Source organism: Equus caballus, chromosome 1, assembly GCF_041296265.1.
Source record: "Equus caballus isolate H_3958 breed thoroughbred chromosome 1, TB-T2T, whole genome shotgun sequence".
In the NCBI taxonomy this organism is placed as follows: Eukaryota; Metazoa; Chordata; class Mammalia; order Perissodactyla; family Equidae; genus Equus; species Equus caballus.
Genome location: NC_091684.1, coordinates 197,569,280 through 197,713,127, shown reverse-complemented (window position 1 = coordinate 197,713,127; position 143,848 = coordinate 197,569,280). Strand labels below are relative to the sequence as shown.

Genomic DNA, 143,848 nt, shown 5'->3' with positions numbered 1-143,848 from the left:
GCATCCTAGGGCATCTGTTTTGAGGCCATCTTTTCTGCCCTGTGACCGGAAACCTCCCGGGGAGGCCGAGAGGCAGGGGGCGTGGAGGCGCCTGGGCTCATGCACAGTCCCGGAGAGGCCGCCTCTCCACAGCCCCACCCAGAACCGCGGGCCTGACCTCCTCTCCCTGACTTTCACTGACTCCCAGGAAGAAGAGGTGTTGTTATTCCCATTTGGTATCTGGGGAAACCAGGATCCAAACTCACATCCGACTCATTCTGGATCTCAGGTGTTAACCGCAGACCCAGCTTCCCTGGAACAGAGAAGAAGGCAGAAGGCTCACAGCAGAGAAGAGAGCCCTCTGTTCCTGGAGGGACAGAGGGAGAAAGGGCCAGGACTCTGCACCTTCGGCTGCAGTTCCTGTTGCTTCTTTCCCCTAGTGATACATTTCTTAGCAGGGAGCTGTTTCTGGAAGGCTGGACTGGAGCTCTGAGGGCTGGACGGCCCCTGCTGTCCCTGGGTTTAAAGGAGAAGCTGAGAGAGCCGCCTCCACGGGGCAGGAGGCTCTGCACCCGGGGGGACTCCAGCCGTCGCAGGTCTAGGACCTAAACGCTGTTCAGAGACTTGCCCAGCTCCTCGCAGCAGGCTTGGAACAAGCAGCAGGAGCAGTCCCCGCTGAGCCACAGACGCCGAGACGTTCAACGGACACGGGGACGCAATGTCTTTTCACGGCCCCAACCTCTCCCACCTCATCCTAAGCCAGGGGCTCTCTCACCACGGGGCCCAGGCACAGGAGAGGCTCTGCTGCAGGGCTGCTGGACGGGGTGGCGCCTTCCACATTCTTGGGGTGAAGCTGACACGCACACGCACACGCACACGCATACGACTTCATCAAGCAGCTGGGACTGCGGGTGCTTTTCTGAGCTACAGAACTGTGTTTCCAACAATCTGGAGAGTTCTCCTCCTAGACGCCCTCAAAGCTTCAGAGTTCATCAAGTTCAAAACAGAACACCCCAACCTTGTCTCCTTGGATCCCCTCTTTCTGTTAATGACCTCACCTTCCCCTAGTCACTCTAGTTAGAAAACATTGAATCATCCTTACTTCCTCCGCTGCCTCCTCCCCCTGTCACATCTAATTGATTCTCCCTCCTGGCATCTTCGCCTTTGAGCAGTCCCCAGCCTCCCCTCCTGCCTGGAGCACAGAGGCTGGACCAGCCTGGCCATGTGGCTGCCTCCCCTTGCTGTTTCCTGACCCATGGGGGGACAGAGCCCTTCCCCAGGATTTTTCAAGCTGAAGCAGGAGCTAGACACTTCTTTCCTCCCTGGTTACTAGCTGGGAGGCTGGGAACCCAGAGTGGCCTGTGGCCAGTGCCCCAGGGCCCGGAGAAAGGCCCTCTGCAGCTGGAGCGGAGGAGACAGTGCTGTAGGGAGAGGCTGGGATGAGTGAGGGGAGAGAATTCCTGAGGGGGTGGAGGTGCTGACTCGGCCATCACTGAGCCCAGCTCCAGCCCCCTACCCCCACCCCCGGGTCCTCTGCGGGGTCACCAGGATTCTTTACCATTGCTTCCAACTTTTCATTTTAAAAAGTCAAACTACAGAGAAGTCTATAGAATAATACAATGGACACCCACAGACCCTTCACCTAGATCCACCAATTGTTAGCAATTTAACCACATTGTTCTCTCTTTTCCTCTCTACACACGTACACATTTTTGTCCTGAAGCACCCAAGATAAGTTGCTGGTATCATGACACTTCTCTCCTAAATGTTTCAATATGTATCTCCTAAGAACTTGAACGTTTTCCTATGTAATTAAACACCTGACCACATTCAAGAAATTCAACAATGGCAACAATATTACCTAATTATATCCGTAGTCAAGGATATGCATATATGTTAGATAACATTATTACAGATGCTTTCTCCTTTACAATTTAGGATCCAATCAAGGGTGACAGTGCACGTAGTTGTCCTGTCTGGTCAGTCCCCTGTAGTCTGGAAGGGTCCCCCATCCTTTTTTGTATTTCATGAAGTTAATATTTTTGTAGCATATTCCTCAACTGGGATTTATTTTTGCCTCATGATTAGAATCGTTCTATCCATTTTTAATAGGACTACAACAGAGACGATGTTGGGTTCTTCTCAGCACGTTAAATGAAGAGGCGCGTGACGGCAATTTGTCCCACGGTTGGTGCTGGCGTTTGATCACTTTGTACAGGTGGGATCTGCCAGATTTCTCTGTAATAAAGGTACTGTTTTCCTTTGATACTTGGGAAATACTAAATAAATATATTCTTATGCTGCTTCCGTGAGCCCCAGTTCCCACAGGTGAATGCAAAGACGGCTGGGTGACACCTGCACATGTGCTGGGTTACGTTCGGAGGAGGAGCCCTGAGCGGGGGGGCAGGGACCCAAGTGTTGTACAATGGGCCGTAAGTCTCCTCTTATGCAGAGCAAACATCAGTATCTTCATTATACTGGATGCTCAGCCTGCCTGCACTTTGCTCCTTGGTGAGACACTATGGCCATCTTCCGAGACTATTTGCTACACAAACACCCTTGGAAAGATAGTCCAGAACAAAGGCAGTCACGTCTCTGCTCCTAGAACATCCACCAATGGGCGAGACCCACAGAGAGCTGTCTCCCCACAGATCCACGAAAATTTCCTTTCTACAACACTGTCCAGTGGTGCTACCCCACTGTCGTGGCTGGTTGCTCCCCAGTGCTCATCCTCTGCATCTTCAGGAGTGGAACCCCTCTTCCCCACTGTGCACACGGCTTCTCGTAAGTCAGTCTGCATTTCCCATCTTCTCTTGCAGCAAGGTGTGGCTATGTGCCTACGTTTTGAGCAATCAGCTTTAAGTGTAGTGTGCAACTTCTGGAAAGTGCCGTTAAAGGATGGGGAACACGCCCTTTTGATTCTCTTTCCTCCTTCCTGCAACATGAAATAGCAGCCTCGTTACTCCACGGTGCTTTGCAATCTTCTTCTCTGCTGTGTTTTATCCATAGCATGTAGCACCATTGACTATTTATCTTGTTTATTTTGTGTATTGTCTGCCTCCTCTCACTACAATGTAAACTCCATGCGCAGCGCTGGCCCACCACAGGGTATTTGTGTCAACCATTACAATACTGAACTTCTTTACCACTTGGTTACAGGCCACTGCCCAAAGTTTCCACATGCCCCCATGGGACTTCCCAGGCCCCGCAGTCTCAGTCATTGCACTGCCATAACAAAATACCCCAGACTGGATGGCTTTAACAACAGAAACCTATTTTCTCACAGTTCTGGAGGCTGGGAGACTCACATCAAGGTGCTGGGGAAATCTGTTCCCGAGGGGGCTCCTGATGAAAGCTATCTCCCTGGCTTGCAGACGGCTGCCTTCTTGTTGTGTACACACACACATACACACTCACACACTCGCACACTCACACTCACACCCTCTCTCACACACACTCACAACTCACACACTCTCTCACACATACACACACACTCACATACCCACACTCTCACACACACACTCACACCCGCACACGCAGAACTCTCTGGTGTCTCTTCCTATAAGGGCACTAATCCCACCCAGCTGAGGCCCCACCCTCATGACGTCGTCTAACCCTAATCACCTCCCCGAGGCCCCGCCTCCAAACACCCCCAGATTTGGGGGGGGCTTCAACATGGGAGGTTAGGAAGACACACACCTTCAGTCCATAACACAACTAAACAGGCATTGGCTCACAGCGGAGGGGGCTTCCAGGATGCTGTTTCTGTGTTAGCACCGGTGACGTGGTGGTTAATTGGAGCCCAGGCCACGCCCCTGAGATGCTCCGTGAAGACCTGTGCTGTGAAGCAGTGCATGCTGGATCCCAGGGAGGCCCCCAGCCTCTGCATCGTCCATCTCAAACTCAGTAGGACCCAGAGTCAGGTTTTTTGATAAATAAGAATCAGGAAAAATGCCCAGCGGCAATTCTCTGCTACTTTTAAACAAAGGACACACGTTTCTCCAGTCCTTCCTGTTCCCATCCCACCCACGGGGAAGAGGAAGTGACTCTGAGCAGAAGCCTAGAAGGGGAATCAGTTTTTTCCTTGAGATAAGTACCTGCCAGGGCCTTCCCTACATGGACGATGAGGGATCAGAGAGGGCAAGAGAGGCAGGGCAGAGGGGGAAGGCTGGGGGAGGCCGGAGCCCAGCAGGCAGCTCAGAGCCGCACGCATCTTCTCCTTTGCCTTGCCTCCCAGGAGGTCCCTTTTGTGCCACAGAGGTGAGTGGTTTGAAGTTGTTCCACTGGAAAAGGTAGGAGCCCTCGAACCAGGCAGCTCCTCGTCCTGCCGTCCACATTAGAGAAACGCTCACACGCACCCACAGGGAGGCACTGCTCACGCAGCAAAAACGCATTGACCTAACCAAGTGGTCAGCTCAGTAAGTGTGTCACTGCTGCAGCACACCGTGGCAAACCATCCCACAATCTAAGGCTGGTGAATCGATCCACGGGGCCTGGCCTGGAAAGACCCGCGCAGATTTACTGTTGAGAGGAAAATAGCAAGTTAAAAATAGTACCTACGGGATTCATATATACAAATCCCGCGAACACTTTGTTTTCTTTCTAAAACTGCCTTAAAATGTCATCCTTTTAAGCACACGGGAGAGTTTGGAGAATAAAATTGCAAACGCTCGTGAAGCCCCGTGCAGTCTGGTGGCCCTGTTTGCCTTCAGTAGGAGCAGCCTTCACCATGCGCACCTGAAACGCACTTGTTCATTTGCTGTTTATTCAGGAAGCGTTTGTTGAGCATAGACTCTGGGCCAGACATCGTACTATAAAGGTTGTGCCAGTGATGCGGCTGTATCTGTGAACAGGACAGACAGGCAGCCTGCCCTCGTGGACATCACATTTCCTGGGCAGACAGGAAACAAGCCATAAAGCAAACGCATTATTGTACATGATGCTAAATGATGTGAGGATAACAGGTTTGACCTCCTTGGGTTCGGAGGAGCAGAGCAAGTGATCTGAGAGGGAGTCTGTGAGCTTGACCAGAAGGACGAGAAAGAGTCAACCCTGGAAAGAGCAGAGGCCCAGAGATCCTCAGAGCCAGCACTGGCTGTGCAACTAGCAAAGCCTCCTGCAAATGAATGTACAGGCCCCCGGCCGGGGTGGGAAGTCAATCTCCCTACCAGGGGCTCACCGCCCCAACCGCAGCAGACGGGAGACCCCCAAAGGCTTGCAATCTGTGTCCCAGGATGTGCTTGATACTTGGATCCAGACTGGTGAGAGACCCCTGTTGTCACCTGCTAACCGCACTGTGGGGCTGCTGGCCTGGGTGGAGATGGCTGCCGCTGTGTCCAGCCCTGAGACGTCACATCGGGTACCTGACTCCCACCCTCCCTAACCCTGCCCAGCCCCCTGCCCGGGGCAAACGGGGACAGCAGAACCCTGGCCTCCCCCTGCCAGTGTACCTGGTCACTGCTCCAGGCAGAGGGTGGCAGTGGTCATGAGGAAGAACTGGAGAGGGGGAGGAAAGGGGAGGCCAAGTGGGACCTGGGGCCCCAGGAGGCAGGGAGGCAGCAGGAAGCTGGATCAGCACTTAGCCGAGCCTCCAAGCACATGCTCCATTGTCCCATCAGACTTCACTGGCAAAACACAAATTCAAAGGTAATTATAAGGAAATTCAAGATGGCGACCACAGAGCATTAAACCCCAAGCACAGGGACGCCCTTCTGAGTGCAAGGCCCTGTGCAGCTGCACTGGTTGCAGGCCCGGGGCGCTGACCTGCTCAGAACTGGGAGGAAGCCAGTATGAAGACCACAGCGAGCAGTGGGAAGCAGATGACGGACAGGGGCCACATAATGCAGGGATCTGTGGGTCACTGTAAAGGTTCTGGATTTTGTTCCTTGTCCAGTGGGAACCACCAAAGAGTTTCAAGCAGAGGAGTGACGTCTTAAAGTCACACTGGTTGTGGCGTGGAGAGTGGATTGGGCCCTGAAAGGGCAGAAATGTCGCTGACCGGTCCAGGCAATAGAGGATGATGTCTTAAACTCTGGCGGAGGCCGTGGAAACGGAAGGAAGCAGGTGGATGGGAGACGTTTTTTGGACATGGGGCAAAAGAAAGGGGAGATAAAGAGATCAAGGAAGTGAGAGTCCAGGGAAAGGGAGGTTTCAACCAGGCAGATGCTGAAGTCGTGGAGAAGGAAGACACATCCTGTGGAGTGGAGGGGAAGACCACAAGATGGAGAGCTAAGCCCCTGCGGGGTCCATCACAGACCTGCTATAACCCGGGCCCCGGAACCTCAGTTTTGCAAATGGTACTTCTTGGTCGCATTGTTCCCATGTCTGGACGGAGCAGGCAGAGTGAGCTGAGCCCTCCTCTGTCATCCTAGCAGGTTGTACCTCCTCCACCCAATCTTTTCCACGAGACACTAGCCCAGAGGACCCAGCTTATCAGCTTGTAGGACAACTCGTCTGAGGACACCAGCAAAGGCTGAGGGACACCCAGCAGGATGGCCTCACCTCTGAAAACCCACACATGAGAATGGGAACAAAGCCGAGTCCACAGTGGGGCCCAGGATGAACAGGAGAGAGAACAGTGGTTATATCTGTGAAATCAACCTGAATACAAAATGGGGCCTTCCTACTGCCCAAACCCCTTCCTCTTCCACTCGGTTCTGGGGATGAAGGGTGCCTGGCTGTCCTAGTGGAGGGTTACAGCTGGGATTCTATTTTCATTCAAACATCAATGTCGAAGAAACCTCAAGTCTCCTTTTTGTAAACCAGTAAGAAATTTCCAACAAGGGAATAGGCACAGAGAAGTGGGGGTGGGAAGACAGGGGATTAGGGAGGAGGAGAGAACGGGAGAGGTCGGCGGGGCTGAGAGCTTGGTGAGAGCTGCTGGCAGTGGCCAGGCTTGGGGAGGTGGCCGCGGGGAAGCAGTGAGTCCAGGAGAGTGTGCACGTGCAGACGGGAGCAAATGCAGGCCCTGTTTAATCATTGTGAAAAGCCATCATTTTCTCTCCCTGGTGGCAAGGTTAATGGAAAGAAGTTCACCTAAAAGTAATGTCTTAAAGCTATTCATCTAGAATGGCCAAAAAGAAAAGGAGCCTGCAGAGAAAAATCTCCTGCCTTTATTTCCTGTTAATTGGACCAAAGAAAACTCTGTCCTTCGAATTCCGGAGCTACTGTCGTGGTTCCCGGGCTGCGCACAGAGCACTGTCTGGCTCCACGGCTGTGCTCCGGAGCTCTCAAGACAGTCATTTAACTGAGCACAGATGCATGGTGGGCTCCAGCTTTTCTTAACCTGCCTGCAGGAAGTTAATAAGAATTCCAAGAAAAAGTAAGTTTGGGAAGCATTGGGTGCAAACAAGTAAAATGGGCTGCTTTCTTTGCCATACAGAGGAGGGCAACACCCTGCCGATCCACCCCACACCGTCCCGGCCCGCTTCTACGCCCAATAACCTGGATCTTGTTTGGTTATGACACCTGTGTGGTCCCTGGGCTTCTCCCCAGGACGGGGGAGGAGAGTGGTTGCTTCATTAAGTACCGGCATGTGACACAGCCCCGCCCATGGGATGTGAGGCAGGTCAGGCCAGGGGACTTCCAGGAAGGTTTTCCTCACTCTTAAAACAAAACACAAGATGAGGACTTGCTTCTTCCTGTCTTTGGACATTATCACGTGAAGATACAAGCTTGGAGCTGCTGCAGTCACATTAAAATCATGAGGGAAAAGCCAAGAACAGCCAGCTCATCTCCATGCCCGATGTCATTCAGCCGTTGCATTAACGCTTTCAGTTTGTTTCTTCACTGTCCAGGCCATGGGTGTTCTGTGTTTTTCGGCTAAGAGCATCCTAAAACCAAAAAGGATGCAATATGCAGACATTCCCGGGTTGATCTGACCAACGAAAGTCCCTCCAGACCGTGCTCCACTGAGAGCGCTCTGAGAAAGGTCAACGGAGTGAGGGACACGGAGCTGGGGTCAGAAGCTGCAGGTTCTACTTTAGGTTCTAAAAGTCACGTGAGCTCCTGGGCCTCATTTTCAGCTCCATGAAAAGAGCATGTTAACGAAGACAACATAAGTCAGGTACTAACACAATGCCTGGCACGTAGTTGGTATGTCATAAACCGTCGTTAACAAAATGGGGTAGGGGGACGAGGAGAGGAATAGTCCAATTTCAAATCTCATTTCTGCCTAAGAGTTCTAACCATTCCAAGAATAAAACCTGTGTTGTCTGGCCCCATACCTGTTTATCGCCCCCTCAAGCCCTCCACACAGCAGGCAAAACCAAAGATGCCATAGATGTCCTGGGCAGGCACCCTGGCCCAAGGGTCTCCTGGGCCCCTCACTCTTCTGCTAAAGCGAGCTCAGGGTCCTGCTGGCTCAAGCTCCCTGCACGGCTAGTGTCCCTCTGTGCATGCTAGTGGCTTCGAGACACTACTCAGTGAGAACTTCCACAGGTACCAGAGGCCCATCCTGCCCCAGAAGGACAATGTCCAGTCTAGATGCTCATGTAGGTGCCAAGGGGTTGAGTTCCTCGTCGTCCAGAGCTCTGGCTGAGACTCCAAGCAGGAGCTGGCACACAGCTGCCCTGGGGCTTTCCGCTCCCTCTCTCTCATCCACTGGGACATTGCATTGGTATGTGTGTATTACATCCCTGGAAAAGGAATTCCAGGATCTTCCCTCCTGTGTGTTTCATCCGTGACGTCAGATGAGGTCCTCAGCACAAGGAAACCAAACTGAAGGGACGGGAGCAGGTTGTTCTGCCATTTTTCTAGATCTTTCAGTTGCACGTCAAATCTGGGGCTGCACACTTGTCTAACCTGCTCACGAGCTTCACAAGATCCTCCCAGCTCTGTGGTCAACGATGACGTTACGTTGGCCAGTGTAGCCACGCTTCATGATCACAGCCGGCGTCCGCGCAGTGGCTGTGGCGCACGGCGAGGAGGAGGCTGGCCTTTGCCTCTTCGGCCTTGTTGATGCTTCTTGAGAGCATCCGCCAGGACGCTCCCACGCACCATCATGGCCCACGGAGGGATGACGGAAGGACTGGGTTTGCCTGTTTTGTTTGGGCTGATGAATGGCACAGAGAATGAGTGGCTGTGAGTGTGAGCATAAGTGTGTATGTGTGTGTGAGTGTGTGTGTGAGTGTACCCGCGGACCACACCCAGGCATAGGCGTGGCTCAGTAGAAACACCTTATGGAAGGAGTGAGGCCGCCCAGGCAAGTGTTATTATTTGTCTCTCACAGACCCACAACTGGCGGGTCTCAGAGCGCCCGGGGCCTGTGCAGGGTCACGTTAACAGCCGGTAGCAGAGCCGCTGGTGAGAACAGGCCCCTGGCTCCCAGGCCATGGCTCTTCCCACCCTGTGAGGTGCATGCTGGATGTTCAGCGATCAGCAGGACGCACGCTGTTTGAGGAGGGGGAGGCGGATACAGAAGCAGCATTTCTCCTGCAGCCTGGGACTCCGAACCAGGGGAGGGCACTCCGCCTGCCCCACTCCCCGAGGCCAGAGGAGAGCACACCAGGCCGGGTCCCCAGGAGACGAGCTGACAGGACCCAGCGGGACGCCCTGCCCAGAGGCCAGGCAAGCAGCGCTCAGCCTGTGGGGACACATCAGGGGCTGCTGCAGTGCACGGGGAAGAAAAGGGGTAGAGTTACCGAGCCAGCGAGGGGTCCATGGGAAAGAGAGGCTGTTCCCTGACTTTGGGGATACTGGGGATTAAAATTCCGCTGCGGGCCAAGCTCTAAATCTGACAGTTCTCTGTGACTGGACTATGGTCCTCCCTTGGGAAACATCACAGGAGCCATGGTGGTGATGCCCAGTGTTCCTTTGGAGGAATACTTGACAGGCGTGTCAGTCTGGGAGGGCTTCCTGGAAGACGCGCTTCTTCAGCCAAGTTGTAAAGTTGTGCTTCATACTCTCTGATGTTCTAGGGTCCGAATCAGTAGGGCCGGGGTGGGGCCTGTGATTCTGCATTTCTAACAAGCTCCCAGGAGATGCTGAGGCTTCGAGTAGCAAAGTTATAAAGGATGAGCAAGAGCCACCCCATTGAAAAGAGGAGTCACTCAGACAGGTTGTGCCTGGCAGCAGGCAGGGTAAGGCGAAGGTCAAAGGTGAGTGCTTCCATGGAGTGCAGGGAGGGTAGGGATGGGGGTGAGGCAGCAGAAGCCGTGGGACCTCGCCTAGGAGGACAAGAGACACAGGAAAGAGCCTGGTCCTTGCACTGAACTTCAGACTCTCAAATCCAAGTGCCCGACGGACTTCTTTATCTGGTTGTCCTCCAAACTTGGCTGGACATCTATGGTGCCATGAGTTGAGTGCTCAGAAATCTAAAGAAAACTGGGGTTGTCTTGGGTGGATGATGAATGGAAGTGGGGGAGAAGAAGCATTCTAGAAAGAAGAAACAGCACGTGCCAGGCACAGGATCATGAGCGGGGACGTGGTCAGAGACCACCGAATAATTAGACACGGCTGGAGCAAAGCGCACGGGTGGGACAGGGCCTGGAAATGAGCCCACGTGGGGAGGCGGCAGAGCCTAACCGGAAGGGCTGCACTGTATGCAAAGACGCAGAATTTATAATCCTAAAGACTCTACAGTGCTATTTCAGGAGGGGCACTAACTGTGACAGCTGGGTGTGCGTGCACTGGTGAGGAACGTGTGCAACGATCACCCAGGCGCAAAGGGGACTTGAACTCGGACAGGATGGGCTCCATCCTCAGCGCTTCCTGACGGCCCAACCCCCAAGCACATCTCCATTCTTCTCCTCCCCACACCAGCAGCCAAACGGGCCACCACGTCCTGGGGCCTGGGCGCCCGCAGACCCTGTCCGGTCTTGCTGTTTCGTGCTTGCGCCTCACAGCCTGTTCCCCACAAGGCAGCCCGGGTGGCCTTCTAACATGCCAGTCGCATATGTCCCTTCTCTGCTTAAATCCCACCAATGGGTTTCCACTGACTGCTCTCTGAACAAAATCCAACCGCCTCACCCACGCCCGTGACTAGGCCCTTCCTGTTGGTCTGGCATACTCTCTGTCGTTGTCTACATGCCTAACACTCGGTCCTTCTTTCTCTTCCTTGAACCTGCCCGGCTCGTTCCCTTTCAGAGCTCCGATGCTATCTCTCCTCCTGCCTGGGTCCTCACATGGAGGGCAGTTCTTGCCTTTCATTGTGATTTCAATATCACTTCCTCACAGAGTTTCCCTAACAAGTCCCTCAGGCTACAGAAGCTACTCAGTGGTTCTCTCTTAAATCACCCTGTTTCAGTTCTGAGCAGCTTTCCTTACCGTCCGGTATTTTTCTGTTTATTTATCTATGTATTTATCGTCTCCCTCCTCTGTAGTCGATGGTCCCCCCAAATGCTTGCTATCGACTCCTTCTCTCACTGTCGCACATGCCGCTCCACTCATCAAGGGGAGAAGTCTGGTTCTCCCTCCATCGACGCTGGACTGGCACGTGACTCCTTTTTCTTGCTTTGACTACAGAATGCAGGAGAAAGAATGTTGTACCGTTTCTGGGCCTAACTTTAAGAGGCTTGTCAGCTTCCACTTCTGCTCTTGGCAGCTGCTGCCATGTAACAGGTCTGACTGGCCTGAGACCATGTTGTGTAGAAGCCCAAACTTCCACGTGGGGGACACTGAAGTGACAGACAGGTAGTGGTGCCTGAGTGTGGATGAGTGAGGGGTCCCAGCCAACGCCCAGAGTAGCAGAAGAGCTGCCTAACTTGGTCCTGGCCCAGTTCCTGACCAGAGAATTGTGAGACATAATAAATCCTTCTGTTTAAAGTCACTAGGTTTTGGAGTTTTGTTATGCAGCAGTGGGTAACTGAAACATCCTCCACTGGAATGGAGCTTCATGGGCTGTGCCTGGCAGGACCTGGCACATACGTAGACTCAGTAGATATTTGTTGAATATGTGAATTTGGGGAAAACGGAATTGACCATTAAGACCAGAAATCTCAATAAAGCAAGACGGCGGATGTTTGACAGCATGAATGCTGGTAACCAAGGACTCGAAATTAGAAAGCAGGATACTGGAGGTGTGTGTATGCTTGTTTTTAAACAGGTTTAGGGGTGTTAGAGTCTAACATTTCTGCTGTGAGTGTGGAGAACATCCAGGGCATGGACGTGGCTGAAGCGGAGAGGGGACAAAGGCCAGCGAAGTGGAGGAAGTGAAGGATCTTGAGCCAGGCTGTTGGCTGAGGCGCCCACAAGAAGATTAAACTTTCCAGGATAACGGCAGGACCAGCAGTGGGGAGAGGCTGCAGAAGTTTCCACTTGAGAATTGTGAGGCTCATGGGGGAAGGTGGGAAACTTGGAGAGACCTAGCTTCAACAAAGGATTCAGGGTAGAGTCCAAGGGAGCAGGACAGAGAGATGGTTCACAGGGGAGCCGAGGAGGGCACCCCAAAGGAAGGGGGTGTTGGAGGGAAACAGGGTGGGGGCCTCAGAGAGCAAGGCCGGGCTGAGTCGAGCGGAGCCCGGATGAGCCTTTCACCCGGGCAGAAGTGAAGGACGACTCAGATGAGGTCATGCGGGAAGTTAACTGGCCTCCAGATTTTGCCTGGCCTGGAGGTATAGAAATTTGATTTTCCTGCCAACACATCCAGAGGATAAATGTTTGCTGTTGGCAGCAGAGGCAGCGATCTGAGCCCTTGCTCAGGATTCCAGGGGAAACTGGTGGAAGGACGCAGGTGGGGGCGTGGACAGGCCCAAGTCAGTAAACACTCAGTGGTCTGCTGGCCTTGGCCTACTGCTCTGGGCAGAGCGAGGAGGAGCAAGCAGGCTGAGCCCAGGGCTGGGGAGAGCAAGCTGGCCCAGACTTGTGTACTCGGTGAAGCGCAGCTTTAGACAAAGGGGTGGCAGTGCTGGTCAGAGTTAACTGTATGGGACTGGTACCCTAGCGGTCTGTGGACAGACAAACTGGCCTGCGTCACACGTTTTCAAATCCCTTAAAACAATAAACTTTATTATTATGCTTTCATATTATCCAAGTAAAACATGTTTAACATAAAAACTCTGTTTTCAAATCTGCAGAGCAAAAAGGCCGTCCATCCCACACCCCTCGTCCCGTCTCCCTCTACACACACAACAAGGAACGCGAGTACGAGAAATCCTCCACGTACGACCACACTCTCGTCTTAGTAACCCGGGCACAGTCTCTCTGGCTATTCTATTTCTTGCCCTGATTGTCAAGTCAAAGGGAACCAAGCAAAGGACCGTGATAGAACGAAACAATGGACTCCTTCAAGCCCTGCTGGTCTGTTATTCAAACAGAAAGGCATTTATTAAGCTCCAACCCATTAGTCAGGTCTGTTTGGATTATAAGTGACTGAAACTCAAGGTAAGCTGGCTGAGGCCACGAAGGAAATTCATTGGTTTATACAAATGAAAAAAGATGTCAAGAGGGTCAGCTTTGCCAGCTGCTTCAGTGATGCTGGCAAGAGTTCCCCCCCCCCCCCCACCACCACCATGGCCGCCTCTTCTCAGCTCTAGTTTTTTAGTACCAGCTTTATCTCAGGCAGGATCTCCCCGATGGTGACCCCTAGGAGCTCTAGGCTTATTTCCCGCTGACTTGGTAGCACCAGCAAAGATTCCACTCTGAGGTCTGGCTTTCATTGTGTGTGCCCAGGTCACTTGCCCAGCCCTGAGTCAGTCATAACTTGGAGAATGCGAGGCTCTCATTGGCCAGAGCAGGATGCCATGCCCACCCTGGGGAGGGCAGTCCCATCAGCTAAGGAAATGGGGAAGGGTGGTCCCCAAATGGAAACTGGGTCAGGGTTGATGCCGACAACAGGCAGCTGCTACACAGGGCCTGCTGCTCAGGACCCCAGGCTTGCTGCAAGGCTCTGCTGTCACCGTTTTTAAGTTCTTAATAATTTTTTAACTAGGGGCCCTGAATTTCCATTTTTCACTGGATCCTGCAAATTATGCAGCCGATCCTGCTGCCTAGCTGCTGTGTGCACTGGGAAGGCTTCCAGAAACACTTGAAACCCATCCCCTTGGAGACAGGATACCCAGGGCACGTTGAGAAAGAGCAAGTAGTCTATGCTGGTTGAACCTGTAAGGAGATGGTGGAAGTTTCACTCACTCACTCACTTATTCATTTAAAACTTTGTTAAGGGGGATCCTGCCACTACCGGGGAGTAGGAAGAGAAAGACAAATAAGGGTCAAGGCCTCCAGAGGCTCCTGGTCTGTTAGATGTGTACACAGATCTCACAAGGTAGGGGAAGGGTTGGCACAAAAAGAAGCAGCCAACACTGCGGGAGCACAGCGAAGACACGGCAACCCAGCCAGGAGGGGGTCAGGGGAGGTGCTCCCAATGGGGGACGGGGAGGTGCTCTCAATGGGGGGGGACAGGGGAGGTGCTCCCAATGGGGGAGACATGCTCCCCCAACAGAAGTCAACAGTCACAGAGCATGTTAAGCTTCTTGGTTGGCAGTCAACAGGGAAACTTGTGGAGATGCTTCTGCAGGCAGACAGGAGAAATCACAGAATCTGCTTCCAGAAAGAGGCCTGTGGATGAGCCATCCTGTGGCATGCGTGACACTCCCTGGAGTACCATTGTCCCCCAGTCCCCAACCCAGCCCCCCAATATCCTCCAAATCTGACTATTCCTGCTTCCAGGGTGGGACCTAAGTGTCAAAATTTTTGCAACAATCAACTCAGCAGGTGAAATATTTCTTCCATCGTGGGCAGACTACAGTATTGATTTGAAGTATGCAGTAAGGAGACAGCATTGAAACTATCAAAGGAATTTCACCCTCCAGCCTCTGGAGTTTCCATTTATATGAACCATCTTCATCCTGTTTCAACAATAGACTGATTTATCACCATACTCTTTTTTCCCTTCTTGTTGAGAGTTTGGGTAGTGCAATTTTTCACTGGCACACTTCAACTATTTGTTTAGGATTTTCACAGACTGAACTGGCTCCAATGAGCTAAGATCACTGTTTTCTCAAAAAACTAAAATTTGCTCAAAAATAAAACCGTTCAAAAAATAAAATTAAAACAGGATGCCTGCCCTCAAGAAACTTACATTCTTTTTGGAAAAACAAGATCTAACCTAGATGGAAAATGTAGTGAACAGAATGCAGCCTACCACCGTGAGAGGTGGTTCCGACAGGACCACTTCTCTCCCCAACAGTCCTTGGAAGGCATCGACTTACACGGGAGCTCAGGGTTTTCTGCTGGGGAGAAAACTGGAGTCAGGTCCCCAGTGGGATTCAGATACCGGCCAGCATGTGTGAGGTGGAGGTGGGGAGGGGGGAAGGGCGGGCCTGGCTGTGCAAAGCTGCGGGGGAGGCAGCATGGCTGCTAGGGGAGGGAGGGAGGGTGGCAGGCGGGGGCCTGAGGTCACTCGCTGCCGGGGGAGGTCTCCTTACAGCAGTAAGTGTGGGCTTCAGATATCACTGCTGAGGAACTTAGCGACTTTAGCAACAACAACCATGTTATTCTCGTCGCTCGTGGTTCCGGAGGTTGGCTGGCTGGGACCAGCTGGGCAGTTCTCGTTCGAGGTTTATGATCCCTGATTTCCGGAGTTGCAATCAGATGGTGGCTGCAGCTGGAGTCACCTCAAAAGCTGCTTTGCTTTTATTCTGCCTGCTGGCTTACACCTCGGCTGGGGCTCCTGGCCGGAGGACAAGCCTCTCGTGTGGCCAGGCTCCCTCATGATGTGGCGTCGGGGTTCCAGGAGTGAGGCGGGATGCGGAGGCTGCCAGCTGCCCGAGGCTCGGACAGGACACTGGTGTGGCGTCTCTTTCCTCTATCCGCTTAGGCAGGCAGTTTCAGAGACCAGATTGAAGGAGAGGCAACACGGGAGCCTCCCCAGATGGGAGGGGGTCAAAGTGTTTGGGGGCCACTTTTAAAAATGGAAACACTAAGATTTTTTAGTGTGCAGTGCATGATATGACTTTTCTCATTTAATTCTCACAACAGCCACTAAGACCGTTTTACAAATGAGGAACCAGGTGCAGAAGAGACTGAGACTCAGAGAAAGCAAGTGACTTCCTCTAGATCACACAGCACTCTAGCTTCGATGCCTATGTGCTTAGCTGCTGCTCTCTGTTGGGTTCCCAACCCCCAGAGGAAGAGGAATCTGCGAGGGGCTGAGACCCCGAGTGGGCGGGGACCCTGAGCAACGCTAAGCTGGGCTCTGAAGGGCACCTGACTGCGTTGGCCCCAAAGGTGTTCACTCAGGGCCACATCCCTCAGGCTGTGCAGCGTACCATACGGCCCTCCCACTGGAGAGGCATCTGGAGACAGAGACTTCAGTGGGGCTGATTTGCCCGTGGGGTCCTTTGTGGTACTTTCCTCGCTGGGCCTTGAAGGGCAGGGAGCGTCTGATTGGTGGAGAGGAATGGACAGAATTTCCCTGTGGGCTTGGGTTTCCTCGTGGGCTCCCTTGGGGCCCCGGCTTCGGTCTTCATGAGCCCCGGGGAAGCCCCTTCCCAAGGCAGCACATCGGGGTCACACAAAAGTAAGTCGTTCCTTCCTTATGTGTTTTCACCTGGGGGACATGTCATCTGCCAGAAAGAAGCTGAGTTCAACTGAAACAGCTTTGTCCTACTACACGCAAACATATACGTGGACTGCGTTCACGAGGTCCCCTCGGAACACAAAGAACCCTCCTCCACAGGAAGCCTCAGTGGCTTGTTCCCTCCCTTGAGGGTCTGTTGAAAAGGGCAGAGAGTAGATTTGGCAGGAAAAAAGTTAGGGTTACAACTTAATTCTGGCCTGAACCTGTGGTTGGAAGGACAACACCCAAGCCAGCAGCACGACTCTGTTCAAAGTCCGTGCGGAGAGGCCGCCGGGGCCTCTGATCTCGCAGGTCAGGCCGCCAGTCTGCAGAGCTCTCAAGTTCGTTTTGTGGGGAGGCTGCTGGTTTCGGAAAAAGACCTTTAGTCGGAGCGTCATTTCCTGCCCTGCTCTCTGCCGCGTGGGCAGGGTCTGCATCACCTGCTCGTCTGGGGGCAGGGAGATCTGCAGCCACAGTTCTCCAAAAGCATCCCAACGGGGACCCCAAAAGAAGAGAGTTCTGAGGCCCGGCGACTCTCGGAGGAGATGCTGGAAAACATCGTTGTGAAAAGGCCCTTCCTTCCTTAAAGCCGGGCAGCTTGGCAGGGGCGCTGAGCCCCGAGGCCACGTGGAGGGCCCGGGAGCTGCTCCCAGAGTGGAGATCAGAGTTTTCCCCAGAGGAATGGTGCAGTTCAGCCCCTGACCAGCAGAGTGCCAAAGGGACCTGGGATTCACTTATACCCAGAGGGAACAAGGCCAGTCTTCACATCAAAGGACACCCATCCATTTCCAGCAGGCTGCTTTAAGTAAAAAAATTTTTTTTGGGGGGGTAAGGAAGATTGGCCCTGCACTAACATCTGAGCCAATCTTCCTCTTTTTGCTTGAGATCTGAACCCTGGGCCATTGAAGTGGAGCACGCAAACTTAACCACTATGCCACCAGGCCGGCCACTAAGCAAATTTTTTTTAATTCAAGAAATGTATGCTCCTTGTAGAAAAAGTGTGAAACGGCAGAAAAGAGATAATTTTTTTAAAAGCCACCCATAATCCTATTACCAGAAATCGCTGTTCGTTTGGTGATTTCCAGCCTTTTTTCTATGTGTATCTGTATGTAGATAAATGGTTATCACCCAAAGCTTCCATGTCATCTTGTTACTCCCTCTTTTTCACCTGCCGCTATATCTTGAAGGTTTTCTGTGTCAATAAATACATTAGAGTGATATAAAGTGTCAAATATTTCTTTACAGAGCTGCATTATTATGTAATGAATCTTCTGTTACTGGAGATTAATGTTGTTTATCTTTTTTTTTGCTCTTATAATCAATACTGTCACGACTATTCTTAATTACCTCCTTAGGATATATCCCAAAGAATGTAATTGCTAGGTCAAAGGTCACGGACGTTTTTAAGGACTTTGCTGCTATTTCAGTCAGGAGAGGCTAATGTTGTAACAAATCCCGGCAGTTCACACAGTCCAGATTTACTTCTCTCTTGTGCTGCAGTTCAACGTAGGGCATCTGGTGGAGGTGAAGGAGTTCCGCACAGGCGTCTGGAACCAGGGTTTGTTCATATGATGGCTCCTCATTGGCCCTTGTATGGGAGAACCTTGGAGTTCTCCACCAGATCCTCTGATGCCAGCTGGTAGCATAGGGAGGGGACAGAGCTGGACAAGCGCACCGGTGGTTGTAGGGCCAGGCTTGGGCGTGACTCCCGTCGCTTCCTCTGCCCCCCTCCCAGCTGTCCAGAACTCAGTCAGACAACCACTCCTAACAGCCAGGGAGGCTCGAAAACGGAGGCTTCCTGCGTGTCCAGGAGGGAAACACGGAGTCTGGTGAACACAGAGCCCTGTCTCTGCCCCAAACTTACATTACCAAGTGGCCAGCAACCTAGTTTTTGCAGTTTATATTCCCACCAGCAGGATACGAGAATTCCTACTTCCTTACTCCTCAATGGTTAAGAGGATGACATCTTTCGTGTTCTGTTTTCGGGGGATGTGCATGTGGAGTTGTTGTTTCTCTGCACTAGGCTCAGAGTGCCTGCTCCCCTCTTTGGAGACGATCTTGCCTCCATGAGGACCATCCCCTCTGAGGGCCGGGACTCTGCATTCCTGACTGCTTTCAGGACAGCAGCCCTCATCCCTACCTCCAAGGCTGACCCGAGTGTCTGTGCCTTTCTCTGCCTGTTCTTTCCTCTCCCCTTCCTTTCCCGGATGTAGAAGAAGGTGTGGTGTGCAGGCGTCTGCACACGGGGAACCCTTGCAGGGACCGGCCCCGAGCCCCCGGCCCCAGCACATCCCTGATTTGGGATCCCAGCCCAGCTCACTCGGAGTCACGGGGGAGAGATTGAAGCTCTGCGTTTTCTGTGCCATCTCAGGTGTGTTTCAGCCTACAACACAGTCTCACAGGAAAAAAAGCTCAGAGAATGGAATTGGGAGCCAAAATAGCAGCTTGGTGCTGACTTGGCACATTGACCTTGACCATCCAGTGCCTTGTCCTCAGGGCTCAGTGTTCCCCCAGAATAACCCACCACAACCAGCGGTGGAAGTCAGGACGAACAATTCGCTTAGGAATCGTAACAGAAAGGCGATGGAATCATGCAGTCCGTTCTTGTCTGTCCCCAAGGGAGCCCAGGTTGCCAACCACCAGCTCACAGCTGAGCAGCAGTTTCCTCCTTGTTTTGGAATGTAGCTTCTGGAAGATAACACTTTCAAATGGCTTCTGGTCCACGTGGCCTCAGTAACAGCTGTTGCCCGATGATTGTCTGGCAGCCTGGCTGCTCGCAAAGCAAGGTTTCCACGGAGGTCTTTGCAAAAAGTGTACTTGTCCAGTGGGTCCAGGGAACTGGGGTCCTGGGCATCGGCGCAGCAGAGAAGCGCCCTTGTGCATCACAGACTGCCCGGGTGCCGGGCTTCTGGGCCTGGGTGCGGGCCTTCCTAACGGCCTGGGAGCGCATGTGTTTTCCTGAGAACAACCTGACACCTCGTCCGTCCGAGGGCACCCCCTGAGCCCTCCCTGAGAGGCAGCCGTGTCTCCGAGGGGAGATCAGCAGGTCCCTGGGGGAGTGGATCTCACCAGCTAGAGGCCTGGCTTGTGACCTAGAAATGAAAATGGAAAGTGGCTGAGAGATGCAGAGCGCATGGCCAGGAGGGCGCACAATGGGCAGGGGCCGCTTGGCATCTCTTCTTGCTCCCCGTGACCACACTGCCCTCTGGCTGGGCCGGCCGTCTTCCTGGGGGTGGCATACAGGGTGGAGGAGGGGGGACCCCTGTGGCTCAGGAGCCTCTCCAGAGTGAGCCCATCTGGGGTGTCCCAGCCCTTCCTGCTTGTCCTTGCAAGTGGATTTGAGGTGAGTTCTGCCAGGCCTGTCCATCTAAACCCTCAGGAGGTGCTGCCGACAGGAACAGTGGAGGCTGGCAGCTGCCACTAGTTCTGGAGGGTCCTCTGAGCCCACAGGGACGAGCTTCCTTTCACATGTGCTAAGAAACACATCGAGGAGCCAGGACGGGGAGGCGCGGCTGCCCTGGGTGCGGCCCCAGGGGCTCTGGCTGATCCAGGGGTGGAGGAGCTGGCAGGACTGGCCTCCCTACAGATGGAGGCCACCGCCCAGGCCTGCCCCACACTCCCCTTTCCGGCTCTCCCAGGCTGGAGGGCAGCTGGCGGCAGAGATGGTGGCGACTCCGGCTGCTCCTCCTTCTTAGAGGTGGCGGGTCCTGCAAGGACTTCCCAGCTGTTCCTCTCAGACCCTCAGGACTCCCTTCCCAGGCGCCAGCCCGTTGACAATGGTGAGAAGTAGGATGCGCTCCTATGTTTTTATGCTGCTCCCAGAGCGCCCAGCACAAGGCTGGGCCCACATGTCCCAGTGGATGAATCCTGGAGACCCATAGCTGGGGCAGGGCCTGGGTGCTGGGTGGGGGGGCCCCTAGGGTCAGTCCACCAGCGACAAACGCCTCCTGAGAGCACTCTTCAGACCAGTTTCTCAACGTGCCGTCCTCAGGCCTCGGGCAACAGAATGATAGGGTGGGAGTGGGGCTGCTCAAAAGGCTGGTTCTTGGCCCCATCTGCAGACCTCCAGGATCTAAATTTCCCAGAGAACGTCCTGGAAATCCATGCTTCTGGAAGCACCCCCCTTGCCCAGGTTCCCAGCAGAGCAACATTTCAGAAGCTTTCTCTGTACCAGTCCTGGTCTCATCGATTATCCTTCTCATGAAAACAGTGTTTCCTTTTACCTTCTATGACCTCTGAAGATGAAACCTGAAGCGGGGGATCCACCTATGTGAGACATGTCCCCTGCGCCTTGGTTGGAGCCTGACTTGCAGATTCTATCAGGATTTGAGGGAAGCCAACCTTTGATTGTGGGGCTGCCCGCACCTGCTTTTCCGTTGACTTGTCACCATGAAAGGCACCTCCCGAGCTTTTCTTCTCTCCTCTTCTCTGCAAGAAGACCGGCCTGCCGCTCTTGGAAGTTGCGCTCCTGGAGTCCTTTAGCACAGGGCCGCATGAACGTCAACTTCTTCACGTCCCTGAGGGAGCAGGACTGGAATCCATAGGGGTTTCCAGCAAGAAATCGCTGTCCTCAAGGAAATGGACCAAGAGCAGAGAAGGACGCCATGGTAGAGGGGTCGGGCAGCAGCAGACACCCGAGCCGGCTCGCCCTGTGGTCCTCTCCCCGACCTCAGAGCTCCCCCCACCTGAGTCAGGCAGTGTGTGCTGGTAAAGCAGCCCTCTGAAGAAAGCAAAAATCCCGTAATTTGTAGCTCCTGCCAATTCCCATCGTGTAAATCCTCCCACCATGGCCGATTTCAAGTCACCAATGGTTTAACAACCGGCTCACAAAATTCTTGAATATTTAATCACCAGCTCTTGCACATCAGGAGGAGATGACTCCAGCACCTATTCCTCTCAGCCCCGCCCCAGAAAATCCCCAAACCAGACCCAGGGGGAGCACCGCTGCTTCTCAGTCAGAGCAGAAGTGGCTGAAGACGCCTGGTTGTCGTGACTAATCATTGTGGCAGATGTGGAGGGAGAGAATGCGGGCGCCATTTTTTCTGTCTGCTGAGCGGGAGCTGAGTCTTCGTTTCTTGATCTTGTTCTCACTTCTCCGGGTGGGAAAGTTGGAGGAGACCCTGTTCACAGAGCTGCTCCGAGCCTCAGGGGGCGTTCGCCCAGGGCCCGCACGCTCTGCCTCTTCCTCACTCGCTCCTTGGAACCCTGCGATTTCACGCCACAGAGAAGAATGCTCCTTCCTTAGCGGCCAAGTTTACACTGGAGGCCTGGGAGCCGTGCGGGATGCTGGGGCCTGCCTTTTGGCTTGGGTGGTGCTAAAATGGACTCTGTTTGAAAAGCTGGTCTCAGGAAGATTCTGTATCCAAGACCTAAAGGCCGAACAGCCCGAACTGATCTTTTCCAGATTTTTAGGGAGTCTTGAGAAGGAGGGCAGGGCAGGTAGTCCTCGTAAAGCTGAGCGTGACCAGATTTGCCCAGAGCCTGTGACGTCAGTGACCACACAACTCCTCCTTCCCCTTTCGAGCCTGGGGCTGACGTCGGACTGACTGGGGACAAGGACTTACTTTTCCTCCCAAAGCAGTAGTGGGCTGGTGGCATCGTCAGATCTAAACTCCTCACACTGTGGCAGTTTCTGCCCCCGCCCCTCCCCGTCTAACTTCCCCAGCCCACATCCCCACCAGATGTCAGCCCGGGCGCCAGGCTGCCCAGACCCTGGCACGTGTACAGCACAGCAGAATCGGGCTGCCCTGCTCGCAGCCCAGGAGTGAATTAAAGAAAATTCTCACTGGACACAACCTGGCATCTTGGGCCTCTCTGGTACATATGATAATCACTCAGAGTCAGTCAGTTAACAAATAGTTATTGAGGGTCCATGAATGAACACACCACCCCAAAACATGCTGCGTTGGCATATTACTTATTTTCAACAGAAGGCAGCTGAGACACAGTGGATGCAGGCCTGGCTCTCTGACCTCCCCTTTCTACCTAAAAACAGGTCATCAAATTTCCCCTGAGAAACGCACCTCCTGCCCCAGGAAGAGCAGAACACCCTTACCGCCAGGGACCAGGAGAAGGGCCGAGACGACCTAGACAGACCACACTGCTCCTATAATGCTCATCTTCCATTGTTCCCGTCTGTGTCCTGGCCGCTGGCCCACAGTCTGGTCCTGGCCCACAGTCTGCTGCCCCCAGCTCAAGGTCCTTTGTGTCGTCACGTCCCCACGCTGGATTGTTCTTTGTTACACAAGCTTTCAGGCCAAATGGCTTCTTCGGCTCTTCCTTCTCCTTTTGAAGACTACTGTGTGTGTGAAAATATTAAATAAAATTTGTGTGCTTTTCTCCCGTTAATCTGTCTCATGTCAGTTTAGTGCTTAGGTCCGGCTACAGCACCTAGAAGGGGAGAGGGAAGTTTTTCCTCCCCTCCGTCAGCTACGGAGACAGCGGTGAGCAAGGCAGAGTCCCTGCCCTCTCGGAGCTTGTAGTCTTGGTTACAAGGACTCGGTCCTTACACGGGTGATTTCAGATATTCAGTCACGACAGGCTGCAGAGGGCTTCGAAGGAGAAGCACAATGTACAGCGGAGGTTAAAGCAGACAGGGACCCAGGAGGGCTCCTTGAGGACGTGCTCTCTGCTTGGGGGACTGGAAAGCAGAAGGGATGGGGAGACGGACAAAAGACATCCAAAAGCTCTCCAGTGGGCCAAAGCCACCGGCCGCTCCTCCTGACTGCCCACTGTACCCATCCAGTGTCACGCTGGTCTAGGCTGCGGTGCGTTGAGCACACAGCGGCTGGCTCAGCAGTGAGGACCCGCTGCTTCTCCGGGTATGTGCTGCTCCTTATTCTGCCAATGGCTCTCATTTCTACTATCTACCCCTCACCAAGTCCAGATGTTAACCCCGTTTTTAAGAGGCTGAATCTGCTACCCAGCAATGTACCCAGAGGACCTGAAGGAGAGGCTTGGAGACCGGGCCACAGTTCTGAAAAGTCCGCTCAGCGCCCGTGGTCCACAGCACATCAGTTATGACGGTCCTGGAAGTTTTCGCCAAGTAAGCATAGAGACTGTTTCCTGGGTAAGGAAATTTGTATTTCCTTTCTCATTTGTTCAACAATAATGCTTTGGGTTGGTTTTCTAGATTTGGCTACAAAGGAGATGATGATGATAATAATGCACAGGTATGTGGAAGTCAGTGGAAAGCCATTGGCAGAGTACGTATGGAGGCCCCCCCATGCCAGACGTGGACAACACCCCATGCACCTCACATTTTGGGAGGATCAAACTAAACTCAGGTGAGACAAGTTGACAACTGATGTTTCCCTAAACCCAAAGCGGCTTTATTCAGGATTTGCTGATAATGAAGGCAGAGACCCCTCAAACTGTCTCAAGAAAACAGGGATTTGTCATAAGAGTCCATGTGGCTGGTGCTGGAGTTGGGACAGCTCAGGGGACTGGCGAGCCCTCTCCACTTTTCTCCTGAAGGCCCAGCCCCTCTCTCACAGTGTCTCTGCTCTCTCTGTGCATGGGGACTATGGATTATAAAGTCAGCTAAAGGTCGTAGCAAGGGGAAGTCACTCTGAGCTAGCGGGAGCAGGCTTTACAGGGCCGTGAGGTGGCTGGGGTTTCAGCACGTGACGTGGGTGTCCTGGGAGAGAAGGGGAAAGCTGAGGTGCCGGGGGCAGGGGGTGGATACCAGGGCAGATTGTAGCACTGTTCACACACACCTGCTCCCCTCCCTCTGGTAGGATTGTATGTCCCCACCCAGTGACATGAGCCTTGGACACGTGACACTTCTGCCACTGAAAGTTGAGTAAAAGGGATACATGTCATTTTTAGGCAAAAGCTTTGACAACTGCAGCGTGGCTCGCCGTGCTGTCTTCTCCCTTTGCTTGGAGAATAACACTGTCCGGCAGGGACTGCCCCATCAGCGAGGGTCCCAGAGTGAAGACAGCCTGGAGAGCACAGCCAGAGCAAGTCCGTGGTGGGTGTGTAACGTAGACAAGAAATAAGCCTTTCTTGTGTGAAGCCACTGAGATTTTGGAGTCTCCTGCTATTGTAGCATAGCCCGGCCTATCGTGACTGACAGGAACATCAAGTTGTATTCAGATAAGGGCAGAGAGAGGCGGAGGTGAAGAGGAGGTGAGAAGTAGGGACGGGATCCAGATGCGGGAGAAGGAAGATGACCCAGGATAGCAAGAGAAGACCTGGAAAGAGCCAGGAGATGTCAAGAGCCATTTCGAAGGAAGATGTACCAGGTTTTGGTAGCAGGTTGGAATCGGGAATGAAGGAGAATAAAGGGTTAAATAATACATAAATAAATAACCAACCCCTTATATACTAGCTTATCATAGTTGGGAGTTTGAACCATTTTGAGAGAAAGATGTCCTTTTTAAAAAATTGAATTTAAGGTGGGGTGGCCATCTAGCCCGCGTGGGATTGGGGTCCGGGCTGGAGGCAGAGATTCGAGAGTCGTCAGCAGAGCGCTGGGAGCTGGGTCAGTGAGTTTTTGGAAACTGGTCTGTTGATCTGTAAACGTAACAGGCAGTGAGAAATGGGAGAGAGAAAGCAAGACTGACGGACAGAAGGAAGAGGAGGGACTGAAAGGAAGACCCCCCAGAAGCATCAGGCCCCTGCCTTGGGGAGCTCTCAGGACAAGTAAACCTGCCTCCCAGAGATTTCTCATCACCGGGTAGAGCAGAGCTCTCGGGCTGGCCCAGGACGAGGTCTCACCTGGTGTGTGGCACCTGGCAAGGCCTTCTCTCCTGACCCGGGGTCATTGGACTATTCATGTGGTAGATGGGGCACAATCCAATGGGATCCAGAGATTATTTTTCAGTTTTCAAACCTCATTCCCATACATCATCTCATCAATGTCTCATAAAAAAACCCATGAAGTAGGGGGCTGGCCCCGTGGCCGAGTGGTTAAGTTCACGCGCTCTGCTGCAGGCGGCCCAGTGTTTCGTTGGTTCGAATCCTGGGCGCAGACATGGCACTGCTCATCGAACCACGCTGAGGCAGCACCCCACATGCCACAACTAGAAGGACCCACAACGAAGAATATACAACAATGTACCGGGGGGCTTTGGGGAGAAAAAGGAAAAAAATAAAATCTTTAAAAAAACACACAAAAAACCAATGAAGTAAGTATTAGCTCCACCATTGTAAGGCCGATGAAACAGGCTGGGAGGAGTGAAGGAACTTTCTCGAGGTCAGCAGCTAGCAAGTGCCCGAGGCACACGTCATATGCTCCTGTCAGCACAGCATGTGCCTCTGTCTTCCCTCCAAGAAGTACCAACATCTCAACCCACACAGGACCCCGTCTAGAGACGTGGCAGATGTTGGCCTGAGCACAGTTCAAGGCGAGGGGCAAGAAGCCACGTAAAGTGATGCTCTCCCAGCTCTGAGGGTCTCTCTCTTTCTTATGAGTTTGGTCACAGTTTGGCCCTGCAAGCTTCTTAGGAGCAAGACCAGGACTATCTTTAATATTAAGGGGAAAGCATGGCTTTTGCATGAAGACAGATTTGCATTGGTTTTGAGGAAGCTCCTAACGCACATATTTGCATTTTCTCGCACTGGGAAAGGTCGGTCACCCGAGAACTGGCCACTCCATGACTTTTCTATGGAAGGCCCCTTTTACTGGAATGGTCTTCCCAGATCCCTCGGATTCCAGAAGACCACATCCGGAAGTTCCCCTGGTGAGGTTCTCATGATGGCAGGGCGTGCGCATAGTTTTATTAATGCTCCTTGAGAGCCGTTGCTGCTGTGTGAGGAGCACAATTGCACCCATTGTTCCTGTGGTGGAAACTGACTTCTGGCTCCAACTTCTTCATTTTTTTCTACTTCCTGGTCTCCTTTAGGAGACGAAGGAACAGCTGGAGACATGAGGTTGTTGGCTCACATACAATAGGTCCTGAAAGGGCCTCCAGTGCTCCCTCAGCTGTCCCAGTGACCCCGGCATCATTCTGTACGGGGGAACCCCATGGCACTGCAAAGCGAGCACCAGCCGGCCCTCGCTGTCTCTCACGGCCCAGGAGAGCCCGGGCCCACCTCTCCAGCTTGTCTGCTGCCAGTGTGTCCAACTGAAATCCCTCCTGAGGGGAAGGGAACAGCTGTATTTTTGTTGGCTCTTTAAAACAAGAAGCTAGGAAGTTTCCCAGAGTCTCTGAATCTACACTTCAAGGGCAAAAAAAAAAAAAAGTATTAACCTACTTTAGCTGTATTTTAGGAAACAAATACTGGGCCCCGGAAAGCCCGTTATGATTCCAGCTATAGGTTTTCCAGAGAGAAAACAAGACAGGGCTCACCTTTGAGCACATAGGGCAGAGTGCACAGGACACAGCCTGCTGCTGAAGGGCCCTACGGTTGGACCCACTAATGAGTAAGTCTCTAGAAAGAGCGCTTGTGACCACACTCTGCTGAACGGATGCATTTGTGGGGTGCTTCGTGCTCAGGCACTTTTCAAAGAGCCTCTTCTCTGGAGGTTGTGCGTGTGTCAGACAGGGGTGGGCTGGTCCACCCTGGGAGTGAGTGGCGTGGGGAGGACGCAGTGAGTGCAGGCTCTGCCTCTGCTGCAGCCTCTGAAAACATCACACGGAAACTCCATCCCAGCTGGGAAGCCAGAATCACGGGCAATCACCTTTAACTTATGGGAACACCCTTAAGTTACAGAGCAGCCACCAAGGAACTCCCTTTCTAAAGCTCTGTGCGGTTTGCACATTGTGCATCTTCTGTGGTCAGCATTTGCACCGGCCGTGTGCTCACAATTTATCTGTGAAGGGAGCCAGTGCATTCTAGCAGCCACCAGCTGGCATTCCTTCCCTAGGCCCTTGAAAGACACTCATTCCTGTGCCAGTGAGGCTCTTGCCCCAGGCTTCCAGAGAAGCTTCCTTTTGTCCTGATTTGCCACAGTTTCATTTCTTAAAGCGGTATATGACAAGGCCGGGTTGACTGCTAAGCTAGGATTTGCCTTGGTTCCTCTCTCTCTCTCTCTCTTTTTTCCCCCAAGTAAAAAAAAGCCAAGAAAACCCCCATTGTATTTATCTACTCCTACGTAACAAATTACTCTTAAACGTAACAGCTTAAAACAACAAACATTTATCATCTCAGAGTTTCTGTGCGTTAGGAATCGGGGAGTGGCTGGGATGGTGGCTGTGATTCATGCTCTCTCATCAGGTTGCAGTGAAGCTGTTGGCCGGGGCTGTGGTCCTCTGAAGGCTCATCTGGGGAACGAACTGCTTGCGAGCTCAGTCATGAGGTTGTCAGCAGGCCTTAGCTCCTCACCGGTTGTTGGCCAGAGACTCCAGTTGCACACAACGTGAGCCTCCCGTAGCTGCCTGAGTGTCCTCATGTTGGGGCAGCTGGCTTCCCTCAGAGGGTGTGATCCACGAGAAAGAGAGAAAGGAGGAGGGAGAGCCCAAGGCAGAAGCCAGGGTCTTTTATCCCCTTGGTCATACAGACCAACCTTGATACAACTGGAGCGGGGACTATGCAGGGGGGTGATACGAGGAGGCAGGGGTCTTAGGAGACATCTTGGAAACTGGCTGCCACATCCTGTGTGGGAAGAAGAATTAGGGGAAGAGGGTCATGCCCTGAAAAGGTTAATGGTGTGAACTGGCTCGTGAAGGACTCGTTAACAAGTTGAGTGTCCTTCAAAAGTCAGCATCTCTGGGCCTTTCCTGTGAAGTCAGAGGTTCAAGCCAGCATGATCTTTAAGTTCCCTAAGGTCTGTGATTCTAGCACTTTGAGGTTAGTGAGGGGAGAGGGAAGGGAAGGAGTAGGGAGAGAAAGGAAATTGGATCTCACGAAGGAGCCCCGGTGCCTGAGCCTGGAGCCCCAAGCCCTGACGTCTGAGCCCTGAGCCCTAATCCCTGAGCGAGCTCCAGGCCCCAGGCTCCAGGCCCCAGGCCCAGCTTCCAGGACCAGGCAGATGTCCAAGTCCTAACATTCGCTGAGTGAGGAAATGAGAACGAGAACTCTAATTTAATAGCTGACACCCCATTTCCCTGAGGTTTTCAGACCTATTTCTGTGCAAGAGAAAACAGAGAGAACCGAGGGCACTCTGAGCCTGGGGAGAGGCTCCCTGTTTCCAGAGCTGGTGCCGCTTGTGTGTAAAGTGATGAGGGTTCCGGAGTGTCTGAGCGTTTTTCAGAGTGCAGTACAGACACCCCAGCCTCTGTCTCCAGGGGACTACCTCTTGGAATCATCATCGTTTCGTATTTCAAATCCTGCCCAGCCAATCCAGACACTTCCACCCTTGGGTGACAAATCCACTGGACTTCAGGGGACACGTCACTAGCCGGCTCCTGGAACCTTGATGTGAACGTGTCCTTGGAAAGAGTCCTTTGATGGGGCTGGTCCCGCTTGGGGGAGCTGTCTGCTGAAAGAGCAGGGCCAGACCTTGCTCAGTGAGCTTGTGTTCCTTTCTTTGGGTTCAGCACAGAGAAATTGCAACTCCTCAGACCCAGAGATGCACAGACTTCTGCAATTTTCGAGCTGAAAGGCTTGTTCTCAGGGATGAGCTGTCTACTTCGGTAACCGTCCTGGGCATTCTCCGGAGGCTCCCAGGCCTCGTGATTACCCGTGTAATTTCTTGGCGTGGTCGGTGACGCCTGAGTCATCCCAGGAAACATCCCGGGTGTTTGTTCCCAAATGCTGAGAATTAGTCCTCAAGTTTTGAGCTGTTCCTTCGGGAAAGCTTCCAGTTTTGTGGTTCTCATTATAAAGCTAGAGCCTTAACTGCCCCCAGGGCTGAGGGGGAAGTGCCCAGGACTGCCAGACCCTCGAGCAGATCATGTAAACTCCCTCAGAGCTGGGGCAGGCAGCCAAGGGGAGGAGCGGTTGGGTTCTGGTTGAGCCAAAGAGATTAAATGCTAAATCCTCGGCAACGCTTCCTTCTGAGAAAAATTAAAGAAGCCCACTTGGAAAGAAAGACCATTATCTAAACAGTCGGGCAATACCAGTGGTTGCCTTCTACACACTGAGAACATCCTGACGTTTCGGGCACAAGGTCTGGGGCTGTCTGCCGTCATTTGAACTGACTTGGGATTCAACACAAGTTGTGCTGCCGGATCTTGAGCTGCATGGCTCTGGCACGTGGACCAGGGCTACCCCAGTGAAGACCTCCTCCCACCTGGCTCTCCAGGACCGGGACCTCTCCTCTGGCCAGTTCCTTCCAAGATTTAAGGCTCACCTTCTCACTTCCCTTCCCTTGCCTCCTTTGGTCTCGAAAGGACATTAAGTGATTCCAGATTTTGGACTTCAGAATGTTTTCACAACCAGAATCTAAGAGACAAATAGGCTCTTAGGGATGAGCTAGTTCAACCTCTCCCTAATTCAGAGGTCTTCAAAGGTCTGGCCTCTGACAGCACTTTACAAGAGCGACAATGCTATGGCACAGAGCCGTTCACTGTCTTGGGATGGCTCTGTTACTGCAGGATCCATTTTCATATTGACTTCTTGTACGGAATCCGCGTCTCTGGAACCTACTCACATGGACTCTTACTTTGCCTTCTGGGGTAACCTAGACTCCAGTCACTCCTCCTCCATCGCAGCCCTTCAGATATTTGAAGAATAGTGCTATGAGGCAGGGTGATGTTGTAACCAATGTTTGGATCTGGTTTGAGTCCCACATCTGCTACTATTGGGTGTGTGTGTCTTTGAGAAATCTCCATAAGCTCATCTGCCGGTAGAGACAACGCCCACTCTGTACAGAGGCGTGCTGAGGCCAGCTGTTGAGTGCACCTGCTCTCACCTGTGTGTTCAGTGATCGCCACTGGTCACTTAAAATGAGCCACAGTGGGAGGATTTTCACCATGGAAATTGGCAAATGCTCTAAATCAGGGCTTTTTGTTGGTTTATTTTTTGTTTTAAGAGCACACCACTGACCACATCTCCACTTAGTTGTAAGGATCAAATAAGACAGTACAAGTAAGTGTTCTCTGTGAACTATAAAGACTGGAGAAATAATAGACATTAATTATTTTGAAAGACTGCCACAAATAGTCCCCATGAATCACACACCTGAATTCACACTTTCGTGTCTTCCCTTTCCACATCCTATCTGGGCTGCTCTTATGACTTGCTTGGTCCAGTAGAATGTGACAAAATTCTAGTCCCAGGCATTTGGAGCCTTGCAGTGTCTGCTTTCACTGTCTTGCTGTCCTAAGAAGCCGGGAGGCCTGGGCTAGCCTCCTTGAGGAGGACAGGCCGTATGGAGAGGGGGACGCTGTGAGGAGAGAGGAGCCGCCAGCCCAGTGCCTTTCCAACCATCCCAGCTGAGGCGACAGACGAGAGTGAAGCAACCACGGCTCCCCACCCCAGTTGAGCTGCCAGCTGGCCGCAGATGTACCAGTGAGCCCAGCCCAGCCCAGCCTACTGCACCACATGGGGCGGAGAAGCTCTCCAGCTCACATTGCAGAACCGTGAGCAAATGCGTGGTTATTGTTGGTTTACGACACGACGTTTCAGTTGTGGTTTAAACACAGTGACAGATGACTTACTACACTTATTATCATATAAGGCTCCGTGTCTCCTTTTGACCAAGTTAAACTTTCTCAGATCTCTGGAAGGCATCTTGTCCTCTGCTAGCTGGGCTCCATTCGCCAGTCCTGCGGTGGCACAGTGTTCGCTCCCAGTGCTCTGACTGGGTGGAGGCTGAGGGAGTTCCGCTGTCTGTGCTCTGCCTCCCGAATCATCATCACCGCCGTCAGGGGCCGCGCCAGAGCTTCTGGGACTCCCGGCTCACTCTGAGCTCATTCTAAGCCTTTGCAGTCAACTCCAACCCCAGGCCGCGAAACTCAGCTCTCCCACCCTGACATCCTGAAAAACCCTGAGTACAGGGTTATAGTCATCACCATTAAACTTCTCTTTTCACTTTCAACTTAATTATTTCAGCCTTTCAAAATCTGGACTCCAATTTGATTTTAAATTTTTCAGTGACTATAGCATTTCCTTACTCACATTCACCCCCACACCCAAAACACACATAGATCCAGACTCACATCCAAATTCACAGACACACATGTGTGTAACAAAAGGCAGAAACTCATTTCAGTTTTCATAGCAAGTGGGGTGTCTCCTGCAGTCACAGCCCCTCAGGCCAGCCTCACCCCTCCTAGGTTCGTCTCCTTACTCCCTGTTTCAGTAGCAGAAACCACAGCTCTAACAGTGACTTAACCAAGTGGGGTTTATTTTTTTCAGGCAACAAGAAGCCCAGAGGTCGGGAGTCCAGGACTAGAATAGAGGTCCATGGAGCCATCAGAGAGCAGACTTCTGCGCTTCTGTTCTGCCATATTCACAACATCCTCATGGTTTCAAGATGGCTGCTCCCCCACAAGTGTTGCATTTGGGATCCAGGCAGGAATGAGACAGGAAGGGCGAAAGGACGATGGCAGAGGCAAGTGTCACAGAGCCTGTTCCCTTTTGTCAAGAAAACAGCGGCTTTCCTGGAGGCCCTGCCCAGGAGACTTCTGGTGACACTCATTGGCCAAAACTGGGTCACATGGTCACCCCCGCTGTGAGGGTATCTGGGAAGGTGAATATTTGTAACGGGGCACGTTGCCACCCTGAAAAGAGAACTGAGGTTCTATAAATAAGAAAGAAACGGAGACTGAATAGTGAAGAGGGCGCCAGCAGGTTTGCCACATGCTCACACACATACTATCAGGTGTCATCTTTGTGCACCCAGACACATGCCAAGTTTACTGAAAAAAGGTTACAGACAATGAGGAGATGTGGCAGATTGCAAAAAATAGCCCCAAATTCTTCCCATTCATGTACTAACAACTCTTCTCAATGTGATTTTAACGTTCCTCCCACTGAGAGACTATTTTTCTACCCCTTGAACTGGAACCTGAGCTGCTTTGACCAGTAGAATGTGGCAAAGGTGACGTGAAGTGGCTTCCTGGCTCACAGCTCAAGAGGCCTTTCAGCTTTTATTCCGGCCCTCATGGAACTCAGCGCTATGTGTGAAGAGCCTCAGAGTAGCTCTTGGAGGATGAGGGGCCACAGAGAGAGAGGGGAGCCCAGCCAGCCTCCTGCACTGACGACCAGCCGTGTGAGTGAGCCCATCGTAGCTTCTCGGCCCTGTTCAAGCCTGGCTGACGGCAGCTGCACAAGTAACCCCAGCAGAACCCCCTTGCTGAGCTCAGCCCAGATGACTGACCCATAGAGTCATGAGCAAATAAAACGGTGGTTGTCTTAAGACACTAAGTTCTGGGATGGATAATGAAATAGCGGATTCATCTGTGGAATGCAGCAGAATGGATATTTGTGGTGGTGTTGAACTCCTTCCTGGATTGACTCTGATCTGGGTTTCAAACTCTGTTCCTAGGAGCCGTGCGTGGAGGACAGAGGGGGCAGACAAACTGCTTCCCGAGCCCCTGCCCTCCCTTTATCCAGGGCCGCTTGCCTTTGCCTGTCTGGCAGTAAGATTCTGCACGCGATTTGACTTGTTTAGAAGGACTGCATAACCACTCAGCTGGACCCTCTCTGAGTTCCCTTCACTCTCCAACGCGATGGTTGGGACCCATCATGAGTCTCACCTATCTTGAAGCTGTGCCCCACCCCTTTCTGTTCCGTCTCCTCACATCGCCTCATTTACTGCCATCGCATTTCATCCTGAGGACACTCAGTGTCCTTCAGTCACTTACCCCGAGTCGGACGCCCCAGCCTCCCTGCAGCCCCCGCACCCCCTACTTCCCTCTGTGCTTCGCAGCCACCTTCACTGGGAAGGGCCTTGTGATTTACGCCGAGAAACCGAGGCCACATGAGCAGAGGTGGCGGGGTCTGTGTGACTTTCAGAGGGACACACTCGAGATGGTTGAAAGCGAAAGCAGAGGGTCCTGAGAGGGCCGGGGTGAAAACCGGGTCTTTAATGGCTAACACATTCTAGAGGCTCAATGTGCCAGGAGCCATGCTGGACGGTGCTGATCTCACCAAACCCCATAGCCCCGCTTCACAGGCCTCATCCCCCCCTACAGATGCAGACCCCGAGATTCAGAAGGTGAGGGTCTCTCAACTAGACGGTGGAGTTACACGAGGCTCAGCACAGGTACAGAGAGAGTGACTGGGATTTTCTTTTAAGCTTTTTTTGTGTTATTGACATTGAGCTATTTCTCTCTCATCTTTTATTGTTTGGTTGATTAAACCTATAGTTTTTTAAGAGCCCCTGAGCCAGAATAGCCTTCCCAGAAGCCACTGCAGAGCTCAGACGTCCTTAGGGAGCAGGAGGACAGGCAGGTGCCGCAGCCCACGGCTGACCCGAGACGGTCATACGTCATCCCATCCGCCTGGGTTCTTTCTCTGGGACACCACTCCCCTCCCGGTAGGTGTGGTACAGGTGGAACTGTTGGTCCCAGTACCCCCTCCCCCACCAGATATGAGCCCCTGTGAGTCTCCCTTCACCCTGACAACAGTGACCGACCCAAGGGCTGGTCAAGTGCCACCTCTCCATGCAGCCTGTGCAGGTCACAATCTGTGCACGTCCAGGGTTTACTCCCCTAGAGCCGTGCAGTGCAAACCTGCACACCACAGCTGGGCTCTGGAGCTGGACTGCTGGGTTCAGATTCCAGTTCCACCAACTAATAGCTGTGTGGTCTTAGGAAAGCCACTTAACTTATCTGGGCTTCAGTTTCTTCATTTGCAGTGGAGGTGGTAACAGGACCTAACTCAAAGCTTTCTTTATAGGGATTAAATAAATTAATATTCGTGACCTGCTCAGAACAGTGACCAGCTACTTAAGTGTTGAATTTGAAAGAAAACAGCCTGCAGCTCCGAGGCGTGGCCCAGTGAGGCCCATATCCTTTCCGGGGACTGATTTTCGGAAGCAGAGATAGGAAGCTCTTCTTCCTACCGGGATTTCTAAATTGAGCTTCTAGTGGCTGGGACGCTCACCACACGGTGAAGGCGCCTCTGCTGCAGGGGGATGAGAGCAACCTGCAGACAGACGCAGGGACAAGCAGAGGGGAGAGCCGGGAGGGGCCTGGCAGGGTCGAATGGCCATCGTCTGTGATTCCTGCTGTCCCTTCCCTGTCTTAGCTGCCCAGCGGCAGGGGCCAGCCAGCCTCTCTTTATTTTTATTTAAATTAGCTGGGATTATCTTCTGTCCCTTGCAATTGAAACAATCTTGGCTAACCCAGTGCCTTAGACCGGGGGTTGCAGATTCAAACGCCAAAAGGAGCTGGGAGCTCCAGGGCAGAAAAGTCATTTTTGATGGCAAAGAGCACGTAGAGAAATCTCTCTCTACCATAAGAAAACAGCAGGGCAAGGTCAGTAGCACCTGGCGGCCGTGTGAGGGCCTCTCAGGGGGCAGTGGGGAGCGTGGACTGCCAGGCATGCGCTCTGTCTGACCACACGGTCCAGCTTGCCAGGAGAGCCCAGGTTAGCAATACCTCCTGAGTTTTTTCTCCGAAAGAAGCCATAAATCTGTGGCTCTCTCAATCTATAAATGGTGGATCGCAGCTTTTACAATATTGTGCAACATGTCTGCAGACAAATGTGTCTCCAGGGTTACCGATTACAACTGGCTGGTGCAGTCCCAGGGTTTCCCTGCGGAGGGACCAGCCTAGGAGTCTAAAGGGAACAGGGGCTTGGGGCTCCAGGCCTGGGTTCCACCTCTGCCAGGGTTTCTGGATCCCCTGCTCCACCCTCACATCAGAGCTGGCCTCTGTGTAAAGGGATCCCCCATTGTCTGGGGGATCAGTCCCCTCCTCACCAGGGTCCTGAGCTCCTTCCTCTGGCTTCTTTCCCCTGGGCTGTGTTTTCTCTATGTTGGAGGTGGGGCTGGGTGCTGACAAAGGAGGCCTGCCAGCCGAGAGTGAACCACAGCAGTTAGGCGTTCCAGTCTTGCTTGGGTTTCTATAGCTTGTGTAACTTGAACCTGGGTCCCTGGGGCTGCAGTAGGAACAGACCAGTAAAAGAGAGGGAAGCTCTTCTAGAAGTCTCTGAGGGCGGGCCCACAGTGGTCGCCACCTGAGACCTCTGCTTCTGTCTGGCTGAGTCTACAGCCCGCCCTGGGGGAGCATCACCACGTACACAGGAGAGCAGGGTGATGGCCACTTTCACGTGGGCGTAGCAAGCAGGGGTTTGGGGCTCTCCTGGTAAGGCTCTCTTCCTGCACTCTTCTTCTGGAAATCAGGAGGAGAAGCCTCTTGTGATGCTCCAGGTCTTGTTGGTGCAAATGGAAATGGCCCAGAGGTAATTCTCTGAGAAATACTTGGAGGGTTTGGAGGCAGGGCTGTTTCTAAGTGAAAATGAAAAGGGATACTCAGACTCCTTTCAGAATAAAATGAAATGAGAGACGAGGAAAAGGGCATCGGTAGGAAATGCTCCCCATCCCCCAGTTGGGAGAACATGAGGAGGGGTCCAGGGGGCTCTCCCACATGCAGCCTCCAGGGTTTTCCCTTGAGAACGAGCAGCGGCTCTGTCCAAGGCAGACGCATTTGACTTCCTTTGCCTGGTGACTCTGGGGGAAGTGGCCCAGCACCTGAGACAGCCAGATGTTCTTGAATGGTCCCTCCAAGATGTCTTCCCGTCATTGATCAAGCTAAAGAGTTTCTGGGGTTCTGAAGGAGATTTGCAAGTGCCGAGCCCAGAGGAGAGAGCTCAAGACTGCGTCCAGAGCCCTCTAAGGTTCCATCCTAATTTAGGATCAGCACAGCTATGAGCCCGTGGCAGCAGGTGCTACTCAGATCTCTTCCATCGTCTGGATGTGTCTCAGTCCCTCACATAGAGCCTGGCATCAGTATGTGCTCAGAGGATGCTGCTGAACAGAACTAGAGTAAGACACACAGGAAATGAATTTGTTCGTTCACCTGCTCATTCAATAAGTGCTCGTCTCCACTAGGCACTGTGCTGTTAGTGTAGATTCGGAGCCCCAGTGGACATTCCATGTGAAGGCACTCCTGGAGTTGGCCCCCTCAGTATACACTGGATTTGGGCCCCTGCTTGACTGGAGCAAGGATCCTGGGCTCTGGGCAAACTAGAAAATTGAAGATGGGCCCACAGGATACAAAATCTTGTGCTGCGGAGGACACAGCTCCGCATGGGATGCAGGCACGAGTCAGGGGCGTTAAAGCCACCTCCTGCCATGACTTTAGGGGACTTCAGAGTTTAGGTGAATGAGACAGCCAGCAGTCTAGACTCTTAATTCCTTGATGTGAGTGCTTCTAGCAGCGTTCACCTGCTCCTCGTCGTGGTCAGCCTTTCCCAGGTCGTAGCCTGCTTTCTCCTTGAAGTTCACCGTCCCGTCCATCTCACTCCCTAAGCACTGTCAGCTTTCTCTGCTTCTTGGGACTATACCAATCCGCTTTCCTGGTGCTTTTGTGTCTGCCCTATAGCTCTTCCCCACTCCTGTAACTCTACCCGAGATGGGTGTGAGGACACTCGGATCACTGGAACCGTGCTCTCTACGTGCTCATCTATTTGCAGTCCCTATCTGACCCCTCCACAAACCAGTAGACTCTCACACACAGATTCCTGGTTTCCGACCTCAGCTGAGTCCTCAGATCCTTTAAAATGACTAGTGATACTTGGAAGGTGGGACCTAAGATGAGGATAGAAGGGTGATCATGAAAAGGTGGGAGTGGGTGAGCTCTGACAGATGCACGAGGGAGGGAGAGAGGGAGGAAGGGGTGTGAGGTCAGCAATGTCAGATGCTACAGAAGGGCCAGTGGAATGAGAACTGAGGAAGGCTGTTGGGATGAACCACTGGTCACTGATGACCCTTGCGGGAGCTGTTTCCACAGAGGGTGAGTGCAGAAAGCAGCCTACAGCAGGCTAAGGAGTGAATGAGAGGTGAGGAAGCAGATGCGTGAAGAGAGACCTCCCTAAAGGAACTGGGCTAGGAGGGGGAGCAGAGTGTTTAACAGCTGAACGCAAGAGGTTCAGTGTTAGAGGCAGATGGACCCCAAGTGGGCCCTGGTTTCACCACCTGGCAACTGTGTGAGCTTGGCAATGACTGTCACTAAGTCTTCAAAGCCTCAATTTTCTCATCTGTAAGTGGAGAGGGTACTCCTGCTTCATCGGGGGTGTAAGCATTAACCAAGATAAGGCAGCTACATCACTAGGCACCTGGCACATAGTAACAAGTACCCAAATCATGATCTTCCTCATACTTGCAGGCTCATGAGAAGAAACCGATGGAGAAGGCAAAGTGAAGGATTGTGGAGCAGGTGGTAAATGGAGGGGTACATCCTAAAGGAGATGGGAGAGGGTGAGGCTAACCTCCCAAAGAAGGAGGAATGGTCTTGTTCTGAGACAGGAAGAAACGAAAGGATAGAGGAAGGTGCAGATCAAATTTAGAGGTGAAGGGGCTGGAAGTTGTGGAAGTCCATAGTCTGAGAATAAGGTAGCCCTTTCAACCTTCACTCTCCAGGCTCCCATTTCCACCTGACGTGTCAAATATCTGCAGAAATATAAATTGCTTTTATAGACTAAACATCAGTGGTTTCTCGTGTGGCATAATTTCTACACCCATACCATCCTCCTAAGATTCCTTCAAGAACGTTAAAGTGTCTCTTAAAATGTGGACCCAAAACTAAGCCTAAACATTTCAGGTATGGCCCGGCCTGTGACAAGCCCAGGGGGCTCCCAGCTCCCTCTCCAGGCACTTGCAACTCTGCTAACACTGTCAAAGGATGTTTGGGTTTCCAGCTGCCAGATCAGCTCCTGGTTCACACGGAGCTTACCGTCAACCAAAATCTCTAAATCCATTTCACACACACCACCATCAGGATGGGATTCCTTCCTCTTTCATCTTTTTTTTATCTCTTTTAATCACTAAGTATGAAACTCTACCTTTATTCCTTTAAATTTTATCTTCATTTTGACCCATCCTTCTAGTCTTTCAGATTCAGTTCTCCTGGCCCCACAAGAGGAAGTTACATTTCAGACCTGTCAGGTGACTCAGCCCCATTGACACAAAGAGTCTTTGTTAGTTCAGCCAGGCGCCTCTGACTTCCTTGGGGACAACCCGGGACTGTGCAGAGATGCTGCTGGTTTTGAACGCCGGTGAGGATGCAGAGGGAGATGGGCGCTCACCCGGGCCGAGGATGTGTAAGGCTTTGGAGGAGTGGGCCCCTCCCTGAAAACTCGAGACACAGCTCTCAGAAAAGGTTCTGAGTAACATCTACTTTCAAGTTCAAAACCACTCCTGGGAAGTGAAACTGAGTGTACAGAAAGGTCGATGCAAACACCCTTCCTGGTGGCAACATTTCCAGATGGTACCTACCGGTACTCAATAAAGGTTGGATGAATACAGAATGAATAAATGAGTCACTGAATGAATGAAACATAAATGTGGACGGTTTGAAGCCCCCACTGACCCAGGCCAAAGTCTTCTGGGCACGGATGCCCTGACGTCAGAGAGCTGCCCTCAGGTGTCTGGTGCAGAGGTTCAGGCTCTGGAAATCTTTAATCATCCCCCAAGTCTTCCTTGGGCATTTTATCCTCACTCTGTCTGCTCCTCCATCATTTCTCCTGGGAAGAGCTCGTGTGAAGATTAATTCAAAACAAAACAGCCGTTTTGAAAAGCCAGCTGTTTCACTCCTACCTTCCCGAGAAAGATCTGATGTAAAACCAGTTCTCAGGAGGCTCCACGTGATTCACAGATATCACGGCTTCCATCAACACAACACAGAGCACGAGCAAGGAGGGAGCTGGGAAGAAACAAATGGAGTTGCTCTCACCTTGGGGATGAGGAAACTGAAGCAGAGGCTCAGCTAGGGAGTGGGAGGTGACAGGAGCAAACAGAAAGCACACCACTGCTGTTCCAAGGACGGTGCTCTGCCTGCACCTCTCTGAGCCTGGCAGGGTGGACGACGTGGAACCCTCATCAGCTCTTCTGGAGACAGACATGCGGCCGCAGAAACCAGTCTCTGCAAAGACACTTACAATTACCACTGTGAGAGCAGGACCCCCAGCTTCTCCTCTTGATTACTTTCTGTTTGGTTTTGGTAATTGATGTGAAATAAGCAGTCTTTTGAAACTATTCTTATTTTCCCTATTTGATAGTAACCTACTTAGGGGAAGAATGGTGTCTTTTTCATCTCTGCGACCCTCTGGGGTAGGTAGAGGAGTCCTCTATACATATACATATAGTAGATGTGGAATAAATCTTTCGTAAAATAAGAAGTGCTCTTCTCATTCAGAATACTGAGGCCCATATTCCACTAATATTTACTGAGCTCTCACCAAGGGCCAACCAGCATTTTCAGCACTTTACAAATGCTAAGCAATGAGTGGGGAGGGTGGGTTCCTTCCCTGAAGATGGTTTGTCGCCCGGTTGAGTGACCTGCCAATGAGCCGCAGAAGCAGCTCTGGGATCAACGGACCTCATACGAATTCCACAGTTCACTCATTCAAGAATGGCCTCTCAATATCAAACGGTAGTGAAGTATATCAAGAGACACAGCCCACGTTATTCTTTAACGAAGAAAGCTGCTATTGTCTGATGTCGGCTGAGATGGGGTCAGGTAGGGACGCGGCTCCCTTGCCTGCTATCTGGTGCCCCGGAAGTTTCCTAGGACGTTTCTGCGTCTCTGATGCTGTTGTCAGTCCAGCTGTCCTTAAGGAACTAAGGTGGGATTTGAGCCCTCGTCCTTGAGGGCAGTGACCTCTGAATGGTCAGGACAGAGGACGGGAGGGTTCCCCTGGTAGTCCCAGTCCATCCTCTTAGGACTTGTAACAGGACAGTGTCTGTCCTGATGCGCCTGGAGTTAATTCCTCTCTTCCCCAGCGGCCCTTGTTGCACTGTCAGCAGCGGAGCTGGTCCTGCAGGGAGTTCTGTGGTGGCACGTCATGGGGCTCCCTACACTCCTAGTGTCCCAAGTACCTATTTTGCCTTTCTTCCTTGGTCATGGCCTCCCAATATTGAGCTGGCACACAGGGCTAGATGCCTTCCCAGCCTCCCTTGCTGGTAGTGTCTCCATTTCTATCCGATGATGTAAGTGACAGTGGTGTGTGTGGTGTTGGGGAGGGAGGGGGAGAGGGCAGTGGAAGGCACACACCAGATGCTGAGGACGGTGAGAAGGCAAGATAGAGAGACGCTGCGTTCTTGATAACTTCATGAAGCCTCAGTCTAGACTTCATTTTCATGAGCAGGAAATCAATTTCTCTCTCACTTGAACCACTTGGGAGTGGAGGGTGGGGCCGTTAACAGCGGAATCTAATTCTCCCAGGCACCTGGAGAGGGCATGAGGCTGCTCCTCCCGCTGAGGGTTTGAAGACTTCTGGAGGTGGAACACTTCCTGCAAGAACTAGTTTCCAGTCCTGGGCGGGGGATCCAGCTCACTGCTCCTCGTCAGCTCGGGGCAGGGCTGCGGGTTCAAGACCGGCTCTGGAGGGGTTCTCGAGGAGAACATCCTCCAGGAGGAAACCTCGCTGCGGTCTGAAAACCCTGGGCATCCACAGCAAGTCTCTCCACGGCCCCTTTTCAGGGTGTGTGCTGCTAAGAGCACAGCAGAGACATGACTGGTTTGGAGGGAGGGGGAGGGTTTAAGGAGCCGTGAGAGAACGTCAGGCAGCATTCCAGACTCCAGCCCTCCACCCAGGCTTCCGTGCTAGTCTTTCCCCTGCCTCTTTTTTCTCTCCTTTCCTGAAGAAACACATCATCTTTGATTGCTGGATATCCATTCACACTTCAGCCAGCTAGCTGTCAGGCCTCTTTAAATTGAAGTGAAATAATTCCAGTGCAAATGGACTTAAGCACAACAATGCTGCATCAGCTCCTGTGGTGGGAAGTTGGGGCCCCCAGAGCTGGGTGCAGGTGCTCGAGGCGTGCTCAGGACTCGCTCTCAGCTTTGCCTTCCTCCCTCTGGCTCTCCCGCCACCAGGAGCCTTAGACTCATGTTGCTCCCACTCAGCAAGTCCTGTGGAAACCCAGAGCCTCTTTTCCAACAGCTTCAGCACAAACCCTGGGGCTGACTCTTCTCTGAGACGTGGGCCTGGGCCTATCTCTGAACGCCTTGCCGATGGGCCAGGTGGATTGTCTGTGACTGGCCGGGCCTGGGTCTGTGTCAGTCCTGAGCCTGGGTGGGGTCAGCCTCCCCAGAGAGTAAGGGAGGGGCAGTGCTCCAGGAAAAGTCAGGACAAAGTTTTAAAATCTGTTACATGCAGGGCAACAGGTCTTCATGAATCCTGCCCAGCAGGCAAGGCTGTCTTCCTCATTTCTGTGCTCTTCCTTAGAGAGACTCAGAGAGGGAAACTGGAAGCGGGAGGGGAGGATGCAGCCTCCAAAGGGAGGGTCAGTTTCTTCCAGGCTGACAGCTGGGAGGGGCCAGGTTAGGCAAGGCAGGAGCTAAGGGTGTGGCACTTGCCGGTCAGTGGGACAGGGGCCTTGGGACGATGCATAAGCATGTCCTCTCAATACTGATCGCTTATTTGAAATCATGGCCAAAGCTCCCCAGACACGAGAGCCGGGTGTAAAGAGCGGGCGGGCGGGGATGAGGGGCCTGTGCTGGGCGTGCCCCAGGGGAACCCCGGCTCTCTGCAGATCCGGCCCAGCAAGATGTGCAGGTAGATCTCAGCATACTCTGGCTGGGCGAGGAGCACAGCTGTCAGCACCCACCCAACCCCAGCCCCACCCCCTACCCACCCAGGGACTGGAGGCCTCGAGGAAACGCCCAGATGCCCCACCTCAAGGAAACCCCCGACTTCACAGCCAGAAGTGCCCCAGCCCAAATTTACAGATGTGCCGATCGGACAGGTGATTTCTGCTCCCCTCACAGTTACCACTAGTGAGCACACCCTCCACCCCACCAGCCCAGCCCCCCACACACCATACTGTAGAGAAGGAAGCCCAGACCGGGACCTGCTTCAGGGCATTTGCACAAGGTATGGGGACCCTTTGTCACTGTGACAACCGCCCCAGTATAAAGGAGCAAACCTGCCATATGTCACCAGCACTGGCGCTGGTGCTTGTGGGCTGTGGCACCACGGCCCCTGCAAAGCTCTGTGGTCCACGGCTGGGTTTACTACTGCATGTGCTGGTGCACGGAGGCTGCCTGCTCACCCGCCTGCTCAGGGCCCGGCCTGAGTCGTCCATCCCTGGAAAGGGGGCCTCCTCTTCCCTCCCCCTTGCCCCACCATCTTGGGTGCGTGGACACCTGCGGTTAGAAACTGGATTGGGAATTCAATTTTTTCCGCAGTTTCGTGCTAAGAACGGAGCATCAGGACTTTGTGTTTGCAGCACAGCCTTTTCTTACACCATTTCCTAAAATCAGCTAAAATTACAGTCCTCTCCCGGGTAGATCCAGGCTGTGGACCCTCTCAGGTCCAACCTGGAGAAGAGAAGATATTTTCTCATGGAATCCTTCTCTTTTAAAATCAAGACCAGAAGTCTCTCACCATTTAAACTTTACAGACTAATAGACTCTGAGCCGCAGGGTTCCACGTAACAAACAACACAGTGACAAATATTAAAGTTATTATAACACAAAAGCATTAGAAGCAACACAGAAATTTGCTGAGGTCTCCATTAAATTAATCCAAGCTGAGCACATGGCTTTGGTTACATGCCGTTCCAGGCCAGAGGCACGAGAGCCAGCGTTCGCTGGAGAGCCTGGAGGAAAGCCTGCCAACGCTGGCCACAGGGCGTGAGGTTGCCCTTCCCACCCCACCTTGGGGTGCTCTCCCTTCACTCCTGCACTGACCCCACTCTCTTAACCCCGTACTGGCGAGATTGTGAGCTCCTTCAAAGCACGAATGTCGCCTTGTTGATTTTAGGGTCCATGGTGTGCTTGTGGAGAGAATGAATGAATGATCACACACGAATGAATGGAGGCCAGCGGAGGGCAGCTCTAACCAAGGAAACTCGCTCTTTCCTGGGAAAGCCTTGACTTTTGAAAAGAGATGGCTGAACAAAAGGTGATACAGACTCTGGTATTGTTACTTAACTCGTTAAGTTGTTAGAGGAGGTGAGAGGCGAGCCAAGTCTCTGGATTGGAGGGAGCAGAGATCCACGAGGTTCCCTCCAGCATTGGGGGTCTATTTTAAGGCCACACACAGTACCATCGACAAATGACGGCTCTGATGGCAACCAGGACAAGCCACACATCTTGGCCTGTTGGGAGGAGCAGCAGCAGCTGTGTGGAGCCTGACGGAGCCCCAGGCGTAGTTCAGGGACCAAGAGGGCTTTCGGGGTCAGACACAGGCGCCCCGTCTCCCACCCGCTCAGCAACAGCTTATCCGTCCTCACCTTCCTGCTCTGCCACAGGGCAGCTTGGGTGTTGGTGTCTGCCCCTGCTCTTCCTCCGCTCCAGAACCCTGAACGCCTGCCTGCCTGTCCCTATCACCTTTATTACAAGATTCCCTCTGAGCCGCCTTGTCAAGTTTGCTGAGACAGAGCCTCTCACGAGTGCAACTGGGCTGAGCCCTTGTGGCCATCCAACCAGTAAGTGGGCAGCTGAGGGACAGGTGCGTGGCCCAGGGGTGGGCTCACGGGTGTGACTCTGTGCATGGTACATGTTCTCCATGGGGACGAGGGCAGAGCAGGTGTCCTGAGGGCCGGTGCCCCAGCCCCTGATCACGGACACGGCCTGATTAACATGTGTGAGGCAAGGAGAACGGACTGCTTGGAGTAATGTGTCGAGTTTGTACACTTTAGACGGTTCTAGTGTGCTTCTGACAGGGATAGTGATTTCTTTTACTCTGCAAAGTTGGGGGGACCATAACCTTAGGCCCCCCTGATGTCATGCGTATGCTCCGCTTGGGTCAGAGAATCAACACTCCGTGTTTACCGTCCCTCTCAGCTGACTGTGAATTGGCGGGGACTACAGAGGAAGAGGAACATGAAGCCTTGACAAGAGATGGTGCGTGCGGACCAGTGAGCTGATTAATTCATTAATGAGAGAATCTGCAGGGTGACAAAGCCGGTTTAAAAGAGGATATGGGAACGAAGACTTCACGCACTCAGACAACAAAAAAGGAATGCTGAAGGAAGATCACAGAGACAGAACAGGTGAACGTCCCACAGGCAACAAAGCCATAACCTTTGGGGTATTTTTTCTACCAGACAGAAATCATTTGCTTCTCCACTGAGCAGAAGTCATTTACATTTGAGCCGCTTCTGCACGCCATCATCTAATTTTACCGAGTTGTGCACGTCTGGACGCTAATTAATAGTAAATACTGAGTCAAAATTACCTTCCCCTAGAGAGCCAGATGGCCCAGATCCGCATGCAGACAGGCTCGAATCTAATACGGACAGGCCCTCAGCTCCCCTCCGCCCATCAGGTTTTGGTAATTCCTCTTAACAGAGAGAAAAGCCAACAGCATTTGCTTCGGTGGGTGTTAACAAAGGGGAACAATGGGGCCTGTGCTGACTTAATGGCCAAGGGGTCTGGCACCAGGCTCTCTGCCTGGCTGGGCAGCCCAGCAGCAGCGTGACCTGAAATCTGGTCTCCCTAGACCTCAGTGTCCTCGTCCACACAACGGGCCTACTGGACTGCACACTTGGCAAGACCTCGCCCTCAAGGTCATTTTCAAAATGAAAGGTGCACCCCTCCTTTTTACCCACACTAATCCTGAGAGAGGAAGAGGAAGGGGAGAGGCGCAGAAGCGGTTTATGTCAAACGTTCGGGCTGGGGTGGGGAGGGATGGTTTGCCTGCTCCGGAAACCATCCCCCATCCTGCAGGTCTAGGGGCGGGCGAGGAGAACGGCGGGATCTGGCCCGCGGGGGCTCGTTTCCAGATCGCGCGCAGGGCGGGGGTCCGGGGGGCTCATCCCCGCAGGGTGGGGGCCAGGAACCGGCAGCCCGCAGAGGTCGTCCGCCGCCCCGGGAGGGTCTGCGGCCTGGGGGCCCCGCGCCAGAGGCCCCGGGGGGACCGGAGCCGCAGCCTCTGCAGTTTCGGGCCGCCCCACCGGTTGCCGTGGGCGGGTCCCGTTCGACAGGGCGGGACGGAGCGTCAGCGCGCCCCCGGGCTGCGACGCGCCCTTCGCGAGTCACCCGACCTCGGCTCCGCGCCAGGGGTTCGCCCGGAGCCGGGGCACCCTTCCCGCGCCAAGTGAGGCGAGGAGAGCGAGCTCAGGAGGGCGAGCGGCCTCCTCTGCGCCCCCGCGGGCCTCGAGCACGTCCTTCTTCCCCTCCGGAGGAGCGCGCAGCCCCCGCTGGAGCGGACCCGCCCCGGCCATCCAGGGGACCCCAGCGGCGCCGCGCAGGCGTCCCAACGCGAGGAGGCGGGGCCCGGCCCGAGAGGGGGCGGGGGCCCAGGGGCCACGAGGGCGGGGAGGGGGCGCCTGGGGCCCAGAGGGGAGCGGTGAGAGGTGTGAACCTGCAGAGGGGTTTCAAGCCGTTCTGAGCGCTGATCTAACCACGCGTCTCAGGGGCGGAGTGCCGGGGGCCTCGGCGGGGGCGCAGCTCCTCCCGGCTTGGCGAGGACGAGGCTGCCCTGCGGGAGGGTGAGCATCGCCAGCCCCGGGCAGTAAGTGACAGGAGCACCCCCGTCTTTGTGACAGCCAAACTTGCCACCACCTGCGTCCAAATGCTCTAGAGATTGAGGTGCCTCCGTAAGTTGAAAACCACTGTTACATCATCTCCTAAACTATATTCCAGGACATTAATAGTTCTTTGAGATGCAAGTAGGTATGATATGAAAAGAGCCCATCCATGGTCCCTATCACGCTGGGTTTGAGAAATAGCAGGTTAACAGTAGGGAACAGAATTTCTTTGCTATAGGACTTCTCAGAACCTTTACTACACAAACACGTGTTGTGACCCTTCAAGATTCCCCAGTGTAACCGATGATGGGGTTCTTTCTCTCGGGAAGGGACTCCCTCTGGGGGGACCACCTTGGACAGCTCTCAACAACACTGCCCCTCGACCCCCATCCACCCCCTGGCTTTTGTGTCCTGCACAGGTGAAGCCCAGCGGTGAGCGCTCAGAAGGCCTCAGGTTGTCCCTAAGCTGAGCCACCCTCAGAACTCTGGAAACCAGAATGTGCGAGGCTAGCAGGAAGGAGGCCAGAGCGGCCGGAAACCACTGCAAAGATGACCTCACAAAGAAACCAGTGTGGCGGGCTCCTGAGTGCTCCAGGAGAGCGTCCTGCTCCTGAGAGCGAGCGGACGACGGGCGCCTTTGGCTCCTGTGGCTCAGGAAAACGAAAATAGCCCGGGTGGTTGGAAGAGAAGTATGTGTGGATGAAATCACTCAGAGGCTGACAGAGGGATGGGAGGTCTCCTCTCCTGCTGGCTCGGCAGAGCTGTGAGTGGATGGCCTTGCTGGGAGCTGGGTCCTGGCAGCTGGGGTGAGATGCTGGCAATATATAAGCCCAGGCAGGTATGACGGCAGGGAGTCACAGTAACCGACAGCCATCAGGTGCTCAGGAGAGAAGCTGCAGCCAGGAGATGCCAAGCTGAGCGAGGAGCAGGTCCATCCGGTTGTGCAAAACACAAAGAGCCGAGTGTTCACGTCTAGGGATCAGGTGTCTCAGAATGGAAGCCCGAGCTGTGCATGCCGAGCTTCAAGCTCTGTTCCAAGGCCAGGGACAAAAACCTGCCTGTTCCCCATCAGGAGGATGCCACCCAGACACACCCATTCCCCCTAAGGTGAGGGACAGGGGCCAGAGCCGATAAGCATCTGCAGCTTCCTGTGAAAAACCGGGTGACAGCCTGGTGACTGTCAGGGTCCCCACACCCGCCCACACCTCCTAGGCTTCTGGAGCTGGGCGCTGCTGTCCAAGGCTGCTCTGTGCCAGTGAAACCTCTCTGAGCAGTTACAGGCTGTCGGCTCCCAAATGTTTCCATTGTAACTGGACCCGCCTGTGCCCGAGGCCCTGTGTTCAAGACACAGCTCCCAGGAAAGACAAGGAAAGGAAAGGTATGCAGTGCCCACTGCTCCAGGGCTGCTGGCTCCAGGGTCCTGCCGCAGCCCGTCAGGCAGCCCAGAATGGCTTTTTTTCCCCTTTGTTTTTTAGCCTGGACAACTTTTTTGCTCACAGGTCACAGTCAAGCTTATTAAACTTGGATGACAGTAAACGTATGACTAACTGGATAATTAAAGCCACAAGTCAGGAGGCCTGGGCGGGTCCTCCTCCGGAACCCCCAGTGGCCTGTTCCCTGGGCGGGTGGCCCTCGTCCTCCCCACAGCAGAAATGCTTTTGTGAATTGAAAACCCGCTGTGGTGACCTCCACCTCCTGTCACCGTCACTTCTCCACTGTCCGTTGCTTCATCACCCCGCCCCATGGTCCCTGTCCACTGCAGGAAGGAGGAAGCCTAACCACAGTCCCCCCGCCGCCCTGACAGGGACATGACGGAAAGTTTCCAACTAAAACCAGAGCTGCTCAGCAGAGCTTCCTCCCAGCAGACTGCGGAGGGCATGTCGGCCTCCTTGCTCCTGTTCCACACGACGCCGTCTCTGCTACAGCCCTGGAGGCTGCCCACTTCCTGCGGAGAGCGGATGAGGCATCAGAGTAGATGGGGCCACAGCTCAGAAGACCCCGGCTTGCTTCAAAGACAGTCTCCCCCACGCTGAAGCTCTTAGGGAATGTCTCTCCCCCATCTCTGGAACAAAAGGAGGAGTCACTGAAGTTGACAATGTCCCCAAAGGCATTTCTGTGGGTCTCCCTCTCAACCAGGCCTGGGGGCTTCCACGGGAACGCCCCACGCCCTGGGAAGGATGCTCCCTGCCATTTACACCCTTCAGTGCCTCTGCCCTCTCTCCAGACTCCCCACTCCTCTGCTCCGCCGAGCCTCTGTCCCTCTTGCATCCCTCCTTTCCCACAGAGGGGACACGGCTGGGGGAGGGGCTACAGTTGGGCATGGGGTGGGCTATTCCTTGTTCCAGAATAGGTTTGTGGTTATTTCAATTAAAAAAATAAATAACGTTCCCTCCAAACCTTTGAGGACCTTTGATTCCAGGAAGACGTGGACCACGTTTAGCCATGGCTCTGTGCTGTCCCCCTTGGCAGGCCGCTGCTCACCCCTGGATGTAAGGACCCTAACATGAGAAGCAAGAGTAATCTGGATCTGTACTTTTCAGTGAGCATCTCTTTGCAGTAAACTGTAAGACTCTCGAGGAAAGGGGCTCTGACATTGAATCTTGTGGTCTCGTGATCATGCCTGGAAAATAGTGAGAATTCTCAGGCGATCTGTGTGTGTTAGACTACTATCATTGCTCAAAAAAATTTAAAGACGTCACTCTCTATTCTCAAGATGCTGCAGGCGCAAGTGTGTAGGTCACAGACACACTGAGGAAGTGCGCAGGTATTGTCTACAGCTCATATCACCAGGAACTAGGTACCAGGCCTCTTGTCTCATCCGCCGTCTTATCATGTGTCCAGCAGACTAAGACACAGCAAACCAGTGCACCTTCAGGAGACCCGCAGACCGATGAGGACATTTGAGACAAAGAAATCCAATGGAGCCCTAAACCAGAATGGAAAATAGAAAGATGCTCGTGCTGTGAAGTCCAAGCCTCTGACCTGCCCTCGATGTCACCATCCCCCTGGGCTTTGGGACCATTGAAGATGCTCTGCTCGGAGCCCGTCTGCTGTGGCTGACTTCCCAGGCAGCCAGGCCTGCGGGGAAGCTGGAAGAAGCGCTGTGGGTGAGCTCGGAGAGGCAGGTGGAGCTCGGCACACCCAGAGTTGACTGTGGTGGGGAGGTGCCGGTCAGAGGAAGCTACCCTCTCAGCAGAAGCGGCTTTCTTGTCCCTTGTCTCCCAGACACACCCTCCAACTGAAAACTAATAATTGTGTATAACTCTGACGGCAGGTCCACACCTGTGTGTACGTCCATACCTGTGTGTATGTCCTGCCAGATTTCTTTGCTCCTGGAGAGAAACATCACATTCCTTTTCAGAAGGGTCAGTCGTTTGTCTGTTCATTTATTTTTAAATATTAAAACCCTCTGAGTTATACACAGATCACTTACTTGAAATGATACCAAATAGTAGCATTTTGGTGACAGAAAGAATTCAACCACTTCCTGGCAAGTAAGAAATCTATCACTCTATTCTACTTTTCTAAAGTTTAGAAGTCGCTTCGAGGGAAACTCTTCCCTGGTGTCCCTGGAGTTGCTGATCCCAAGAAGGGGCCGGTGGGCAGGACCCCTGGGAGACACTCCGGGCAGCAGGGCAGGCTCCTGTCCCCCAGGCCATCTGTGGCCAACAAGCCAGAGCACCGGGCCTGGAGGGCTGCGTGTTGGCCATAATGAGCCATCCGGCCGCCTGGTGGAAGGAGCCCACTGGAGCAGAGGTCTGGGACTTTCCTGACTTTACCCCTGCCCTTGGTCAAGGAGGGTTTGGTTTTCTCTAGAATGACTCAGCCCAGTAGGAAGAACAGATCCTCTTGGTCCAGAACACTTTCGGGGATGGGGCAAAAACCCCTCAACCTCCAAATTGAATATTTCCTAACAGTGGGGCCTACCATTGGCCTGGCTGTTCTGAGATCTGGTCCCTCCCATCCCTCTCCCCACTGAGAATGCGGGGTCTCTATCTTGTGTCCTGACCAATCACAGTGGTGGGGCCAAGGCTTGGCTTCGGCAGGTTTTCTTTGTTTTTTAAATAAATGTGCGATGTAAGTATAAAGAGAGTTTACTATACAGCGTAGCTTTAGGAGAAGTCCTTTAGCTATTCCTCGCTTCCAAACAAAATGTCACCCCCAAGATTTTCCTGCATAGAAATTCTGGAGCCATCATTCACCCACTGTGACATGTGTCCTGAATAAGATAGAGTACCAAAGTACATAAGTGATTTACCTTTAAAAAATAAATGATGGCTCAAGGCCATCTGTGTCATTGGTTCTCTCGTGTTCCTTGGGTCTGAATGTTTTTGCAGTGTGGGAAAGGACAGGGTGTAACAGTCTGTATATGGGGTGTCACCCTGGAGGGGGTCCAGGGCGTGGGCTCTCTGTATTGGGGGTTACTGGGAGCAAGGGGCGGACACAGGGAAGGGGAGAGGAGGACTGTGGGTCTGGGGTGTCAACAGCAGGAGAGAATGGGGGCCTCAGAAAGCCGGAGCCTTCCTCCCCTCCAACACAGGAAATGGCCAAGGGGGTTAGGGGGTGGGTTTAACTCTTCAGACTGAAGAACGGCCTTTGGGGGTTCTGCTTATTTGGGAACAGAAGATGGGAGCACTCCCAGACCAGTCCTCAAGGCCAGGCCCCCCACTCTGAGTCTCAGACTGCGGCCCGAAGGTGTGATTTGCTTGGTCTGAGGAATTTTCCAAATTAAATGTGTCATCATTTTAAAATTGGGAGAATTCAGGCAAAATTGAGATTTCTGACTTCTTTCAAGAATGAGGTGTTGGTGACACCAGTGTCATTGGTGCGCAGCAATGGGCAGGAGCCGGGCCCACCCGCGCTGGCCCAGGCAGCGCCACACGCCGTCACAGCTCCCCTTGCAGGCCCGCGGCCACCGCGACGGGCCACCGCGAAGCTGCCCCGGCCTCTGCGCCACTCAGCGGGGTCCCCACGCCCCCCGCCCCGGTCAGCGGCCCTGGGAGCCGACCCCCAGCCTCCTGGTTCACTGAGGCCCCACGAGGTCAGGACCAACGCGGCGCCGAGACAAAGACGACGTCCGGCCTCGGCGGCCGCGGCCCTGGGGACAGCGGGCTTCTCGGGACCCCGGGCCGGGCCTGGGGGCTGCAGACCCAGCACGGAGGGCGCGGGGTCTGGGCCGGGAGCAGGGCCGCTGGGGCCACAGCCGGCCCGGCCCCGGCACCAGGGCACCCAGGTCACAGGCTCCATGGACAGGTGGGCCCGGGCCTCGCGGCCGCCCCCTCTCGGCCACTGGCTGCCCGGGTGGCGCGCCGGCTGTCCCCTGGGCTTGCCCGCGAGGGCCCCTGAGGACGAGAGTGCGGGCCATGCAGGCAGGAGGCCCCGGCGCCGCGGCGGCCCGGACAGTCGGCCCCAGGGCTCCCGGAACACGCGGGACCCGGTCCCGCCCCGGCTGGCCCCCGGCGGCCACAGCCCCAGCCCTGCCGAGGGGCTCCCGAACCCCCAGGGCCTCTCCTGCCCCACACCGCCGCCGGGTACCGCAGAGGGGCCGCCGGCCGCCCAGAGATTTGGCGGTGGGAGAGGTGAGAAGCAGAGTCCCTGTGCGCGGAAAGGGGCCCCGGACAGTGTCCTCATCACCTGCTTCCACGCGGCTTACCCCCAGATGCCTCGTTTCCACTCGTCTGGGCAGCAGAGTCTGCCCCCAGCTCTGCGATTGCCTCAGTCTCACTGTCCTTTGAGAGGAGGAGGAAGCAACCGGTGCGTGTAGACGTCTCTGTGCCTCAGTTTACCTCTAAAATGGAGAGAACGGCCAGTACCTGTATGTCTGCTTCTCCGGAGCTCCGCAGGTGGATCGAATGGCCCCGCGAAGGCATCTGTGACCCTTGGGTGCAGGAAGAAGCTTTCTGTACCCTCACAGAGACGTTCTTACAGGCAAGGCCCTCTGGCCGCGTCTTTAACAGTCCTGATGTCCAGATACCGCTGCAGCTCCTCAGGCTGCCCTGCGTGCCCTCCAGGAGGGGCCGCCTGCCTTCTCTGGGTTTCTGGGGAGCTGGTGAAGTGTTTCCTGGGGGTGCTCTTGGGAGCACCCCAAATTTTAAAGGACTGAACAGGACAAAAAGTCAAACACCACCACTACTGGTAACTAGCTGGGGCGTTAAGAAGTGCCAGGCATGCTCCCCAGCATTGTGCACGAGTGGTCACACGCAGTCCTCGCTGCAGCCTGTAAATGGAGGGGTACAAGTACTCCCATTTCACAGACGTGGAAGGGGAGGCTCGGAAAAGGGAAAGAGCTGGCCCAAACTCACACTGCTGACACAGCCGGAGTGACAGAGCCGTGAATCAAACCCACATGCTCCCGTCTCCAGGGACAAGGCTCTGATAAAGGGCGCTGATGACAGGCCGCTGTCGTCATGAGATTGACTGTTCGTGTAGGGCTGCCTGCTACTTCCTCCCGACGTTACACCCTGAGGCAGCTCGGGCTGAGGACGGTGCGGCTGTGGCTATGCTGCCTGCTGGGAGGTTAACAGTTCCGTCAGTTCAGGGACTGCCTGACCCAGTGTGACCAAAGTGGAGCAAGGAATGGATGTGACATAATTCGACATGTACATTGTTAACGGAACCCCACGGGAGACTATTTTAAATAGAGACAAATACCATGCTGTGAACTATTTGGGTCACGAAGCCCTTATTCTCTGACTCTTGCAGGAAAAAAGAATTGTGTCATGATAACCTGAAAACCCCAAGAAGCTGCTCGGGGTCAGGAGAGCAGTGGGCTACCTGGGTTGGGGGAGGCTCTCCCCAGAAGTCAGGGACTTCACTCTCCTTTCCTGGCATTTTACCCCCAAAACACTCCCACTGCCCAAATTAAGAACCATGGACCTCACCCATTCTCCCCCAAGAGACCTCCTAAACTGGGGGGTCCGGAACCCTAGGCACAAAGCCAGCCCTGGTAAGCCGCCACACAGCTTGAAGTCTCCACATGTGCCCCCATCTCGCTGAGGGGCCCACACAGTTCCACTGTCTCTGAGCACCACCCAAGCCCCCCCTCCCAGTCCCACTCCCTTGTCACCAGCGAGACCTGCCTGTCCTGTTTCCCCCATCCTCATCCTTGCCTCCTGACCTTCATAAGGAGTGTGTGCCCCCGTGTGCCAGTGCCACCAATCCCGATGGCTCAACACCTATCAGGTGAGACCTGCCACCTGTGTGACACAGAACCAGCACCTGAGAAAGGTTTACTGTTGAGTTAATGAGTGAAAGTAAGAGTGGCAAAGGCCCTCTGGAAATCCCACGCCTCACCCCAAACCGATAAGCCTAATATTGGCTTTCAGGCTAGTAGAAATGAATGCGGGAACAAAAGACCTTTGCCTTTTTTTAAAAAACAGAAGCCCCTTAAGTAATACTACCTGCTAAGGACAAACATGGTGGCCTCCTCATGTGCATTCCCTTTCTTCCCTTCCTAGCAGAGTCCCCCACGTCCCAGCCACACAGCAGGGAGGGATTAACCTGGTCACCATTCTCTGGGTGGACCTGGGTAGGCTTAAGCCATCCAGAGGGCTCCATTTTCTGGCCACCCTAGCCACAGTGATTGATTTGGGGATGGCCACCCTGCCCAGATGCAAGGAGACTCTGCCAAGGGCTTCTGGGATCTCGGGATCATCAAGTGAGACAGTCTGAGAACAAAGCCAGTACCATGGGAGACAGAGAAGAGATGGAAAGACATGAGGTCTTGCTTGACTTGTCCTGCTGCTATATAGGACCTGACCTGAAGCCCAGCTGACCTTTGGACTTCTTGATTCCATAAGCAAATAGAGCTTCTTTTTAAGCTGAATAAATATACAACACAAACATACTTAACCTGTTGATCCCTTTTTATGACTGAGCTCAGAGACTCTATTTTGTCATTTTGAATCACCTTTATCTTACAGTTTATTTAACTTAAACAAATAAACATACCAAAAAACAAACAAATAAAAACCCTGGTTTTTCACTCTTCAGTCAAAGCCTTCCCAAGGTCCCTAGGCTTGTGATGTCCCAGGTGAATGTGGAAATAACAGTGGTTTCAATAAAACGGAAGCTGATTTCTCTCTCATGTAAAAGAAGGCTGAAGTCTGCCTGGTAAGGGAGCTACAGAGTCATCAAGTCCACGGCTTACTCTACTTTTTTGTTCTGTCATCTTTTAACATATGGCTTCCATCTTCAAATTCACTTCATGGTCCAATGTGGTGGCTAGCACTCCAGCCATCACACCGATCTTCTTGTTCCAGGAAGGCATGGGGGAAGGAGAAGGGGAAAAAAACAAGTGTGTCAGTAGTCTAGCCCCTTTTAAGGAGTCTTCACAGAAGATCCATCCAGCAACTTCTGCTTATATCTGTATGGCCATCCCAGCTGTGAATGTGGCTGACAAATGTAGTCTTTCATCTGGGCGCCTTGGTTAAAATCTGGGTTGTGTTACCAAGGGAAAAGGGGAGAGGAGCTACCAAGTTTACCACACCCTACTTAACAACAAGCCCACTTCTGTGTCCAGTTCTGCCACTTGGTGCCTGTTCCTCCCTGGAGACCCCTGGTTCAAGCTGCAGTTTTGCTCTCCACAGACCCGTAACGTCCCAAGCTGGTTCCCTACCCACCCCACCCAGGATCCTCTGAGCAGCATCTTCTGATTCATCCGGTTAAGGAGCAGTCATTGAGTGCCCACTGTCCTTCATTAGACTGCATGAGTCTTTCACTAGAGTCTTGGCTTCAACTGAACTCACAGCACGTTTGAACTTCTGTGTCGCGCTCCCGTTGGGCCCCGTTCACACGCGCCCTTCTTCTGTTTCAGTCCTTCCCTAGAACTCTGTTCTTTCCAGCACAGATCCGCCCTTCACTCAGTTTCTAACCTCCTGGCATTAGCGGATCGGGGGCTCTGCCTGGGCAAGAAGGGCTGTGGTCAGCCCAGCAGCAGAGTGGGGGCTGGTCTCCAAATCTTCGTGGGTGACAGGGCGTGGTTTTGACTGGGGACGGGTGACTGGGCGAGGCCAGGGCGATGGTTTCTTTCTCAGTTCTCCCAAGGCCTCTGACCCCTCACTGTCCGTTCCCGGCGCGGAGGACCGCACTGCCGGCCTCCGTCAGCAGCGAGCCACGCACGAAGGAAGGCGGAGGCAGACACGAGAGTGAAGTGAGGTATTGTCTCGTGGAGGTGAAACCTCTGCTCCTCCCACCTCACCTGCACAAAAGCACAAAGAGTAAGAATGAAATCCTTGTCTGATAATGCTGACAAACGTGACCCCGAGTCCTCAGACGAGAAGACCTTCCAGAAGTATCTAGTACTTTCACTTGCATTTTCTCACTTTGATTTTAATAACAAACTGAAAGCTATTGTCGCTCAAAATTTACATTCTATTATGTCTTTTCAAATAGGAACATCATTAGGCAGATGTGAACAATTATCTCCAACTGGATGCTGTTTTTTTAAGTTCAAGTCTTCAGAGAATCAGCTAAATTATGCCTTAAATCCCTGGTTTGAAACTAACGCTCTGAGACCTGACACTACAGGTGTAACCTGGAGGGCTCGACTTTGGACTTAGAAAGTTTGTTAATTGATCTGGTCATCCCTTTTATAGAGCTAGCCATATATTTTTAAACCAAATGGTTGTAACAATGCATATTTTAGGGCCAGTGGCATTTGTCATCTTGATGACCAAATGGTAAATGGAGAAAAGGTTTGAGATCTAAGAGGCTCTGTCACTCTGTCAAGAGGGCAGGTAAAGAAATTCCCAAGGAGGGTGGGGGCCTGTGTCCTCCCTGCTTCTTTCGTTTCCAACTCCAAACGGCAACATCACAGTTCCAACCATTTCTCATGCATGATTTGGATTCAGTGGAGTTTATTCTCAGGGAAAACAGGCAGCATAAACTAAAAAGAGGTGCGTTTGGCTGGTAAGCCAACGCACACTCAGGCGTCACCGCGGTCAGTGTGGCAGGATCCCCGTGGGAAGCAGCAATAGGGACGGCTCTGAGGCCTCAGAGCATGGCTACCAGTGCCCAAGGGCAGGGGGGACTGGCTGGCTGTCAGAGGACGTGTATTTCGGTGCTGGAGAGGATGAACTGAGGAGGGCAGACGCTGGAACAGGCAGGACTCATCTCCGAAAGGTCATCTGAAGGAGAATTTGCCCAGGAATGACGTTCCCCCCTGTCTCTGGGTAGAAGACCAGCCAGGTCCTGGCGGCTCTGCCGCCCGGCTTCCTTCCAGGGCCACAGCACCCCACAGAGAGCTGAGCAACATGACCCTGGCAGCAAAGAAACCCTGGACAGGCCTCTGAGGCCGGGGAGATTGACCAGTAGCTGGCTGATGAGAGACGGCCCTGGCCTTGGCGACCCTGTCCTCACCGTGACTTTAAGAGCCTCTCTTTGGTTTTCCCTGCAGTTACCACAGCCTAATTTCCTCTCCCCTTCCTGCTGGGGCATTTTGCTCGGAAGACCGTGAGCCACAAAGCTAGCGGGACCACGTACATCATCTTACACCAGAGGCTCAGGTCCTGTACAGCTAGCTGTGAGATGTGGGGGAAGTCGCTTCACTTCTCTGCACCTCAGTGGCCACAGCTGTGAAATGGGGATTATGATCGGCTCCACCTTGGAGGACTATGAAGGAGCCTCTGACGCAATCCCTCCTTAAGCACTGAAGCCCAGCGCCTGGCTCGGGGTCCGAGCTCCCCAAGGGCCGCGGTCTCTGCAACGGCGGTAACAGGGGGCACTTCCTCCCACTGCACTTCCTCCCTGGGCCCCCACGTCACTGAGACACACGCTTGCCTCTTCAGACACAGGACGGAGTGACACGTTTCACTCGGTCCTGGAATCCTTCAATTCTCGGGATATCCAAAGACATCTGTGTGTGCGTGTCTGTGTGTCTGTGGCTTCTTTGAATCATACAGAGTCTACGCTGATTTGGTTAAGTTTTAATTTGTCATGTTTGTTCAACTGTTGGCACACAGGCTTTGGGGACATGTGGATAAAATGTAACCAGCGTTATCTTGGTTCAAATTCCTTTTTTGTGACCGACTGCTGTCTCAATGAACCTTCACAGGGTTTTTGTTGTTTTTCTTAGTTACAGCAGAGAGTAAAATGAGCGCATCCAGGCCTCTCACACCGAGGTAGGCTGATGCCAAATTAGGTCCGCGGAGGCCTCCTTCTGGCTTCGCTGCCCACCGTGCAGAACAGATCTTCATGCACGTTGAAGACAGTCCATTAGCTCTTGGCAAGGAGAATAAAGTTTCCAAGCTGTTCTCTCTAACAAGCCCCCCCTTTCTCATGCGCAAGACCTGGCTGGAGGGGAGAGGCTCCCCTGTTTGTGGAGAAGTGGGGCCAGCTCCTTCGGCGACCGCCCTGCTGCAGCCTCGCCAATCGTTGCCCCCAGGATGCCCCTGGACTCTGATTTGGATCAGTCATTACGTTCCCAGTGCACAGCCCAGATTAAAATCTCTCCCTCCCTCTCAGGAGAGAAGGATTTTTATTTCAAAATCATGTAGTAAGGGCTTTGAAAAGTAGTTTGCAAACTTCTTTGCCTCTGGGGGAGACAAGTCCGTGCACATCTGGAATTTTCCCTCAGTGCCGTACGTGTTGCACTGACTGAGCTTCTGGGCTCCCACAATGCAGCTGAAAAGGAAACAAAGAAACTTGCCCCGTCTGTTACAGTGGAAACGTAAGCCAGGGTGACGCGGTGGAGCCAGGATTCTTGGTTCCTCGGAGGAAAATCCAGGAGATTTCTCTGATAGCCCCTAACAGAGCTGGATGTGGACTCCTTGACCTAAATGTGCTCCCAGCAAAGCCCCCTCAGGTCCGGGGGGAGCACTCTTGTGAAAGGTACTGAGGGGCCGAGGATCAATGATCACTGGCAACCAGCATTTTGGAGCCTGGTTACCACGGTAACGTTATCAGCCCCAAATGACTGTCAGGAGGTGACAAAAATCTCCTAAAATAAATGAAGCCAGAAAAGGCATATTTATAAACCTCTTACCAAACACCTATCTGTTCGCAAAGGAGAACACGTACTTTAGGCTATAGATGATACTCAAAGATCGGGAGAAATTTCATGACACAAACATTTTCTTAAATTAAAAGAATTGTTCTTCTCACCTCCTCAAAAATGACCTGTAAAAATAACTACTACAGATTTTTTAAAATAGAGAGAATTCTAAGGAATTATGGGCTTGTACACTTAGATATTCTGTAGTTGTGACATTAAAACTCTGTACTGCTCTACTGATAGCTTATTTGGAATTTGTAAAATGGCGATTGACTGGGAGTTTTCTCCTGTCTAAGTTGTACGAATTATTTCTGGCAAGCTGAGTAAATAGAGTGTGATAAAATGTGTTATGCAGTGGGAAAGGACAGTGGTCACATACGGAAGCAGGAGGACACGGTTTTCGCTTTGCTCCTGTGGAGCATCATCTCTCGCTTGCCTTTCCTCACCAACAGAACCCCAGTTTTATTTGGAGCAGCAATGTGCCCAGCAGGAAATACTCCATTTCACAGCCTCCCTTGCGGTTAGAGGTGGCCGTGCGATGGGGTTCCGGCCAATAACACACGGGCAGACGTCCCTGGAGAGGGTATTGCCGGGAGACAATTCTCCTCGGTCTCTCACATTTATGTATACCTTGCAAGCAGAAACACTGGCTGTCTTGTATTTCAGACTGTCTTCCCAAGAATGTTTGAATGGCATGCAACACCTTGGAAAACAGAGGTACTATCTCTAGAGCGAAGGGGAGGCTTGCTTAGAACCTTGGGAGACAGAAATAACGTTTACTCCAGACCAAAGGGTAGGCCTGCCTCTGCCCATTGCATAAGATTTGGGGTCCCTAAGCTCAGGCTTCCTTCCCTGTAAGGCAAGCCCCTGTGTATACAAGCATTCCTATTGGCCTCTGAATTTCGCCTGTGGGGCCTGAGGACAAGGAGAATGCCACAGATATGCTGATGCTCATGCCACTTGCCGTGTTATAATAAAGCCCATTGTCTCTGACCCAGGAGTCGCATGTCTTCTGCCAGCTTCCACGGAGCCACGACAGGCTAACTTGGCTAACTTTTCAGCTTGCAAGTAGGATGAAATCTCAGATGCTTCACAGTTCTTGACAGGATATTCTTTTCAGAATAAAAAAGGAAAGTAGGAAAAAGCTCTTTCCCCTTTGCCCGTCTCCTTTCTTCCTGCCTTGAGGGGCAGCAACCATTTGGAGACTACAAGGTGACGGCATGAGGATGAAGGTCTGTATGCTGTCGATGCAAATAATCCACAGTCAATCCATAAATCAAAATTGGGGCGAGTTTATTATAAGCCTAGTCTGAGGACTGTAGCCCGGGAGGGAGGAGGGGCAACAAAGAATGGGGTGTGCAGCATGGCTATGTACCATCTGGGAACAAAGAGCATACATGACGTATGACAGGAACATCTCTTTTGCTACTGTCACAAGATGTCGCAGGAGGTCAGTGGTCAGCAGGTCAGCGGTCACAAGATGAGCACAGCAGTAATTAATCCTTAGTTTCCAAGAAGAGATGCTTATCCTAAAGGAAATGCCGATACGGGGGGAAGCTACATCTCTATCTTTAAGGGCACCATTCCTGTCTTTAGGGCATGGTAAATGTTTAAAACAGATGTGCAATGCATGCTCAACAGGCCACGTCAGGCTCTTTTGGAAAAACAAGATCAGGCCGAATTAGTTTTATACCAAATGACTTCCCCATATACTCCAATATATCCTACTGCTTTTCATTTATTTATCAATGCTAAGGATGGCACAGCAGAAAGACGAAGAACCTGGGTCCCTGATAGAGAATTGTGTATTAGCCCTGGATTGCAAAATATGGGGCTTCCTGTCATATGAGATAAATGAGCCTCTATTTGTTTAAGTCAATATGAATTGTTTCCAAGCAAATACATTCCTGGAGTTTGTGTCAAACATAGTAGCATAGTAATTACATAACAGTAATCGTGTTAAACATGTGCAACTTAGGGCTCTAGCACGTTGCCACTTTCCTTATTTCCTTACTGATCCTATCTTTCTGTATAGGAGCATTATTGTATGTACTGTATCTCTTATAAGCTAACTCAAATCCTTTTGGGAAAGACATGTCTAAAAATCAATTCAGTGAGTACAATTTGGTCCTGGGCCAAGTGTCTCCCTGAATTTTTACAAGTTATCCTTTACGTTATCAGTCAAGAGGCAACAGAAAGAATAGGACTATCCCGTTCTACAAACTTCTACCACATGCCATGAGGTTTGTTTTGTCACCGGTGTGTATCCAGCACCCAGCACAATGGGTCAAAATATTCAGTGACCAAGTATTCATGAAAAGTCCCTATCAGTTGTGTTGGTTATGCTCAAAGAAAATTAAGATTTAACAGAGCATTTCAATACATTAGATCTGCCATTTGACTACAGTAAGTGTTTTAAGAAAAGACTACACTCAACTTCAAAGAAACAGCATCTCATCTTTGTTCCAAATGACCACAATATGCTGCTTAAGCTAACAATGGGATCAAAAGAATCTGCTGAGCCTCAAGGGCTGGTTCAATAGGACGCCAGTAGTAATAACAATTGTCATCAGAGATTAAAAGATCTTCGAGTGTCATGTACAAAAGTTATTTTTAGAACACTGGCTAAAATTTGGAACTTGGGGGCCAGACCCATGGCGCAGAGGTTAAATGCACACATTCCGCTTTGATGGCCCAGGGTTCGCCAGTTCAGATCCTGGGTGCAGACATGGCACTGCTTGCCAAGCCATGCTGTGGTAGGCGTCCCACATATAAAGTAGAGGAAGATGGGCACGGCTGTTAGCTCAGGGCCAGTCTTCCTCAAAAAAAAAAAAAATTGGAACTTGTATCAAGAAGAAAAATTAACTAATACACAAGATAAGAACATAGGAGGACATTTTAGAAATTTACACCAAAAATAAGATAAACAAAAAGAGACTGTGCACAATACGATGAGTTACAAATATCCTTAGTATTAGTTTCAGTATGTTATGATTCTTAGTTTCTGTTCAAAACCTAAACTACGTGAAATTACCTATAATATGTGTCCTCAGTATGATTTCCGTTTAAAAATCTGTCAAAACCACAGTGAGATACCATTTCACACCCATTAGGATGGCTATTATTTTTAAAAAACAAAAAAATGGAAAATAGTAAGTGTTGATGACGATATAGAGAAATTAGAAACTCTGTGAGCTGCTATTGAGACTGTAAGATGGTACAGCCACTCAAAACAGTCTGTGGTTCCTCAGAAGTTAAACATAGAATTACCCTACGACACCAGTTCTACTCCTCAGTATGTACTCAAAAAACTGAAAATAGGGACTGAACCAGAAACTGGCACAGCAATGTTCATAGCAGCATTATTGACAATAGCCAAAGGTGGTAACACCCAACTGTCCATCAGCATATGAATGGATAAACAAAATGTGGTATATCCACACAGTGGGATATTATTCAGCCACGAAGAGGAATGAAGTTCTGATACATCCAACAACATGGATGAAACTTGAAAACATTATTCTAAGTGAAATAGGACAAATATTGTATTATTCCATTTATGTGAATAGGCAAATTCATAGAGACAGAAAGTAAAACAATGGTTACCAGGGGCTAGGGGCTGGGGGATGGGAAGTTACTCCTTATTGGACACAGAGTTTCTACTAGGGATGATGCAAAAGTTCTGGAAATAGATAGTGGTGACAGTTGCACAACACTGTGAATTTTACTTAATGCCACTGAATTGTACACTTAAACATGATTAAAATAGTAATTTTTAAGTTGTGCATATTTTACCACAATGAAAAAAACTCTATGAAATAAATTGAACCAAAAAGATGGGTTTTATTTGTTTGAGGAATAGCCAATAGAACAGATTTCTACATTTTGTTTGTGGCTTTGTCTGTCTTTGCTCTCTTTAGCCCTGTCTGCCTGTGCTGTGAAGCAGTGACGAGGTGCCCCCACGACACGGCCAAAGTCCTGCAGGCTGTGGGTTTGTGGGGTGTGGGCCACGTGCCTCAGGGGTCCTACGTCGTTCAGAAAGAATTCCAGCTTGGCAATTTCATTCCAGTTCTTCAACTCTCATTGTGTGTCACTGGAGCTCCCCCACTCCCACCGCTCAGGCGTATGTTGGGCCAGAATTTGTTTGTGAAAACATTATTTTAGGATTCCTTCCACTCTTATCATCTGCTTATTTTCCTTCCTGCATATTTCATAATGTAGCTTAGAAATTTCTGATTCAGCAGTTAAAATAGCCTGTGCATTAGTTATCACTTCCTTGTGACCCACTTTATATGCAATTACTCGTTCTGGCATTGAAAGTTCAGGTTTCAAAAATAATTTCTGGGACTAAAGTATGTGTCTGCGGAAAAAGCGGAGGGGAAAAGACATTCACTGACTATCTATTGGCAGCATTCAGAGGACCCCCAGAGCGGGCATCCCAAATCAGCCTAAGACTTCCCACCTCTCTCGCTCTCCTGCAAGGGCTCCCACTCACGCCCTCCCCAGTTATCCCACGTCGTCCGCCGCCCCCACTCCACTTTCCTTCCTGAGAAATGTGTCTCTGCACTGAATTCACACACACTTATGTCGGCTGCACATCCCTGTGCTCAATGCCAGGGGACACAAAGGACACCGCCAGAGTTCCTGCTCTGAGGAGGCAGGTAAGCCACGCAGTTTCTCTCCCACTCGAGTGTGCTCCAAGCCCACGAAAGGCTCGTGAGGTGCAGGTCCTGAGCCTCGGCACCAGGGAATCAGATTCCGTTGATTGGCACTTTTCACAGCTCCCCAGAGAATTCTGACTGGGATCCCAGGAACATGTGCGAAACACTGTGACGAGGCCGCAGAGCATCTTCTGAGCTGTTGTGCGGTGGCTCCACCACAGCGGGAGAACAAAGGAGAGACAGAACTGTCTGAGATGGAGCGAAGGCTTCCTGGACAAGGAGCTGTCAAAGAAGAGCTGAAACTAGACAGGTGGGAGGCACCGCGGCACTGTCACCCGCTGCCCCCCACCCCTGAGGGTGAGGGCAAGACTTTTGGTCACATTCCTCCCACTCAGGGCCTTTGCACATTTGGCGGGGGGGAGGGGTAGAGGGGGGATGCGGAGGTAGGTTGGAGGGGTTGGGGGATTGGGGAGTTGGGGAGGGAGGTGAGGGGACAGGAGACTCTGGAACAATGGCTGCACTCATCTCTGAGGGGATCCAGGTGGAGGATGCCTTTTCCTGGGGTCCCTTCGTCCACGCTGGGCCCCAGCTCCTGACCCACCTCCTACAGAGGGCCCTGGACAAGGTCCTTTCCTTCTCTAGCCTCAGGTGAGGGGTGACATTATTGCTTTGCAGGCTTGGTGCAAGAATCAAATGAACCAATGTGTGTAAAACCCTTGGTGCACAATTAAAATTCAGAACATGGTAGCTAATGGTATTATTATTCTAGATTTTTCTTTAGAATAAATTCCTAGAGGTGGGATTTCTGGAACAAGGAGTGTAAGTGTTACCAAATGGCACACATAGAAACTGTGTTGCAGCTTGTGAGTTTTATAGAATTGAGTGTCTCAATTTGACTGCCAGAGATGAGGATGCTCATTCATCTCTACCACACCAGGTACTGGGAGGATATACACCACGATATTAACAGTGTCATCGCTGGATGAGAGGGACAAAGGGTTTCCTCTATGTCCTTTTTGCTGCGTTGATAAACGGCAGCCATGATCTTCCTCCTCCTCTTCTCTCTCCTCACATAACACACACACACACCAGCTTGTTCCAGTGCCTGAAAAATCCCTTTAAATTAACACTCTCCCTCCCCCCAGGGGACTCCTATTAAAATGCAAATACATTACCTGGGAAAAGTACCACATTTGACTCAGGGACCTAGCTACGCGCCCTGTCCCAGGTTATTGATCCAATAGCCAGCTGTTATCCCCTGGCCCAGAGGAAGGACAGATGGAAGGTCTGGGGCAGGGCTGCACCCCTAGAAGGGCAAGCCCAGAATAGGAGTAGTAGCAATGGGTGGCCTGAGAGCTAGGAGGCACATCAAAAACCGTCAGATGCTCAAGATGCCACAATCCAAAGCAGTGGGCAGGTTTCCAGAGGAGCCTTGAGAGGGAAGGGCTGCCCTGCTGCCGGAAGTGGCCGTGTTCAAAGTCTGGAGGCAGAGGAAGGAACCGAGGGACCTCCTGATTCCCCTGCACAGTCCTGTGCCAGCGCGATGACAGGTGCAAGGGAAGCTCGTGACCATGGAGATGCTTGTTTGCACCTGCCTCGCCTTCTCAGCCTGTATTTAAGACCAAAAGGTTATGGTTTGTGCGAGCGAGCCCCCGGGTGCCGGTGAGTCCATCACTCTGAGAGCCAGTCCGAGGGCTCAGAGGTGGTGCCACAACCGTTGGAATAATCTGTTGGCGTGTTTTCTACATCAGAACCTTCCTTTCTTGCTTATCTTATTACGGAGCTGCATGACCTTTGACTATAGGGTCCGTCTTAGGAAACCAAAACCCTCTAACATTCTCGCCAATACCTTTTCATTGCGTGATTGGAACCTACTCTTTCGGAGAAATGCTTTGAGAGGCTGATACCTCTGAAATGCAACTTCATTGTCTGCCTTTTCCCAATTTCTCTCAATTCCAATTTGGGGCAGACATACTTTCTCCCTAGAGCTCAGAGCAGTTCCCTGCCCAACACAGAATCGAAACTTCACCTCAGAATCCAAATTTTAAGTAACGAAGAGATTTCCAGAGTCTGGGTAGAAGAGAGACATTTAGGTTGTCAAAGGGACAGAGGAAGGCTGACGCCATCTTGTATTTCTTACAACAAAAAATAAAGGGAGGTGGGAGGCCAAAGGGTGGGTCCGGCCAGGCTGTACCCCTCTCATGCACACTCCCTCTAACCTGACCAGCCTGTGCGTGTTCCTGTTATTGCCAACGAACCCATCTAGAAGGAAGTAATGTTGTATTCTTTCTTCAGGAGAGGGAGGGGTCGAATCAATCAAGTGTCAATCAAGTGGCAGCTAGTCAGGCCTATAGGGTTTCCTCAGAGCCCATAGTTTAGAAATTCAAATCAAGGGCGCTGATGGAGCTACGAGACTACCTGAAGCTTATCTGGAGCTGAGGGCGGGAGGCAGTCCGCTAGGAGAGGCCTGGCGCACACAGGAGGGCGGGCCGCCAGCAGCCAAGGGAGTAGACGGGGACTGGGGCACACGGGGTCTCCAAGCTGCCCCTCCACGGCTCTCCTCCTGTCACCTTCTTCGTTGCTCTCTACAGAACAAAGACTCTCCCAGAGAAAGACCGCAGCCTTCAGAGGAGGCTCCAGGTCCGGGCTCTCGCCAGGCTCTGTCCTAGAAGGGGACAGGCCCAGGCGGGCTGCTGGGCCTTCTACTTCCCGGGCGAGGACTTCAATTCATATCTGGTTATGGACGGAAGCCTTTCTCTGCCCCTTTCAATAATCCTGGAGAGAAAGGAAAGCAGTGCCCCAGGAAAGCAGGCAGGCAAACCTGGACAGGAAGTGGAGAGTGGAACGGACAGCGGCAGGGAGGGACGGGGCCACCACCGGGTGGGGCAACTCGCTGCAGGGGTGCTGGTGAGGGTGCTGGTGGGGGTAGTGGTCTTTCTGCTCACAGAGGAGATGGCACAGGGTGTCTGCAGAGCTGGGAGCATCGCTTTCTCTGGCTGAGCAGACGTTGGGCCTGGTCTACCCTGGTCCTCTTTTCTGCTCTCCCACTTGCTCCCCTCTGGGCATGTCACTACCTCTACGGATCCAACTTGTGTCAGTGCTGGGGGCTCCCTACCTTCTTCTCTGGGGTCCAGACTCATGCACCCCCGCTCCAGCCAGTCATCTCCACCAGGACGACCCACAGGCACCCCGAACCCACCCTGTCCTAAGTGAACTCTTTGTTTTTCCATCTACACACACCGTCCACCGGGATTCGCTTATCTCAGTCAATGGGGGCTCCCCAGCCCCACTCACTCAAACCGGAAGCCTCGCCCACCCCGCACCCCGTCTTGTCAATTCCCTGGGCATCACTTGGGAGGTCAGGCCACCATTACCTCTCGTGGGATCGGTGTGGCCGCCTCCTCCCCTTCCACTCTTGTCTTCCTCAAGTCCAGCCAGGGCCATCTGTCTAGCAAGTAGCTCTGCCTCCTGTTTCGAGCCCCTTTCTATGTCCTCATTCCCATGTAACACATTCAAGACCTAACCCAGGCACTGGGGGCTCACAGTTCTATTCAGAAGTGTACTTTTTAAAAAAATTACATTATGAACTATTTAAAACCCTCAAAAAGGCAGAAAGAATATAACAACACACAGGTACCCACTCCCGAAATTTAAGCCTAAAACCTTACCAGAATAGCCGAAGCTTCCTGTGGCCTCGCACATCCCATCTTCTCCCACAGAGGTAACTGCTATCCTGCATTTGTCATCATTCCTGCGATTTCTCTGTAATTTTATGTAACACGGCTCCTTTATTTCATGGTAACTTAGTGTTCTTCCTTTGAGCCTCTCTTGCGGGGTAACTTTGGATGCAGTCCAGGAAATGCCATGAGGAGGTCATCTGGACACGGTCGTCCCTCAGGCACATTCTTGGGCTCTGCAGTGTCTCCTCTCCCCACGCTGCTCTCCCACATGCGACATGGCATCTGGGGGATTCACTGGAGGGAGGGGTGCTGTCTTTTGTGACCTTACGGGTGGGTGTTGTGAGGGTAGAAGACGAGGTGCTTAAAACCATAGCATGTCCTCCAGATCCTGGGTGATTTCTGCCACAGGGTGGCTGGGAACTCCTCTGGGGTCTTGGCTGGGCCAGGGCTCAGTCATTCTCCCAGTTGGACTCAGCCTGCTCAGCATCCCCTGCCCTCTGACTCTGGGTCCTCCGCCAGTCTCCCCTCCAGCCTCTGCCGTGGGCTTTCACCATGCACACCCAGGATAGACCCTCTGACTCTCAAGTCAGCCATCTCCTATGACATATGGGACTTCTGAGTCCAGTCCACGCCCCACAGAAACTGAAGGGGGTTCAGAGAAGCCAAATTCTAGCCCTCGCTGTGCCTCATCACATGACTGTTTTACTCTGATGGGTCGGGGCAGTCTGAGAGGCATTCTCCTCTCAGATCCCAAATAGGAAGCAGGGCAAACCCCCTGGGTCTGGGTCAACCTACCTGACAAGCAGACAAGATTGTCCTTCTGCATGCTTCTTTCCTCTGGGCAGGTAGTCTCCAAAGATGACCACTGTGAACGCATCTCTCCCTGCACATGCGCACTGCTCCTCCCATCAAGAAGCTGAAGCTGCTTCCTCCCGCTAAATCAGGGCTGGCCTTGTGACTTGCTTTGATCAACAGAGTGCCGTGCAAGTGAGGTTCGGGTACTTCTGAGCCCAGACCTCACATGCACTGGCAGCTTCTCTCAACTGGAAGCCAACCACCATGTAAGAACCCAACTGCCCTGAGATCACCGTGCTCCGAGGAAGCCAGAGATAGCCACATGGAGAGGAGGGAGACAGAGAGAGAGAAACGGCAGCCAGCCCCGGCTCTTCCATTTACCCAGCCAAGGCATCAAACACGGGAGTTAAAAAGTGTTTTTGGGTGTTCCAAGCCCAGCAGATAGTCCATGAACAGAAGGACTACCCAGCTGAACTCAGCTCAGATGGCAGAATTATGAGAATGATCAAATGTTGTCGTTTTAAGCCACTAAGTTTTGGGGGTGGCTCATGATGCAGCAAGAGTTAAATGAGGCTGCATTTCTCACCACTGCCCTCCTTCAACTTCACGCCCCAACAACTCACGCCAGCTTGTGGCTCTGCACACGCCGTGCTGGGCGCACCTAAACACCTTTTTCAAACTGTAATCTCTTTGCCCACCTCTCTCCTCTGCCTGGCTAACTTCCTTTCCCCTTTTGTCTCATTTCTGTTTTTTTCCTACACACCCATGACACCTGAGGCAGGTCACTATCATTGCACCAATGACATTATATTGCAATTGTTTCCTTATGTATCTGACGCCCAAACTCGGCTTGAACTCTTCAAGGGTACGTGCTGTGTCTTCTTCAGCTTTGTGGCATCATTTTGTAAGGAACTGCAGGCAAGTCCCTTAAACCCCTTCAGCTCCATTTCCCTGGTCAGTTAGGGATTGCATTCAGCTGTCTGTAACACAAATCTGATCCCACTGGGTTAACCAAATAATGGTTTATTTTTTTCACTTAACAAGCTGAAAGTAGGCCTTCCAGGGCAGAAGCAGTGGCTTTGCAATGTCAGAATATCCCACTTTCCTTCTATCTTGCCGTTCTACCACTCTCCAGATATGGCTGTCCTCCTTGTGGTTGCCTCGAGGTCACAACATGGCTGCTCCGCCACAAGCCTCGTCCTCACATTCCAGGTAGGGAGAAGGAAGGAACAAGGAGGACCGGGCAGTGCTCCTATCAGGAAAGCAACACTTTCCCAGAAGACTTCTATTCAAGTCTCAGTGGCCAGAACCATATCATGGCCATCCATAGCTGCAGGAGAGAAATGACAAAATGTTTGCAAAATGATCAGTGTCTGCAGTAATTGCCCAGAGAGCCTAAACTTTAAACTAGAAGCGGTATCTGCTTGGGGCTGTCTCCGTGCAGGAAACAAGGAGAAAATGGGTGTTGGGTAGCAACTGGCGGTGTCTGCATCACTCCCCAACCGTAAAACAGGATGAGGACATACCTCTAGTTGGCAAAATCAAGACAGAATGTAGGCAAACTATTGTTCTTGGTACAAAGGACACAGTAAGCACTGAAGAAAAGAGATTATCTTCCTGCGTTTCCAGCTGTGGCGCATAACTGAAACAGCCCGGCGTTTTTCCTGAAGGGCAGAGAGTTAGTGGACTCGAGGCAGTGGTCCCACCTTCTTTCTGCAATTCTTCTGCAGGGAGTCTGCTTCTGATGATTAAAAGGCTTTTCTCAATAATCCATTCAACTGTCAATAAAGCCAAACAGGATTAGCATCATGGCTCTTCACTTACAACGTGCGACCCAGAAAAAGCAAGGCGCGGGGAACGAAGAGACAGATGAATAAGCCGTTTGCGTTACTTTGTGGCTACAGCGCTGCATATTTCATTTCTGATTCATGGAAAAACATCCAGCACACGGGAGTCAGCTAGATGGTGAGCGGCCTCAGACCAAGGGGTTTAGGAAGAAAGGTTCCAACATCTTAGTCACTGGGGCCCAGGAGGCTGGCCTGGAAAATGTTAGCGACAGGAAGACTCCTTTTTGCTAGGAACCTGCTCTGTGAATCTGCAACCTCTGACCCCCACAGGTTTTTGTTTGTTTGTTTGTTTGTTAAAGCAGATCATATTACATTTCTGTGTTGGTTAGAACTTTTTTTGTTTGCAAGGGAAAAGCACAAAATGGCTTATTAAAAAGTGGACATATTGGCTTGAGTGACTGAAAAATCCAACAGTAGAGTTTCAGGCACGACCGGATCCAGGTGCTCAGGAATCTCGCCGTCGCCCGGGTTCTCCCTCCGTGGTAACAAGACAGCCCCTTGCAGCCTCCTTAATTACAACCCACCAGCTCAGCAACCCCAGCAGAAAGAGGATGCCTTTTTCCCAAGGTTCCAGAAAAAGCTACAGGACTGGTCCAGCTTGGGTTACCTGCCCACCCTTGAACCAAACCCTGTGCCTAGGGGAACATGGTTCTCTCATTGGCCAGTCTGGGTCACATGCCTAAGCCTGGGGCCAGAGGGCAGGGTCAGCCCCATTCAAACCACTTAGGCTGAGAGTGGGAGCCAGGTGGTCCCCCAAAGGATCGTTGGGGGGCTCCTGCCAGCAAAACAGTGAGCCAAGGCCAGGACCACAAAAGCTCCTGGTGTCCTGTACAGATTCAGATTCCTTTAGACATCATTAAACGTCAATACCGTAATAATGCCACTGACACTTTTTTCCATCTGTCACAATCCTACTCATTTTTCAGGCTCATTTCAAACGTCAGCACAAACATATCTCCCTAATGAAATGAATTTTCCATCAGCACTTTGTTTATTTTTCTCTTGCGGCATGTGCCATTTCTTGCCATAGGTTGTGGTGACTTACACACCCGTTTGTCTCCACTCTGGTTTGGAAGAAGCTCAAGGCAGAGTCAGAGCAGCCACACCCCCCATTTCCCACCAGAGCCTGAGGATGAGGTTGAGGGATGTGAACGGGCAGGAATGAGAGGAAGGCGGGATGGTGTGACGGGAGAAGTCACATGGCTCCCTCCAGGAAGAAACGCACCCATGGCGCAAACTTGGATTTTAGAAGACAGGCTGGCTTTCCTTCTTAAGTTGTGCTGGAACCGCCTGTCTCTAACATGTGTGGTGAGACCTGGGCTGAAGCTGAAAACAGACTGAAACCCTAAGATGGCTGTAGTCTTGCAAATATCACGTCCTGAATGAATAGAGAGAGAGTTGTGAGGAGCGTTCCTCCCTTCAATAAGCAAAATGCCGACACCCCAGCCGCCTCTCACACTCTCCCAGGGCCAGTGGCTTATTGACGAGCTCAGAACTTTCCCACTGCCCCTGTCTTCACGGGGACGCCACGCACCGTGCCTTCCTGCAGCACCCTCGCTGCAGGCCTGCAGGCTCCCTTGAGTGTTTCCTGTTCAGCTCAACAGGTTTCATTATGAGAACTAATATTTGCTCACTATTAAACCGTGTTTACCCTCGTAAAAGGCAGCTCCCGAGGACTGGGATTAGGTGAGCCCAGAACAATCTCAGTGTTTATGCAAATGTGCTCGTGATTCCCACCGCCCAGCTCTCCTACGGCTCCATCGTTCTGGGCCCTCTGCCTTTGGACGTCTAACGCCTTGGTCTTCTGATTTAAAGCAAACAACCGCAAGTCCTCCGTTTGCAGTCTCCACCTGCCCGTGGTGGATGCAGGACTGAGTTCTCCTCCTACGGACGCCTCATCTTTCTGTGCAGAAATAGCCTCTGTTGACTCCTTCGTAAAGACTGACTGTTAATGATCCTAGTGAAGCTGCAGGAGTGCCTCCCTTTCTGCGGCTTCTGGGTCACATTCCTGAACCAAAAATTGAAGACTGTCAGAAAATCTGAGACGTATTGTTTCTCGAGTCTCGTCAAGCATATCATGTGGTTTGTTCCACTGCCAAGTTTCTCCCTCATAATTCTGACATGTTTGTCCCCAAACACACTCATTTCCCGTAACCAAAAGAGCGTGAGGGGGAGGAGACCTTTAGAACTCAAGAGACATAAAGATGGAAGCTCGTCACGAGAGACTTCATCTACGGTAAGAGTGAACACGAGAGTCCCTGATGTGTTCTTGGGGTGGTCGTTAGGGTCCGATGTCCTTATTTTGACCTTAGAGAAAATGCACTGTTCTTCCCCTCCCCCCCAAACACACACCAAGCTGCTCACACGGGGGAGGGCATCTTGGGAACAAAAGCAAGAATCAAGTCACATCTATCAACCAATCGGAAGCGAGCCGTTTCATCCACAAGGCAGGCTGGAGGCAGAGCTGGTGAGCACCCTTTGCCAACAGTGGAGCCCGGCGTGGATTCCCAGCGATCCGAGCCGCAGCAGACGCTCCTGGGGCAGGAGGTGCTTACCCAGGCTCAGTGCACGCCCTTCCTCTCTCTACAGGCTCCCGGACGGCGGTGGCCGAAAGGCTTCAGCTTTCAGTACACACCATTCTGATATAAATAACTGCCGCTGAGGGCCTCAGATTTGACTTCTGCAAAACTCAGGTCTTCACTTCCCCAGTGTGTGGTCAAACACACCTGTTCCTCCAAAAGCCAGCAGGCTGAATTCTCCTCAGTAAATCAGCCTCATGCATTTCTGAGGCAAGAGTCTGTACCTAGTGCATCAGCTGCACTTCTGTGCAAGATTCTCCATCACATTTCTCCAAAGACACTAACCCACAAATTCAGATATGCGATTCCTGAAATCAGAAAAAATCTTCCACACACTGTGTTCTTTAATCACTGCCTACCAGTAGGTATAAACAGTTCATTTGTAAAACATGCCTGTGCAGACAAGCCCATGTGCACTGCATGTGCACACACACACACACACACACACACTGTGTCATGTGCTACACGCAGTAGAAAATTTCATTCTTTCAGGACAGGCACCAGCCAAACCCTTAAATTGTGAAACGAAGAATGCAGGCAGCAAAACTTGTGACTTCAGGCCACTTTTGATTACATTTCTGGAGCTCGGCCAGCAGAGCCATTTCCCAGCAAACCAACTCAGACAGTTCACAGTCGCACATTCAGCTCACCAACCTACAACCCAGCTCTTTGCCAAGCTGAGGGGGGTGTTTCTCCTTGCCCTGAGCCAAGCTCCAGTCCTATAAAATCTTAGCTAAATCACAAGAGATCGGCCTTCCCAAAACTGTGTAAGGACAAAGGAAAGAGGAGGGGCGAGCAGAACAAAACAGCTTCACATTGGGAGCAACTGGAGAGTCTGCGAATGCTCAACTGATTGCACGCGAACACAGCCAGTGTGCAGGCGCGGCAAGCCAGTGCTCCATTTCAGACCCAGGAGGAGCACAATTGAGGTCAAACACACTTCTCCCATGTGTGACCCTACAACCAGTACCCCCTCAGCTGGAAAGATAGTTTCCCTCAGGTGGGTAGCTTTGCCTGAGGGAGTCATGTCTAAACCAAAAGCTGACCCTGGGGCTTTGCAACTGGGCCCCAGTCCATGCCGGGGACGAGCTCAGTGCTCGTAGTCCATTTGGGGCATCTTCTCAGATTGGGAGGAGCGGGATCCTCAGGAGGGAGGAAGCAGCTGTGGTTTTCCTGCCCCAAGAACCTGGAGCCAGAATGCAGTCAGGCTGCCCTGAGATCCAGAAGGCGGTCCTCCTCCTCTTAGACACAGAAGTCCACGAGAACCGCACCTTCCAGTTCCACAGTACGTAGTCGACGAATAAATAGTCAATGCCATTTACACACATGGCATTTTGGGTGGTAACCACTGATTTAGAACATTTGCCCCATTCAGAATCTAACTCAGACTTTACTTAGGGAAGACTCTTCTGAAGTCAAAAAAATTTTTTAATTCTTGGCAGTTTCTTAGCTCTTCGATTTTATCACCTGTCTTGAGATTTTAAAAAATAAATATTAAAAAAATCTAGGCAGCAAATGGTATAATTTTACTCATCCCCTACTTGTTAGCCTCTGTCTCTCACGCTCACAAAATAAATTCCAGACTGATTAAAAAGCCTAATGTGAAAATCAAAATAAAATGAGTATTAGAAGGAAACATAAGGGAATATTTGACAATCCTGAGATAGGGAAGGACTTGCTAAGCACGATGTAAAACCCAGAAACCATAAAGAAAAATACCCGCAGATTTGACTGCATAAAAATTTTAAACTTTGTGAAATAAAAGGCAATATAAATAAAGACTAGGAGAAAATATTTACAACAGACATAACACATAATTAACATCCAGAATAAATAGAACACATACAAATCAATAATAAAATGCAAACCACCCAATAATTAATGCACAAGGAATATTCATAGGAAATTCACAAATATAATTGGCCAGGTTGACAGAACATTGCTCATGACTCCAAAATTTCGTTTCTAGATATATACCCAACAGAAGTGTGTGCGCATGTGTTCTAAAAGACATGCAAAAGAACATTCATAGCATCATTATTTGCTAATAGCTAAAAGTTGGAAACAACCCAAATGTCAATCAATAAGTAAACTGTGGTGTATTCACTTAATGGAATATAATGAGCAATGTAAATGAATATATTACAGCTATAGGCAGGAACACGAATGACTCATAAACATAATGTTGAACGAAGGAAACCAGACACAAAAGAGTGCATGTGGTATGATTCCATTTATATGAAGTTCAAAACCAGGCAGGACTGATCTCTGGGGTTAGATGTCAGGATGGGGATTACTCTGGGGGAGGTGGGAAAAGGTCTGATAAAACTCTATTTCTTGACCTGGGTGGCGCTTATGAGAGGAGTTCACCTTGTGTTAATTCAGTCAGCAGCACACTTAAGACTTGTGTATCTTTGCTGTATTTATACACCTCAAGAAAAAAGTTCAAAAAAATCCAAATGGTCAATAGGCATAGGAAAAGATGCACAACCTAATGGGTAAATCAGAGAAATGCAATTTTAAATGGCATAGTTTTTTCTGTGTATGATGCTGGCAATTTTTTAAAAAAAATCAATAATGTCCGGTGTTGATGAGTATGATGGTGGCTATGTAAACTGGAGCAGAATTTTTGGAGAGAATCTTGGTATTATTTAACAAAAATTCAAATGTGCATGCCCTTTGGTCCAGAAATTCCACTTCTGGGAATGCATCCTTCAGAAATATTTATACGTATACACAAAAAACTTGCCTATGAGAATGTTTGCTGTAGGACTGTTTGTAATGGTGAAAAATGGAAAACCAGCCATGTGTCCCTCAATAGACTAGGAGGTGAAGAAACTGATCCGGCTGTGCAGTCTGGAAACGGGCGAGCCTCTATGTACTGACACGGAAAGAGCTCCAGGAGCCTGTTAAGCGAAAAACAGTAAGTCCCAAACAGAACATGTCGTATGATGCTGTCTATGTATAAATGACCCGAATGTAAACTGTAAAAACCACAAAAATTTTGGAAACAAGAAAACAAAACGAAAATCTCGTGCAGCTCATTTATCTAAATATTTTACAAATCCTGTCACAGAATAAAGTTAACTTCTCTCTTGAGATAGAATGCACAGTGTAAGCATTCTCCGGGACGGTCTCTGCCCCAGACCCAGAAAGGCTGCCCCTCACTGGAAGGAGCCGCGGTTGTTCCGCAGCCTCCCGGAAGAGCCTCAGCATCTCAGAAATGCCAGCTCCCACACAGGCCCAAGCAAGGGCACACGGAGTCTCCCAGACCTTGTGCTTCTGAAGCACTTTTCAATAATTAACAAATCCGCCTAAAGGGTGGGGCGGGCCTGGCTCCCACAGACTGGGCACTCCCTCTGCCAGCTGCCCTCCTCTGGAATGCAAAAACATCCCTAGGAATGGCTGTTGCTGGCCGCTGCCCTCCCTCAGCCCCCAGACTCGGGGAAGGTGAGGCCGGCCACACCCAGGACAAGGCAACGACTTCCTCTCTCAGGATGTTCTCCAGGAAGAGTTTACGATTCTCTACTCTTCTGGTCCCACCTCTGCCTGTCCCCTCCCACCATCTTCCTCCGGAGTCTGAGGAAGAATATTGCAACAGGCAGCGGGAGAGATAACATCTTAATACTGTCAGTTTCAACTCTGCCTTTTCTTGCTCAACTGATCCTATGAGCAACAGAAAAATGTATACAACTTTCAATTTCTTACTGGACAAATAAAATTAATTGCAGGAGCAGTCTCTGTTACAATATTTCAAATGATTGGCATCTGGAGCAAAGGTTTGTAGATCTACAAAAAATACACACTTAGCTCTACGAAATATACACACGTATTTCACACAGAGGGTGACCATTTCCTCACAGGCTGGGAGCAGTCCCCTTGGAAAGGCCGCCAGAGATTAAATCACAAGTTTTCAAACCTGAATATGCCAGAAAAAGACAAGAAGGCATTAAAAAAATATGGCTTCCAGGTTCCCATCCCACGTGTACTGCATCAGCCTCTTCAAGAGTGGGGCTGTGGCATGTGTATTTAAAATTTTTTTTCACTGTGGTAAAATATACACAATATAAAATTTACCTTTTTAGCCATTTCTGAGTGTACAATTCAGTGGCATTAAGTACATTCACAATGTTGTGCCATCATCACCACTACCCATTTCCTAAAACTTTTTCATCATCCCAAACAGAAACTCTGTAACCATCAACATGACTCCCCATTCCCACCCCACCCAGCCCTTGGTAACCTCTGGCCTGCTTTCTAGGTACTTCATATAAATGGAATCACACAATATTTGTCCTTTTGTGTTTGTCTTATTTCTCTTAGCATAATGTTTTCCAGGTTCATTTATGTTATAACGTGTATTCGAATTTCATTCCTTTTTATGGCTAAATAATACTCCGTTATGTGTACATACCACATTTTGTTTATCCATTCGTCTGATGGTGAACATTTGGGTTCTTTCTACCTTTTGGCTTTTGCAAATAATATTGCTGTGAACATTGTTGTACAAGTTTCTATTTCAGTCTCTGCTTTCAGTTCTTTTGGGTATATATCAAGGAGTGGAATTGCTGGATCATATGGTACTTCTATGTTTAATTTTTTGAGGAACCATCAAACTGCACCATTTTACGTTCCCTCCAGCAATGCACAAGAGTTCCAATTTCTCTACAACTTTGCCAACACTTGTTATTTTCTGGGGTTTTTTTGGTAATAGCTATCCTAAAGGGTGTGAAGTGGTATCTCTTTATGGTTTTGACTTGCTTTTTCTTAGTGACTAATGATGTTGAGTGTCTTTTCATGCTTACTGGATTATTGGCCATATGTATATCTTTGGAGAAATGCCCATTCAAGTCCCTTGCCCATTTTTGAATTAGGTTGTTTTGGGTTTGTTGTTGTTGAATTATAGGAGTTTTTAATATATTCTGAATATTAGTCCCTTATCAGATATTTGAGTTGCAAATATTTTCTCCCATTCTGTGAGTTGTCTTTTCACTCTCTTGATAGTGTCCTTTGATGTCCTAGAGTTTCTATTTTTGTTGAAGCCCAATTTGCCTATTGCTTTTCTTTTCTTGCCTGTGCTTTTGGTATCATATCCGAGAAATTATTACAAAATCCAATGTCATGAAGACTTTCTCCTGTGTTTTCTTCTAAGATTTTTATAGTTTAGCTATTAAGTTTAGGTCTTTGGTCCATTTTGAGTTGAGTCTTGTATATGGTATAAGGTAAAGGTCCAAATTTATTCTTTTGCATGTGGATATCCAGTTTTCCCAGCACCATTTGTTGAAAAAAATTGAATGGTCTTGGTGCCTTTGTCAAAAATCATTTGATCATATAAGTAAAGGCTTGTTTCTGGGCTCTCTATTCCATTCCATTGGTCTGCACCTCTGTCTTTATGCCAGACCCATGCTGCTTTGATTACTGTAGCTTTGTAGTAAGTTTTGAAATCAGGAAGTGTGAAACCTCCAACTTTGTTCTTCTTTTCAAAGATTGTTTTGACTATTCCAGGTTTTTTGAGATTCTATTTGAATTTTATGAGTTTTCCTATTCTGCAAAACAGAATGTTCTTGAGATTTCGATAGAGATTGCATTTAATATGTAGAGCAATTTGGTAGTATTTTCATCCTAAAAATGGTAAATCTTCCAATACATGAACCCAGGATGTCTTTCCATTTATTTATGTCTTCTTTAATTTCTTTCAGCAATGTTTTGGAATTTTCAGTGTACAACTTTTAGCCTCCTTGTTTAAAAATTTATTCCTAAGTATTGTATCCTTTTTGACATCATGGTAAATGGAATCATTTTCTTAATTTCCATTTCAGATTTTTCATTGCTAGTGTATAGAAATGTAACTGACTTTTGCATGTTATTTTGAATCCTGCAACTGCTGAGTTCATTTATTAGCTGTAACTGTTTCGTGTGTGTGTGTGTATAATCTTTACAGTTTTCTGTGTATAAGATCACATCACCTGTAAACAGAGATGATTTTACTTCTTCCTTTCCAATTTGGACGTCTTTTATTTCTTTCTATTATCTAAGCACATTGGCTAGACATTCCAACATTATGTTGAGTAGAAGTGGGCATCCTTGTTTTTTCCTGATCTTAGGAGAAAAACTTTCAGTCTTTCACCGTTGAGTATGGTGTTAGCTGTGGGTTTTTCATAGATGGCCTCTATCATGTTGAGGAAATTTCCTTCTATTCCTAGTTTATTGTCATTAAGTGTTGAATTTTGTCAAATGCTTTTTCAGCATCAGTTGAAATGATCATGTGGGTTTCTTTCTTCATTCTATTAATGTGGTATAGTACATTGAGTTTCCTATGTTAAACTATCCTTGATTTCCAGGAGTAAATTCCATTTGGTCATGGTATACACTCCTTTTAATATGTTGCTGAATTTGATTTGCTAGTATTTTTGTCTTGGTCTGTAGTTTTCTTTCCTTTTGTATCTTTTTCTGGCTTTGACATCAGGGTAACTCTGGCCTCATGGAATGAGCTAAGAAGTGATCCTTTTTCTTCCATTTTTGGGAAGAATTTGAGAAGAAATGGTGTTAATTCTTCTTTAAATTTTTGGTAGAATGCACCAGTAAAGCCATCTGGTCCTGGAATATGTATTTCTAAGCCAACTTCTCCCCTTCCCCTTGCTCCCATGATTCTGAAATACAGTTGGGTTTGGGACCCACTACCCAAAATATCTGATTTGAATACCCTGGGGTATAACTCTTGATAAACTAGTAATACTGCCTTTTAAAAAAGAGAAAGAAAAGTTTGGGTTAAGAAGTGTAAGCAAGATATCCAGGTCTAGAAGTGCTTGCAGGTTGGAAATAGGACACAGGGGTGAGCCAGCGCTGAGAAGGAGGAGAGCATTGATTGACAGCCTCGAGGAGCCAGGGCTCCACCCTTCACCTGACCACAGCTGCTTCCACTCAGCCGGATTCTCCCCATAGTCATACCGCCATGTGGCTCCGTCTGGAGCCACTAGAACTCCAGCAAGTCCTCAGTCTGAAACAGGGCGAAGGGAGGAGGTGTTCCATGGACAGGGCTCCTCACGGGAGTCAGGTGGCCAGGGCCAGAGCTCTGATGGGCCGAGCGGATGGTGCTGCAGCAGGAAAGAGGAAGCTTCTTGGCCAAATTGATTAATGTGAGGCTATTCTCACTAAAATATTTTCTTCATCTACTCATGCAGAAAGATCACGGACGATGGAAAAGCGTCATAAAACTTGTAATTAAACAGAAAAGCTGTTTTCCACAGGTTCCTTTGCCTTTTCAACTCAGCCTCTCTTCTCCCCACCCCCATCCTTCTTCAGGCACTAATCTGTGTTTCCAGTAAAAACTTGCTGGGTCACTTGTGCAGAAAGAGGAATTAATTTAATATTTGAAGACTCAGCTGACTGGTTCTCCTTGGGAGCAAGTAGCCAAGTAAATATCCAAGACAAGACAAGAAAAGGAAGAAATGGCGCCAAGCCTGGATGAAAAGTTCCTCAATCATCCTGCAACCCCTAGACAAAGAACATGGAGCCACATCCTCTCTCCCGGTGAGTCACCGCCTCCCACACCCAGCAGGGTGTAGACACGTTTTACTGAAACCTGAATCAAGTAGTCAGAACAAGTCAAGCAGGTTCAACCTTCCCCTCCGTCAGTGAGATAAATGCTCAACCTGCTTCAAGACGGAAGGAGGGCAGAAGGAGGGTTTGCAGCAAGACGCGGTGTCACAGAATCCCACAGATATTTCCATCTATAAACACAGAAGGGCACGGAAGCTCTGAACACAGAGTCTTCGTTTGTTTTGTCTTCCAGGAGGAGCATTTCTATAGAGCTGGTGACCTTGAATCGATGAGAAAAGGCCATTTGGAAGATCTGAGTTTCTTCTTCAAAATCCAAGACGTAGTAAATACACAAACACTTGTAATGTTACTATTTCTCTTTTTCCCCTTCCACCTCCTGCCCCTGAGATGGAGAAGAAAAAGTGATAACAGCATCCCAGAAATCCAGAACTGCCTCAGAGACCAAGGCCTAAAAGAGATCGTAACATCAGCGAGGAAGCCTGTGACTAAAAGTTCAAAACTTAAGACCTAATGCTCAAATAATCTGAGCCACTGCTCCATCAGGAACCTCATTCCTCAAGATGGAGAGGGGCTAGTGAAACCCTCATGGGTCTGTCAAGGAACGAATTTACCTACGAGGCTGCTGCAGCCCGAGCTCTCGTCATGACGAGCACGGAGCATCCTCTGCCTCTTTATATAAATAGAGAATGTCCAGACAAATTTGTACTAGGTCATTTCATCATTATTATGATGGTTATTGTCCATAAACGCTTATTAGCTGTCCACTTGGCCAGCACTGACCTGACCAGACCCACGTCAACTCCCCTGAATCGTTGTTGGATGAAGAACATATCCAAGAGTGCTGCTTCCTCGCTTTCCAGAATTACACTCTTGGCAATATCTATATAGATGCATGCTGCTCTTGACACAAGCTTTCGTTGTAAATAGGCACTAAAATAGAGGCTGATCATTAGCTCTCTGGGGAGACAAATGTGTGGTAGAGCCAACTCAGCAGGAGAAATGTCATGGCAGGTATTGAAGAAACACCGCATGGAAGATGCGTGACACAAAGATGTTTGGAAGACAGTTGAAGTTGAAGACAAGAGAGTCCTGTCACTGCAGACCTTGCCAGTGACAATTTCCATACATCTCAGCACGTGGTTCTCAGAGCGTACTTGCAATTATCTGACACCGTTCAGTCCTGGACAGCTGAGCTGGCTGGAATGTAAGAGACACCGAACTGGTCAGATCGTAGCCCTGGGAGGGCAGCACTGTATCCAGTCGTGTCTGTGTCTCCACCCCGGGCCAGCCCCTGGCCCTATGATGGGCTTTCAGTTTGTGTTCCTTGACTCACATCCTTCCAGACTTCCCCATCTGTTACGTTCTTGACCTTTTGACATCTAAATCTAAGACTAGAAGTCAACATCAAACCTTCAGGTCTCTAACTTTCAAGACCCCTGCCATTGTGTATAGAACTAGCCTTGAGGGGCTGGCCCCGTGGCCTAGTGGTTAAGTTTGTGCACTCCGCTTCGGCGGCCCAGGGTTCGGATCCTGGGCGTGGACATGGCACCGCTCATTAGGCCATGTTCAGGTGGCGTCCCACATGCCACAACCGGAAAGACCCACAACTAAAATATACAATTATGTACTGGGGGGATTTAGGGAGGGAAAAAAAAAAGAAGAAGAAGAAGATTGGCAACAGTTGTCAGCTCAGGTGCCAATCTTTAAAAAAAAAAGAACTAGCCTTGATACAGAAGGAGTAGAGAGGATGCTTGTTGACTTCTGCTGTGCCCTCGTCTGAGCTTGGCTTGCTCAGATGAAGTTCAGGCTGCCCGGCCTTGTTTTCAGAACGTTCCTCCCTTCCCTGAGGACTGAGACAGGTAACGTGGCTCCAGGACTTGGGCCCTGGCCCTGCCATCGTCCACCTTGGCAACCCTCCTTTTCACTTGGTGCCAACTCTTCTGCTACTTGCATCTTTGGATACCGTCTCTAGCCAGTTTAACTCAGATAACCTGCTAAACTATTTTCCCTGCTCAGATTATTAAAATAGAAGTGATGGTGGACTTGAGTCTTGGTTAAGCTTTAAGTTTTTGCCATCCATTACAGTCTACGTTGGTCCATGGGATGAAGATGGAGGTGCCCCCGGGGTAGCTAAGGGCTGCACTGGGAAATCCATATGCTCTCCAGGAATATTTCTTCTTTCCCCAAAATACATGAGGTTGTGTTTGCACCAGGGATAGAGCGGGATTTTCAGGGCACGAATCTGATGGGAAGGATGAGGTTCAACAAAACTGTCTGTAGAGCAGACGAACAATCCTATCCAGTCCTCCTTACCTCGTTTCCTCAAAGCAGGACAAGCCTTAGGCAGATTTTAATAGCTGCAGAGTTTTGGTGATCACAGGATCTTTCGTCTGGTATCGTTATCACAGCGTGATTTCCAAGTCCGCCTGGGTGCAGCATTTTATTCCTCACAGAACCCGTGGTCATAAGGGGGCATCCATGCGATCCCCAAATTTCAAGGAGGTCACGGTTTATTCTGTAAAATCAGTAAACAGACAGGTAAGTATGGAATACTCTAAAACCTGCTCAGAGGATTTTAACATACAGACAAACAAGTCAAGGTGGTTTGAATATTTTTCAATCCAGCAAGGAGTGGAACAGCAAGAAGGGTGTAGGGCCCTTTGGCGAAGACAATGCTGGCAGGAGGAGCTCTCCTGAAGTCACCTGCGATGACTGCTCCCCGGTGCCATGCATTTCCTTTATTTTGTCTTCAAGACTCCCACCCTGAGGAGAGCTCTCAAGGGCTGCATAGAATGCGCCCTGAAGACATTGCTGCACTCATCGTGACCCCACCTTCTGAAAATGAGCCACATTTCTAGTAGTTCGGTGGCAGGAGAGAAATTACGCACCCCCTCCTGTCACTCCAAGAGGAGTGCTGGAGCAAACATAACCCACCAGGCGTGGCATCGCTGCACTGAGCTGGGCACACCCACAGCTGGGGAGGATTTCACGGCAGGCTGTGGGAGGTGGTGAGCGGGGCTCCAGGTTTGCTGGGAAGCATGAATCACAGAACTGCTGTTCTTCAGAAGCTACCACATTGTAAGCAAAGAGCTGATAATTATGTCAATGAACATTCTACTCTCTCTTTACTGCACTGATCTGTTCGCTTACAAAACTAAAACTTCTAGGTTTTTTTCCCAAAGGCCATATACTTCTGAAAAAGTTTCACTAAAAAGGAAACCTTGGAGTGGAGAAAGAATTTTATTTTCATAAAGTTTTTATTAACAGGTGTTCCTTCATCATGTTTAATGAGATAGATTACTCAGTTAATTACTTTTATAAAATTAAAAGGCAATATGTAAGAGGGAAACTGCAATAAAGCAAGCAAAACTACAGATTGTGGTAAAAGTAGCTGTGATGGTGGTAAATTTCAGCAAATTGGAAAAGTCTCTTTTGATTCCCCTCCAGCCAGCCTTTATCAAGTACCCTTATGTGCCGAACACCATGCCAGATGCGTGGGGAGTACAAGGAGGCAGTGTAGAACATGGCCTGTGCCCTCAGGGCATTCTTAGTTTGATTGGAAAGAGCAGTGATATGTAGACAGAGATACAAAAATCAACAGTTCTAGGACGTGAGTATTGTGATGGTCAAGAGTGCAGACCTGGAGCCAGATTGCCTCCGGAGAATGCCAGCTCGACCACTCCAGGCCAGGACTGGAGCAAGATGCTCACCTCAGCACACAGTTTGAGAGGGTGCCCAAATCAACCTTGGAATCACAATAAATAACAGTTTAAAAAATCAAAATTAATGCAAAGAATTCACGACGCACAAAATAGCAGAAGTTTAAATAAAGGCAGGCTGCAACGATGCTGTGCCGTCACGTTGAAGCCTCAGGCAAAAGGAAGAGAGTGCGATCCTATATACATGTTTCAGTGTATTTTTGACGGTTAATTTTTTTCCGGGACGTTAACGTAGTTGAGAAAGTAGCGAAAACTGAAAAGTAGATGTATTAAAACTCCCATTATTTTAAGCTTAAATATTTTATTTTTACCCCAAACAGAATTTGTTACAATTATACGTCTCTGAAAGCAAACTCATCACTTACCAGCTTCGTAATCCTGGATGAGCTCCTCAACTTCTGTGTCTTAGTTTCCTCTTCTGTAAGTGCGACCTCACAGGGATGGTGTGAAGATTAAATGAGTTATTATGTGTTGAGCGCTTACAACAGGCCCAGCCCCAGCAAATTCTCTTCAAGGGGAGCCATTGTTAGTGCTGTGTCTTTATTATATAGACAATGAAAGTTGTAGAAGATCAGAGACGAGAGATCAGTTTTAGCTGAGATGATTCGTCTCTCGTTGTCCGATATAGCTCCCACAGGAACCGCTGTATACGCTCGTCTAGAATAGGTCGAGTCCCCTAAGTGGCACTTGATACATATTTATTTATTGAATGAAAGGTAATCAGAAGATGCTTCACAGGGAAGACGGGATTTGAGCTGGTTGGCCTTGGATAAATAATAGCAATAAAAGGAGCCGGTGAGGGAGGGCGTAATGACTTTGAGAGGACTGACTTTGAATTACTAGTCATACACCCAATTGGAAATATCCGTCAGTCATACGGAAATGTGAGATTAGCACTTGGAAGAGAGACAGAGCCAAAATGTAAATCTGGGCATAATGCACCTGGTCATGACAGGAGCATCACCTAAGTAGATGCCCTCTCCAGAGGAGGATGTGCACAGAGAATCGAAAAGAGCAAAGGACAAGATGGGGAGACGGTGACTGGATGAGTCTGAAGAGGAGCTGGGGAAGCATCTTCGGATCCAGGATGGTTTTCAGATAGTGGCCTCTGAATCATGCAACGTCTCCCTGGCTCCTTAGACAACCCTCAGAAATAAGTGATGGGACTCGCGAGTAAGAGAGACCAGATCATTAAGGGGCTCATTCTGAAATATTTTGTTTCTTCTGAAAGTTGATGAAAGTTCAAATGAAACTTTCAGCAGTTCATAGAGAATATTTTAACATCATATATTTACTTCTAATTAAACTCCAAAAAGAGATATTTCTAATATAATCTTATTAAATAACAAAGTCACGAAAACTTTGAAAGCTGAAGAATCTAAACCCCTCCTCCCATGCTTTCCTCTCAATATGGAACACTTTATATTGCCTCTAATTTGTGAATTGATTATTCTTCAAAATTCGCTTTTTAAGCCAGTAATTTGGAAACACCAGCAATGTGGCTTGGTTCCCAGTCCACCTTGCAAATGCATATTTGTCCCACAGTGTCCCTGAACCACATTATCAATAATTCCCTAAGCCTCAACTTATCGTAATGTGGTTTCTATGACAACCACCCTACTGGATGGTTTGCCCAGTTACTTGTCTCCTCTACAAGCTCCTTTAGGGCAGAAGATATGCTTTAATTACCTTTGTATCCTCAGCACCTAGCATCCCGCCAGGCTGACATATGGGAGATGCTCAACACATACATGTTAAGTGAATGAATGAAGAACAGAATTCTGAGCTCTCTTCTAGCCTTGTCAGTGGAAGAAGGGATTCTCTCCACTTCCTTACATAGGGAATTAGAAGGCTGCTGGGACATGCAGGGGGCATACGTGATGGGGGGCAGGGGCAGGTTGGAGAGAAAAGACACTTGAGGCTGTAAGGGGAGGGATGGCGGCTGTTGAGGTAACCCCTGGAGCCCAGGGAATGGAGAGGAGCTCAAGAAACACAGGAGCGGAAATGTACAAAACACATTTACAAGCCATTTGTAAGCTCTTGGGGGATAAGTTGGCGGATCTACACTACTGGTTGCTTGTTTACTCTACCCCTTCCTTCCTTGGGAAAGCCCAGATTTGGTCTCCATGGCCTCGTGCCATGAAAAGGGTACCCTGGGTCAAGCCTTGAAGGAATGGTCTTGATTCAGTTTTAGCTAAGGAGACATGAGAAGAAATCTGCTGGGGTCGGGGTGTAGTTCTGGGAGAAATTCTCTTGCTATTAAGAAGAGATAAGTAGGAAGAAACCATTCCCCTCCTCTGACTCTAGAAATCTTGCTGCAATTAGATGCTTGGAAGTGCCTGAGCTGTCTTGGGACAAGTGGAGGAGCCAATGCACAGAGGGTGGCAGAGAGGAACAAGAGACAGGATCTGGGTCTTCCATGATGTCAGTGAGCTCCTGGATTAGCCAATCTTAGACCCAGCCTAAGTCTGGCCTTGTTAGTGGAACAATAAGTCTCACTATTGTTTAAGCCCATTCGCAATCAGAGTTTCTGTGACTCAATAGTGGTTACAGTTTTATGCAGATCTGACCCTCCCTCCTAGTGATTCACCAATTTCACCAGGATCCAGCCTTATATGTGTGGAATGAACTAGACGTGTAAATTCCCCAAATGTGGATCCTTTGCTTTTTGGAATCAGCACCTATAATGAGTAAAAAATTTTGGCATATGCTTACTTTGAACGTACCAGTGAATTATTAGGCTCACATGCTGGCAGAGATACCTCACCCAAGTCGCCTTGCTACCCTAAATTGGAAAGTCAATAGTAAACGGACTCTATTCAAAGAAGCACTTGGAACCTGGCACTCAGTAAGAAGCTTGATTGCAGATGATATGATATTTAATTTGTAACACAAATATGTGTTTCCAGTTGGAGTAGAAGTCCCATATTAATTACAGATAGAATTGCTGACTTGGTTCACAGAATGTAGACAAGAAACACTCCTCATTCCTGACTCTAAAAAGTTAGGGTCAGAAAGGAGGGAGTGACACTGTTCACACCAGAATAGATTGTGTCTCTTAGGAAACTTTAAGGAGTCACAGAAGATAGTGACACCAAATACAAATCCAATTAACCCTTCTATTTGGCAGCTGATAGCTTTTCAGGATTCTATTTTATTTCTCCCCTCGTTCATTTTAAACGTTATTGACAAGACTTTGAAAAATCTATTAATTTGTTTTTATTCCCCTCCCACCGCATGTAGCGACCCCCTCCCTTCTCTCCTTGGAGCAGAGAGCAGGTTTGTGACAGAGCAGAAAGCATCAATTGCCTGTGAGATATTTTCCTTCTTGACTTTGATTTTCAAAAGCTTATGCCATTCATTAGTTTATTGGTGTGTGTGTCTGTGTGTGTGTATTTGGTGGTTGTGCTGGGGGAGGTCCTGTAAGGGAAATTTGAAGACAGTGGAATGTCCGTCAGACTAAAAGATTCCTGGAGATAGGAGGGGGGACAGAGGTCTGTGGGTTCCTCAGCATCAGGAACCAGAGCCACGTCCATAGGAGTGCCCTACGGAGGCGACCAAATCTTCAAGGGTTTACCTTTTGGTGTGTCTGGGAAGACGGGACTCTAGGCATCCGCCTTGCCAAAGATCTCCATGCTTAAAGTGCCACAGGGAAAAACAGAGCCAGCAGGTCCTAAGGGACTGCACTGGCCAGGACAATGGGTATCTCACCAGTCACCAATGCAGTCCAGTGACTGATGACCAGAGAGCCTCCCCCACATCCTGGCACTAAGAGACCCTGGGCTTCCCAATGACCCTTGGGGTCAGGGGGTTCTGGGGCAGTCCAGTGTGCCTGGGGATCCATTTCCTTCTTGCTATGTAGGAAAAGGTGAAGTTGAAATTACATTGATTTAAATACATGAAAAAATTCAGTATCTCTTGCCACCTAGGTCTGTGGCCTGCGATTCACACCTGCGAATATTGACTATTTGGAGCCCATACTCAGTGAAATTTCTCTCTACTTGAAGTTAGTTGTGTCCACTTTTGGAATGTGCCAGAAACCCTTGACTCTAGATTTGTCTTAAAATCTCTTAAGTACAGCTGCTTTTGTGTGGAGGGGCATACCCTGCCTGCTTCCAGCACTGGAAACACTTCTTTAGGTTTGAGCACAGAAACATCAGATGCCACATTTAATTCTTGGTTGCAAGCAACAGAGGTCAGCCCCAGCTAACGCTTTCTAAGCTGGAATGCATTGGAAGGTCATCGAAAAGACCCCAGGATGGATGGGAGGACTGGAGAACAAGGCTTAGGAAATGCCCTGGAAACCCAGAAAGGATGGGCATGAGGACCTAGCCGAGGCCACGTCCCTGCTGCTGACCCACTGCTGCCCACAGGATGACGCCATCACCACAAGTGGCTTCTGAATTATCTTTGAATCTTGCTTCACTCCCTGATATTCAGAGTCCCGGAGAGGAGGGTCTGATTGGCTGGGCCTGGCTCCTGCACCGCCCCTGGATGTCTGGGGCAGGAGCGGGGATCGCCCGCCCTTGACAGGGTAGAGCACTGACCTCCCCAACACGACTCACACAGGGAACTCCCTCCAGATGGCAAGGGGGATGCTGAGCAGAGATTGAACGAACCAGACAAACGTCCACCATGTTCCCAACCCCTTAGGGAGAAGAAAGGGGGTCAAAGTTCTGAAAGCTCCAGCTTGAAATTAACTACGTTGGAGATGCATTCACCTTATTTCCTGGAATCCAGCGCTGTAAAAGCTTAGTGCAGGCTCATCGTTTCACTTCCAGATCAATTTGTAACCCATGGCCCTGATTCATGCATGTACTTGGCCCTGCTCTCTGGTCCTGGAATGCTTCTTCTGTTGATGTTAGATTACTGCAGCAAGTCCTTGGGCTCAGGGGCTGAAAGCCTTGCCAGGCACCTAAGTCAGAGCAACCTTTCACCTCCTCTCTCACCCCTGACCCCACCCTGATGCACACTGTCCTGTTGGTTTCCTAATAAAGCTAGGAGGAAGATCAACTTAAGGACCGTAGATTTAGGAGGCTATTTTTGTCTTCTTACTTACAGGCAGAACTAAATTCTCAGAAAAATAGGAATATGGCCTGTTTTTTAAGCTCTTCAGAAGTGGGAAAACGCTGTCCTTAATACATCCAACAGTAAATAAGACACAAGCTGTGTTTGAAGATTCCGTAGAAAACAGAGAACACTTGATAAAAACAGGAAAGGAGACGCTCACAGACTATCTCCAGATCCGTTCACGTGCACAGGAGGAAGCTGCCGAGGGCCTCACGACGATGCCGGGGCGTTTCAGCCCATCTGGGATGCTCCTGCTGCTTCTCCAGCTTCGAGCAATGGACGATGGACCCACTGAGCAGACAGCTGTGCTCCTTTCAGGTAGGAAAAGAGTCTTCTCGCACCTCTGGCAGCACTGAGGGAAACAGCCTCAGGGTCCGTGTCCGACCAAAGAGTCTCCTTTTTCTAGAGGTTCATCAGGATCCGGGAGCTGACAGAGACATGTGCTCTGGAAAAGGAAAACTAGATGCAGTCTGAGGGCACGTCACACCCACAGCTGTGCGCCAGAGAGGGTACAGAGTCTCAGAAAGAGCTTATGAGCCATAAATGACCAACGCTTAATAAACGCTTCTTAGCTACTTTCTTTCAAGAAGAACAAGTTGGGAAATTTTACACAGAGGCAAAATCTTCCCAATTCTTCTTGTTCTAATTTTCCTTAATTTGTTCACTTAGTTCACTGTATCTTTAAGGGTCTTACGGTGTTAGGTTGTCCTAAGGAAAGATGAAGTGCCCCCTATGCTGTGCCACCCTCCAGCATCCCTAACCCATGTGTAACTGAAGGTGCCAATTAGCAGGACCTGGAGAGTCACAGCACCGTGGCCTCAAAGTTGGCCACTGGCCAAGAAGAAACAGGTTCCAGCCGGCTGTACCTGAGGTTTTGAAAGCCACTGTACCCAACCCCAGGGTGCGGTGTGAAGCCTGGACAAGAACAGGCAAACTCCTGCTGAGCTCCGTGGCTGCGTGGGGCGAGCCTGCTCTGGGCTCACTCCCAGTTAGGCCCCGAAATGGGAAACCTGGGGCGGAGGTGAGAAGCCCAAAGGAAAACAGCAAATTTTAAAATTCTAAGGGCTCCGCTGAGACACAGAAGCCTGCGTCCCTCCCCGTCCCTTCCTCACTGCCCATCACACTGCTAAAGGCGTGTCTGCCTCACAGAGCAGCAAGTTTGTCAAAACTGAGGAGGAAAGTAAAGCTACGTATTTGTCTCCTGTTTCATCAGAGGCGAAGCTAAAGTAGAGTGTTTATAAGCATCATACAAGATATAAACTATTGAAGTTCCTCACAACGTCTTCCCAAATATGACTGACAACGGCTGACGGTCGTGGAATGAGGCTTTTATATGACTCACATGTATTTCTTTCCGTTTCTTAGCTGTCACACTCATCCCATAATAAGAGGCTTTCTGGTCTATTATTACTTCAGGAACACTAACATTTCTCAAGGGACCTCCCTCCCCCAAGGAGTTTTTACTCTATCTCCAGAGAAGATAGCATTCTCAAAGAGTGAGTCAATTTATCAGGTTGGTTAAAGCGTAAATTCCTCGGCCATCGCTCTTTACCGGCCATCAGATCTGCATAGATTTGCAATGTTAGACCAAGTTGTACATCTGAAGGGAAGCCTTCCGCTGCTCAGAAGTTCCCAGGATGAGTTTTACAAGCAGTGACGAGACCCTCACACTTCCATGGCTTTTGGTATAAGTCGTTGGCTCTTGATCATGATACTTTAGCCTTCAGAAGAAAGTGAAAAATGATTTAGATTCCAAAATGGAAATGTAATATGTGAGTTCCACAAAATCTAGGTGCACCATATATTTTAATGTATAAAGATGCTCCTAAACTCCACCAGTGTTGCTTTTGTGCTCAGCAGATGGCCCAGCCTCCTGCTTCACTGAGAAGGGAGAGAGCATCAGGACCAAAGGCTCCCTCAACTTCTCTCCTCTCTACCTCCTAACTTGTCTTTTCACTCACCTCCTTCCTCCCAGACCCACCTGATGCCATCTCCACCACCCTGAAACCTCAGGCCACTCACAGGCCCCATTCTCTTCTTCAGTGCCTCCATCGCCACTAACTCCCCTTTTCCTCTGCTCCCCAAGAAACACAGTCAATGCTCTCTGCCCTGAAAAAACCTCTCAGTTCTACTTCTCGCTGCCAACCTCCTCGAATGCACTGTCCTCCTCTCTCTCCGCCAGTCATAAGACCTCACCCAACTGCCCTTGATACTAGCTTTTTGTCAGCTTGTGCCTTCTCCTTTGGATGTTCACATCTATTCTCATGGTTTCACATATTACTTATAAACCAATCATTTCAAAGATCTGTCTCTAGCCCTGAGGTCTCTTCTGAGTTCCAAACCATTTCTGAGTGCGTGAGGTACGAGAGGCACTGAATAAACAAGTCTAAACCCAAACTCATCGACTCAAACCTGAACCACCTCCCCCCCCCCCGAAAATGCCTGCCTTTTGTCAACCTAAGAGTTATTTTAAATATCAGAAATTCTATAAACAAGAAAAGACTACAGTTATAGCATATAACCCCAAAGATACAGAGTCGTACAGGGGAAATCTGTGACACCCATAAAATAAGCAAGCAAAAACACTGAAAAATAGCCTAAAGTATCATTGAATAGAGAAACCCCAAAGGAACACAGAAAAATTTATTAAAATAGTGAATTAAAGTAATGTCTTAGAGACAACTGGTGGAGATCAGGCATGTCTAACAATTAAGAAGTCATTAACTGATGGCACTCGCTTGGATTTAATTTGCTTAGGCCTACCATTTCCAACTGAAAAGATCAAAGGATATCATTACCTGCACTATGGCATCACTGTTGGCAAAGTGGATTTGCCTGTTGGATCTGCCCCACACAGCAGGAAAGTTTGCTTCTAGAAAAAGAGTAAATGTGGTTTGCAGCTTTCCATGCTCACTTAGGGTGAGCAGACACCATGGTAAGCAAGCCCTGGAAGCACCAGGGGGAAAAACCATAAGGAGAAGATGGATGTCAAAAATCTTCACTTATTCCATGTGCCAAACAAAGTTACACACATGGCAAATCACAGTCGCTTTGTACAAGTGACTCTGAGATATAAAAGAACTGGATTCCAATCAATATTCATCAGTTCCCAGCTCTAATGTGTATATTATTCAGTGACCTTTGGCAAATGACTTAAATATTCTGAGATGATTTTCAGATCTAAAAATTGACTGTCTCACAGTTAAAAATCACTCAACAAAATCAAGCTGAAGCTCCAGAGAGATAGTTAAGTGTTTGAAATTCTCAGTCCTGCCAACTGACTTGTAGAATGTTCAAATATAACTTTACAGTTGCCAAAAAATAGAATAACGTTAGCTTACATTTCTAGGAAATGTCAGATGAGGCAATTTGGAAAATCCACCTGCTGTGCCTGAGCCCGAATCTAAAACAATAAATGGTCCATTTTTCCCTGGAAGTTGAGTTCTACTGAATTAGTCTTGTTATAGGATGAAAGCCTGAAAGTAAACATGATGAATCACGCCTCCTGCCAGGCCCGCTTGTCGTGGCGCTAGCAGTGGCTCCTGCTCTCTTTCCAACCGGCTCTCATAAGGAGCCAAGCATCCGAAGGAAAGTGTGATCAACAGATGCTCGTTTCCATAATTGGCGCTTTTCCAGTAGCCAACCCCAAATTTAATTAGCCACTTATCTGAAGCAGAAAAGGATTTCTAAAGCATTCTAGTAATCTGTGCTCATTCTCTCCACCGGTCCATGCCCCAGCCCCACGTGCCTCCTCACCCAGAACTCTTTGAAGCATGCACATCAAGCACAGGACATGTGCTAATTTTTACTGTAAATAAACAATTCTCTAAAAGTGTTCATGAGATTATTCTACTAGGGATAAAGAATAATATTCCATTGACCTGAAGACCACATATGGCACATGGGAAAGACACTGGAAATGAAGCTGCACAAGTAACTCATTACTAGCAGGTCAGCGTTTTTCCTGGGTTAACTCACAACTCTTCTGTGGTGACCTACGCAGCGCTGGACTCCCTCCAACCTGCAGCCGTCCCTGGTGGTCCCAGAGGCTGCATTCGTTTAACACTGCAGAGCAGTACCCTCACTCTTATTGCTCTGCCGACATTGTATTCAATGAACTCTGTCACGGCTCCAAATCCCTTGGAACAAAGGAACTGTCTACACTTAGTCCTCTTGACATCTGCTATAAGATGGGGTTTCCAGGAACTCATGCGGTCACGTGACTCCACAATCACCTCAGGGGGCCCTGTGGTTCAGGGGGCTGTTGTCAAGCCGAAACAAAAGGTAAGAATACCGCTCGGGTTTTGGCAGATGGTGTGGGGAGGTTAGGCACAGCACTACCTGCTGTGGACACGTTCCCCTGCCTGTCCAGCATCCTTTGCCCTGTCTGCTGGGACAGAACTCCTCTTGGTGGTAGTGAACCATCCATCTGGTTCCATCAGCTGACCCTCCCCCAGCACACTCCAATTCCTCCAAGGACACAAGGACTGGGAGAAAGTTGGACCTGTGACCCAGGTCAGGCCAGAGAATTCTTTGAAATTCAGGTTCTCAGAAAAGGCTTTCTCCCTGGTCACTGAGCTAAAAGAATACGAGTCTTGCCCACCACTTGGACAGAATCTGTCTACCGGGTGGAGGTGGGGGCCTGCCCGTACCACACCACTGGAGCCCTGGATCCAGCCCTGCCTGGAGTCAAAATGAGCTTGGCCTTCACTTCCAGGAGCTAATCAAGTCCTGTTTTTGCTCAAGGTACATGGGATGTGGTTCTTTCCCTGACAGCTTCCTGACCAATAAACACCTAACCTCACCCCTCTCCAGCTTCTGCCTAGCTTATGTAGATGATTATTTCCTTCCTCTTGTGATGTTTGCCCAAAATTCTTGATATCCTCCCCTCTAGCCCTTTAAACTCGGGTCAATGGGGCTGGCCCGGTGGCACAGCAGTTAAGTTCGCACACTCCACTTCTTGCCGGGCTGGGGTTCACTGGTTCAGATCCTGGGTGCGGACATGGCACCGCTTGGCAAAAGCCATGCTGTGGTAGGCGTCCCATGTATAAAGTAGAGGAAGATGGGCATGGATGTTAGCTCAGGGCCAGTCTTCCTCAACAAGAAGAGGAGGATTGGCAGTAGTTAGCTCAGGGCTAATCTTCCTCAAAAATAAATAAATTAATTAATTAAATTAAAAAAAATAAACTCGGGTCAAAATCTAACCTTTAAAGAAACGCTTCCTATGTTAACCCACATCTCCCAAAGTCTTATTGTACGCCTCAATGCATGTATACATGGATACATTCCATCCCATAATCATATCCCAAGTGCTATTCCATGAGACCCATCCTTGCTGTAAAACTGTTCCTTAACCGAGAAGTTTTAATTGCTGGAAAAAATAAGAGGATTCTCATTTTAAAGTGTCCTACTTATTAAAAATGGGCTCCCATGGTGAAATGCAGTGAGGATCCAGTGTGTGTGTGTGTGTGTTTTTAATAAATGCTAATATTCGAAAGCTTATTGTGAGCCAGGCAGTGTGCTGAGCACCTTACACTTTTCGTTAATCCTTACAACAAAATTACGTGCTGGATACTTTCATCTCCCACTTTAAAGAATAAGCTTCAAGACCTTGAATAATCTGTTCAAGGTCACATAGCGGGTAAGCTGGAGGAGCTAGACTGACTGAATCCGGGGCCCTTCTTACCATCCCCGAGCCCCACTCGCACACCAGGGACTGGGCATCTGCCTTCTTGGAACGCCCCAGTGAGGCTTCGGTTGGAGTCACTCTGCATAAGTAGCTCTGTACCAGTGGGTCAGCATCTTACCTGGGTTAACTCACAACTCTTCTACGAGACCTACCCAGCCGCAGACTCCCTCCAACCTGCAGCCAGACCCCAGGTGGTCCCAGCGGCTGCATTCATTTAATACTGCTGAGCATCACTAAATGATTTGTTTTATTAATAGTGTTAATATCTTTTTTTAGACTTAAGTGAAATATGTTTGGTAATTTTGCTTCCTGGTCCACAGCAATTCTAAAGGAATGAAAACTTGGAAGTGACTGTGAGGTGGAGGTTGACCCCAGCAACAGTGATAGATGGCTGTAGAGTCAGGAGGAGCCTGAAACACTGCTACAGGAAGACACAGGAGCTCTAGATGTGCCCAGAGTCCGCCCTTCCATGGCTCTTCCTTGCCTGATTCACAGACAGCCCTCAGAGCAAGGAGCCGTCCTGTGGGCTCTCAAGGACAGCACCATCACAGGAAGTGGGTCCTCCCGGGCACTGGTGGCAGCCGCTAGCCCTGTAGAGTTGGCAAACGTGAACCTATTAAGAAGCTCACATGGGGATTACGTAGCTATTCTTTTACAACACGCAATCATCAAACTACCTCTACAAATTTCTAAATGCATCTTGATTCTTCCCTAGGTGGTAGTTTTGAGGCCAGGAATCGCTGATAAATCCGACTTCGTAATGGGTCACATTAGTGCTCGATGCCCAAATGTCCTTATTACACAGATAATAAATCCTCTTTCTTTCTGCGATGAACCAGTTGTACATCCCTATTTTAAACACTGTCTAAATTTGTAAATGTTTTATTTTAGATACCACTCCAGAGAAATTGTCCCCTGAGACTTGAGCGTCTTACTCAGAGAAGGGCACCACAGTCCCTTCATCAGCACCCCACACTTTTCCTTTCCACAAATTCAAGTAGACTAGAATGTGAATGAGAAGAGCGGGGAGAGCATCGTAGAAACAGACACACTGATGGGGCGAGTGGGGAGAGAAAGTCAAGGAGAGAGGAAGTCTATACGAAAAGTGAGCCTACCAAAGAGTTGGCTAAAAATGGAAAATGGTTATCTCAGGAGAGAAGGAAATCTCCCCCAGACACCCCACCACTATCTCTACTCCACACATGTGAGTGATATTTTTTGTACCAAACTCTGTAGAACTTTGGTAGCCAGCCTCCAAGGTGACCCCAGTGATTCACACTCTTGTGTAGTCCCCTCCCACAATGAACAGGCCTGACCTGAGTAACCAACCGCGTACTGTGCAAACGACGGGACGTGACTTTTGAGGCTAGGTCATAAAGGACAGCGTGGCTGCCACGCTGTCTCTCTAGGACCAGTGGATCTGAGGGAGGCCAGCGGTCGTGCCATGAAGACACACGGCAGCCCTGTGTACCACGCGGTGAGGAACTGAGGCCTCCTGCCAACGTCCGGCACCAACTTGCCGATGATGAGAATGAGCCACTTCACAAGCGGATGCTCTGGCCCCAGTCAAGTCTTCTGCTGTCTGCAGCACCGGCCAACCTCTTGACTGCAGCTCTGGAAGACCCTGAGAGACCCCAGAATCACCCAACTAAGCTTGTCCCAAATTCTTGGCCCACAGACTATGAGATAATCAATGTTTATCATTGTTTTAAGCCATTGAATTTTAGAGTAATTTGTTATACAGCAATAGATAACCAATACAAAAACAATTTAACTCTACACTATATGCTCAGGTAACTTTATTTTAAAAATCCAAATCTGTTCTATGATAATATTTTCATTTATTTTCTGGAATCCTTAACCAATATCAAAATTCAAGACTATGGATGAAACAACGGGTCATAAGGTCAGCTTGTATACATGAAAATCAACCCTCCGTAGACGTTGTTCTGACACATCAGTACTTAAACCCCAAGAGAATGATGAAACGAGAACCCTTCATTCAGGCCTTCAGTCTCATCTTTAATGATTTATTTTAGCTTCAGCCTAGCCAAGGATGCATCTGTAAAAGTGTGTGTGTGTATTGGGGACGGGGCGGGGTAGGGGGAGGATACATACATGCTTGTGTGTCCCTAATTGGAGAGAAAAGATCAGGGTTTAAAAGTATAAAAGCAATACGTTCATTGAAGAAAATTACAATATGGGTAGAAAAAAACTGCTTGAAGTTCAAGCTCTAACAGAACCTATTGAGACCCTTGCCGTCTTTTTGCCCACCCAGGCTGCTCCTTCTGCGCAGCACTAGGAGTTCTGGATAAATGGCGAAAGATGGATCAATGTCAAGCCCGGCCTTGACTACCCTAGCAAAAGCTTTGCTACGCTACTTTTTTTCTTTTAAGATTCATTCTCAAAGGTACAGAAATGAGTTATAAAAATGTACGTGTGTATAAATACGTATAAAGTGCACTTTAGTGAAATACTTAACAAGCATTTCTCAGCACTTCCTGTGTATACCACACCAGAGCAGCTGTTTCCGGGAATCCTGAAGAAGAGAGTTTCCGCCCGTAGAGTCTAAATCTTACTTTAGACCACTATTCAGCCAACACCAGAACTCATTTGTTTCATTGTGAGCAAGTGGCCACGTTGTTCTGATCATTTGATATATAGATGATTTTCTAAAAATTTAGATCCTCCATTATTCTATATTGAACAGACTCTGTATGTATATTAAAAAAAAAAATTCTAGTTTTCACCTCACTGCTGGAGACAGGAAATACCAAGCTGATTTAAATAGAATCAGGTCAGATGCTTCTGTCTTCAGCTAATAATGAGAAAAACTATTAGTTCAGGGCCTACTTTGTACCTAGCATTTTACATAGATTATCTTTAATCCTTTCAACAGCCTCAGAAGGTGATAGTAACCCCATTTTACAGATAAGGAACTCGTGGTTCAAAGGAGTTAAGTAACACGCCTAAGATCACGCAGCTTGTGGGTTCTGGGCCTCCACTGGCAGCTCATCCACAGCTCCAAGCCTTTGTGCTTTTCATAGCACCACCCACCCCATTAGACAGGGCTCTCACTTTCCATCTGATTCCCAGGCCTCCTGTTTCCTGCACCAAAACAGCTTCACAGGTCTTTGTCCTCTCATAAGGAAGCGACACAGCTCAGGAGGAGCAGGGAGTTGAGGTCTGGGGGAGAAGGGAGGAGGGTGGTGCTGGGGTCAGAGAGAGAGGGTGGATAATCCCAGTGCCATATCTCAGCCTTTTCCACAGATAGAAGTAGAAGCCACACACCTTGCCCAGAACTTTTTTTCTTTAGGAAGATTGGCCCTGAGCTAACATCTGTGCCCATCTTCCTCTATTTTATATGTTGGATGCCACCACAGCATGGCTTGGTGAGTGGTGTGTAGGTCCGAGCCTGGGATCCGAAGCGGAGTACATGAGTTTAACCACTACACCACCAGGCCAGCCCCCTGCTGAGAACTTCTAATTGTTAAAAATTCATAAGTGCTTCCTGAAAAGGGAGGGGAAAGTTTTACTCAGAAGAGTTAATATAGTCACAGAACAGACCAGTTACAGTAACTTAATCTCTTTCATTTTTTCAGATGCTTATTTCCTGGGCCAGCAATTTTTATTTGCTTACAGAGTCACAGGTTGATTTCTTCCCATTAGAAACTATCTTTTCCTTGGTGTTCGGTACCTTACACTTCCTTCTCTGTTGCTGGAATGAGGGGTTTAAATGTCCCCATTCTGACCCAGTGTCATTAACTGCTCAGATCCCACAGACAGCCGCAGAGCACCCCCACGCCAGACACTGTTCTTGGAGATCGGAGGCACTTTATCTCTTGAACACAACTTCCTGTCTGGCAGATATTGAGCTTGGCGCCTATCCTTCACACGCAACTTCTCCAGGCAGTGACTTATTTCACTAGTTGTTTCTGGACACCAACCTATCACCAGGCTAGTAAGTAGTCAGTAGCTGCTACTCTGCTGGTTTGCCTGCAGGTCCAGGGAGTAAATGAAGAAAATAACTAACGCTCACCCAGAGCTTAAGGCAGGCCAGGCACAGTTCAAAGTGCCTTACATTCGTTAACCCATTTACTCCAAGACCAGCCCTTCTACAGAAGAAGAAACTGAGGCGCAGAGAATTTAAGAAATCGCCCAGGCGCACACAGCTTGTAGAGCCATGATCTGAACCCAGGCGGCTGGGCTCCAGGTCCGCATTCTCGAACACTGTGCTACACTGGCCCTTGCAGGATGAGGTTAATGGTAGCCCAGGAGTGTTGCTATTCAAAAAGCAGACTAATGTTTCCCCCAAATGTCAACCTTGACAAATACCATTTATGTAACTACATTTTACCTCTCATAGTCCCGAGCAAAGAAATCATTAAACTGGCTGCTTCGTGTGTTCTGTAATTCTGAGCAGTTCTGTATGTCAAGTGCATCCACTACTGAGCAGAACGGAACCGCTGACTCCACCATTCACGAGCATCACTCTGCAGCTGAAGCGGTAATAATTCAAAACCGATCAGCGTGGAGAGACTTGAAAAGTCAGGCTGTTATTAGCATTTAATGGAATCAATTATTTAGTAGACTATAATAGAATGTATTATAAGTAAATCTCAATAAATCAGCAGATGCCAGGAACATCTTAGGGGCTAAGAATTTTTAAGGTATTCTGTATATAAGAAGTGATGGTTATTCCTGGAATGAATGTCTTAAGTTGACAGAATAGTTTTAAATTTCTTTAAATGAACATTTTTAGAAAGGTTCAACTAGAGCAAAAATAACTTAAAGCTTAAAAAAATTTTTTCAACACTACATAGTTCTAAAGATACAACACAAATAGACTTGTTGTATCCTGAGAAAAATCAATATTAACTTTCTAATTATCATATACTCAAAGAAGTGTGCCACTGATTGTCATATAAAAGTAAAAAATAACTACAACTGCACATCAGCTCAATATGATCCTTAGGAAAGTCCCCACATAAGTAAATTCTATTATTTCCTACCGTCAAGACAGGGTTGGTGGAACTGGCATGCCTGACTGAGGCTAGGAAACTAGGAGACTATTTTACTGACGTAAGTGTTAAAAATAGTGTACATTCCTTTCTGGCTCAATTCAGTGTGTCAGTGACCCCTAAAGAATGACCCAAGGCATTTCCAGTTTGAAGATGTCAAATAAAATTGACATTTCCGTCATCTCTCAGACACCACCCAGCAAAAAACAAAGGAAACCAGAGACAGGAATAAAAACCCCACCTTCAATTAAGAATTTAAAACAGTGGAGGCTCCTAACCGCAAAACAGGTGGAAGGGGTGCCAAAAGCAGTGGAGTTTGAGAAAGGCATGAAAAGGAGCCGAGGGAGGGATCCAAGTCTGCAGGTGTCAGAAAGCGCCTGACAGTTCAACCGAAAGATGCGTACACTGAGGTGAGAAATCAGTGCCTCCATTTGTCCGTCAAGGGGAATACGGTGGTAATATGGGCCGAACTGTGTCTCTCCAAAAGATATGTGGAAGTCCTGACCCCTGGTACCTGTGAATGTGACCTTATTTGGAAATAGAGTGTGCAGATGTAATCAAGGCAAAATTAGATCATGCTGGCTTAGGGTGGGCCCTAATCCAACGACTGATGTCTTTGTAACAAGACCAATTTGGATGCAGAGATACCAGAGAGGAGAACACCACATGAAGGTGGAGGCAGAGATCGGAGTGATGAATTTACCAGCCTAGAAACCCAGGGTTGCCAGCAGCCATCAGGAGCTAGGATGGAAGCATGGAACGGATTCTCTCTCAGAGCCTCTAGAAGGAACCAACCCTGCCAATACCTTGATTTTGGACTTCCAGCCTCCAGAAGCGTGAGGGAATATATTTCGGCTGGTTTAAGCCACCCAGCTTGTGGTACTTTGTTATGGCAGCCCTAGCTTCTAAGACAGATGGGTAGGCTGGTGGCATGAGTTTCCCTGGATCTGGCGTGGTTTTGAGTAGAGAGAAGGTGGGACTAAACTATAACATTCACAAGAACTCGTATGTTTATGAGGAGAGGAAAGAGACTACAGTGCAAGCAGCTCGGCAGCTGCCTGTCTTCACTGGCTGCGGAGAAGAAAGGGCTCAAACATCTCATCCGCAAAACCCCGGGTCCAAAGAAAAATTCTCTCTGATGTAGAAGGCGTCGTTGGCCCCTTCAAAACACAAACCTCCTGTAAATAAATAGTCAACCTTTGAAAATGCTCCTCATTCAAAGATGAGGAATAATAAAAGGAACCAAGAAAGGTATAAGGAAAGAAATGAAAATGGAACACAAAAACAAAGCAGATGAATAGTCAACATGAAAACGCCACCTCAGAGCAGACGAAAATTTTGAACATGTATTTTGCCTTAATTTTTTAAAAAATATAATGAAGCAGTTGTTTCTAGAAAACAAGCATGAAACAAAGAAACAACAACTCAGAGAGGGGTGAGAGAGATGACTACAGGAGACGAAACAGCTGACAGAGCTCAGGAAAGAGGTGAATGAAAAAGAAACTAAAACCATGGTAGAGATGTGCATGAAACTGGAGGCAAGGCACAGTAAGAAGCTCCAGCATGGAACAGAGGAGTCAGAGACGAGAAAAAGGTGCAAAACATGATGAAGGAAACAACGTCAGAGAGAAGCTTATAAATATGAAAGTAGGAGTAGGCAATGCAACTCACAAAATAAGAGGACCTGAAAATAAGATAACGTGAATAATGGAAGAGAACAAACCCTTAAAGATATATTTCAAGAAAACTTTACTGGAATAAAAGAAGACTTGAATTTACAAATTGAAATTGCACGCTGTGTCCCACAGATCTTGACTCAGAATGGTCATAGTAAGTTTTCCAGGCTTTGAAGATGAAAGATTATTTTAAAACAAAGAAAGTCTTTGAGCAGCCACTGTGGAAGAGGCGGGCGGAGGGGAGGAATGAAGACATTTATAAAGGAGAAAATAAGATTAGCTTCAGATTTCTCCATAATGTTCAATATCAGAGAGCACAGCAACATCTGGAAAATTCTCCCAGAAGGAAAGTGTATATTCCAACCTATCATTCACTTTAAAAGCAATAGACAATTTTGAACATGCAAACACTCAGGAAATATTGTTCCCACGAGTTTTTTCTGAAGAATCTTTCAGAGGACAAATTTCAGTCACCCAAGACGTAGATGGAAAAACTTCAGCACAGAACTGCATGTGAGCATTAAATCTATTTAATCCTGGGACTAGAACTAAAACAAAAGCGGGCAATATATCCACAGAACCAAATGCAAATGCTACAAACTCTGACAAGGTGGAAACAATTTGACTAAGAAGTTGAGAGGGGAACAGGGAAAAGGTAGGAGGTAGTGAAAGAGACTGATGCCTCTGTTTTTTTTATAGCTGTCGCCAAAAGATTTCTTTAAGTCAGTTATGAGAATATAGGTGTAATTTACAGTTACCAAAAAAGATAATGTAATCTTTTGCATAATAATATAATATAGATAATAGATAATAAACTGAAATTAGATGGTAAAAGGAAGGGAAGGCAGATAAAGAGGAAACTTCATAATCTCATCGTTGTTCATAGTAGAGAATTAACAGATATGGGCTGAAGAAATAGAGGATTAAAGATAGTGTCAACTTTCCTTAATAGACAACTCTTGGATCAAAGAGGAAATAAAAATGGACACGCCAGAATATCTGAAATAGAGCAGCAATGAAAACATCACAAATCAGAGCTGAGGGGTACAACAAAAGCAGTGGTCTCAGGGAATCTTACAGCCTTAGATGAGAGTTGTGTCCAAAGAACAAGGAAAGAAAAAAGGAAAACTTTAAGCTCTGACAACTCAATGTTAGGTTTATTTATTCTTTTTTTTTTTTTTTTTTGAGGAAGATTAGCCCTGAGCTAACTGCTGCCAATCCTCCTCTTTTTGCTGAGGAAGCCTGCCCCTGAGCTAACATTGTGCCCATCTTCCTCTGCTTTATATGTGGGACGCCTGCCGCAGCATGGCGTGCCAAGCAGTACCATGTCCGCACCCAAGATCCGAACCGATGAACCCTGGGCTGCCGAGAAGCGGAACGTGTGCACTTAACTGCTGTACCACCGGGCCGGCCCCAAGGTTTATTTATTCTTGTTTGTTTCTTTTCTAAGGAAAACAGAGTAAAGCAATAAAGATAAAAGTGGAGATTAATGAATTAAAAAACAGAGAAACGTAGAAATAAATCCCAAGGGCCGGTGCTTTAAAAACAAAAAATGCAAATATAACCTTATCTAACAAATCAAGGGGGAGAAAAGAGAGAAATCTTGAATACACAAAATAGATGAAAAGTAAGGAAAATTAGTCACAGATACAGAAGAAATTAAAACATTTGTGAAAGTTGACTTTGCTCAACCTTTCAAGTAAATTTGAAAATCTTGATGATATGAATACTTATCTAAGACAGTGTAATTTAACTAAACTTCCCAAGAAGAGACAGAAAATCTAAACAGACCAACTATAGAGAAGCAGAGAAAGTGGGCAAACAGGTCTCCCACTCAAAAAGCACACGGCCCAGATGGATTCACAGGGGAATTCGACCAAACCAAGGGTTCTCAACTTTGGCTACTTATTACAACCACCTGAGAAGGTTTTGAACCACCTAGGAGCCCAGGCTGTGACCCAGAGCAATTAAATCAGCATCTCTGGGCCGTATCAGCAGTTTTTTGGTTTTTGTTTTAAAAGACTGGCACCTGAGCTAACAACTGTTGTCATCTTTTTTTTTCCTGCTTTTTCTCCCCAAATCCCCCCAGTACATAGTTGTATATTTTAGTTGTGGGTCCTTCTAGTTGTGGCATGTGGGACACCACCTCAATGTGGCCTGATGAGCAGTGCTGTGTCCGCACCCAGGATCCGAACCACCGAAACCCTGGGCCGCCGAAGTGGAGTGCTGGAACTTAACCACTCGGCCACAGGCCGGCCCCTATAGCAGTCGTTTTTAAACTCCCCAGGTGATTCCAATATGCAGCCCAGGTTGAGAACCACAATGTCAAATTGTTAAAGACATTGATGATGCCATTTAAACTGCTCCCCTGCATAGAAAAATAAAGGAAATTTTTAACTATTAATAATTTACAAAGTAAATTATTGCTTTGTAATATTACTATTAATAGTATTACTTTGTATATTAATTTATAATAATTAATTGTTTCTATTAAATATAATTAATAATTAATTTATAATGTCATTATTAACTATTACTTTATAATAATATCAATGACTATAATAGTGACACCAAAATATGACAAAGCACGTCCAAAAAAACAAACTACAGACCAACATCACTAATGATTATCAATGCCAAAAAGCCTAAATTGAGTGTCAGCAAAACAGAATCCAGCAGCACATTAAAAAAATAGTACACCAAATGGGTTTCCTTCTAGGAATGAAGATTTGGTTTAATATTAGAAAGTCTATTAATATAACTCATCATATTAATAGATCCAGGAAGAAAAATCATATAAGATCATCCCTATAATGCTGTAAAATGATTTGATAAAAATGCCACAACACCTCTTGATTAAAAACTCTCAACGAAAACAGGAATAAATGGATACTTCCTTATGTGAAAAAAATGACCTCTCTCCCAGTCCCAAAGCTAAACTCCTGCATAGTGGGGACGTGCTGGCCATTCTCCCAACTCACAGTCTTTACACTTGCCGTGTCCTCGTTAAACACTTTGCTCCCAGATCTCCCCAAGGCTCATTCCTTCTCCATGTTTAGGTCTCAGTTGAAATGGCGCCTCCTCTGAAAGGCCTCCCATGACCATTTAATGGAAGCATTCACTCTTCCAAAATATCCATTTGTTCATTTCCTTATTCACTGTCTGCCCTCATTAAATTATGAACTCCAGATGAGCAGGATTTGGTCTCTTTGGGCACCACTATATTACAGTAGGCACTCAATAGAGGGGAGAGAGAGAGAAACAATATCCTTCTGGAATACTAAACCCAAAGCATAGGCTAGTGGTGAGAAACACAAAGGCTCATTTATGAAAAATAAAATACTTGTGGTTTGTGAGGTTTTCTTTTTATATTTAAAACCAGACAATGCAATATCTGCAACTTAAAGCATTTCTTTATTAAGCATTGCATCTCCATCACTCAAGGGTTTCTTTTTTTGGCTAAGACCACCTGCTTTGAAGCATGTGATTTTCATCAGCTACTTTTCTTCTTCTTGGAAGTAGCCATAACAGAAGTTTAAATTTGATTCGGAAAAGAGTCTGCCTTACACCATCATCAGCTGGTTTCTCTTCTCCACCCTCAGTCAATAGGCACCTCAGCCATCTCTCAGACTCATCTTCCTCTGCTTGCCAACCTTGGTGGTCATTGTGTGCCAAATCAGCACAAAACCACAGAGAGGGAACAAACTAGAATGGTTCTGACTTAACTTGGCCTTTTCTGGGATAAAGATGTTCCAGAACCCACACTCTTGGTCTATCAGTCTATTGAATTCCAAGCTAGTTAAGTGAAAAGAGAGCAAATAGATGATGAACTCCGTGTGGACGCCAGGATTATTGATGAGCTCCCTTTGACTCCAAAATTCTGGCTCTACAAGCTTTAAGAGTTCATTGGTGGTATTTTTCAGGGTTCTTCATAATCTTTAAAGAGAAAATTTTGCCTATCAAATTAGCGTAATAATATTCAATAGTGAAAAAATGCAGAGAGATTGGCACCCGCGTACTACGGTTGGGGACATACATTGGTTTAATCCTCTTAGAAAGCAATTTGGTATTGTGTCATTTTTAAGTCAATATTCTAACAGAAAATTATGACATTGTAATCTTAAAAGTGGAACGTGTAGTTTGTTGTTAGTGCCATGGAGTGGATCCCAACTCCTGGTGCCCCTGTGGACAGCAGTGTGGAACCCTTCCTGGTCTTTTTGTGCCATCCTCTCACCTTCCAGCGCTATATCAGACAATGCTCCACTGCTATTCACAGGGTTTTCACCGCCAACTCTTTTGGAGGTGGGTAGCCAGGTCTTTCTTCTCAGACTGCCTTAGTCTGGAAGCTCCACTGAAACCTGCCCACCATGGGTGACCCTGCTGGCATTTGAAATCCTGGTGGCAGAGCTTTCAGCATCACAGCCACACACAGCTGCCACAGTGTGACAACCAACAGACAGTGGTACGGTTCCCTGACTGGGAAGTAAACCCAGGCCACAATGGTGACAGCACCAGATCTTAACTATTAGACCACTGAGGCTGGCTGGAACTTGTGGTACCATTACAAGTTATGTTTAAGAGTTTAGAACATGGGGAAATATATTTTTATGCTAAGAGAAAATTGAAAAAGAATAGAAATATCTATGTTAGTAGTTTTCTTTGGGTGGTGGAATTAGAGATTATTTTCCTCTCCCCTCCCATTTGTTTTTTGTATTTTCCAAACTTTTCATAAAGATCATGGCTTACTTTCACAACTTTGAAACCTTGATGACAGACTAGAGAAACTAAAATTCAAAAGAATGAAAAAAATTAAGAAAAAAAAAATTCAAGAGGATGACTTTGGGTAGGCTAAACAAGCCAGGATCTATTGTGAGTAGCTTGGGGCTTGATCAAGAGCAGATGTTGGCAGTAAGATAGGCTAGCAAAGGGAGAAGCAGTCTGGTGAGGCCATGACTTGGAAAACTGGATTAGGAAATAATCGAACATATACGGCACAAACCCAAGAGGAACAGAGTTTATAGCGTCCCGGGAGTCAAGGCCAACAGGAAGTAAAAACTGAAACATGGAACGGGATATATAAACACAGTGATCACCTGAACAGCAGGCGGAATGGGAAGGCTAACGCAAACACTCTATGCAGGTGTTGCTGTAGTTTGCATGTTGAGTCAATCAGTAGACGACAAAACCACACACAAAAAACTCCAGGTTTTTTTTTTTACATATAGTGGAGTAAAGCACTAGGTTATAAACAATTGGAGATTGATATCTGGAGCACAATTGTTGTTAGTTTTGCCTCTAATTGGATTTCCATGATAATGTCCCTTCTGTGGTTGGTGGCCCAAGAAGGGATGGAACATCATGCTCACTTTCACTCTTTGGGAGCTGAGTATACTAAGGAGACCAACGCTGAGTGTGGGCAATGACATCCCAGAAAGTGTGTATGATTTCAAAACACGACGAAAGGACTGTGTCGTCTTGGCCAGGGCCTAGAAAGGAACTTACTCCTGGGATTTGGGGATTCAGACATTTCCCTCCGTATGTCTCCTCACCAAATTAAAATTAATTTGTACTTCAGTACAAAAGCCTATAGGTTGAGAACCTTTAAGAAAGTATGACATGGGGCCGGCCCCATGGTGTAGTGGTTAAGTTCGGCACACTCTGCTTCAGTGGCCTGGGTTCTCGTCTCCGGATCCCAGGTGCAGACCTACACCACTCGTCGGTGGCCATGCTGTGGCAGCGTCCCACATAAAAAATAGAGGAAGATTGGCACAGATGCTAGCTCAGGGACAATCCTCCTCAAGCAAAAATAGAGGAAGATTGGCACAGATGTTAGCTCAGGGCTAATCTTCCTCAACAAAAACAAAAAAGTATGACAGTACTTACAGGAGTTGTTGTGAAACTACAAATCAAAGTAACAGGGAAAAGTTCTGCTTTAAGTATCTGGCCTGGATGTACCTGGAGATAAAGCTAAGACAAATCAAACCTATCATTAGCTTAACACACCAGCACACTTTCTCACACCCAGAACGGTGCTCCGTGACATGGTAAATGAATGATTCTTGCCTAATCTCACTGATTGATCTTCTGTTTGTTGTTGTTTTCTCCATCCTTTAATTATGAGCACTCCCTTCGGAGCAGTCTTTGCTCCCCTGTCCCAGTCTTTCTTCTGAGGGCAACTTATCCACACTCATGGTGATGCACTGAACAAATATATATTGAGCACCAACTATGACCCAGCCACTGCGCTGGACACCACGACGCAGCAAGAACACATTGTCCTTGAGGCAGAGAAAAACACTTGAGTAATGACAATATAATGTGATAAGTGCGCCACTGATGGTTGAGTGAATTACCTTGGGAGCAGAAACAAGGGCGTGACTCACATCTGAGAAGTCTCCACAGGAGATATTGCTGAAAGATAACCAAAATGTTCAAACGTGGACATGACAATTTCAGGCTAAGGGGACAATAACGCAGAGGCGTGGAATTACAGCACGGCATGGCATATCTGGAAAAGGACAAGGAGTTTGGTGTGGAGGAATTAGGGGAGCTCAAAGAGGTATAAGGGGTGAGGCTGGGGACAAAGTGAGTGCTGCGGAGAGTTCTCCCAAACCCTGGTGATGAGTTTTAACTTTGTTCGTTATGTACTCAAAGTCATTAAAAAGGGTTAAGCAAGAAAGAGATGAGGTCACATTTGTGGTTTAAATGATCCCTTTGGTAGCAGTTTGGATGTTTCACTGCTAAGACCTAAGCAGGCAAAAGGCATTTCAGTAATCTAGGTGAGAAGTGATGGAGCCTAAGCTAAGAGAGCGGCAGTGGAGATGGAGAGGAGGATGGATCCCAGAGGCAGAACTGACCAGATCTATGAGCAAAAGGAGGTAGGGGGTAAGGAGAGGCATCAATCAAAGGCAAGTTCAAAATGTTTAGCATAGTCAGCTAGTTGGATGTTGATATCACTAAACGACATAAAGAATATGAGACAAGTATGAGAGAGATGAGGCAAAGGGAAGGAAGAAAAATGATCCCTGTCCTGAAATGGTGAGTTGGAAGAGTCCACTGAGATATCTGAGGGCAGATGTCCTGTGACCAGTTGAATATAAGTGTGTGGAGCTTAGAAATAAATGTGAGGGTTAAAACCACCAGCAAGTGACAGCTTCAGCATTGAAAGGAAATGAAATCATCCAGGAAATATAGGATGGAAAGTATCTACTTTTATCTAGATATTCACATTTTTCTCCTATACTCTACTCTCAGAAAATCTGAGTCCTCTGTCTTCACTCACTTACCAGACTTTTCCATTTGGACGTCCTACCATTGCCTCAAACATGAATGAATCTAATCATATTGTAGGTCAAAAGTGGTTGGATATTGGAATTACATATGGTTCAACCTCAATAACTGGCATTTCACAACTGCATTATCACAGCAATTTTGTGGCTTCCTTACCTCCCAGCTCACCTCCTATAATTCATATTGCCAAATATTTCTCATCCCTTTCTTCATACATGGTTTCCCTGCCTAAAACTTTTTAGAGGTGCCCTACCAATTACTACAGCCAAGCTAAGCCCCACACTCAATCTCCATCACTTCTCAACAGGGCCAGGCTCCTCAGTGTCCTGTGAATCAACCCACAGTGTGCATCCCCTCCTTGGTTCATGTTATACCCCTAATCTGTAATTTCCTTCTCTCAGTTTATCCAAATCCTATTGAATGTTTAAAGCAATATTTCTCAACTTTTTGACCATGATTCCCTTTGATAAAGCTAACTCAAAAGCCGTTCTCAACCCCTTTCATCCTTGTCCTTTTCCACTAGAGAGGCTGGAAAAGTTCAGTGCTTGTTTCCTGAGCCTCCTCTGGAACTAGGAGAGACCACGTGACACAGTTCTGGCCAATGGTGCCGCTTCCTCTGGCTTCCTGCCTTAAAAATGGGCACAGGTACCTACAGCTGAGCAGCCATCAGGGGGTCCTAAATCAAAAAGTCAGCACCTGAGGCTGGCAGCGTGATAAAACCCAGATTGCTGGGTCCTTGATTACATCCCTTGGCTACACAAAGCCAGGACTGATGACGTCTGGACTTAAAACTATGTGAGAAGATAAGCCCCCAATTGTTTACACAGCAATTTCCTGTCTTGTTTGTTTGTTGTTTTTTGCTTCAGAAAAAATTCTAAATTGATCTACATGGGCATGCTCACATTATATATTTTCAAACAATAGCATACTCTTATAGCCAATTAATTCATGAGTCTTTATGCACAAAAATTAACATTCACTTGAGAGGTCAAACACGTATCTAATAAAAAGCCAGCTGTGATGTCTAGACAAACTTTTATTCGACAATTATGGCTTTTTGCAGCAGCTACTCTCTCTGAAGGTCACAGAGTCTAGAAGAATCATTAATTAAAACACAACTTGTATTACTTAAAGGGAGAGTTTCAGTTCTTCAATAGCAATATGTTTGTTATTCTAGAAGCATTTAGTTTTCCTCTACCGCAACTAAAAAGAGTTTTAAGTTCTCAAATTGTTATATATTAACCTTTTGCTTTCCCTCTAGAAAGAGATGGGCAGCCCCTCAGAGGAGAGTGCTGAAGGAGCCTGTGCGCTGATGCGGCCAGAGAACGGTTCCACGCTGTGGTAGACACCATCTAACACGGCTCCAGGGCCCCCGCCTCTGGGCATTTGCACCCCGGTTCCATCCGCTCCTCTAGAGTGCCGCTGGATCTAGTTGCCTGGTCATCCGGCAACACTACACTTACCAGTTTGAGGAACTGTCAAACTGTTTTTCTAAAGTGGCTGCAGGATTTTACAATCTAGATAAACTACTTTTTATCTATGGAAACAAATGGGGATTATTTAACCTGAGTTTGTATCATTTATAAAATGAGATAATTCCAAAAATAGTGACTAACATTTTTTGAGCACTTACAAGCACCAGCCCTGTTCTAGGTAATTTCTAAGATTTTACTAATTTAAGCCCCAGTGGTAGAGTTGCCAGATAAAATAAAGGACACTCAGTTAAATTTAAATTTCAGATTAAAAAACAATTATTTAGTATAATTACGTTCCATGCAATCTTTGCCCTAGGTCTCATGGTAGTATACGCCATTATGTGTCCAGATGAGAACCAGGCAGGCTGACTCTGGAACGACTAATTTCAAGTAACTTCAAGCAGTTGTAGCAAAACAAACAAAGTACATGAAAGGAGCTGGTGCCCACAATAGTAAATTTTGAATCTATGTTAGTTCCCTTCTGGGTCTCTTCCTTCCCTCACTACCCCCAACCCCAGCAGAATTAAATCAACCCTCTGGGTGCCCACAGCCCTTGGCTTATGCCTCTTTCATAGTAATTTTCTACAGGTGGATGTCATTGTTGAATGATGGCAATTCTTGAATTGAGACTTCAATGAAAAGTTATTTAAATATCAACTTACTATAACCAAATTCTGGTAAGGATACCAACATCCTTGGAGAAAGCTTTAAAGAAATAAACAATTACTTTATAAATGCCAAACTGGAAAGTGAAAGTTCCTGTTCTTTCTAAATTAACACTTGACTTCTAATTTTGTTATTTAAAAATAAGCCCTTAGCTAATGATCAAGGACATCAAGCTTGATTCAAGTACTAAGCATATTAATCTAATTATGATCCTATGTTATGAATGCCAATTGTTTAAATATATACTGGCAATTCTTTTTTCTAAGAACGTTTCTCAAATACGTTTGTTTCTAGAATTCATCCCAACAGGATTTGCGGGGATTCTTAAAAAGTAAGTTTTTAGCTTTCTGCAGTAATCAATGTGCCTTCAATCATTAAACACAAGAAGTCATACATTTTTTTTCCTCTGCATCTCAATGCCATATAGAGCAACCACATCCCTAGTAATACGCGGTCCACTTTTGCTCATTCTCCGGAATTTTTCAATTATGTTTGTAACTCAGTACACATTCATTCTTGGAAAATTAATATGGTTCAGAAGAGGAAACATCAGTACATCTTCATCACTGTCCTGAGACAACAGAGAAGATGTCTGGGTGTGAAGCTGCCTCCAGCGTCACAGTAGTCATTTTAGCTACTATGTTTCCCGGACCAACTGCTCTCTTTTTCCAGCTGAAAGTGATGTTGGCTGAGAGCCATGCCACAGAACCTCCACCCTGAGCAGTGACTCAGATAATTAGACAAAAGCATTTAAACCTCTTCAGGATTTTTTCAGGCTTCCCTCTTGAAATTCCTTCCTCTTACTCAAAGAATTGGTGACTACACATTTTGTGTAGTTGAAGCAAAAAAACTACCACCATTCTTAAACTAACAATGCCTGCTTGGACATCTTTAAAGAGGCACAATACATCAGCACTTTGGTTCCCTATCACGTTGAGAAAGACTTTGTTCACTATTTTTTTATGTATGGCATAATTTTTTTAAAAATTTTATTATGGACAATTTCAAACACAAATAATGAACACTCATGCATCCATTAACTCAACAATTACCAACCCATGGTCAATATTGTTTCATCTATAACTCCACTCCCTACGCCCAGATTATTTTAATACAAATCCTAGTCATATAATTTCATCTTTAAATATTTCAATGATGCTATCATAAATGTTGTATTTTATTTCTGCTTTAATTTTTTTAAAATTATTGAACTAGAGGAAGAAGGAAAATAGAACTTTTACTGAGTGCTTACCATGCCAGATATTATGCTAGGGACTTTCTCAAAAGTTACTACTTTTAGTGATGAAACCCTGCTGGATGAACATTACCATTCCTGTTTTTAGTAAATAAAACAGATGAAGAGATAAACTTTCCAATGTACTTAGCAATTGAGTAGCAGGACGGGGATTCAAAGCTAGGGCTTTCTGACTCAAAACCTTACGCTCTTACCCAAATTAATCCTGTCAGGCAGGGAACTAAAAATGTCTGTGAAAAGATAGGAAGTGTCTTATATGACTTCTTTGAAAAAAGGGAGATCTCTTCCATTCAGTCCTCCCTCCATGCTATGAACGGCATTCAGAGCATCGTACACAGGCGGTCTCCAGATCTAATTCCTCGAGTATTTCTGACACTGTAATCCAGAACCCAAAATCACAGTTTCCTAAATCACTATTTTGATGCCCAGCAAAGCAACATGGACTCAGAGGTGTACCAGTAGGCAATATACTTCAGATTTTAGTAGGATGGGACACGCAGCAAGAAAAAGAAAACGCCTAGAAATCACCATAGGTGTGAAAGAAGACAAATTAACACATCTAAGCACATGGAACCAACAGCCCTGCCAACAATACTAAGGAGAAGACCAGTTACCCAGGTAACTGTAATTTAGAAATTTCATCAGACTAGTCTAAAATCTATACTCTATTCAATGATATAGTCTATGAACAATAAGAGTATCTATTAGCACTTATTTAAAATATTTTCTCCAACCTGCCACTACTTTATTATTACATAAGTAAAAAAGAATGAAAACAAAAATTTAATATTTCCTTCTATAATTCAAGTTTGCCTTGATGACAATGATAGGACTTGAGAATCCTCAAGCAGGTTTCTAAATACTAGGTTCTTGTGTGAAATACATTCACTATCTTAAATAAACTATTGTTCATGAATTGAAGAGAATTAAAAATGCAATCCAATTTTATTTAAAAAGTTCTGGAGCCGGCCTGGTGGCACAGTGGTTAAGTTCACACGTTCCACTTTGGCGGCCCAGGGTTTCCCAGTTTGGATCCTGGGTGCAGACATGGCACCGCTTGGCAAGCCATGCTGTGTCAGTTGTCCCACATATAAAGTAGAGGAAGACGGGCACGGATGATAGCTCAGGGCCAGTCTTCCTCAGCAAAAGAGGAGGATTGGCAGCAGATGTTAGCTCAGGGCTGATCTTCCTCAAAAAAAAAAAAGGTTCGAATCATAAAGATAAGCAATCAAGCACAGAAGGCTAAGAATTTTTCATGTAATAGTACCAGTGTTTACTTTAAGATACGTACCTATTTTGACCTTCTTGTAGAGTTTCAAAAATAAGCCATAATGCAATGTGTTCATTTCAGTTATGGGCTCAAGGTTCCTAAGAAGCAATTCGTGGCTTGGGAGTAAACTTAAGGGTATCAATAGAAAGAAATACGATGTGACAATAGCTACCAGCGTCCCAGGTTTGTCCTCTTAAGTCCATAAATGAGTCATCACTTATTAACCTCAAAAATCTTGTGTTAAAACCTGGTTAAGAATCACTATTGGTTACCTAGAGCTAAATATACATACAAAGATACTGACGTATAGCCATATTACCAAATCACTACATATTTTCCTAGTTTGAAATATATAACTACTGCTTTTAATATCCCTGTAATTCTTCTAAATATTTTCCAAAGAATGAAGAATCCCAAATATGAATATTAAAAGATTTCTAAAACAAAACTAAAAACAAACACTTCTATTTTTAATTTACTGATTGAAAGCAAGAAGATTTTTAAAATAATTCAACATTAAGCTCTCAAAGTTAAGGCCTCAGAAAAAGGAAAGTTATGGTTCATAGGCACTGACTCATTTCCTTAGATGATTCAACCTCCTGGCTTCGACACTGCCTTGCCCTCCCCTCCCCCTTCCAATTTTAATTCAGTACAGGGGGAAATAAGCCTCTGGTACTAGAGAGCTAGATTTCCTGTGCTACCACATCATAATCTTTTAAATAAACTATGTCTTTCTACTAGTTTCTATACACTTTTGGTATTGAAGTCCTATTATGTAATTCAATTAACAGCAGATCAAACTGAATCCATGCTACATGGATTTTTCTAAAAGTTATTGAAAAAATTCAGGGATTTTTTTTTTCCACCTCTTAAAAATGAACAGTCAGACTGTCACTGGTACAAAGATGATTTCATTAAAATGTGTATTTTTCTGCCACCCTGCACAAACTTATGAAAATAAGTCTGTGCTTCATCTTGTTTTCCCTCGTATTCTTTAAATACTTACATACCCCAAATGTTGAGTTCCTTAAGAATAAGTTCATGAGTTTACCTAATACAAAGTTGAGACCCATGAAGACACAAGAAGGGAAATAAACGCGAATATGCCAAAGGCACGTCTACACACGCCCATTAACTCCTGGCCAAATGCACAACAGAAACAGAATACAGCTGGCTCCTCCTCTCCAAGCGAGGGCAAGACAAGATCTAGCCAGCTATCAGGAGTCCAGAAATCATGTGTACTCATGCTGCTGTTGACAAAGGGCAACTTGCAAACCATCCCCTCACCCAGAGGTAAGGTTCAAACTAACCTGATGGCACTTATCTAACATGGGATAGGAGAGAGGAAGCCCTCCTCCACCTCACCACGTGCCCCACCCCACCCCAGAGCCTGTCTCACCCAGGCCCTCAGGCGCTCGTGGGTACGGAAAGAAGAATGCTTGGGAGTTCTTTAAAATCACCAGCTCTTTTGCGTCATTGGAGGTGAAGCACCTTCTTCACACATTTCAAATAAGTCCCTGCCCCTCCGAAATGTTACTTTGTCTCCAAGAGCACACACCAGCACCTGATAAATCAGATTGATGACAGACAGATCTGCTGGATCGCAGCCACCATGTCTTACTGGATTTGATGTTAAAAACGCATTTATATACACACACACACACACACATTGCAGTTTGTTAGAACCCTTGCTCTCTAAAGGCTATTGCTTTGGAGTCAACAAGACTTGGGTTTGAATATGGGCTGTCCCATTTAAGGGCTGTGGTCCCATGGACAAATTACTTAAATTTTTGCCCATTGTTTCTTATCTGTAAAATGGGAGGTAATATCACCTATTTTCCTACTCTGTTATGAGGATTACATGTAAAGCCCGTAGCACACTAGCAGCCACCCAATAATTATTCAATAACGTGTACTATTATTTAGTTCTGTACTCCATTTTGTCATCTGAAAGACTTTTCCCCTTTTACTCTCAAATCACTGTGGAAGAAAATATCCTAAAGTTCAAAACTGATGTTGACGGAGAGTATGAAACCTCAGTTTGCAAATCTTAAGAGAAGTTTCATGGTAAATTGTTAACTCTCTATTTTAGTTAAATAGGGATTAAGTTAATTAGCATGATGCCTAGATATTAGAAATTCTCTTAAATTTCACTCCATGACTATGGTGACTGATAAATACAAAGAAAGTCTGAGTCTAGTCTCAGCTCTGCCACTAACTGCTGTGATTTACTGGACAAGTCACACTTTCTCCATTTGCGAGATGGGGATGCACATCTACACCTGTAATTACAGTAGGACTAGAATTACTCTGGCATGGTCATCATAGGCATTTCCAAGAGGAGAGCCCTAACTATGCAAAAAGAGCAGCTTAAAGGAATTAAGATTAACATTTTTCCAATGGGTTCTTTTTTTCAATTTTCCTTTACCTCTGGGAATCTGGTGGTAGGGAGCCCGTTCCTCATTCCCCACTCCACCGACCACAATCAACACCCACAATACTTATCTGAACAATGTCCTGAAAATTAAATGACCCTCTTATATTAAAGTATCTTGATAAACGTTCACATGCATCTCCCTCCAACTTTCAGACCCTTAACATCTATCACGCCTTCGTCTCCAGCTTTTTGGAATGCTTCTGTGAGCAGCTTCTCTTCTGCCTCCTGTGTCTTTCATTGCAAACTCATTTCTGACCACTTCACTCAAACTTAAGGAAGATCCCAATGACTTGCCAATGTCAATTCTAAAGATTTCATTTGGGGTTTCAACCTTCTTGTGCTCCCTATGGGATACGACATCATTGATATTCTCTCCATTTCTTCTCAGTCTTCTCTGTTAACACCTCTCATTCTACCCACCCCGTAAACTTTGCTGTTCCCCAGGGAGGTATTCCATCCCTGCCCTTTATTCTTCTCACTCCCAGGAAATCTCACTAGCATCTATGGTTTCACAAGCCATTTACAAGCTAACTCCTAAACCTCTATCTGTAGACTAGATGTCTCTTGTCCTATCTACTGGATATCTCCGTAAAGATGTCCATGCCATAGGCACCTAAAACTTGCTGTCAAAACTGGGCGTGTAATCTCTCTCTTCCCCTTAAACCGATGGAAAGTACTAAACCTCACTTTGCAAATCTTTTCTTTTCTCTTATACCTTTATAAATGTAATCTTCATTAGCAGTCACTCAAGCCGACTTTTCCTCTTGTTCCCTCTCATTCAGTTGGCCAAAACTTGGTGATTCTGCATCTAAAATAGGGTTTCCAAAACTATAGTCCTTGGAACTCTTGTTCCATAGGATAGTGATGGGTATTTGTTTTAAGAAATATATATTAGAGTTCCGTGATCAAATGAGTTTGGGAAATGCTGGGTTAAAGCAGGACTTCGAAGAACCTTCCATCTACTGCTAATGCATCTCATGCATCCCACGTACTGATGTAATATAAGCATTTCCCAAATAGCTTGGAAGACTTTTTTCCGAGGATTATCTTCTAGGATCAGTTTTCCACAGAACATACTTTGCAAAATGCCATTCAAGTATTTCTCAAACGTGTTTTCTCCTCTCTGCCACCAGAGCCGTCGCTGCAGTTGGGAATTCTCTCTTACCTACTCTACGATAGGTTTCCTGCCTGGGGTCTTTACTCATTCTTTACACAGTAGTCGGTAAGCTCCCTAAAAATGTAAACCTCATGCAATTTTGTGCTTAAAAATCCCATGAAGTTTTTCCAGCACCCAAATTATAAAATCCAAAGCTCCTTAAAACACCAAAGGCACTTTGTGATGCAGCCGCTGACCATCCTTCCATCTTCATCTGACACCCGTCCACGCTGCAAAGCTAGCTGTCAGTTCCTGGTGGTGCTGTGCTAACAGCTGGCTTTTGCACACAACTGTTTGCCGCCTAAAAGGCCATCCACCTCCTCTTTATCTGAGTAACTGCACTCATACTTTACATTTACTTCAGATGGATTTCTTCTTCTAAAGCATTCTGTTCTTCTCACTACCTCCCATTCCCCAGCCACAGGAAGGTACCTCACTGGTATGCACTCAACGCACCGTCTCTTATAGCACCTTTGTAATTAGGTGTGTACACATCTCTATTTTTCACCTAGACTGTGAACTTGGTGAAGATTAAGGACATTTATTTATTCCTGCTGATGGGGCCTAGTACAGTGCCTGTAACCTAGTACATAAATGCTTGGTGAATACATGAATCGATATATGCATTATCTTTTAACCATTTCAATATTCTTTCTTTCTGAAAACTCATTTAAATGTATAAAATATGTGTTTTATTCATGAAACTTTAGTTTGGGGCCTAGCAACATGTTGTCAAACTTCTTCTGTAAAGGGCCAGATAGTAAATGCTTTAAGGCTTTGTGGGCCATACGGTCTCTATCATCACTACTCAACTCTGCCGTTGCTGCACAAAAGCAGCCGTAGACAATACACAAATTAATGACCATGGTTATGTTCCAATAAAACTTTACTTACAACAACAGGCAGTGGGCCAGATTTGGCCCATAGACCACAGTTTGCCAATCTCTGGCCCAGAAAGTTTATCATATCCCAATGATCTTAACTGGTACCCTCCAGTGTAGTTACTGAAGTTGTAGGCATGGTATTAGGAGGAAATAACCACCCTCTAAGAATGAACCGTCCAGTATGATAGCCACTAACCACTTGTGGCTATTGAGCACTGGAATGTGGCTAGTCCGAATCGAGATGTGCTTTAAGTATAAAATATGCACTTGGATCTTGAAGATTTTGTATGAAATAAAGAATGTAAAATATCTCAATAGTTATTTTATACTGATGACACTGAAATAATAAATTTGATATATTGAGTTAACTAAAACATATTCTTAAAATTGTTTTCACCTGTTTCTTTTTACTTTTAAAAATGTGACCACTAAAATATTTAAAATTACATATGTGGTTTGCACTCATTTATATCAGACTGCACTGCTCTAAGACAGAATAATTACAAAAGAGAGCACGCCTAAGGGATTCAACCTCTTTTCAAGATTGCAAACAAGATACTTCTCCTGATTACCAAAGTGTCTCTATTCAAATCTGCTGTGTATCCTGGTTTCTTTCTATCAGTGGTGCTATCATTATCTTTTACATAAGAATTAGGAATCAAAATCCTTAATTTCTTCTCCCTCCACAAGTAATGTATGTCCACAATTTATTTCATCTCACTCGTGTCTCATTTTCTCTATGATATACTTGGTCCTCATTCTCTCACCTGAATTATTCACAGTCTCTTGAAAGGACTTCTTCCTTCCAGCCTCTCTCCATGATCCTGATACATGATTCTATACAAAGCTACTGGATTAATAGTCCTAAACATTGTGACTCTCTCCTGCTACATAAATATTTTAAAAATTCAATGACTCCCATTACACGCTAAACAAATCTACTTGGTCTAGCTTTTGAGGCCTAAAAAATGTCATTTTCAACTTCCATTTTGAACCTTACTCCTCTCCTACCACTCAAGTCAGACATAGGATTGCAGGTAAGATACAGGCCACTCAGTTAAATTTGAATTTCAGATAAGTAATTTTTAGTACATAGTTTTAGAATATTGCTTGGGATACGTGCACTAAAAATTAGTGTTTATGTGAAATTGAAATTGAACTGGGCATCCTGTATTTTTATTTGCTAAATCTGGCAACCCCAGTCAGACAAGCCTATTCTCTATCTTCCGAATACTACATATAGATTACTACCCTTGCACCTTTTGTTCACACATTTTTTTTATGCTTTATTGTTTTTTTGGTGAGGAAGATTGGCCCTGAGCTAATATCTGTTGCCGATTTTCTTCTTTTGTTTTCCCCAAAGCCCCAGTACATAGTTGTACATCCCAGTTGGAGGTCATTCTACTTCTATGTGGGATGCCGCCAGAGTATGGGCTTGACGAGTGTTGTGTAGGTCTGTGCCCAGGATCCAAACTGGCGAACCCTGGGCCACTGAAGCAGAGTGCGTGAACTTAACCACTCAGCCATGGGGCCAGACCCCTACTCACACATTTCAAGTGAGATCATGCATGTAATACACTTAGAACAGTGTCTAGCACACAATAAGCATGCAGTAGATAGTAATACTATCATTCCTCTGAACTTTTGGGTCCAACTCAACTCCCACTGGCCTTCTCTGGCCCACTCCGGCCCACGGTATAATCTCTCTCCTCTGTCTAGAATTTGATAGAACACTTGATTGCTTGCTTTGAACATTCCATGTCTATGTCTTACTTCACCTAAAATTTCTACCTCATATAGACATTACTGACAAATAAAATAGGATTTTAAAATAAGGCATTTTGCACTTTACCAAAATTATCAGCCTTTACTCTTAAGTCCCGGCGTAAACACCACAGCACATGATTAAAGCTCTCCAGCTGACCCTAGACTCGAGGCTCTTGCTGACAGGAGGACCTAGTGCTCTTTAAGCAAACCTCACCTACAGAATGTGAGCCGTAATGGGATCTGAAAAGCAAGAAATTCACTTCTTAAACAATATCTGAAATGTCAGTAGTTATGAATTTATCAACTAGAGACACAATACAAATTGTGCATTTTAAATTTTCTAAAACTTTTTTCTTCAATCAAAAGGAGCCTACATATAAACATGCAAATAATCAGCTTAGTGAAAACTTAACTTTTCCTATTTTTCATAATGATCTATAAAACTCACAATCTATCAAGTAGTCACATGTGATTTTTACAGGAAAAAAACTTCCTAAGCAGAGTCTAATAACCATGTCCTCCATTACACAGAAGATTCACATTATATAGGGACTCAAAATCTGTTGATGATCAAATAACAAAATTATGGGACCTCACTCGAGCTAAGCTTTTTGCAGGCAAACACACACACGAAATAGCAAGTACACTACGAACCACTGGTTCCCTTCAGTCCCACTCACAGTACAGTGCAGCCTACCTGAGTCCAGAGGCTGTCTCTACGCCTTTTATTCACATCTACCTCTCGAGCCTCAGTTTTCTCAAGTATGAAATGGAAGCCTCTTCTCTCAAGGTCGTTGTGAGGATTAAAGAATTAATATGCATGAACTGCTTAGAACAATGCCTGGCGCACAGGAAACATTCAAAAAAAACTAACTTTGGCACACGGGAAACATTCAAAAAACGCTAACTTACTATTCTTAGAATGTTTCCCAATTTGATCTCTTCAGGCGTAGCTCCAACCTAGGAGTTACTCACAAAACTAACTTTCAGAAACAAGAAGATAGGGAGAGAAAGCACTTTGGTTTGCCATTTTAGAAGAAACTCTAAAGATCCAAATCTCTGCTTCAACTCCCTTAACAAATTTGGTTTTTCCCTCTCACCTGCTGTGACCTTCTCAGGCCTGTCTATTCGGCTGTAATGGGAAACAGCTTTCATGGTCATGAATAACCAGTTTCACATAGATCTCTCCGTGAACTACAAGTGTTTGTATTTCTTAAAGCCCATTTGTAACTGTTCTCCATAAAATTTACTCCCGTAACTCCTGCTGAATTATTTTGTTTAGTTTCTCATTTAAGACAGTTATAGATTCCACATCCTACTCTATAAGTAGTGTAGAACAACTCTCCTGGCAAGAAATAACTTAGGTGTGAAGTAAATTATTTTTTCTAGTTTATATTGGTTAGAGGAATAATACTAGAAGAAACCAAATATCATGCATCATATTAGTTTCCAAGTCAGTAACACTTCCTCTTACAAAGTGTCATAATATAAAACACTGGACTCAGGACTTGATTACAGTAACACCCACTGAATAAAAGCCAGAGTTCAATGATGTTACCTGAACCTGTTCCAAATGAACCTGGGTCATCCGGAGGAAAGGGCACTTTAACAGAGAAGCACATTTAACTTATATCCAAACACCAGTAAAACTACCATAAAAATAAGGGAAATGTTTTAAATGAAATGATTCACAAAATTTTAAATGTTAAAATTGAAACTGAAAAACTACTGATTTCACACATTTAAACTTACTTAGGGGAAAAAAAATGCAGGTTAGACTACTCATTAACAAGTCTCAAGGATCACTAAATGTTCAAGTATGGAAAATCACACGTGCCACTGTTTCCTAAAGTTTTGATTAGTCATTCATTCATTTAAAAATGTCTTTTACTTATTGCTGGATTTCCAGTATGTTTTGGTAATGTTGTAAAAATTGACCTTTAGACCTGGGGTCAGCAAACATTTTTCGTAAAGGGCGAAACAGTAAATATTTAAGGCTGTTCAGGCTAAATACTCTCTCTGTCACATATTCATGTTTTTTTCATCCAGTCTTTAAACATTCTTTAAAAATGCAGAAACTGTCCTTAGCTCAGTCCCAAACAGGCCTCAGCCAGACTTGCCCTTGGCCACAGCTCCCCCACCCCCGCTTTACACTACACATATTATCTTTCTGTTACTATGTCAATTCCACTGATTAATTTTTGCTCTTTCAAATATTTGCTCAAATGTCACCTTCTCAATGAGGCCTTCTCTGAACATGTTCCTACCTGTCCCCCTATACATATAACATACTATATCACCTGACACATTTTTATTTATCATCTGATCTTTGTCATCCCTCCCCAGCCCCCACCACCCCTGTAAGTTGCATGAAGGCAGATACTGTTTTTTTCACTGATGTCTCTCCTTCACCTGGAACACTGCCAAGCATACCGTAGGCCTCAATAAATAACTCCACCCTCACACTTATAAAACAAATACTATGGAGGAAACACATATCCAAATGAAATAATCTGACAAGTGAAAAGGTATTCAAGGACAAGATTGACAATTACTTTCTCGTTTTAAAATTGTTTCATGGAGTCACAAAACATTTTAAACAATGGGGGGACATGCTCAAAATTAAAGCATTTTCTTACTATCCCACACAGTGAGGTTGTTTCTTATGGAATAATTCCCTGAAAGTTTACCATTACTTCAGCTCAGTCAATAACGAATTTCAATTGTCATTCCTAAACACCTCTACAGACCTGTTTTCCCTCTTTGATCTCACCTGCACGGTACTCCCTGCCCATTCAACTCACTAATCTAGTCTGGCAACTTTAACGTTTAGCAAAGCAGGGAAAAGTTACTGTGCCTCTGCTATAGCTCCCTCTCCTAACATTCCCTTTTTATAAACTTCCTAATACTGTAATCTTTCCTACTTGCTTCTTTGCTATTTGACCATTCGATATAAACAAAGCAAAAAGCTAGATTCTATTGAATGTTATATTCCAAATACATTATGCTCAGTGATTAGTCAGACTTAAAAGTTATTTTCAATTGCTATACTATGTGGTTTTACAATTTTTACCTGTGAGGAAAGAGACAAGATTTGCCTTACCATAAGCCTGCTATACACTTGGCAAGGTACTGAGGATGTAACTTCAGAAACTTAGTAAGTTCCACCACCATTCAGCTTATGTCTACTATACATCTAAACTTACATTAAAACATAAAGCCTCACTAAAGAGTAAAATATTTTCTACTGCTATCACTGATAAGTTGATATTTGATAGCCATTAAAAAATCACAGTACTAAATATATTAATAACATTAATGTGGGGGTTAAACCATACTGGAGATCACACTAAGACATTCTAAAATCAAACCACAAAAATTGCTGATACAAAAGTTCGGAATGCTTACAAAGAAAGGAAATGTGTTTTAAGAACCCTTTTATCCAACAAGTTATTCCCCATCTACTGCTTTCTAAATGGCTACAATTCTGCCATTCTTATCAGACAAGGCCCTTCGGCTTCTAAAGCACAAACTTCAAAATCCAAAAGTCAATTGTCAAGGGTTAAGACGACTCTGTAGGCCAATTCTCTTCGGATATAATTCTGTACTCCTAAAAACGCTAAGACTGTGATTTTGAAAAAACAGTGGCATAGTAAAAACTGCTATAGAAACTTAGTTTTTAAAAACCATTTTCAACTGTTTTTGTGTCCTAAGTTATCATAAAATCAGATCAAGTTTGGTGGAACTAAATCAGGGCAAAACCTCTTTATACAAGCAGCAGTACAAGAACCAAATTGATTCTCTTTTTTGTTCTCATAAAAGCTAGGTGACTCCCAAATTAAGCCACTTTATACGGTATATCCCTGGAGAAAAACATGGCCCAACACACCACATGTCCCACTTAATCTAGTTCAAACGAGTAACATAACGTGAGAAGCTGCGCTGTGTAATTCCTTTATTTTCTGCATATTAGTGCTTCACCAACACTACAACCATAAAGAGCACAATTCCAAGTACTGTACTTTTCAGTGTGGGGAGACCAGTCTACAGACTCATTTACTCATATTAGACAAGATTGACCTCATTCAAAACTTACTGCAGTTTATAAATTCACATACACACAGAAATTGATGCAATTAAACAAAAACTTCAGGATCTTATTTTTTAAATTCTTAGATTATAACTTTTTCTGCAGGCTGTAATTACCTGCTCCATGATCACCAATAGTTATGGTTCAATTTAACTACATCAATTATCATCAACCTTTTTTATCCTTAAAGAAAACGTAAGTGAAAATTACAATTTCTAACCAAAAGGTTTAGGGTTTTCCAAACTTCAAATATTTGCTTCCCACCCCCCCACCACTTTCAGTTAGACATTTCAAATAAACTAAAAATAACTACATCTCACCTGCAACAATTAATAGCAATTACTTGATGTATAAAATTTTAACTATGCCCCCAGTTATTTTAAGACAAAAAAAATGGCTGTCTACCAACCTAACTGTCACGAGTTAGAAATTCCACATTTAAGAATTAACATGAGGGTTTCAAGTTTCCTCCAGTTTAGGCATTTATACCTTTGTGCTTGTCTTGTTTCTGGATGTTACTACAGCATTGATATTTGTATAACCCATGTTTATGTACCTTAAATGTAATCATTTAAAACACTAAGAATTAAATTTATGGTGGAGCTTTGGGAATTTCAAAGGCAACTAAACTGTTCTTATGTGTTCTTAGATGGCAACTAAACTGTTCTAAAATGTTCTTAGATGTATCTATCAGCTTCTAGAGATATTCTACTAAAGTGAAACTGAGAACTTTATACTTCAGTTGCATTTTGAATTCAAAAATCCCTCTGCACCATCAGGAGCCTACAACATAGCACCTTTTCTCATCTGCTTTAAGTAAAATGTTTGTCAAGAGTTTTACTTTGAAGAGTTGACTTTTTGTAGCCTTATGCTTCTCATACATCTTTGGTAAAAGCTCCATTATACCATATGGCCAAAGCATGAAGGACCAATACTGTCCAACCAGATACCATGATATCCCGCTCAGTTTTAGTTTTCACACACCCTCATAAACAAAATCAACTCCACCTCTTCCTGCATACTGCTTTTGCAGTGTACATTTCTGAAATTCCCTAAGTTTAATTCCTTGAGGATCTCTAAAATTAATCCTTAAGGCTATATAAGAACCAGATGCTGCTCCCCAATTCTGTTACCAAGCATTAACATTTGGTTCAAAGTATTATCATAGTGGTCTCAATAATCTAGTTACTGGTCCTAACCAGCTAAGCAAGTAATCTCCTTAGGATCTGGATATCACCAGTGAGCACACTGCTTACCCTTGCAGAAAAATAAGTTTACATTCATCGTCATCTGTAGGTTCTTTCTCTTCCTCCCACTTCCCCTTTGTCATTCCTCAAGTCTACACATCATTCATCCATCACATTTCCTTCATTAAAGGAGAAAGTGTATTATTGAACCAACAGGATATCTGACTTACTACTTGCATGAGTTAATCCTACAATCAAACAGAATTAAATACCCTTTTTATAAAACATCTCTTCCAGTGTTCTAATTAACGGAGATGTGGATCACTCATCTATAAAAAAGACTTCTACCTTCAGCTTAATCAGTTGCTGCAACGTGAAAACAGGAACGTGTATTTTTCCAACTAGGTAAAGGGTGCATATAATTTGAATTGTTAAATGCTTTATTAATGAACAAAGTAAACATTCTGGTAATTTTAAAACTATTGGTCTTAGACATTTGAAACATAGTAAAAGTATATATTCCAGTTTTGCCCAAAAGTCACTTAAGATATCTACAAATATTTCATGTGTGTGTGGCATACACCGTTATTGCTCCATTTCCTGGAAAGAGTCTATTTTTCAAGTTAAAAAAGAGGGAAAACACAGCAAAGTTGCTAACTTCGCAGTGAAAAAAATCTGTGTCCTCGACGAGTTACACTTTCATATTTTTATGCAGTGTAAGTTAGCTATGTAATGGGGAACTTGAGTTTTATCCCTACTCATGCATGACGTATGCTTCAGAATTTAATAGCTGACATTTCAAAGAACTTCTTATATTACCTGTTTGACACACTGATGTGCAACTGGAATATATTACAATGATATTACTCATTATTTGCCACTGTGGGCTAAGTTTACTATACTGGTCTTAGATATAAAAGGTCACATTCGAAATTACTAAGTTAAAGTTAAAACTCAGAAGGGAGGGAGAAAAGGCCTTAAATATAAAAGACAAACGGCAGTTTGATTAAGCAATAATTTTCAGTTTACTAGATGAAACAGACTTGCAACACAGTCTGCATGAATGCAAAATAAGCCATCTACAGCAGGTGATAGGAAAACTGGGCAAAAAGGAAAAAAAGCATACATTGGAAAAAAGATTCTCTCGAAATAAAAAAATCAAACCATTATTATAAAGGACTTTACCAAGAACTGCTATATTTCCCCCATCCCATTTGCTGGAAGTCAACAGGAGCATCTAGCACTTTGTGTTCATGTCAAATGTCACATCAGAGCATTCTAACGCAAAGCGGAAAAGAAAAAAAAAAAAAAAAAGAAACCAACAAAAAAGAAAACCCCTCACCCGCCCCCAAACCGTAGAACCGTAACTCCCGAGTTCGAATTGAAGAGAAGAGAAAGTGGCCATTGAAAGAGGTGACGGCGGCGATAATCCTATGAATGGTTCGCTCCTCTCCTTCCGGGGCCGGGTGGAGGACGCTCATTAGGATTTGTAGTTAGAGGTTAACCATGTGAGCCCCTCATAGAGTCCGTCCCCCGAGGTGGCACACGAGGGCTGCACATACCAGTTCCTGTCCCGAATCCGGGTCAGGCCCAGTTTCTCCTGGATCTCGTGGGGCTTCATGGCATCGGGCAGGTCCTGCTTGTTGGCGAAGATGAGGATGATGGCGTCCCGCATCTCCCGGTCGTTGATGATGCGGTGCAGCTCCTGGCGGGCCTCGTCGATGCGGTCGCGGTCGGCGCAGTCCACCACGAAGATCAGGCCCTGGGTCCCGGTGTAGTAGTGCCGCCAGAGCGGCCGGATCTTGTCCTGGCCGCCCACGTCCCACACGTTGAACTTGACGTTTTTGTAAGTCACCGTCTCCACGTTGAAGCCCACCGTGGGGATGGTGGTCACCGACTGGCCGAGCTTCAGCTTGTACAGGATGGTGGTCTTGCCGGCCGCGTCCAGGCCCAGCATGAGGATCCGCATCTCCTTGTTCCCGAAGATCTTGGACAGCACCTTCCCCATCGCGCCGGAGGAGCCGGGCCCGGGGGCATTCAGGGTCGCGGGCCTCGCCGACAACGCCGCCCCGCGGGGCCGGAACCAGCCTGGGCGCGCGGCCTGCGTGGGCGCCTCGTGGGCAGGGCCGCCCGCTCACTCGGGCATCACCCGCCGGCGCCCGCTTCCTGCCGCGCGGCCGCCGCCCTGCCGAGGGGAGCGGGCGGGCCGGCCAGAACCGCCCTTCCGCGGCCCGAGCCCCGCGCCGCCGCCGCCGCCGCCGCCGCCCGGGGCCGGGTCACCGCCGCGCAGGCCACGCGAGGGGCAGGGCGCCGCGTCAGGGGCCGGGCGGACTCGGCGCTGCCTGCGGAGACACAGAGAGAGGGTTACGGCCGGCGCCGGCGAGCGCCGCGGCTGCGCCCGTCCAGCTGGGCCCGCGTTACCTCGGCCGCCGCCCCGAGCGCGGGCTCCTCCGGCCGCCACCTCCTCCGCCCAGCTCTGCCGCCGCCGCCGCCGGAAAAGGCGCCGAGGAAACCGCCTCACTTCCCCTCCCGACTGCGCATGCGCGGCGCAGGCCGGCCGTTCGGACGGGCGCGACCTCTGTCAGGAGAGCGGCCCGCGCGCCCGGCGTCATGGCGCCGCGCGAGGGGCGGGGCTACGGCGGCTCGGAGGGGCGCGGGGGCGGTGCGCCCGGCCCGCGAACCCCGGCCTCTGGCCCGCGAACCCCGGCCTCTGACCCGCGGCCCCAGCTCGCCGCCCTGGCTTCGGGTCCCCTGTCCGCTTCCCCTTCCGCGCTCTCCGCGTCCGCCCCCTCGAGCCGGAGGCGCGGATGCGCGGGGGGCGGGGCCGCTGCCACGACGGGCGCCCCTGGGCTGCTGGGCGGCCCGCCCTCGCGCCCCGACGCCCGGAGCCCGCGCGGGCTTTCCTTCCTCTGGGCGGCGTCTCGGGGGGCGCGTGGAGGCCGGGCTGGGCGCCCCCCGCGGTCTGCGTTACGGTGTGACCGGGGGACCCTCCGGGCCCGCGGCTGTCCGGGGGTGACGGCTTCCGCGTGCACACGCCGTCCCCGCCCGTCGGCCGCTCACCCTCAGAAGCCGGGCCCGGTGTCCGCGCCCGGCGCTCGGCTCGCGAGCTCGTGTCGGGCGCACCGCGCGTCCCGGGTGAGACGACCGCCGCTGGTGCGGGCTCCAGGGCTTTCTGGTGCAGACGCTCAGCGACCAAGGGCGGCTTAGGAGGAGGCGAAAGTTTGAAATAAGTGAACCAACGGGAGGGAAACAGGAAGTAGGGTTTTTTTTTTTTAGAGGAAGATGCTAGAACAGCGTGTGTTGGCATACTTTTTGTTTCACAATTTAGGAAGATCTGATAATGGTAGGGGGGTTAAAGAACTTGTATTGGTGGAATAATAGAAGCTTCAGCCTGAAGTAGGCTTCCTGAAGTTACTAGTGTTCTGTGATCTAGTTTACTTTCCGTCTGCCTTAAAACTGAAGGAAGGGTTTTAAGTCAGAAGACTGGGGCTCACAGTGTCACCCCTCCTTTTCACAGCTGTGAGTTTTTAAGTCTGGACCTTCGTAAACTTCGTTTTCTTGTACAGTCAGATGAATATGAATGAAAATAGTCATCGTGTATTGACTTTGTATTGGTAAACACTGAACTAAATACTTTAAATATGTTGTTCTAATCCACACAGCAACCACATGAGGTACCTTTGAGTACTGGTATTTTCGTAGAAGGAAACTGAGGGTTAGAGAGCTTAGGTCATTTTGTGAAGGTCACAGTGCTGAGATTTAAATCGTGAATCTACAGCTCACCCTCTTAACCCCCAAATTAAGCCAACTCCCTGCCTACACACAGCTGTTTGGAATCTCAGGTATGGCATTTCTTGAAATGCTTTATAACTATAAAGTGCCATAGTAATTTTTTTTTTTTTTTTTTTGAGGAAGATTAGCCCTGAGCTAACATCTGCTGCCAATCCTCCTCTTTTTGCTGAGGAAGACTGGCCCTGAGCTAACATCCATGCCCGTCTTCCTCTACTTTATATGTGGGACGCCTGCCACAGCATGGCGTGCCAAGCCGTGCCATGTCCGACCCCAGGATCCCAATTGGCGAACCCCGGGCCACCAAATCGGAAGGGGCAAACTTACCTGCTGCGCTGGCCAGCCCGCATAGTAATTCTTGTTATTATTTATATGTGGCAAATAGAGGCAGGTGTTGTATTTTGTTTCATGCCAACATGGTGTTTTTCTCACAGCAGATTCCAGCTTTTCCGAGTGAATGGGGGATTGATCTGCTGGTTGGACTTGTATTTCAGTGGAAGGTGTGATACAGTTAAAAGTGGAAGCCGCTTGAAGCCCCAGCATCTACCTGGCTCTGGCGCTGTGCTGGGGCTGAAGAGCTTGCTTCTGAAAGCCAGCCTGCGTTTGTATTCCACCAGAGTGCAGGCTCCACGGAGGCAGGGACTGTCTTGTCAGCAGCATGTTCCCAGCGGCAGCGGTTGGGTGTCAGGAGGTCGGTGGTTAGTCGAGTGAACGAATGCCTTTTAGACCACGGGTGAGACAAGGGGAGAAAGGTACGTACGGTTTTTATCCAGGGATTTGAAATAAGTTATTTGACAAGCTTTTCAGGTGGTGGCATATCTTAAGACTATTGGATATCTAGAGTGGCCCACCATACAATAAATTATGCAATATATTATTTTAAGTAATAATCATAAAACAAGTAATAATGGTCAGGAAATAAATACAAACAATGCAAAATTTTTAACTCTATATATCATGGCAGTTAGAAAAAAAGAAGTAAGGGAATTTCAATAAAACCAAAATATCTGCAAAACGTAACAATTTAGGCAACTACTAAATTGTACCACTGGTGAAATATTGTTTCTTGATTCCTTCTTGAAACAATTAACAATTCAAAAAGAGTAAATTTCTATTTTAAAAATATTATTTCCGTTCAACGAAATATTTACAGATAAACTGAAACTTACATTTATGAAACAAAATACTGGATTTCACAGTTTGTGCTCTGTTTCACAGTTTTTAAGTTTTAGATACAAATGAAAGCTCCAAAAACTGTAGAAAAATTGATCTCTGCTTTTCAACTCAAAGCCTGCAAATGAAGAGATTTCTCCAGCTTACTTTCAAACCAGGCTTCCCTTGTATAAAACACCATCTCATAATTTCTAACCTGTTCAACAACCATATTTAATAATATGCTTATAATATTCCTGACTAAAATACCAACTTACAGGAAAAAGATTTACTTTTAAAAAATGGCTTAGCAGGGGGCCTGCCCGGTTGTGCAGTGGTTAGGTTCATACACTCCGCTTTGGCAGCCGGGGGTTCACCAGTTCGGATCCCAGGTGCGGACCTTAGCAGTGCTGACAGGCCGTGCTGTGGCAGGCATCCCACATATAAAGTAGAGAAAGATGGGCATGGATGTTAGCTCAGGGCCGGTCTTCCTCAGCAAAAAGAGGAGGATTGATGGCAGATGTTAGCTCAGGGCTAATCTTCCTCAAAATAGAAAAATAAAAAAATTTTTTAAATAAAAATCAAAAATGGCTTAACTTTCTGCTTTTAAAATGCGATGAACAAGTCTTCTTTAACGGTGGCACCCCATGCTATTTCCCTATTTCTGAATTCCTGGAGCTCTTGAAAAGCACTCATTCTGTAGGACTCTGTTGCGTATTTCTTTTTGTCCCATGGAGTGCCAAGGACAATTCTGACCAGATGGCGAGGGTGCGAGCATGGTCTGACTATGTGCCTGTTTGAGGAAGGTAACACCCCGGCTTATGGCTTCATTTTGAGCCCTTCGTCCAGACTTACCCAGAATTGAGCTCTGTCTAGTTTGAAGAAAGCATAGAGCCCCAGGAAGTCTATTAGCGGTAGAACTAAAGAGGAAAGAAGCAGCTATGATAGAGTGTATCTTTAGAAAAATTACTAATCCTTTCCAGCTGAATCTAATTGAGGCAGGAGCATTTGCCCTCCCTTAGGATTGTACCTATGTGCTTATAAGCTCTCTGAGAGAGCTGTGTCCTTTTCATTTTTGAATCTTTAGTGCCAGCATAATGCCTAGTAGGTAGTAAAATAAAGTTTCAAACTTTTTTTTTTTTTTTTGCTGAGGAAGATTGTCCCTGAGCTAACATCTGTGCCAATCTTCCTCTACTTTGTACATGGGTCACCTGCCACAGCAGGGATTGGTGAGTGGTGCAGGTCCGTGCTAAACCCATGCACTCCGGCCACCAAAGCATCATCATTTTTTGATGATACATGGTAAAAGGTTGAGACCCTCAAAAATAAAACTGAGAAACCCAATGAATACAATGAAAACAATTCATTTTCATTTATAAGTGTTCTTGATTACTTTAATGGATGCAAATTCAGTAGTTCCCTCCCTCGTCCTCTCCCTGTGTCAGCTGAGGAACCACTTTCTGCTTCTTCCTCTTTAACCATAAAGAAAGTTGCATCCCAATCAAAACCTTGATAATTACCTTAGTTATGCCTGAGTATGAAGACTTCATCTCATTATTAGCATTATTAAAAGTGGGAATGAGGGAACTAAAAACAAAAGTTTGAGTTATAGTTGATATTTTAGCAAACTGTTGAATAGTTACAGCTTCAGACCATAAAAATAAACACAGGCAATATGGTCTAGTGGCTCAAAGGAAGAGAAAAAGCTAAATTACATCCTTAAACTATTCCCAGCACTTCTTGACTCACGTTTAACTTGGGTGAGTTGTTCGCCTCATTGATCATCAATTTCTCTACTCCTGTGATGGAGAAATCTCTTAATTGATTAGGACAGTATATATTGTTCCTTACAGGTGAAGGAGCTGAAGCACTGAGAAGGGGAGCAACTTCCTTAAGATCAAGAACTGGTACAGAGGAGATTCAGATTAAGATTTTTTGATCCAAGTCTGGTGTTCTTTTATCTATCGTACCAAATTATTGTGTGAACTCAGGAAGCTGGATTAGATCAGTGGTTTTCAGCCCTGGCTGCACATTAAAATCACCTGGTTTTGAAACCACACAAATGCTTGGGCCCCACCCCAGATCAATTAAGTCAAAATGTCTGTGGTAGAAGTTCTACCCACCATTTTTTTTAAGGCTCCCTGAGTGATTCTAATGTGTAGCTAAGACTGAGAACCATTGAACTAATTGCTAACTTCCCCTCACGTTAAAAATGCTGTGAATTCTGAACTCTGCTTTGTTATTCTTTGTCCCCAAGATACATACTCCCACACACAATTTTTTTTTTTTTAAAGATTGGCACCTGAGCTAACAACTGTTGCCGATCTTTTTTCTTTCTTTCTGCTTTTTCTCCCCAAATCCCCCCAGTACATAGTTGTATATTTTAGTTGTAGGTCCTTCTAGTTGTGGCATATGGGACGCAGTCTCAACGTGGCCTGATGAGTGGTGCCATGTCCGCACCCAGGATCCGAACCGGCGAAACCCTGGGCCACCGCAGCAGAGCATGCGAACTCAACCACTCGGCAACGGGGCCGGCCCCCAACACAATTTTTTGCATAATATAGTGCAATAATGCTTTAGTCACCGGAGTAACTTCCCAAGACATTAGACGTCTCAGACAAAGGCATAAATATTTCTCAGTCTTGCAAAAATTATTTTAAAAATATACTGTAATTACAGGTAAATTTATTGAATTATTAGTAGAACACTATCAACTAGTCAGTGCCATTCAAAGAAGAGAAGGTACGACAGAATACTTGACAGCCATAGGATGATCGAACTTGTGAGCTCTAGACTCAGACCTGTCCATGCCATTCGGCTGCCCCGGATGCAGACACCCCTCCTGTTTGCCTTAACCCCAAATTAGGTAGAAGGAAAGATGAGGGTGGGCAAGTAGATTCTCCTTTTCCTGTCTCCCTGGGAGCTGAGATTTGGGTCACTGAACTGGGCTCAACCAATTAACTAATCAGTGTCCTAGTCCAGGCTTTGGATTTTGAGAGATTCAGAACTCCATAGTTGCTGGGACAAGTGTCCAAAGTGACTGTCCAGCAGCATGGTAGCGGATACCCAGTGGCAGGAGTGCCAATGGCAACAAGTGTCATAGGGAAAGCATTGGTGGGACGCGTCTAAGCCAGCAGTCCTGTGGTGTAGTCCCAGCTGTGCCTTCTAGACAATTCTGTGGGCCTCCTCAGACATTTCCAGTCGAATCATTTTCTGCTCAAAGGTCAGTTTTTATTGATTGTAAATAAGAAGGCTGAATGGTACACATTTTAATTTAAAGAATGTGAAATAAAATCTTTTACCAACATGGTACAAATTGGACATCTGATTGTGTTAGTAATTTTCCCATTAGGTGGTCCTTTGAAAATAGAGTCAGACAAGTCAAATTCTGGAATCATCATAGTTTCCAATCTGTTAAAATAATGTTCCTGCTCATGGAAGTTTATGGATGTATTGTTTTTATGTCAACCATTTAATCACTAAAATTGTTGGAAGGAGAAACATTTCATATCCTGGAGATATCAATAACACCCCTGTTAAGAAGAAGCGCATAACCTCAGAAATTTGATTTTCAGTATCAGAAGAGTATTTTTAAGCTAAAGCAAGATAATTGCTTCATTCTAAACTGACAAGGAGTTTACAATATTGATGTCCTGAGAAAGAGTTTTGTTTTCTAAGAACCAAGAGGCTAAGTCATTGAGACTGCTTAACTGAGTACTGCAAGCTTTGTAATTACATAATCAACAACATGCATGTGGTGTCTGCAGTAACAGTTGTCAGCGCCGTGCTGTCAGTCACGCAGATTTGGTGGTGGTGTGCCGTAACCGCTGTAGAGCGCTGTGTTGGTGCAGACGGTGACGTCTTCAGGAAGACATTCGGGGACACCAAAGACCTGAGGGCTACGGTCCTTGTCCTGTCTTTATTCTCTATAGTGGTTCCAGCTTTAAGCTTTCTGATTTATAGGTTTTGTCTTTTGCTTTGTCTTATTCTGTTTGTTTATGTTTTCCCCTATTGTTAGAGATATATCAAGAAAATGGCATATAAGCAGAACACTGACCTCTAATTGGCCAATAAGTCCCAATGATACTAAACAAATTTAAGACATCATGCAGTACTACCCCTCAATAGGGCTTTGCCCCCAGCATAGTATTCTGCATTGGATCCAATGGCTAGGCTGGTGGTGAAAAAACAGGAGGAACTGTCCATGTTACAGAACCCAGAGAAAAGAATTAATCTTCCAAATCTCAAGAAACAGTTGGTAAGCCAGGAAATTTACAACTATTTACAGATCAGAAACCAAATAAAATGACTTTAATTGCCACACGGTGCTGCTTCAAAGAGAGAATAAATAAATAAAAAATGAGTGAGAAAGAAGAAAGGAAGGAAGATGGCAGCAAAAGAAGGAAGGAAGGCAGGAAGAAAGGAAAGGATTGTATTGAAAAGTTAGGCTTGGCCGTGTGGTAAACTGATCCCTAATCTGATCTAGCTTTGGGGCAAAAAAGAATAATTCCTTGGAAAGTATAACCAGGGAGGTCCGTGTGAGACTTCCTCCTCCGTAGCCGTCTTCATTTTGCACACATTTGCACATTTGTGCACACATAGCATGTGGACCAAGGATAGACAGTGGAGGGCTTTTTGCTGTTGGTCCATTTGGACTGTGAGTGTATAATTGTCTGTAGGAGCTCCTACTCTAAGACACAGTGTGGGGCACAGTGACCGCGATTTATGACTGTGGAAATGGTTGTAAAAGGCAAGATAAATGTTACACTGTAACCAATTTAACAACTTAACTGGCTTAGCTGGGCAAAATGTATGGGTTTGTTTCCATTTCAAGTAAGAAAGATTTATATTCCAACAGGCTTAGAAAGATACCTACTGGGTTATATGTCCACAAATAATAGTCAGATAACAAACCTGCTGAGCTAAAGACTGGCTTCAGGGATAACATTACAATTTCACAAACTGGGGCAGGGATTCTGTGACTGGTGAACTAGAGCTGTTCCTGTGCTCTCTTCAGTGTGGGAAGGAGGTCGACCACCCTGTCTGCTGACTTCCCAGATTAACTGAGTTAATGCTGGAAAAGGAAAGATCTGAAGCCTTTGAAGCAGTTTCTGAGGTGTGACTTTGTTTCCAGGTGTAAAAGTGGGTCTTTCTGCTGCTTACTATATCTTCTTAACATTATAAGAGACATAAGTCATGATTCAACTTGGTAACACAGAAGTAACCTTGGTTACGCGGAGAGTTAATGTGGGACTTTATAACAATTTCACTGTGGATACATCTTTAACAGTATCTCAGAGATTCTAGGAGTAGAACAAGGTACCCTATGTATTTGAAACTTGAAGGAGGTCTTTGGAAATGGCGGCCCGGCCCCCCCACGTCCCCCCCCCCCCATCCACAGGAATACAGGAGTAGACTCCTGGCAGTCCTGGTTTTTCTTGTGACGCCTAAACACATACATCTCTGGCCAAACCAACTGGACCACAGGTAGACTCATTATCTTAATCGGCTAACTGGATTCTTATTCCTGAGAATTTGAAATCAGACCTGAAGGAAGATCATGTCAGTCTGTCTCTTCCCAGTAGATCCATATACTACCAACTAGGGAGTATGTCACAGCCAGATTCTGCTTTGAGAACAGGGCAGCAAGCAGACAGAAGTTAATCTTTAGGGAGAAAGAAAAAAGCAGATGTACAAAGAGAGCAGAGGTGAAACAAATTATTCCCCGGGCTGCATTGCACAGTTCCAGGCCCTTCCTGGGGTCTCTCTGTATGCCAGCCTTTGAGTTTCATGAGACACCCTGTTTCTTTATATAAAATTACCTTTTTGTGAAAGCAAGCTCCAGTAGGCTGCTGTTACTTACAAATAAAAGTTTTGGCTTTACAAAACATGTCAATATAAAGTAGTATGCAAGCAAGACAGAATTTTGACAATCAAAGTAAATGTACCAAAGTCACAGACTTTGGTGCTTCATGGAGAACTATAATATAAATGGTATGCAAATACCTAATGTATAATAATTATATGCTGCCGTCATAGTTACCTAATAAAACTACCCCTGAGGGTGGGTAGGTGGACTACTGATACATATAATTCAGTTTATAAAAACCTCTACACAGTTCTGTGACCTGGACTTTTGACCCACCCTTGAATTGCTTTATAGAGCTCTTAGAATAATTTAATGCATTCTCTTATGTTATAGCAATAGTTTTCTTAATGCGGGAGAAGAAAGGGACATCACAGACTCACTGGAGGAGGTTTTCAATCCGTATCATTTACTCTAAACAGAAGGTAATGACAAAATTAATAAAATAAATACAATAGAATTCTGCCTCCTGGCAGTGAGCACTCACCCAATATAAAATAGATAATTTGAGTAGCTCTGTAATTATTAAGGAAATTTAATTCATAATTTTAAAATTCCCACAAAAGCAATCTGATAGCTCAGATGGTTTCACTGGAGAATGCTACCAAACATTTAGAGAATTTTAGGGAATAGAAGAGGAGGGCAAACTTCCCAATTCATTTTATGGAACTAGTATTACCCTGATACTAAAGCCAAGTAATACGGTATAAATAACTACAAAAAAAGAAAACTACAAGCCAATCTCTTTCGTTTATATGGATGCCAAAATTTTGAAATATTAGCAAAGAAAATTCAGCAATATATATTTAAAAAATCATACACCATGACCAAGTGGAGTTTATTTCAGGGAAGCAAGCCAGTTTCAATATTTGAAAAATCAGTGTAACCTACCAGATTAATAGGCTAAAGAAGAAAATTCACATGATCATATCTACCAATGCAGAAAAGCATTTGACATAATTCAGCACCTATCTATGGTATAAAACTCTTAAGAAAAATAGGAATCAATTTCCCCAAGTTGATTTTTTAAAAATCTACCAAAAATCCTATAGCTAGCCTTAAACTTAACAGTGAAAATGACTGACTGCTCTCCCTCTAGGATCAGGAACAAAGCAAGGATGTCCACCCTCACTGCTGTTATTCAGCATAGTGCTGGAAGTTCTGGCCAGTGCATTAAGACAAGAAAAGACAATAAAAGGCATATAGATTTGAAAGGAAGAAATAAAACAGTCCCTATTTGTAGAAGACATGATTTCCTACATAGAAAATCCCAAGAAGTCTACCCAAAAAAGCCTTTCTACAACTAATTAGTGAGTTCAGCAAGGTTGCAGGATTACAAGATAAACATAACAAAACCCATTGTATTTCTATATACTAGCAACACATGGACACTGATTTTAAAAATACAGTAATATTTACAATTACTCAAAAAAATTGAGGGGCCAGCCCCATGGCCTAGTGGTTAAGTTCAGCATGCTCTGCTTCAGCAGCCCAGGTTCAGTTCCCCAGTGTGGACCTACACCACTCATCAGCAGCCATGCTATGGCAGCAACCCACATACAAAGTAGAGGAAGATTGGCATAGATGTTAGCTGAGGGCAAATCTTCCTCAGCAAAAAAAAAAAAAAAAAAAAAAAAAAAAAGATTGACAACAGATGTTAGCTTAGGGTGACTCTTAGCAAAAAAAGAGGAAGATTGGCAACAGATGTTAGCTCAGGCTCAATCTTCCTTGGCAAAAAAAGAGGAAGATTGGCAACAAATGTTAGCTTGGGGGAACCTTCCTTAAGCAGAAAGAGGAAGACTGGCAACAGATGTTAGCTCAGGGTGAATCTTCCTCAGCAAAAACAAACAGAAAAACAATTGAAATACTTAGGTGTAAATCTAACAAAACATATACAGGATGTGTATGCTAAAAACTACAAAAACACTGATTAAAAAAACTAAGAAGATCTAAATACATGGAGAGACATAATCTGTCCATGGATTGGAAGATTCAACATGGTAAAGATATCAATTTTCTCCCGTTTAATGCAATTCTTATCAAAATCCCAGCAAGATTTTTTGTAGATGTAGACACAATTACTCTAAAATTTATGTGGAAAGTCAAAGGAATTAGAATAGCTAAACAATTTTTTTTTAAGATTGGCACCTGAGCTGTCATCTGTTGCCAATCTTTTTTTTTTTTCCTTCTTCTTCTTCTCCCCAAAACCCCCCAGTACATAGTTGTATATTCTAGTTGCAGGTCCTTCTACTTGTGTCATGTGGGACGCTGCCTCAGCATGGCCTAAAGAGCGGTGCCATGTCCGCGCCCAGGATCTAAACCAGTGAAGCCCTGGGCCGTGAATCAGGGCCCATGAACTTAACCACTCGGCCAAGGGGTGGGCCCTGCTAAACAATTTTCTTTTTCTTTTTTTTTTTTTTAAAGATTTTATTTTTTCCTTTTTCTCCCCAAAGCCCCCCGGTACATAGTTGTGTATTCTTCGTTGTGGGTTCTTCTAGTTGTGGCATGTGGGACGCTGCCTCAGCGTGGTCTGATGAGCAGTGCCATGTCCGCGCCCAGGATTCGAACCAACGAAACACTGGGCCGCCTGCAGCGGAGCGCGCGAACTTAACCACTCGGCCACGGGGCCAGCCCCCCTGCTAAACAATTTTCACAAAGAGAAGTGGGAGGAATCACTCTACCCAATTTTAATACTTATTATATAGCTACAGTAATAAGACTGTGTGATCCTGATGGAGGGATAGGCAGATCAATGGAACACAATGGAGAATCCAGAAATAGACCCACATAATATATTATATTCTATTATATAGAATATAATACATTATTGAATATATATATATAACATATATATTATTGTGGCAAAATATGTAAGACAGAATTTGCCATTTTAATTGTTTTTAAGTGTACAATTCAGGAGCACTGATTATCTTCACAATGTTGTGCAATCATCACTACTATTTCCAAAACCTTTTCATCACCCCAAACAGAAACTCTATATCCATTAAGCAGTAACTCCTATCCCCCACCCCCTCAACCTCTATCTACTTCCTGTCTCTCTCTGCCTTTTCTAGATATCTCATATAAGTGGAATCGTACAATATTTGTCCTTTTGTGTTTGACTTACTTCACTTGGCATAAAGTTTTCAAGGTTCATCTATATTGTAGCATGAGTCAGGACTTCATTCCTTTTTATGGGAGGATAGTATTCCATAATACCACATTTTGTTCACCCATTCTTCTGTTGGTGTTTCCAGCTTTTGGATATTTTGAATGATGCTGCAAAAAAATCAGTATATGAGTAACTGAGTCTTGGTTTTTGATTATTTTGGGTATATACCTAGGAGTGGAAACCGTGGACCACATGGTAATAGTATGTTTACCTTCTTGAGGAACTACCAAACTGTCTTTCACAACAGCTGCCCCATTTACTCATCAGCAATGTACGAAAATTCAGTTTCTCCACATTCTCCATCATTGTTATTATCCATTTTTGTTTTGTTTTTTTAATTATAGCGATCCTGGTAGATATGAAGTTGTATCTCATTGTGGTTTTGATTGCATTTCTTTAATGACTAATGATGTAGAATTAATGAATAGAGTTAATGAATGAATGAACGCACAAGGGTACATTTTTTTTTTCAAGATGGGCACCTGAGCTAACAACTGTTGCCAATCTTTTCTTGTTGTTGTTTTCTCCCCAAGTCCCCCCAGTACATAGTTGTATATAGTTGTATATTTTAGTTGTGGGTCCATCTAGTTGTGGCATGTGGGACGCCACCTCAGCATGGCCTGACGAGCGGTGCCATGTCTGCGCCCAGGATTCGAACCAGCGAAACCCTGGGCCACCAAAGCAGAGCGCACAAACTTAACCACTCGGCCATGGGGGCAGCCCTGGGACTTACTATTTTAATAAAATTTTTTATGGTAAGGATAAATCACTCTTCTAGTTTATATTATTAGTATGTTAATGTACAAGAGCATTAATATTAGTTTTGATAATGATAAATCATAATTCAGCATTTATATTTATTTGTCTTGATTGTACAAATAACCTTTTTGTAGATGCAGTATTTATTGTTTATCCATACATCATGGTGACTACAGATTGTCTCCTTTAACAGAATATTGCAACTGATGTGTAGTGGTGTTGTCTGTCTTTATTTCTTGCCACGTGCCAGGCCATGCCCACCTTGGGAAATGAGCTGTGCCACAAAATGAATTAGAGCTCTGTCATTGTACAGCGAGGGGGTTCATTTGACGGCCTGTGCCTTCAGGATTCTCTGTATAGATGGGACTGCTTTCAGGGCACGTTAGCCCTAAAAGCTGCCCCTGAGGAAACTATAAATCACTTGGATTATAAATCATCATACACAGAAACTATAGTGTAACAAAGTATATTTTTAATTATTAACTATGTGAATTGTGCCAACACAATGTATTTATAAAGTATCCCCTAGCAAGCACCCATGGTGCTATATGTTCAACCATCACATCATAAAATCTCAACAAGTAATTTTAAAAAGTTGTCTAAACCACACATCAAAAGCTTAAAATTTCCCTCTCCAAAATAAAAGTGAAAGTAGGTTGCTATTTGAACCTCAGAAGGCCTCAGTGTTCTTCCACTGCTTCATAGTAAGATATTACCCTCCTCACCACCTCCATGTACGGAAAGCCTGAGGATTGTTATATTAGTCATACTCAGGGCCAGCAGTCAGGCAAGATTAGACACTTTTCCAGTCATTCCTCTCTTAGAAATGATGCGCTTTCCTCAAGGTGCCAGGTGAATACACATAAACCTATATATTAGACTATTGGTATCACATCAAGCAAATTCATTGTTTCCCTGTTTACACTTTTATTCTCACAACTAACCTTTATCCCCAATATTAAAATAGTTAACACTTCAGGGAACCTAACACATAGCAGGTACTCAATAATTATTTGTTGGATGAGTGATTGAATGATTTAAGCAAAGAATGTTATTTTGGTCCTCTCTCACCTTAGTGAAAGCTGTATGTAGTTTAAAGTACTTGTTTTCCTACCGAAAGCCAGGCTGTTCAAATACATTAACCTCAGCAAATAGCCTTGAGAATAGAATTCAAAAAAGCAAATCAATTTGCCAATTATTATGGCTGGGTGTGACGTTAGCCTAATAATACTGAGCCCTCAAACAAAGGAAGCACTCTTTCAAACGTTATCTGATGAAAGTGAAACATTCTAATCCATTCTAATACTTTCAGAACGAATAAATTAAACACAGAAAGCTTTCGCCACACTGGTGTGAAGAGATAGAATCAGCGGTGTGAAAAAGTCTGTTAAAACTGGGAGTTTAATGTATGAAGTTTTGGTTTGGGGACGTGATTATTCCACATCAGATCAGAATCAATGTAATAAATAGCCATGCTGTAATGGAGTTCTACTAAATTCTAAAACGTTAAAACATATTCAAGTTGAAGAAAATAGCCCCTCAAGTTTAACTTACATTTATAGGTCCTAGCAGTGTGACACCGGGTGAGTAACTTTGTCCACTGTTAGGATTTATTCTGATATTTTAAAACCTGCCACAAGAAATGAGTTTCTGGATCCATGAGATATTTTGTATTACCCATATTAAAGGCTCTTCCTCCATGCAGGGTTTGGCCAAGAAGTAAACGTTTATTATGTCAAAGTGTTAGTTCTCATTAATCCATGGTTCGTTTATTAAATGTAATAGAATCGGGGTCAACCCGCAGGGGCATGTCTCTGAAATGCAAATAGATCTATCGTAATGGAAATCCTCGGGCAAGTGACCCCACTGCGGTGAGCCTCAGCGAACAGACAGTCTGTCAAAGGGCGGGGACAGGGGCCCTTCGCGGAGGACGCAGCCCAGGACTGGACCGCGATTCGGGGACCGAGGTCAGGGTGAGTACTTTGTCAGCCTCTCCCTTCCCCGGTGGCCCCGCCTCTGCCTCCCCTCGTGGCCCCGCCTCTCCCTCCCCTCGTGGCCCCGCCTCTCCCTCCCCTCGTGGCCCCGCCTCTCCCTCCCCTCGTGGCCCCGCCTCTCACTCCCTTCGTGGCCCCGCCTCTGCCTCCCCTGCCCCGCCTCTCACTCCCCTCGTGGCCCCGCCTCTCCCTCCCCTCGTGGCCCCGCCTCTCACTCCCTTCGTGGCCCCGCCTCTGCCTTCCCTCGTGGCCCCGCCTCTGCCTCCCTTCGTGGCCCCGCCTCTGCCTCCCCTCGTGGCCCCGCCTCTCACTCCCCTCGTGGCCCCGCCTCTGCCTCCCCTCGTGGCCCCGCCTCTCCCTCCCCTCGTGGCCCCGCCTCTCCCTCCCCTCGTGGCCCCGCCTCTCCCCGCTCGTGGCCCCGCCTCTCCCCCCTCGTGGCCCCGCCTCTGCCTCCCCTCGTGGCCCCGCCTCTCCCCCCTCGTGGCCCCGCCTCTGCCTCCCCTCATGGCCCCGCCTCTCCCCCCTCGTGGCCCCGCCTCTCCCCGCTCGTGGCCCCGCCTCTCCCCCCTCGTGGCCCCGCCTCTGCCTCCCCTCGTGGCCCCGCCTCTGCCTCCCCTCGTGGCCCCGCCTCTCCCTCCCCTCGTGGCCCCGCCTCTCCCTCCCCTCGTGGCCCCGCCTCTGCCTCCCCTCGTGGCCCCGCCTCTCCCCGCTCGTGGCCCCGCCTCTCCCCCCTCGTGGCCCCGCCTCTCCCTCCCCTCGTGGCCCCGCCTCTCCCCCCTCGTGGCCCCGCCTCTGCCTCCCCTCGTGGCCCCGCCTCTGCCTCCCCTCGTGGCCCCGCCTCTGCCTCCCCTCGTGGCCCCGCCTCTGCCTCCCTTCGTGGCCCCGCCTCTGCCTCCCCTCGTGGCCCCGCCTCTGCCTCCCCTCGTGGCCCCGCCTCTCCCTCCCCTCGTGGCCCCGCCTCTCCCTCCCTCGTGGCCCCGCCTCTCCCCCCTCGTGGCCCCGCCTCTCCCCCTCGTGGCCCCGCCTCTCCCTCCCTCGTGGCCCCGCCTCACTCCCGGAGGCGCCGCCTCTCCCCGTCCCCGCGGCGCTCCCCGGCCCAGGTGCCTCTCCGATTCCGCAGCCTGGACTGGCCTGGCGGTCCGACGGCCCGCAGTCCCCCGGGCGCGCCCCCTCCTCTCCGTGGTCTGTGATCTCTGAGCCTTCTTTCTTCAGCCGCGTCGGGCCTGCTCCTCGGGTGTCCTCTCGGCGCCCACCACTTGGGGCCTGCGCGGCCCGGGTCCAGCCTCCGCCTTGTCCGGTGCTCCTGCCTGATGGCGGCTGAGGCCGCAAGCCGACCCAGCCTGCCCACAGCCTTCTCCCCAGACCAGGGCAGAAACACTTTCGCTCTGACCCCATGCTCTTCCTCTTAATGTCCCGGAAGGGCTAATTTATAACTGTTTTGAGCCTCACGGAGTGCAGTTTTGTAAACAGATTGAGACATCCCATTTGAGATGAGTACAGTATCTTATTCTAACGTTTGGTGCCTCAAAATTAACGCCCCACGGCCCAGTGGTTAAGTTGGCGTGCTCAGCTTGGGGGTCCAGGGTTTTGCTAGTTCGGATCCTGGGTGGGGCCCCAGCACTGCTTGTCAGGCCATGCTGAGGCCGTGTCCCACATGCCACAACTAGAAGGACCCACAACTAAGATATATAGCTATGTACTGGGGGGATTTGGGGAGAAAAGGCAGGAAAAAAAAAGATTGGCAACAGTTGTTAGCTCAGTTGCCAATCTTTAGGGAAAAAAAAATTACCTGTTCAGGTTGTTTTGAACGAGCAAAACCTTCATGCAGCCGGACATGACCTTGTTTTTTGCACCATTGAAAAGCAAACAACCACGATGACAAATGCTGGCGAAGATGTGGAGTAAAGGGAATCCTTGTGCACTATGGGTGGAAATGTAAACTGGTGCAGCCACTATGGAAATAGTATCGAGGTTCTAAAAGAAATTCAAAATAGAACTATCATATGATCCAGTAATCCCAATCCAAAGGAAACAAAACCATCATCTGGAAGAGAAATCTGTACTTCCGTGTTCATTGCAGCATTATTCACAATAGCCAAGGTATGGAAGCAACCTAAGTGTCCATCAACCCGTGAATGGATCCAGAAAATGCACACACAGGAATATTATTCAGCCTTTAAAAAGAAGGAAATCCTGTCATTTGCCACATGGATGAAACTGGAGGATATTATGAACCAGACAGAGAAAAACAAATTACTACATGGTATCATTTATATGTAGAATCTGAAAAAAAATTGAACTCATAGAAATAAAGTAGAAAAGTGATTGCCAGAGGATATAGGGAGAGGGTGGTAAAAGGGTGCAAACTTTCAGTTATAAGATAAATAAGCTCTGAGGATCTAATGTACAACATGGTGACGGTAATTGATAAAACTGTATTGGATAATGGAAATTTGCTAAGAGAGTAGAACTTAAATGTTCACACCAAAAGAAAAAAAAGAGAAAGTAACTATGTGAGGTGATGGATGTGTTAATTAACTTGATGGAAGGAATCCTTTCACAATGTATACATAATATCAAATCACGTTGTACACTTTAAATATCTTATAATTTTATTTGTCAATTATACCTCAATAAAGCTGGAGAAAAAGTAAAATTACAGAACCTAAAAAAAAGCAAACACCGACTCGAGCTTGTGAATAATTCACTTAGCACTGGATAATATGCATATCAATATTGGTGAAATGTATAGAATGACGAAGTGGTGGTTAGTGCAACTGACAGTGGTTCAATTTAAATCATCATAAATTATGCATCCAACTAAGAGACATATACTGCCACTAAAAGTATAGTGACAAATGAGAAAAGCAAAACGTAAAAGTTTTATTTACAACATTATTCTAATAAAAATGGATAGGAATATAAATAGAGATTGTAGGAGGATGCGGGACTCAAACTAGAAAATCAGACTCCTTACAGGAGGTTGAGGCTGACTCATCCATTGGGGTATCCTGGAGATACCCAGCGTCCGTTTGGTTTCTACCCTTTCTGAGTTTTGGTTAGCTGAGGTTTTCATCTGTGAGCTTCTCTCTATCTTTATGGTACAGAGTATGCTGCAATAAGAGACCCCAAAATCTAGTGATTTGAATGAAACAGAAACTTATTTCTCATGTAACAGTCGAGAGGTAGAAGTGGCCCAGGTGGCAGGGGGCCTCAGCTCCATGAGTTATCCATGGACCCTGGTTCCTTTCCTCTTGATGCTCTGCGGCACCTGAGGATACTTTCCTCTTGGGCATGGTTAGAGCCGGGGCACTGCCACAGCTTTGCGTTGGCGCCATCTAGCGCAGGGACGGGCGAAAGAGCAGCAGTGGAGACAGCAGGCTTTTTTAAGCAAGCGATGCAGAAGTTGCACACATCACTTTCATTCACATTCCCTTGGTGAGAACTT

At 47.5% G+C, this 143,848-nt stretch overlaps 1 protein-coding gene and 2 long non-coding RNA genes across 9 annotated transcripts; 1 reads left to right on the top strand and 2 right to left on the bottom strand.

Moving 5' to 3' along the window:
• The first annotated feature begins 44,222 nt into the window (after positions 1-44,222).
• LOC138925282 (uncharacterized) lies at positions 44,223-50,199 on the top strand. Its single transcript, XR_011441211.1, has 2 exons — positions 44,223-44,423; positions 46,322-50,199. It is a non-coding gene; the product is annotated as an uncharacterized lncRNA (long non-coding RNA).
• An 11,514-nt stretch (positions 50,200-61,713) lies between these two features.
• Positions 61,714-119,692, bottom strand: LOC111769314 (uncharacterized). 6 transcript variants are annotated; one of them, XR_011428710.1, is made up of 4 exons: positions 119,089-119,692; positions 75,871-81,531; positions 66,224-75,375; positions 61,714-62,837 (listed from the first exon to the last, which is right to left on the bottom strand). It is a non-coding gene; the product is annotated as an uncharacterized lncRNA (long non-coding RNA). The 6 variants fall into 6 exon arrangements; XR_011428705.1 differs by having other exon boundaries at positions 66,224-66,317; positions 67,031-81,531; positions 119,089-119,691; XR_011428708.1 differs by having other exon boundaries at positions 66,224-68,360; positions 68,557-81,531; positions 119,089-119,691.
• A 2,637-nt stretch (positions 119,693-122,329) lies between these two features.
• ARF6 (ADP ribosylation factor 6) lies at positions 122,330-136,518 on the bottom strand. 2 transcript variants are annotated; one of them, XM_023624827.2, is made up of 2 exons: positions 126,090-126,241; positions 122,330-126,010 (listed from the first exon to the last, which is right to left on the bottom strand). In XM_023624827.2, exon 2 carries the CDS (start codon positions 125,674-125,676, stop codon positions 125,149-125,151), a length of 528 nt encoding a protein of 175 aa, XP_023480595.2. In that variant the 5' UTR covers positions 125,677-126,010; positions 126,090-126,241; the 3' UTR covers positions 122,330-125,148. The 2 variants fall into 2 exon arrangements, with proteins under 2 accessions (XP_023480595.2, XP_023480590.2); XM_023624822.2 differs by lacking the exon at positions 126,090-126,241 and adding an exon at positions 126,729-136,518 and having other exon boundaries at positions 125,677-126,010.
• Between the last annotated feature and the right edge of the window lie 7,330 nt (positions 136,519-143,848).

Excerpts from the sequence above, each read along its gene's own strand:
- ARF6 (XM_023624827.2), bottom strand. The coding sequence starts at position 125,676 with ATGGGGAAGGTGCTGTCCAAGATCTTCGGGAACAAGGAGATGCGGATC.